Raw genomic sequence first — 144,179 nt, 5'->3', positions numbered from 1 at the left:
TCCACTCTTTCAACCACTGCTAGATGCATGGGAAAGGTAAACAATAACTTCACCTCATAAAGGAGTAGATAAAAGTACTTGAAACTGATACTTTATTCTTTTATAGGAGTATACCTATTTTTTTGTGTGCTTTAAGTGAACGTTTACAAATCAAGTCCTTCTCTCATACAAAAATTTGTATGCACCTTGCTATGTACTCCTAGTTGTTCTAATAGGACAGCACACTCCTTCTCTCCACCTTCTATTCCCCTTGCCCGTTCAGCCAGCTTCTGTCCCCGTATGCCTTCTCATCTACCCTCCAGACAGGAGCTGCCCACATAGTCTCATGTGTCTACTTGAGCCAAGAAGCTCACTCCTTACCAGTAGAGACTGGTATTTTTATTAGGAACTCTGATGGTGTAGTGGTTAAGAGTTCGGCTGCTAACCAAAAGGTCGGCAGTTCAAATCCACCAGGTGCTCTTTGGAAACTCTATGGGACAGTTCTACCCTGTCCTGTAGGATCGCTATGAGTTGGAATTGACTCGACAGCAGTGTTTTGTTGTTTTTTTTTTTTAATAGGGTTGCTATGAGTCAGAATCAACTTGACAGCAGTGAGTTTTTTTGGTTTTATTTATTTTTACTGTGCTTTAGGTGGAAGTTTACAGCTCAAGTTAATTTCTCATTCACAAATTTATACACATATTGTTTTGTGGCATTAGTTGCAATCTAAGTAAAGTAAATTTTTTTTTTCAAGGTTGACTTTTTTTTTTAATGATAATTACAGTGAAACCTGTGAGAGCCAGAGCTCGACAGGACTGCCTTGTTTTTTCCAGGCCTCACAAGTTTTCTGCCTTTGACAGGGTGCAGTCTTGTTTTAGTGGAAAGTATTTGAGTTTTCTTTCTCTGACAGGCTTCTGCCTTTTACAGGTTCTTGCTTTCGCAGGGTTTACTGTACTTCATTATTACTTTCATACTGATAAAAATACTGCAAAAGAAGTATTCTTTCCATTTTACAGATTAATTAACTGAGGCTTAGGGGAATTAAGTTACTTGTCTAAGAACACATACTTATTAAGTGGTGTATCAGTACTTGATATACTAGGCACCTCTGACAAGAAAACACATGTTTTTTTTTTTTAATTATATCCTGATACTGCCCATCAGTTATCTACATTGATGCCACATCCATGTTTTATAGTGTTAAGTGTTCTAGAGATACAAAGGAAATGAGCTTGTCTCTCTAACCTCTGTGGACCTCATCTTCCCATCTGTAAAGTGGCTTCAGTAGATTGGTGGTTTTAAAATGTCTCTGTAGAGCCTTTAAGCTCCAAGGAACTTCTTAGGCATCACAAAGGGTGAGAATTGGGGGGATGGGGGCGGTTTGTCAGAGGACCTAATCAGGTAGGACTCCAGGTCTTTGACCTCCACTTCAACCAAAGTTGTTTTCTTTTTTCCTGTTTTATTCATTGGGATTCCAAGTAAGATTTTTTAATTAAAAAATATGTATGGATAGATAAAATACATATAATGAAAAGATTGCATTTTAACTATTTTTAAGTATATAATTCAGTAGCATTAAATATATTCGGTGTTGTACAACCATTGCCACTATTTATTTCCAAAACATTATCATAACCCCAAAGGCTGCACCTCTCACTCTAGTTCCTGTTAACCACTAATCTTTCTGTCCCTGTACATTTGCCTATTCTAGATACTTGGTATAAATAGAATCAACAATATTTGTCCTTTTGTGTCTGACTTATTTCACTTAGTATAATGTTTTCAAGATTCATCCATGTCATAGCATGTATCAGAACTTTATTTCTCTTTTTTTGCTGAATAATATTCCATATATATACATACATATGCTGCATTTTATTTATCTATTTGTCTCCTCATGTACACTTGGGTTGTTTCTATCTTTTGGCTATTATGCATAATGTTGCAACAAACATTGACGTACAAGTATCTGTTTGAATCCTTGGTTTCAAGTCTTTCAAATATATACTTAGGAGTGGAATTACTGGGACATATGGTCAAAGTTGACTTTTCACACTTTCACTTTTGAAAGATTATCGTCAACGTTTAAACCCCTCATCTGTTATTTTCAGATAGATAAGAAAGCCATGTACAAAGCTGGAATGGTACAGAGAGTCCAGAGTGAGGTGAAAATACATTGCCAATTGAAACATCCTTCTGTCTTGGAGGTAAGATACACATTTTATAGCAGCTGCCAGGGAGACTGAATTTTTGTCTAATTTATTATACACTTTTACATTTCAGCTTTATAACTATTTTGAAGATAGCAATTATGTGTACCTGGTATTAGAAATGTGCCATAATGGAGAAATGAACAGGTATTTAAAGAACAGAATGAAGCCCTTCTCAGAAAATGAAGGTAAGCTTCTTTTTATTTTTTGGTAGTTATAAATTTTGTCCTTTAAATTGTAGTTTTGAAGAACGTGCTACTGTGTAATCTTTAGTAAAACTGTTTCAGTTACTACTTCCTGCTAGAAAAGGAGATTTTTTTCCCCCCAAAATTATAAAAGTAGTTAATTCTTAGATACAATTCAGACAGTACAGAGTAAAGTAAGAGGAGAAATTTGTTAGCCTTCTCTTATTCTTTTTTATTTTTAAAAAAATTTTTATTGTGCTTTAAGTGCAAGTTCATAGATCAAGTCAGTCTCATCGTACAAAAATTTATATACACCTTGCTATATATTCCTAGTTGCTCTCCCTCTAATGAGACAGCACACTCCTTCTCTCCACTCTCTGTATTCATGTCCGTTCAGCCAGCTTCTGACCCCCTCTGCCTTCTCATCTCCCCTCCAGACAGGAGCTGCCCACGTAGTATCGTGTGTCTACTTACACCAAGAAGCTCACTCCTCACCATTATCATTTTCTATCCTATAGTCTAGTTCAATCCCTGTCTGAAGAGTTGGCTTTGGGAATGGCTCCTGTCTTGGGCTAACAGAAGGTCTGGGGACCATGACCTACGGGGTCCTTCTAGTCTCAGTCAGACCATTAAGTCACATCTTTTTGTAAGAATTTGAGGTCTGCATCCCGCTGCTCTCCTGCTCCCTCGGGTTCTCTCTTGCATTCCCTATCAGGGCTCTCATCGGTTGTAGCTGGGCACCATCTAGTTTTTCTGGTCTCAGGCTGATGTAGTCTATGGTTTATGTGTCCTTCTCTTATTCTTAAAACCACATGTTAAATTTAAATTTTTGGTAGCAATTTAGTGTGCATCCTTTCACATGTAGAAAGAAGCTTTATAGAATGCTCTTGATGGCTTAAAGTTTCTAAATAAAGTACAGATAGCAAAACCATTTATTATAGAAAATACGAAACATATAAATAGTGAAAGTGGTATAACGAGCCCCCATGAACCCGTCAACCAGCTTTCAAAATTATTGACTCATGGTCAAATTATTTCATCTATACCCATCTTGGAGCCCTGGTGGCACAGTGGTTAAGAGATCAGCTGCTAACCAAAAGGTCAGCAGTTTGAATCCACTAGGTGCTCCTTGGAAACCTTGTGGGGCAGTTCTGCTTTTTCCTGTAGGATTGCCAGGAGTTAGAATCAACTTGAGAGCAATGAGTTTGGTTTTGTTTTTTAATACCCTTCTTATTCCCAGAGATTCCACAGAGTATTTTGAAGCAAACCGTATAAATATTACTATGTATCTTGAAAAGAAAAAGACTTAAAAAAAAAATCCAAAAATTCATTATTATATCTAATAATTCTTTAATATCAAATATATAGTTTCAAGATCCCCCAGTTTCTCATAAATAATTTTTTACAGTTTGTTCAAATCAAGATCAAACAGTGTCCATGCACTGTCACACAAACTGTTGTTGTCTTGCCCTGCTAAGTGGGCTTGCAGGTAGGCTAAGAAAGGTGGTTGCTAATGAGGCTTTATGTGCATTTTAAATCTATGTAACTCATTTGGAAAACAGTTTAGTCATGTATATTAAGAGTTATGGAAATGTTCATAGCCTTTGACTCAAAAATTCCTTTGTTGGAAATTTACTGTAAAGAAATAATACAAATTGAGGTGGGGAAAAAAAGCCAGGGTCATGACTGATGATGATTATTGCACTTTTCATAATTCTTTATAATCCAAAAAAATTAGAAACAATTTAAATACCTAAGAATAGAAGAATTAGCAAATTAGGTCATATCCTCTTGATGCAGCCATTATTACTATGGTGATAAACGTGATGAAACAACATGGAAAATCCTTATGGTAAGTGGAAAAAAAATTAGAAAACAAAATTGCATGTAGATCATGAATTGGAAAAAAAAAAAAAACGCTGTTGCTGTCTAGTCGACCCTATAGGACAGAGTTGAACTGCCCCATAGGGTTTCTGTGGCTCTAATCTTTATGGAAGCAGATTGCTACATTTTTCTCATGTGGAGCAGCTGGTGGCTTTGAACCAGTAGACTTTCAGTTAACAGTCAAGCACTTAACCACCACACCACCAGGGCTCCAGGTTATAAAAACAGTATGTAAAATAAAAAGTATGGAAAGAGAAAAGAAGAGGAACTACCTATTGCTGTCAAGTCAATTCCAACTCATGATGACCATATAGGATAGAGTGGAACTGCCGCATAGGGTTTCCAAGGCTGTAATCTTTACTGGTGTCTCAGTGGTTAAGAAATCAGCTGCTAACCCAAAGGTCAGCAGTTTGAATCCACCAGCTGCTCCTTGGAAACCCTATGGAGCAGTTCTGCTCTGTTTGATAGGGTCGCTATGAGTTGAAATCGAGTTGATAGTTTTTGGTTTTTATAGTTTTTATGGAAGCAACTGTTGTGTCTTTCTCCTGAGGAGTAGCTTGTTGGTTCAAACTGCCGACCTTTAGGTTAGCGAACAGGTGCTTAACCACGGCTCCACCAGGGCTCCTACTAATTATCAGCAGATTTTTAAAGCTATAATAATTAAAATGGGTATAAGTAAATAGAATGATGGAACAGAATAGAGGCCAGAAATTGATCTATGTAGAAATTGAAATTTTGTATTTGATAGATAGTATTTCAAGTCCAAGGGTGGAACTATTGAATGCTTGGCAAATTGGCGTTATTTGGCAAAACATAAAACTAAGTGTTGTTTCATACAAAAGTATATCTACTTACTTATCAGATGGTGGTGCAGCGGTTAAGGTCGCTAAGAGTTGGAATTGACTTCTCAGCAACAGGTTTGGTTTTGGTTTTAGGTGTCAGCTGAAGGAGCTCTGGTGGCTCTGTGGTTAAGCACTTGGCTGCTAACTAAAAGGTCAGTGGTTTGAACCCACCAGCTGTTCATGGGAGAAAGATGTGGCAGTCTGCTTTCTGTAAGGATTACAGCCTTGGAAACTCTGTGGAGCAAATCTACTCTGTCCTATAGGGTTGCTATGAGTCAGAATCAACTCAAGGGCAATGGGTTTGGTTTTTTGGTTTAGGCACCAGTTGGAATCTCTGGGTGGCACCAATACTTAAGCACACCTCTACTGGTGGAGGTACAAACCCACCCAGAGGCTCATCAGAGGACAGGCTTAACAATCTGCTTTCAAAAGTTCACAGCCTTTAGATAGTAGACACTTGTTAGTTTTGGTTGACGGGTAAGGCAGTACTGAATAAGGGCAGAGTCAGAACAACTTGACCTAGGTAAAAGATGACACTAAGAAGCACACAGGAATAAAGGCTGATTTTGGTAAAAGCCACAACATGTACAATTTTGCAACAGTAATAACCAAAAATGTGTGTGGTTACATAGGTAGATATGTAAGTATATACTTATAGGTAAGCACCTATGAATATATGGGTGCGCATGTACAGGTGTTTCTGTGGGCAAATGTATATACACGTTTGTGTGTGCTGCATGTATACCAAAAAACCGTTGCCGTTGAGTTACCAATTCTGACTCAGAGACCCTATAGGACAGAGTAGAACTAACTGCCCGGTAGGGTTTCCAAGAAATGGCCAGTGGATTTGAAACTGCTGATCTTTTGGTTAGTAACTATGCTCTTAACCACAGAACTACCAAGGCTCCATTGCATATATAGATACATAAAATAAAGCACATGGGGGCACAGTTATGAATACGTCCTAGACACAAACAACTCGTGGGATTGAATTAGTGTGTTTGCGAGCTTAGGACCATAGTCTCAGGGGGCAACTTGGTCAATTGGCATAACATAGCTTATAAAAGTAATGGTTATACATCCTAGTTTGGGGAGTAGCCTCTGGGGTCTTAAGCTTTTGCGAGCTGCCATCTAAGATACAACTACTGGTCTTTCTGCATCTGGAGCAAAAGAGAAATAAGGAAACCAAAGACTCAAAGAAAATAGTAATCTACAGGACTAACAGTCTACATGAACTATGGCCTTACATACCTTGAGACTAAAAGAACTAGATAGTGCTTGGCTACCACTACTGACTGTTTCAACCAGGGACACAATAGATGGGTCCCGGCTAAAATGTGAAAAAAATGTAGAACAAAATTCTGAAAAAAGGCGAGACTTACTAGACCGGTAGAGGCTAGAGGAACCCCTGAGAGTATCAACCTGGAGTACCCTTTAAACTTGGAATTCAAACCACTCCCAGAGGTCACCTATCAGTGAAAAGACAGAGTGGCTCATAAAATAAATAATGTCTCCTGTGAGTACTGTGCTTCTCTAAAGAATCATCTAAATGAGACCTAAAAGTTAACATTTACGCTAGACCAATGATGAGAAGGTAAGGGGGACAAGGAAGCTAAATGAACAGAAACAGAACAACCAGAATGGAAATAATGAGAATACTGACACATCGTGAAAAGTGTAACTGATGTCACTGAATAATATGTATAGAAATTGTTAAATGAGAACCTAATTTGCTATGTAAATTTTTTCTAAAATCACAATAAAATATTTTTTAAAAAGTCACAGCCTTGAAAACCCTGTGGATCACAGTTATGCTCTGACACACATGGGGTCAGCATAAGTCAGAATTGGCTCTTGGCATCTAATAACAGGTGCTGGTCACCGTACCAGATGCTAGGAATAAGGTCTTATCCACAAAGGTATCTCACTCTGTACCCTCCTAAAATTTCTGTTAGTGGGAGAGATTCCCAGAAAATAAGTAAGTAGACAAGTGACATAATTGCAGATTCTATTAAGAGCTAAAAAATAAATGAAAAAGAGTGAGACATTTGAGAAAAATCTAAGATAGTGTGAACAGGTAAAGCTTCTGAGGAGGTGACATGTAAACAGAGCTAAAGGGGAGAAAGAACCAGTCCTAGGCATGTGCAGAAGCCCTGAGGCACAAAAAGTGTTTGGCATACTCAGAACTAAAGGAAGACCAGAGTGGCTGGAGCTTAGTGAGCGAGGGAAAGTACTACAGAATTAGATTAGAGACATAAGTAGGCATTAGGGTAGATCATGGTAAGGAGTTTTTCCTCCGTATACTTTTTACCTTTTTTTTTGTGGTGAAGTATAACATACATAAACAAAATATACAGGTTAATAAGTTGTTTTAAAGGGAATATACATAAAAATACCATTGAGTTAAAACAATAGAGCACTGCAGTGCCCCAGTAGCCCTCCATTTTAAAAATTTCGATTTTAAAAGTGCCTTGGGAAACTTTTGTAATGGTGTAATTTATGTTTATGAGGACCATTTTTGCTGTATGTGCAAATAAGAGGAGGAGCAATGAAAACAGGAGGACTTGTTAGGATCACTCAGAAATGATGGGAGCTCGCACCAGGGTGGTGGCAGGACAAACAGAAGGTAGCAGATTCAATATTTATCTTGAACGTAAAATTGACTTGCTGAAGAAATAGATGTGATGGCTATGGCAAAGGAGGAATCAAGTATATGACCTAGGTTTCTAGATTGAGTAACTGAGTGATGGTCGCGCTGCCACTGAATGAACTGGGGAGGTTTGGGGTAGCAGGTATGGTGGAGTTAAAAATTAAGAGTCCGTTTTAAGTCAAGTTAAATTTGAGCTGTCTGAGACAGCTAAATGGAGATGTCAAGTAGGTAGTTACATTTCACAGTATGAAGTTCAGAAGAGAGATGTAGACTTACAGATTTAATTTAGGAATCGTAAGCATAAACAGTATTTAAATTTATATAACAAGCGTTAGAAGAAAACATAAAAGATAATGTCTATAAGTTGTGGTAGAAAGGCTACCTTAGATAAAACTTACAAAAGCTACAAGGGAAAAGAATTATTTTTACTTAATTAAAATTAAAAAATTGCGCATGAGAAAAGACATGGTCACCAAAATTAAAAGACACAAAATGGGAAGAAAAAATGGCAAAATATGTAATTGGCAGAGTATTGTTAACACAACATAATGTGTACATAACAAGAAAAAGATAATCAGATAGAAAAATGAACAGGGCATATGAGGAGACTGTTTATAGAAAATAAAAATAAACTTGAAAAAATGCTCAAAATTAGTAGTAGTTGTGGAATACCAAGTAAAATAATGAGATAACATTTCTTTACTCATTGGATTGAGATTACCTAATGTTAATAAGGGTGTACGTGAAAAATACAGCCTTTTAGAGGGCAGTTGGCAAGGTATGAAAATACTAATTATATCCTTCAACCCAGTGGTTCTGTTTCTGGAATATACCCTAAGGTAACATCTGATGCATATATACAAGAAAAACAAACAAATACAAGGATGTTTATAGCAATAAAAGATTACATTTTGTAATCTTAAAATGTAAAGAATCGTCCAAATGTTCAGCAATTAAATAAATTGATCTGTGTATACTGACACAGCTCCAAGAAGTATTGTGAAGTAAGAAAAAGTAATGAAACCACATATTTTTGATACTAGTTTTAGATTTAAAAGTCACTTACTGCAGTGTATTTCTGTAGATTAAAACGTGTGTAAGCACATGGAAGAAAAGAATACATAACACTGGTAACAGTGATTACTTTTTTGGAGGATTGGGAGTCATCAAACATCATCTTAATTGCAGTGGATTTCTGGTTACCGTAATTACCGTAGCCACTCCCCATTGCTAATAAAATTAAGCTTCCCCTGACTGTATATTGAAAATTTATCTTATATTGAAAGCAAAAGATTAAAACGAGTACCTAGTTGTATTAAAGGGAATCAGAGAAAATTATGAAGTTATCAGTAGTATTTTAGTTGATAACACTATGCCGGAAGCCAGTGTTCAAATATAATACTCTGGCTTGTGTACTGTGGGTTTTGTGATGTATTCTGAGTACTGAATCTCCCAGATTTTTTAAATTGTAAGTTTTATTTGTTATATTCCGACAGCCCGACACTTCATGCACCAGATCATCACAGGAATGTTGTATCTTCATTCTCATGGCATATTACATCGAGACCTCACACTCTCTAACCTCTTACTTACCCGTAACATGAACATCAAGATCGCTGATTTTGGTCTGGCAACTCAGTTGAAAATGCCACATGAGAAGCATTATACGTTATGTGGAACTCCTAATTACATTTCACCAGAAATTGCAACTCGAAGTGCACATGGACTTGAATCTGATGTTTGGTCCTTGGGCTGTATGTTTTATACATTACTTATTGGGAGACCACCTTTTGACACTGATACAGTCAAGAACACATTAAATAAAGTAGTATTGGCAGATTATGAAATGCCAGCTTTTTTGTCAAGAGAGGCCAAGGACCTTATTCATCAGTTACTTCGAAGAAATCCAGCAGATCGGTTAAGTCTGTCTTCAGTATTAGACCATCCTTTTATGTCCCGAAATTCTTCAACAAAAAGTAAAGATTTGGGAACTGTAGAAGACTCAATTGATAGTGGACATGCCACAATTTCTACTGCAATTACAGCTTCTTCCAGTACCAGTATAAGTGGTAGTTTATTTGATAGAAGAAGACTTTTGATTGGTCAGCCACTCCCAAATAAAATGACTGTATTTCCAAAGAACAAAAATTCAAGTGATTTTTCTTCTTTAGGAGATGGAAGTAGTTTTTATACTCAGTGGGGAAATCAAGAACAAGAAACTGCTAACAGTGGCAGGGGAAGAATAATCCAGGATGCAGAGGAAAGGCCACATTCTCGATACCTCCGCAGAGCCCACTCCTCCGATAGATCTGGTACTTCTCATAGTCAGTCTCGAGCAAAGACATACACGATGGAACGATGTCACTCTGCAGAAATGCTTCCAAAGCCTACAAGATCAGGAGTAGATGAACATGAAGAGAGAAACTCACCTACAAACAGCCATGACCATATTTTTCATTTTAAAGAAAAGACATCCAATAGCTCTGCATCTTTTGAAAGACCTGACAACGATCAAGCACTGTAAGAATAATTCTATCAAAAGTGTTTTAATTTTTGGCAAACATTCCGTTAGCACAAATATAAAGCTTTAACTAAGGGGGGCTACCAGGGCAATGAATGCCCTTTTTCTGACACACTCAGATGCTCCTGAGGTAATTCTCAACTATGATTCACATTTTTTTGTGAGAATCAAAATGATGATTTTCAATTGTGGTTGAAAATCTCTTTTTAAAAAATAAGTGTATGTGTTCATGAATGTGTTTATAGCCTTGAGAATTTTAAGTTTCCTTGCCTACACGTAAAGAGAGAAAGAAAAGCTGAGCCTATTAATCGTACAAGTATTCTAGAATTTTCAGCTGTTTAAATCAGAAGAAAGAAATCTCCCATTTCTAATATTTTTATTTTTAAAAGTTACCTGATAATTTTCCATAAATTTATGGGGATTTTATTTTTTTGCATGTTTAGCTCCGATCATCTTTGTCCGAGAAAAGCTCATTTTCCATTTTCAGACCAGACTTCTCAGACTGAAATGGTACAGCAGTGGTTCGGAAATATGCAACTAAATGGTGAGTTTTTGGGGGGTTTTTTTAGAAATAATTTATTTTTTCAAAATTTACAAAGGAGAATAAAAACTAAGTGTTGATGAGTCTACCTTATTAACTCAGTATTAGAAATGAAAACAAAATCGTGATTATTTCTCTTTCTCTTACAGTATTCTAAAAAAATTTTTTTTAATTTTTATTGTGCTTTAAGTGAAAGTTTACAAATCAAGTCGGACTCTTGTATAAAAATTTATAAATACCTTGCTATATACTCCTAATTGCTCCCTCCCTAATGAGACAGCACACTCCTTCCCTCCTCTATTTCTTTTCAAGTCCGTTTGGCCAGCTTCTGACCCTCTCTATAAATGGTGAGTTTTTAATGGAATATTTTAGTAAAAAAATTAGTGATTTGTACAGTTAACCAACCATTGCAGTGTTCTAAATAATGCATTTTCAATAAAAATATAATAGTAATTATTAACGTATTTTGAGTATTTACTGTAAGTCAGCCACTGTTCTTAATGCTTAAATATATTATTAACTTACTAAATTCTCACAGAAAACATGTGGACGATACTATCATTATCCCACTTTTCACGGATGAGGAAATATTGGTATACAGAGCTTAATTTGCCCAAGCTACACAGCCGTTAGGTAGATAAGCCAGGATTCCAACCCAAGCAATCTGAATTCAGGCTTTATTCTTAAACCCTGTTCTTGTATCCTCTCTCTAATAAACACCTGTTAACAGTTCCTGTAAAACAACTGAGCGATGCTTGTAGAAACTGCTGTGAACATCATGGTTTATTAATGGGACCTCACATATGCTAAATTATATGGCTAGTGAAAGAGCCGTCACCTAAGTCATTTTATTTATGGATTAGAGTTTGAAGGTTAAACATTTCTCATTAATGAGCATGCAGATTCACAGAAGGTGAGCTGAAAAATAATGAAGGAAAAAAGGAGAGAAAATAAAGAAGCATATGGAGAGGAGGAGATCATTTTTTACTAAGTATTGTGTTACCTCATTGACAATGACTATATAATGTGACTGTAATTTAAGCAGAGAGTTATGTCATCTCAAGAGTCTGTTCTTGTTTTTCTTTTTAATATGTATTATTTTCAGGAGCCCAGAAGGGAATTAATCTTCCGTATGTAGTTGTTGGGGTTGATAATTTAAGTTTGTTTTTTTTTTTAGATTATAAAACTGCCGTGGAATTAACCTTGCATTTAACCTTCTGTTAGGTTTACAGATACTCTTATATGGTAACATGGAGGAGTCTAGGATGGAAAGATAACTTTGTTTATAATAATCTGGTAGTGCTGCTACAACTTGAAAGTATACTATTTGATATAAAGTATTTTTAGTCATAATGGGAGTAAAAACACTAAAAAGTTATTTAAGGAAAAAAATCATGAAACAAATTTTTAGAGTTTATCATTTGAAAAATTGCTGTTAGATTACATAATCTAACCATTTAAGAGCTTTAAAAAAGATGTTCCCATGTGAACTTTAAACCATATAAATCGGTTTAAACTGGTAAAATTCAATTGGTTAAATATTAGTAAGAAGAATTTGTTTAAAATGTGGGTGCAATTACATTTGTAATGTTAAGTATTAATACTAATATTAAAGATATTTCATAGGTTAGTCTTTTGCTTTTATGTGCATATTTGCTAAGTAAAGGTGGGGGATAGATAGTCCTTACTGTAAAGATAGTAAACTTACATGTTTTTCATACGTAGAACGATTACTTGGGAATTCCTCTCAAATCTGTTTTTGTTGGACCTTTGGTAGTTGCTTGTTATAGAATTAGTAGGTAATCCTAGGGTTATTAGTTTTTGCCTTAATTGAAAAAATAATTTTATATTTATGTCTTTCTTAGTCTTAAGGAATATTAAAGGCATTCCTTCTAGATATGAGTTAAAAATGGCACTACTGAAGTCCCTTTTGTTATATCTCAGACTGCTTATCTTTTAGAAAAACTGTGAGCTGTAATTTTTTTTAAACTAGATTTGTTCCTTAAAAAATTTTTTTTCTCATACCAGCATGTCATTGTTTTGTGTAGACCTGGATCTTTACTTACTAAATTGCTTTATTGTATGTATATTACAGCTCACTTAAGAGACCCTGCTGAACATCATGGCATTAGTCCAAGCAGAGATTTCCAGGGCCATCCAGATTTGCAGAAGGACACGTCAAGAAATGCCTGGACTGAAAAAAGAACCAGAAAGAACCCTGATCCTTCTGATAACGCACATTCTGTAAAACAGCAGAATCCCATGAAATATGTGCCTGCACTTCACAGTAAACCTGAGATAATTCAACAAGAATCTGTTTTTGGCTATGACCCTCTTTCTGAACAAACCAAGACTAGGAGTATGGAGCCACCATCAGGTTATCAGAAACATACATTACGAAGCATTACATCTCCTTTGACTGCTCACAGGTTAAAACCAATCAGACAGAAAACCAAAAAGGCTGTGGTATGTCTGTTATTTTTTTTTAATTGCTATCTGACTCGAAGGCACTGGGTGTATGTGGCATTTATCTTTAGAATATGGTTTTTATTATCAAACATGGTGTTTTTATTTCCTATAATGTCCCTGTACTATGGGGTGTATACATGATCAACTCACTGAAAGAGAAAAGCAACTGGGTGAATATGGGAAAATAACTCTTGTTTCTCTCTGACTACTTTAAGAATGGTGAACTGATACTGTTTTGAATTTTAAATTATTGATGATAGCGAAAACGAAACCCTGGTGGCATAGTGGTTAAGAGCTACGGCTGCTAACCAAAAGACTGGCAGTTTAAATCTACCAGGTGCTCCTTGGAAACACTGTGGAGCAGTTCTACTCTGTTTTATACGGTTGCTATCAATCAAAATCAGCTTGATGGCAATGGGTTGTTTTTTTTTTTTTTTTTGGTTTTCGATAGTGAAAAACATATTCAAATATTATTAGCCGTGTATTGTGCTAAATATTATTTTAGTCATAATTCCAATCACCAAATTAATATCTAATATTATACCTTCGCTTTTGTTTTTGTTGACTGAATCTAATCTCAAGTCAAATATGTAAACTAAAGAACATATTACAATTTTTTATTTTTTTAATCTGAAAATTAAATTTAAAGAAAAGGATTATGCATAAAATTAAGTTTAGAGTTTTAAAAAAAAGTCATGTATGAATTGGAAATGGTGTTTGTTGTTTTTTAAATTTTCTCTCCTCATCCTGTTTGCCTTTTGTTCCCCGTTTCACTAGCCTTGCCTTGTTTAGCTTGCTATTGTCTTTTCAGAGTCCTTATTCTCCACCCTGCCTTCTGCTTTCATTCTGCTCATTGGTTATCATTTCACGTGTCATTATACATTCTTACCTTTGCTCCTTATGGTTCACACCTGTGCTCAGATACACCTGTGGTCCAGGCTCTCATAACTGGTGAAGCAGCTCTTTGATTTCTGCCTTTAATTTTTGTTCCTGCCATGGTTAAGTACTTTTTTCTTAAGTATGCCAGGGCTGTTCTGTAAATAAGAGAATTGTTATTGATGGTAGTTTTGTTTTTTAGGTGAGCATACTTGATTCAGAGGAGGTGTGTGTGGAGCTTCTAAAGGAATATACATCTCAAGAATATGTGAAAGAAGTTCTTCAAATATCTAGTGATGGAAATACGGTAATGTGGATTTACTTTATTATCTTCCAACTTCAGTCATTACCTAAGTATTAGCATTCCAATTCGTTCTACAATGATACTCTTAAAGTTTTTTGAGTCAGTTCTCCTGAGATGATATTGTCTCTGAAATTAAAACTTAAATAACATTAAATGTATTTAAATTAGTGCAATTTTAAAAATAATAACTAGTTAACAATCTAGACTTTTGACTTATGTTTAAAGTGACTAAAAAAAATTACTTTTCCGAATATGCAATTTTTTAAAATAAAATAATGTTCAATATTACACTTAAACGTCATAATTTTTAATAATGAAATACAGTATTCTAACTTAACGGTGTATAATTAGGGTTCTTAAATTTTTTGGGGCAGATCACTGTTTATTATCCACATGATGGAAGAGGTTTTCCTCTTGCTGATAGACCGCCCTCACCTACTGACAACATCAGTAGGTACAGCTTTGACAATTTGCCAGGTATGTAAGTTTGCCAGGGAATAAATTTAGATAATGGATTTTTATATACATAAGTTATATATACATGAATATGATAGGTTGTAAATATCTTGGCTTTGTTCAAGATGTAGGTCATATTCAGGTACTTTATGTCTGGTGAGATGTGGTATACTTTATTAATCCAGTGTTTATCACTCATATTTTGTGTTATAATAATATGTCCACTAATTAAAGTAAAAACTATAAAATATCAATCATATCACAATAATATTTGTGTACTTGTGTAATTACTAATTTTAACCATGGTAAAAAATTTAATATGAAGTATCTAGTTTTTGACTTTTGCAATCATTGCTGTGCTGCCTAAATGATTATTTATAATGTGTTTAACCAGATTTGACTCCTAACTCAGTTTTATGGATTGAGGAAATAAGTACTGAATAATAAGACTTCACTGAGGTAAATTATAGAAATAAAAAAGTATCTGATCTAACCCTATTAGAAATCAAATCCGTTGGATAAGAATATTAAATACTATAAATGGTCATGGTTACAGGGAACTGCAAAATTTATTTTTGTGTATTAGGACTATAAAAGTCTATGCTTTACCAACTTAAAAAGAGTTGCTTTTCATTTCCTGAAAGTCATTTGGTTCTGAAAAAGTAGAAATCTTTTCAGTAAAGATCTATTAAAACTTTCCTGGAATCATTACCTTACTTATAAATGTGGAGGCAGTGATTCAGAGAAGGAGATTTTAAAAATAATCATGATACTCGTCACTGGGTGTTTTTAATAATGTATTTCTTGGGAATTTTATTATGCTGCCTTTAGTTTTCATTGAAATGAATAGGCATGTCTCTAAAATATTTTTATTTTGATAATGGGATTACAAACCTATCCATTTGAATGAGGACAAGTAGAAATAATTATTAAACTTTTATGGAAGGTATATGTTAAGTCAACAATTTCTTCTCTATACTAGGTTTTATATATATGTGTGTGTGTGTGTGTATATATACATTTTTTTTCTTTTGTATCCCTCTAGAAAAATACTGGAAAAAATATCAGTATGCTTCCAGATTTGTACAGCTTGTAAGATCTAAATCTCCAAAAATCACTTATTTTACAAAATATGCTAAATGTATTTTAATGGAGAATTCCCCTGGTGCTGATTTTGAGGTTTGGTTTTATGATGGTAAGTACCATCTAAGAATGGTAATTTTTTTTCCCCTTTTGTTTGTAATTTAGTAGTTGTATTTTATTTTTTTAATTTAACACAGCAAGTTTGTAATATATATAACTTTACATATTAATTATATAGTATAGTATACTATTTATCACAGATGGCTCAGGACCGGGCAGTGTTTCGTTCTGTTGCGCGTAGGGTCGCTATGAGTCGGAACCGACTTGACAGCACCTAACAACAACAACACTATTTATCAAATCATATTAACTAAAATGTGGTAATTATATATATACCTTCCTGAAAACAGTTTATCCTGTACTACTTGACAGCCCTGGGTTTATGTATATTTAAGCCCTCTTTCCCAATTTGGTGCCAGTTTAATAGCATCCAGATGGATAGTATAAAAATCACAGGAAATAAATAATATCCTACTTCTTATTTGAAACTCAGGTGGACATAGGCCAAACTATGGGAATTATAAATGTGACAAAAAAATAAGGTTAACCTTATTTTCTATTCTATAAAAATGATTAACTTTTTAATCTGTAAAGCTTCCTGCTTTAAGGAACATAGCACACACAGTGCACATATCATTTATAACTGTCCTTTAATTGTTATTTTTATGAGAGGAGTGATTTTTCTTTAATGTCATAAAGTGTCAGACTAATGCCAGGTATGTAGGAGAAAAGAAAAATGGATGGCTGTCATGGATTGAATTGTACCCGCCCAAAATATCTGTCAACTTGTCTCGGTCATGATTCCCAGTATTATAGATTGTCTACCATTTTGTCATCTGATATGATTTCACTATGTGCTGTAACTCCTATCGCTATGATGTAATGAGATGGATTAGTGGCAGTTACATTGATGAGATCTACAAGATCAGACAGTGTCTTAAGCCAGTCTCTTCTGAGATTTAAAAGAGAGGAGTGAGCAGAGAGACACGGGGACCTCCTACCACCAAGCAAGCAGTGCTGGGAGCAGAGCGTGTCCTTTGGACCTGAGGTTCTTGCGAGGAGAAGCTCTTAGGCCAGGGGAAGATTGATAACAGGAACCTTCCTACGGAGCTGAGCTGACAGAGAAAGCCTTCAACCTATAACTGACACCCTGAATTTGGACTTGTAGCCTACTAGACTATGAGAGAATAAATTTCTCTTTGTTAAAGCCATCCACTTGTGGTATTTCTGTTATAGCAGCACTAGATAACTAAGACGATGGCCTGTATCTTTTGAATACTTTATCTCATTTTATTATTAGTCAATAAATGAATATAGATAGTACCTTCATCTAGGAGCCATAATGTAATGGTATAATAATTAATATAAATACAGGAATATTTAAAGAAATGATAAAAGGACAGTTTCCTGCTTATGTTTTAGGAGCAAAAATACACAAAACAGAAGATTTAATTCAGGTGATTGAAAAGACTGGGAAATCTTACACCTTGAAAGGTGAAAGTGAAGTTAATAGCCTGAAAGAGAAAATGAAAGTGTATATGGACCATGCTAATGAGGTATGTATCTACATGTAGTATATTTTTCATACAAATTAATAGTGATCTTAAATGACACAGGTGAAATATTGATGGAAAGCACTCTTCTTTTGAAATAGGGGCATCGTATTTGTTTAGCACTGGAATCTGTCATTTCAGAAGAGGAAAAGAAAAGTGGAAGTGCTCCTTTTTTCCCAATAATTATAGGAAGGTATGTTTGAAAATTTTAAAAATATGGCTAAGTTTTATAAAAAAAAAAAATTTTTTTTTTTTTTTTAAGTTTTATAGGATATGTTAAAAAAAAAATAGTTTGCTATTTTGATTGCAAACATTTTTTAGGTTTTCTGTGAACCAAAAACTTTAAGCAACATATTTGAACATTTTGTTCTCCTTCAGAAAACCTGGCAGTACTAGTTCACCTAAGCCCTTATCACCTCCTCCTGTGGATCCAGATTATCCCATCAGAGATACACCATCGCTGAATACAGTGATCAGGAATAGTGCTGCTTCTCTAAAACAGGCACCAATACTTACTCCTTCTGTAAGTAAATATATGAAACTTTTGTGCTTTAAACTTTCAGCGATTGCCTGATGCCCTTGATGTGAAATTAAAACTCTGGCCTTACTGTCACCTACCTAGTTTTCCACCTTTATCCTAAGGCAGTTTACCCCACACTTTCTGTGCTTGCATGTCAAAGGCCTTTTAATTCTTTGAACCAGGGCTTTGAACAGGTTCTGCCCAGTTCAGTCATGGCTGAGGAAGTGTTGCTGGAACAGGTGTGAATTTTTAACGTTACGGTGAACTAGGAAGATAGCCAGAACAGCAAAAATTACAGCTTGAAACCGTGCTAGAAACTTAATATCCCTCTTAGAGAACAAGGGGAGTCCTGGTGGTGTAGCGGTTAAGAGTTTGGCTGCTAACCAAAAGGTCAGCAGTTCAGATCCACCAGCTGCTCCTTGGGAACCCTATGGGGTGGTTCCACTCTGTCCTATGGGGTCGCTATGAGTCAGAATCAACTTGACAGCAACGGGTTTGTTTTTGGTTTTTTAAAGAATAAGGGCAGCGTATGCATTGAATAGCAATCAGATCTCTTCCCTGTGAATTCTGAGCACAGTCCAAGCCCTGCTCAAAGATGGCAGCATCGCACTCAAAGATGGTGGCCGACTGGGCCACTATGAATGTGTGTCACTCTCCTATAGTCCTGCTAATAATCTATTCCCATGGGTCAGGCTCTTGAAAGGGCTCATTATGCCTCTTCTAAGTCTCCCATTCCAGGGCTTCAACTTGTAATTTTTTCTGTTCTGGGTACCATGTTGAATCTGCCAAATTGTAAAACTTCCAGCCTGTTCCTGTTTTGCTTTATGGGCCGTGACTGAACCAGCTCGAAGCCCTGCTTTGAACACGCCAGACTCTGCCTTTTTGCATGCTTTGCCCTTGTCCTGGAGTTCTTTTACCCAGCTCCTTAACTTCATATGGCTAATTCTTTCTCATTCTTCAGGTCTCTGGTTGTGTTTGTTTATTTATTTAACAATGTTTTATTATGTTTTTGATGAAAATCTACACAGGAAACTAGGTTCCCAATTGACAATTTCTTTACAAATTATTCAGTGCTATTTGTTATATTTTTCACAGTATGTCAACATTCTCTTTAATTGTGTTCTGGTTGTTCCATTTCCAATGCTCTGTAGTTTCTCTGCCCCCTTAGCTTCTCATCTTTGCTTTAGAGTAATTGTTGACCTTTGATCTTCATATAGATGGTTGTTTAATGAAGCACCATACTCATAGGTAATATCCTTTATTTTGTGTGCCAGTCTGTTATTTTGCTAAAAGATGACCTCGGGATAGTTTTGGTTCAAGGTTTAAAGAATATCTCTGGGCAGTAGTCTCAAGGAGTTCTCTAGTCTCAACTGGTCCAGTAAATCTGGACTTTTTAAGAATTTGAGTTATGTTTCATGTTTTTCTGCTGTTCTGTCAGGGTCCATCTATTGTTGCCCTGATTAGAATGGTCGGTAGTGGTAGCCAGGCACCATCTAGTTCTTCTTGTCTTCTTGTCTCAGGGTAGATGTTCAGGTCTCAGTTATTTCTTTGAGACCTAACCCTTTGGGTTAGGTTCATTACAGATACATGGTTAAATAAACTTACTGTATTTTAACTCAATGAACTCATGATAGTGATGGTAAATGCAGACTATTTAGCAATACAGAAAAATGTAACTTTAAAGAAACAGGTGTGTGTGTGTGTATTCACACACATAAGTACTATGATTACAGCTATAAAAATATTACGCCTTGGGGAAAGAGATGAAAGAAAATCAAAACTGATGGTGTGATTCTGTTTTTCTTTTCTATATTTTTCTAGTTTTCAATAATGTGGTTATACTTTACATTTAAAATTTTTGTTTTAAAAAAATACTCTAAGCTAATGAAAATTGTTTTCTACTTTTGCTGAAGTTAGTGTACAAAAATGCTGAGGAGTCATGTCTTCCTGTCCTTTGCTATTTGTAGATGGTTACAAATGAAGAACTTGGTCTTACAGCTACAGCTTCTAGAACAAACATCTCCTCTAGTAGCTTAAAAGATTGTCTTCCTAAATCAGCACAGCTTTTGAAATCTGTTTTTGTGAAAGATGTTGGCTGGGCCACACAGGTGAGAAGTTTCTAGGAAAGTGAATTTTCTCATTGTGAATTTCTTTTGTCTTCTACAGTAGTTAGACAATTATCAAAAAATAGAAATTATTTTCAAGATTTCCTTTACAAGAAAATGTTTACACCATTGTTTATATTGGTTATATCCTTAAACATTTTAATGTATTTTTTTTACACACTTGGAAAATTCTAGATATTGGTGATAACAGATTGCTTGATAGGGCCTAAACCAAAACCAGTCCCATTGCCTTCAGATCCGTTCTGACTCATAGCAACCCTGTAGGACAGAGTAGAACTGTCCCATAGGGTTTCCAAGGCTATAATCTTTATGGAAGCAGACTGCCACATCTTTCTCTCAGGGAACAGCTGGTGGGTTCGAGCTGCCCACCTTTAGGTTAGCAGCCGAACACTTTACCACTGCGCCACCAGGTCTCCTTTGATAGGGCCTGGATGTCCTCATTTTGCCATTTTTGTTTCAAAGTCCAGGTCCTAATAATGGCTAATTGTGAGCAATGGAAAACAGTGTCAGGGACATTTTTAAGTTTAAAAAACTACTTTTAATACATATTACTAACTTTTTTTGATAGGAAAGGATTTGTATATTTACAAGTTAAGGCCACCTAAAGTTTGAAACTTACAGAATTTTATATATAAAAAAAAATATACCATGTTTTGCCCGTACAGTGTCTCATTTATTCCCCAGAATAACAGTAAAGTTGATGGTGTTTTCTTTAATACGGCTCATACTGGTTGACTGACTTGCACAATCCTACACTCTTACAAATTGGCAGAGTCTGAATATAAATCCTGGTCTGTCGATTCCAGTGTCCATGTCTTTTTCACAGTACTATGTATGTGCCTCCTTGTTTGGAATGACACATTCTAAACATCATTGTTAAGGGAACCAGTTTCAAAGGCTAAGATGTTAAGTTCTCAGGCATGGGAGAACTTCCGTAGTCTAAGGACAGAGAACAGAGTGAAATCCTGTTTGAAAAAAGTGTTGCTGTAATTTCCTAACTCTCTTCTTGGTGAGAAATAGTATGTGAAAAAACTAAAAGATGACTCAGATATCCTGGTGGAAATTAATGGGAAACAGTATTCACTTAGAAGATTTTTAATATTACAGTGCCCTAGCTGTTAAATGAATAATTGGAAAAACAATATGAATATTCTCAATGCTACTAACCATCATAGCCCCAAATTTGTAGTCACCTAAGAGGGTTTTTTTTTTTTTATATAACTATGTTAAACAAAAGTACCTTTTAAGAACTTTAAATCCTCTACTGCAATTTTGCATGCTTATTATGTGGAAACCCTGGTGGCATAGTGGTTCAGTGCTACGGCTGCTAACCAAAAGGTTGGCAGTTCAAATCCACCAGACGTTCCTTGGAAACTGTACAGGGCAGTTCTACCGGGTCCTTTAGAGTCTCTGTGAGTCGAAATCGACTTGATGGCAACCGGTTTATTATTATATAGCAGTTTTACATACTTCTGTAGTAATTTTGCAATCTTATTCTTTCTCTAAGTTAACTAGTGGAGCTGTGTGGGTTCAGTTTAATGATGGATCCCAGTTGGTTGTGCAGGCAGGAGTGTCTTCTATCAGTTATACATCACCAAATGGTCAAACAACTAGGTAAGTTCTTAAAATGTTGGTGAGATTCAGTCCTTTGCTGTAATTTTGTTTTCTCTATATGTTGAAATAAATGATTTAATAAAGTTACTGTTTTTGGTTTGACAATGTTCACGTTATTTGTTAAACAGTTCTTTTTATCGGTTTATGTAGTCTTTTTTAATGTATATTTGAATTACCTCCCTACATTCATGCAGGGTAAGTGGTACGGCTCATCCACCTCAAGTGGCTAGGCTCCGTGTAGCCTTATTACTCTGTAGCCTAACGGGATTGGGGGATTTGACCCCTTTACAGAGGTCATGGACTTGTAGGTTCAAAGTAATACGCCTAAAAGGTGTACTTAAAAGAACTTAATCTTTGTTTTCAGAGGTAACCTGATTATTTTCCCAAATAAAAGACTATATCCCTTAATATAATATAAAGTGATTAATGTTTGAAAGACTTTTTCGAAGGTACATATTCTATATGAAAATGTGTGCCAGGCACCATGCTAAAATTGAGAAATTTGGCAATAGGAATAAGCAGTAGTTTAGCTTCCAAATTTCAGTCCATAACTTTGTAAGAGAAGTAGAATGCTGGTGATACCGATACAGACATGCTACTTGGTGAGAAGTGCTTACTGTAGAGGAAATACTTGGCAGATATAATTTGTGGATAGCTAGAAATTGCTTTTTTGGTTAAATATGTATATATGCAGTGCCACTACTTAAAGAACTGTTCTTCTAGTGAGAAGCTTTGCTAAAAGCTCCTTTAAATGCTCCACAAAATGGAAGGATGCAAGTGTAACTGAGTGGAGCGTGTGTTCTGAGGCTAAATGTTCAAATTTTATTTGCCATGGTCATTTGAAAATTGTTAATATTTTAATAAAAATGTAACCACAGTATGTTTAGCTTATATATTTTCTTTAGAATTAGGGCCTTTGATTTAATGAAGAATCTAGATTTTTAGCTTTTTTTAGAAATTGTAAAGCCAGTTCAAGTTTACAGATATAATTTTCTTTTTATTATTTAAATGCATTTAGAAATTTGTCTATTTTAACAGGAAACAAGTTGGGTATGCTTAATTTGATTTAGATACCTATTCTAGGAACTTTGTATAATTTTTCTGAAGTATCTCTTGTCATTGAAGAATTACTGAAAAGTAAGATGTACGTACCTCTTGGTACTTGCAAGAACCAAGTGATTAAGTTGTTCATGGTATTTTTTCTTTTGCTTCACTTAGGTATGGAGAAAATGAAAAATTACCAGAATACATCAAACAGAAATTACAATGTCTATCTTCCATTCTTTTGATGTTTTCTAATCCAACTCCTAGTTTTCATTGATTAAAACTTCTTTTAGATATATAAGTTTAATAAATAACTTTGTTGGCTTTCAAGTAAAGTGACTTTTTATTTAATAACTTCTTCAGAAAGCCTTTCTACTAAAGAGAATTTTAATCTGTACCATAGCATGTATTTGAACCAGAGAACAAAACAGAATGAAGCCTGAGTCACTTATAAAATGTAGTGTTCACAGAGTAAAATAGATTGGAAACCTAACTTGCTCTTAGAACATGCCCCTGAACTTACGTTCATATATTTGTATTGAGCGATCTTTTAAATGCGAAAACATAAATGATGTGTGGTGTAGATGTGGTTTTATGATTTTCCCTACTTTTCAGACATGTTGAGAATCATGGACAAAACATGGAGTTTTTGAATTTTTGAACATGTAAATATGTATTTATGTTACAATTAACATATGTAAAAATGTATATTTGTTTTATATTTATTTTTGTAGCACCAGTCTCATGAAATATTTCTGCAAATGCATTTTATAAAAAAATAAATAAATACAGCGATTAGTTACTTTATCTTTTGATTTATTTAAGTCCTTTTTAAAGTAAGTCCCTAATAAACTCATTTTTATATTTTGTTGCCTGTGTGTATAGGAGGAGCAATTAAATTTTAAAATTTAATTTTGCAAATGGTAAATACATTGTTTTTCTACCCTTATCTGAAAATATCTATATATTTAATTACAGTTATACATTTTAACAGTGAAGAACTTAATAATGCAGTTAATTAACACAAAGAAAAAGGAATATTTGATAGTAGGGCAACCATTCCTAATAAAAGACTCTAAGTAAAATAGGAATAGAATGAAATTACTTACATATGTTAAAGACTGTTTTATATTTCCTACTGATTTTTTATAATCAGGAATATTGAAGCTGTTTCCATTAAGTAGATAGGAATATTTAATGTCACAATTATTCAACGTTGTTTTGGAGGTTTTTGCCTAAGGCAGATATTATTTTTATAGTATTTGCAACATAAATTGGAGAATTAATATTAATTTAAAAAGGACAAACAACCCAGTAGAAAAATGGACAAAAGATATGAACAAGTAATTCACAAAGGAGGAAATCCATGTGGTCAATAAAAAGGAAATATGCTGTACCTCATTACTAGTTGGGGAAATGCAAAATTAAAACAAGAGAATAATTTCCTTTTATTAAGAAACTGATAATAAAATAATAGTGCCCACAAAGATGCAGAACACTGTCCAGTACTGTTGAGTAGAATGTAAATGATAACTGTGAAAGTAATTTGACAGTATCTATTTGAATAACACATTTTAACACATCAGTGATCCAACGTTGGTGTTCCTGGGTAGTATAAACAGTTAACACACTCAACTGCTAACATACCTGAAAGATTGGAGGTTCAAGTCCACCCTCAGGCACCTGGGAAGAAAGGCCTGGTGGCACAGTACTTAAAGAACTTCACAGCTAACCAAGAGGTCAGCAGTTCGAATCCACCAGTCGCTTCTTGGAAACCCTGTGGGGCAATTCTGTTCTGTGGGGTTGCTATGAATCAGAATTGACTGGATGGCAACAGGTTTGTTTTATATATGTGTTATATATATATATATATATATATAAAACAGGTAGACAGACAGAAATCCATATGGAATTTACTGACTGGGAGATAACCACACAGTTGAGGATGTGGGTAGCATTCTGAAAACAGGGATTACATGACTGTATACACTAATGCTGAATACAGAGACCTCCAATCTGTTCCCCAGCCTCCTCCTACATAGCTCCCAGACTCAGGCAGCCACACTTTGCCCTTCCAGATAGGAGGTTGGAGACTCTTACCAGAAGAATCTGCCCAGCCCCGTAGGAAAGACCTAAAGTTACTGATGGGGTGTTTCCCAACAAATGGCCTACCCAGATCATACTAGGAGGATATTTAAAGTGAGCCAGCCCTACTCAATTAGCTTTTTAGTCCCTTATTTATAAAAACTTTATATTATGGAAAGTTTCATACAAATGCAAATAGATTAGTATAATAAGCCCCTGTGTACCCATCATCTAGCTTCAACTATTAGCAGCATGTGGCAAATCCTGTGTCACTATACTGCTTTTTATTCTCTTCCAGTTAGATTATTTTAACACAAATCCCAGGCATCATATCACTGAGTCTGTAAATACCATCAATAAACATAATGGTAAATATAATTATTGTACCAAGAGGAAAGTTTTCATAACATCAAATATAAAATATTCACTTTCCTTCTGTAGTCTTACTGGAAAAAAAAAAAAAAGTTTATTTGAATCAGGTTCCAAACTAGGACCACATATTCCATTTGGTTGATGTAGTATTTCTCAATCTTTTCATCACAGCCAATAAACAAGAGGCCGAGGTGGGAGATCAGAAAGGCAGCTTTGTTTCATTGTGCAAGGAAAGAAACAGTCGGGGCTGGTGCCTCCAAGGCTGTTCAAAGATAGGGTTTTGGGAGGTCGTTTTTATAGGGCTTACAAGCAAGGAAATCATGTAAATTACATCGACATTCTTAATCATGCTACACAGGTACAGTAAGGGTAACCTTTAACTTCATACATTGTTTAAAAATGGCAGCCCATCTCCACCCAAAAGGCTGGGAAGTTACTATGCATGAAGCACGTAATAAACTAAAAGGTCAGTGTGGCACCTAAACCAGTTTCAGCTGGTTTCATCTAGTTCTGGGCAGCAGTTAAAGGAAGGGGGAACCAGGATGTTAATGTAAAGCAACGGGGCATGTCAAGCAAGCTGTTTGAGGCAGTGGAATTTTCCATAGCCTGGGGACCTCTGCCTTACTCCCTCCCTTTCTTTAGAAATTGGTCACCCATGGCCAGCGTTGGCCCTAAACCACTGTGCTGTGGAAAATCGGGTTTGGTGTGTCCTGTAAGGATACTTTTCTTGGGTGGCCAGCTGTTCTTAAGGCTTAGCAGGCACTGGGGTTTCTCCTTTTTCGCCAGAACTCACTGGTACCATCAGCATATTTATAGCCATGCAGGAGGATGCCTGGAAAACAGGTACTTAAGGTCCTTGACAGGTTCACAGGTCCAGTATTCACAGTTCTGGTGGGTTTGTCCCTCGATGTCTGGTGGGACTGTCCTCTTTATTTGGGTGTGGTGGATCCAAGCCTTGAGACCAATGAATTTCACCATGGGTTTGGCAGGCAGCACTTCAAAAGGTCCAGTCCTCTTTTCCTGGAGGGGTTCAGCTTTCCAGGCCTTTAGAGCTCAGTCACCGGGCTGGGAAGGGTGAACAGTACCTCTGGCTCAGGTGGTTGTTGGCTGAGATTATACCTGTGGAGAGAAGACAGAGTCGCCAGGAGAGACCACAAATACTTTATGATTTGTAAATTCCCAGTCACACAGCTGAGTTAACACTTAATTCCATGTCAGGGTTAATCAGGAGGGGGCAGCTCAAAGGGGCTGATTTTTAGCTCTAGCTCTCAAGAGGGCCACGGGTAGTACTTTAGTCCAAGCTAGCTTTGTTTCTTGACAGAGCTTAGCTATATGTCTCTTCAGAGTTTGATTACCTCTTTCTACCTTTCCACTGGACTGTGGTGCCAATGGAAACCCTGGTGGTATAGTGGTTAAGTGCTACGGCTGCTAACCAAGAGGTCAGCAGCTCGAATCTGCCTAGGCGCTCCTTGGAAACTCTATGGGGCAGCTCTACTCTGTTCTGTAGGGTATGACTGTGAGTCGGAATCGACTCGACTGCAGTGGGTTTGGTTTTTGGTGGGTGGTGCCCATGCTGAATGTAGATTCCAATTAAAACCTAACGATCTCGCCAATGCCTGAACTATTGGAGCAATAAAGTGAGGTCCATTGTTATTCCCAATGGAAGAATGAAGCCCAAACCTAAGAATTATGTCATCTAGGAGATGTTTGACTACTTCTGTGGCCCTTTCTGATTGGCAAGGAAAGGCTTTTATCCAATTGGTAGAAGTGTCTATACGTACTAGCAAATATCTACAGTTCCTGGGGGCTTTTGGCATTTCAGCAAAATCAATTTGCCAGCCTTCTCTGGGCATGGCCCATTGTCTTTTATGCCTTGGAGGTGCATTGATGGTATTTTTTGTATTCTTTTTGGCACAGGTGGTGCAGGCCCTTATAATGGATTCAATGGTGGACAGAAGCTTTGGGCCCACCAGGTATCTTTTTACCTAATCATAAAGCCCATCTCTACCATAACGAGTTGACTGATGAGCTTTTCAGGAGAATAAGATGCATTAGTTTTGATGGGATGAAGATCCTTCCATGTTCAGTGTAGAGCCATCCATTCTTTTTCTTTGTGGCTCACCAGTTTTGAGCTAAAGCCTTATCTTGTGGGGGAGTAGCAGGGTTTTAAGTCAGTAGGGGCAGCTGTAGCCAGAATACTAATGTAGCCGGGCAGCTTCCTTGGCTGCGGCATCTGCCTTTCGATTGCCTTTTGCTGCAGTGTTATCTCCTTTTTGGTGCTCTTGCCAGTGCACTATGGCAACTTGCGCTGAGAGGATGGCTCAAAGGAATTAAAAGATTTTCTGTGAATGCTTAATGTCTTTTCTGTTGGCAGTGAGGAGCCCCCTTTCTTTCCAGACGGCTCTGTGGGCATGAAGTACCCCCAAAATGTACTTACAGTCCATGTAAATTGTGACCATGCTTGGAGCATGGCGATGAGGTCAGCCTTCTGCCCTGAGGTTCCGGGATGGAGCGACCCTGACTCCAATGTCTCATCCGGCGTTAGAACTGCATAACCAGATTTTCTTTATTCTCAACAAAGCTGCTTCCATCGGTGTACAATTCCAAGTCAGGGTCCTCCAGAGGCCTGTCAGTCAGGTCTAGTCTGCTGGCATAGGCTAGGTCTGTGGTCATTAAACACTTGTAGGACTTCTCCCATTGGGGAAGGGAAGGCAGGAGAGTGGCAGGGTTGAGGCAGGCTTTCTTGGAGCAAAACAGATGGGTTAACCAGGAGCACTGCCTAGCATTTGGCCATTTATCCTTGGGAAATCCATTGTGACCTGCGATGTTCCAAGATGGTGATAACAGAGTGATGTGTTGTGACCATTAGGGGCTGCCCAAGAGTCAGCTTCTCAGCTTTCTTGGTTTCTAACACAGAGGGTGCTACTGCCTGTAGACAGGCAGGCCAGCCTTCCGTCACCGTGTCCAGCTTCTTTGAAAAGTATGCCACGGGTTGCTTCTAGTTTCACAGGGTCTGGGTGAGGATCCCTGTTGCAATCCCCACCGATTCATGAATGAAGAGTTCAAAACAGTGACTCAGGTCTGGCAGCCCAAGTGCGAGAGCTTCCATTAATTTTACTTTTAAGGTTTTGAAGGCTTGATCCTCTTTAGCAGTCCAGTTCAGAGTCTCTGTTTCTTTCACTTCTAAACCCTGGTAAAGAGATTTTGCAATGAGCCCAAAGTTTGTGATCCAAATGTGGCAAAATTCTGGCATTCCAAGAAGCCTCTTAGCTGCTTTCTGGTGGGGGGGGCAGCCAGTTGGTAGATGGCATCCTTTATCACTGGTAGCAATTCGTGTTCACCAGCCCTAATTTTAAACCCCGAGTACATTAGTTCTAGCTGAGTGATCTGGGACTTTTCTTTCTGTACCCTGTACTGAGTTGCCCAGGAAGTTAAGAACCTCAGGGGTATTCTGAAGTGAATGGAGCTCATCTTTGCTGCATTGAGATCAGCCACAAACTTCGACGAGATGCTGTTGGTGAGGATCGGCTGGTGTAAGTCTTGTGCCAGCACTGGCCCAAGCAGGGTTGGGCTGTTTTTGAACTTTTGGGGTAAAACTGTCCATCAATGTTGCTGTTTGAGTCCTGAGAGCGGGTCCTCCCACTCAAAAGCAAAGATCACTTGGGTTTTCTCTTTAACTGGAATTCAAAAAAAAAAAAAAAAAAAAACCCACATCTTTCAAGTCCAACACAGTATAACAAGTGAAGGCAGGGGAGAGTGTGCAGAGCAGTACGTAGGCATTTGGGACCACTGGTGAACTGTCACTGTTACTTGATTCACTGCCCTCATCCTGCACCAAGCAGTATTCCCCAGTCTTTTTCGTCACTGGAAGAATAAAAAAAAATTGTTAAACTGTGACTGGAAGTGTCGAATCAGTCCATGTTCTATGTACCTGTTGATGGTGTATGCAAGAGCTTAGCAGGCCTCAATTCTAATAGGATATTGCTTTAGGCTAGGTGGGGTAGTATCAGGCAAGAGGTTAGTGACAACGGTGGCAAGTTTTTGGCCCTTCCAGGGGTTTTGTCTGCCCAAACCCAAGGCAGCACTGCTTCCATGACTTTAGAGTCTACCAGTCCTTGGTGGAGGACCCCCTTTGAGTAGTTGGTTGGTGAACTTGTTTGTATTTGATTTAAAAGAGCTATTTGCAGCTTCCAACCTGAGCCAGGTGGCACTTGCATATGCAGTTGCCTGTTTTCAAGGGTTATCTGTGGCTGCAACTTGCAAAGCAGGCCTTGGCCCAGCAAAAGGACTGGGCAGTACGGCATGCATAGGAAGGAATGAGTCAGACACCTCTCCTGCACTCTAGAGCAGATTAAAGGCTACAAGAAGGTGGGGGCAGCGGGGGGGAGTACTTCTTTTCCTGACACACCAACTACTGGAATGGTCCTTCCTGTTATTGGGGCTGCCTTTTTTATCATCACAGAGTGAGTTGCCCCCATGTCTACCAGGAACTTTATGGGCTTTCCTTTTACCTTCATTATAACTAGGCGCTCCGGCAGAGGGCTAGCCTCTGGTCCCCCTCAGTCCGACTCAACTTCTGGTGCCATGGCCAGGCACTGGGTTGCCTCTCTCCATTTTTGTTCCTTTGTTTGGTATTTTGGAGACTCTCGTTTCCAGTGTCCCTTCTTTTTACACCGGGTGCACTGGGTCTCTTTCTAAGGGGACATGGGGCCTTCCCAGCTCCTGCAGCCTTGGCTTCCCCCTTTTCTTTGTTCTTTGGGGGTCTGGCCTCCGTCCTGCAAGGTGGCCACAAGGAAGGCTGTCTGGCACTTTGGGTCTGCAACTTTCTTCCTTTCTTGCTCTTTATCTTGGTTAGAGAAACTTGGTAGGCTAGTTCCACTAGCTGAAACATTCCCAATCCCATACCTCCTACTTTTTGAACATTTCTTCCAACATGGGGAGCACTTTGCCCTATAAAGATCATATTAACCATTTGGGTATTTTCAAGACTCTCAGGTTCTACATACAGTGAACTACCTGAAAGCAGCATAAATTCTTTCCCAAAACCAGGAGGGGTCCTCGTTAGACTCCTGTTTAACTTCATGCACTTTGCTTGAATTCTTTTGTTTGGGTACCCCTTTCTTTAAACTCTTGAAGACACTTCTTCTGAAAAGTAAGGTGCATCTGCCCTGCTGCAGTGTTGGGGTCCCAGCCAGGATCAGCAGCAGGGAAAGCATCAGCGCTGTTTCAATTTACAGCCTGTAACTCATGCCTTAGCACAAGCCTTCTCAAACATCATGCGGCACTTTTCTAGGGTGAGAAGCATGTCACACAGGGCCTGGCAATACGCCCAAGTGGGGTTGTGAGTGTGGGAAATGGAGGCAAAAAGACTTTGCGTCTGCTTGGGGTCCTTTCTATACCTGAGGCTGTTGTTCTTCCAGTTACAAAGACCACTTGTGAAGGGCTGAGTAACCCGGACCATTCTGGCATCTCAGGCTGGGACCTGATGTAAAGGGTGTATGCCATCGGGCTTCCTTTCGGGCCTGGTATCGCAGCCCTCAAAACCATGGCCTCCCTGAGAACCCCGCCCCCCTCTTTCAGAGCCTTCCCCATCGGCCAAATTGGGACACCACAAAGGCCATTCCACTCCGCATATGGGGTGGCGATCCCACTGGCTGTGCGGAAGGGCTAGGCAGCTCAGGGCATAAGGCGGGCAGAAGCAGGGGGTTGCAGCGCCAGTAGCTGCAGAGGGGCCAAAACCAGAGGAGGAGATGGAGGGTGTAGGGTCAGAATCAGGAAATCATCCTCTGGATCTGGGGCTAAGACTGGTGGTTTCCCTTTGTCGTTGTCTGTCTGAGCTAAAATTTTACATTGTTTCCGTAGATTTTCATCCTGGTTGTTGTTGTTGTTAGCTGCCATTGAGTCAGTTCCAACTCATAGCGACCCTATGCACGACAGAACGAAACACTGCCCGGTCCTGAGCCATCCTTACAATCGTTGCTATGCTTGAGCTCATTGTAGCAGCCACTGTGTCAGTCCACCTCGTTGAGGGTCTTCCTCTTTTCCACTGACCCTGTACTCTGCCAAGCTTGAATGATGTCCTTCTCCAGGGACTGATCCCTCCTGACAACATGTCCAAACTATGTAAGATGCAGTCTCACCATTCTTGCTTCTGAGGAGCATTCTCTGGTTGTACTTCTTCTAAGACAGAATTGTTCCTTCTTTGGCAGTCCATGGTATATTCAATATTCTTTGCCAACACCACAATTCAAAGGCGTCAACTCTTCTTCAGTCTTCCTTATTCATTGTCCAGCTTTCACATGCATATGATGTGATTGAAAATACCATAGCTTGGGTGAGGTGCACCTTAGTCTTCAAGGTGACATCTTTGCTCTTCAACATTTTAAGTAGGTCCTTTACAGCAGATTTACCCAATGCAATGCATCTTTTGATTTCTTGTCTGCTGCTTCCATGGGTGTTGATTGTGGATCCAAGTAAAATGAAATCCTTGACAACTTCAGTCTTTTCTCCGTTTATCATGATGTTGCTCACTGGTCCAGTTGTGAGGATTTTTATTTCCTTTATGTTGAGGCGCAATCCACACTGAAGGATGTGGTCTTTGATCTTCATTAGTAAGTGCTTCAAGCCCTCTTCGCTTTCAGCAAGCAAGGTTGTGTCATCTGCATAATGCAGGTTAATTAATCTTCCTCCAATCCTGATACCCCGTTCTTCTTCATATAGTCCAGCTTCTCAGATTATTCACTCAGCGTACAGAGTGAATAGGTATGGTGAAAGAATACAACCCTGACGCACGCCTTTCCTGACTTTAAACTGATCAGTATCCCCTTGTTCTGTCTGAACAACTGCCTCTTCATTTATGTAAAGGTTCCTCATGAGCACAATTAAGTGTTCTAGAATTCCCATTCTTCACAATGTTATCCATAATTTGTTATGATCCACAGAGTTGAATGCCTTTGCGTAGTCAATAAAACACAGGTAAACATCCTTCTGGTATTCTCTGCTTTCAGCCAGGATCCATCTGACATCAGTAATGATATCCCTGGTTCCATGTCCTCTTCTGAAACCAGCCTGAATTTCTGGCAGTTCCCTGTTGATACAGTGCTGCAGCCACTTTTGAATGATCTTCAGCAAAATTTTGCTTGTGTGTGACATTAATGATATTGTTCTATAATTTCCACATTTGGTTGGATCACCTTTCTTGGGAATAGGCATAAATATGTATCTCTTCCAGTCAGTTGGCCAGGAGGCTGTCTTTCATATTTCTTGGCATGGATGAGTGAGCACCTCCAGCGCTGCGTCTGTTTGTTGAAACATCTCAATTGATATTCCAGCAGTTCCTGGAGCCTTGTTTTTCACCAATGCCTTCAGAGCAGCTTGGACTTCTTCCTTCAGTACCATCGGTTCCTGATCATACGCTACCTCTTGAAACGGTTGAACATCAACTAATTCTTTTTGGTACAATGACTCTCTGTATTCCTTCCTGCAGTAGTGGTTAAGTGCTACCACTGCTAACCAAAAGGTCGGCAGTTCGAATCCGCCAGGCGCTTCTTGGAAACTCTATGGGGCAGTTCTACTCTGTCCTGTAGGGTCACTATGAGTCGGAATCGACTCGATGGCAGTGGGTGGGTTTGATATTCCTTCCATCATCTTTTGATGCTTTCTGGGTCGTTCAATATTTTCCCCATAGAATCCTTCACTATTGCAACTCGAGGCTTGAATTTTTTCTTCAATTCTTTCAGCTTGAGGAACACCGAGCGTGTTCTTCCCTTTTGGTTTTCCATCTCCAGCTCTTTCCAAATGTCATTATAATACTTTACTTTGTCCTCTTGATCCACCCTTTGAAATCTTCTGTTCAGATCTTTTACTTCATCAATTCTTCCTTTTGCTTTAGCTGCTTGACCTTCGAGAGCAAGTTTCAGGGTCTCCTCTGACATCCATCTTGGTCTTTTCTTTCTTGTCTTTTCAATGACCTCTTGCTTTCTTCATGTCTTTGATGTCATTCCACAACTTGTCTGCTCTTCATTCACTAGTGTTTAATGAGTCAAATCTATTCTTCAGATGGTCTCTAAATTCAGGTGGGATATACTCAAGGTCATATTTTGGCTCTCGTGGACTTGTTCTGATTTTCTTCAGTTTCAGCTTGAGCTTGCATATGAGCAATTGATGGTCTGTTCCACAGTCGGCCCCTGGCCTTGTTCTGACTGATGATATTGAGCTTTTCCACCGTCTCTTTCCACAGATGTAGTCAATTTGATTTCTGTGTATTCCATCTGGTGAGGTCCATGTGTATAGTCTCCATTTATGTTGGTGAAAAAGGTATTTGTAGTGAAGAAGTCGTCAGTCTTGCCAAATTCTATCATTCGATCTCTGGCATTGTTTCTATCACCATGGCCATGTTTTCCAATTACTGATCCTTCTTTGTGTCCAACTCTCGCATTCCAATCACCAGTAATTATCAATGCATCCTGATTGCATGTTTGATCAATTTCAGACTGCAGCAGCTGATAAAAATCTTCTATTTCTTCATCTTTGGCCCTAGTGGTTGGTGCGTGAATTTGAGTAACAGTCGTATTAACCGGTCTTCCTTGTAGGTGTATGGAAATTATCCTATCACTGATAGCGTTGTACTTCAGGATAGATCTTGAAATGTTTTTTTTTTTTTTTTTTTTTTGACGAACGCAACACCATTCCTGTTCAGGTTGTCATGCCCAGCATAGTAGACTATATGATTGTCCGATTCAAAATGGCCAATACCAGTCCATTTCAGCTCACTAATGCCTAGCATATCAACGTTTATGCATTCCATTTCATTTTTGACTATTTCCAAATTTCCCTAGATTCATACTTTGTACATTCCAGGTTCTGATTATTAATGGATGTTTGCAGCTGTTTCTTCTCATTGCGAGTCATGCCTCATCAGCAAATGAAGGTCCCGAAAGCTCTACTCCATCCATGTCATTAAGGTCAACTCTGCTTTTTTCTGGTGTAAAACCATGAAGTCTTCAACATACATCTTCTCATCCCATTTCCCTTTACACATACAAAAAAGGTCAAGTTGGAAGATAGTGTTATAGTGCAAAGACCTGTTCGGGGGCCATTTCTCACCATCCCCTAGTTGGTACTGGGGCCAAGCAATATTACAAACGAAAATCATTTTCTTCGTTTTCATAGGTCTGACCCAAAGTAAGACCAATTCTTTAGAATGCACCCTGACAGACTACATTCAGGGATCCTTTGTGTGTTATCCATACCTCTCATTGCTGATGACCACACAAAAAAGTAACAAACACCTAAGACCTTTTATGTCCTCAGTGGCCAATTCCTTCCACTTCTTGGGTCTCTTCTAAGGCTTTACATTGGATTTAGATTGTTACTGAGGATGTATGATCCCCCTTTCTGGGGAACACCTCAAGTGATTTCACATCTCCCACTGAGTCAGTGTTGAGTCAGAGGTGGGTCAGCCTCTGGAACTGCCTGGAGGTCTCTGGGAGAAATCTGATCGCGCCAGATGTCAGGGCTGGTGTGTTGTTCGATCTGCCTTCAGAACTGAGCAGGTGACCCCTGGCTGGCTTGCAGAATTTGTTACTGGGTACCACAGGTCCTGCTCAGCAAGACTCGTCACAGCCAATAAACAAGAGGCTGAGGTGAGAGATCAGAATGGCAGCTTTGTTTCATTGCACAAGGAATGAAACAGTTGGGGCTGGTGCCTCCAAGATTGCTCAGGGATATGATTTAGGGAGGTTAATTTTATAGGGCTTACGAGCAAGGAGATCATGCAAATTACATCAGCAACGTTCTTAATCATGTAATGTAGGCACAGTAAGGGTAAGATAGCTTCATACATCACATGCTTAAAAATGGCAGCCTGTCTCTGCCCAAAAGGCTGGGAAGTTACTATACATGAGGCACTTAATGAGCTAAAAGTTTACCCAGGATGTCAATATGGAGCCTAAACCAGTTTCAGCCAGTTTCATCTAGTTCTGGGCAGCAGTTAAGGGGAACCAGGGTGTTAATGTAAAGCTATGGGGCTTGTCAAGCAAGCTGTTTGAGGCTGTGGAATTTTCTGCAGCTTGGGGACCACCGTTTTATAACTCTTTATATTATGTTGTCACCCTATTTCCATAGTTCCTTACTTCCATAGGTGGTTAAGTGTTTACTATAAGTCCTCATGCTGAAGCTTCTCTTATCATCTTGGTTGTTCCAAACTTGTTCACTAGTGGATTCCTAGTCAGGGCTCAAGGAAACAATATTCCTTATTTCATTTTAACAGTTTGTCTTTGGACTTTATACTTGAAGGTCAGCTTGGCTGGATATAAAAAAACTTTGCTCACATTACCTTTCTTTGAATATCTTAAATATGTTATTATAGTGACTTCTGTCATGAAGTCATTAAGAAGTCTGATTGTAATCTGATTTTTTTCTTTATGAGTTAGTCATTTTGCCTAGATATCCAAAGTTATATTTTAATCTAGTATTTTTACTTGAATATGTGTCAGTGTAGACCATTCTGAGTCAGTTTCCGCTAGTATATGGAGTGCCTGTTCCATATGTAGCCTCAAGCCTTCCTTTATTTTAGTGAACTTTTCTTGTTTCATAGGTTTTAGAATTGGTTCTGTTTCCATTGTTTTGATGTTGTTCTTCATGGACTCCTATTATATGTATGTTCGATCATCTTTGCCTAGTTCCTGTATCTTATCACTTTTTCCAGAATCATTTTTATGTCTTCATTTTTGTTTATTTTAATTTTCCTACATTATTTCCATTGTCTTGCTTATTCTTGTGTTACTTCTAATTTGGTCTTCACTCTGAAATCATTTTTAAAATTTCTTATTTCCTGAGCTTTGACAGCAATATTTTTATTTTTGTGCATTGCTCTATCCCCCCAAATTACATAGTGATTGGCACATAGTGGGTGCCCCTTAAATATGTGTTGAAAGTACGAATAAAGTTTTAAGGCTTAAGATACATTTGCATAATAATCTTATTTATTATTAAATGTACATTTACAATATAAAATAGACATTAAGTTACAAATAAGTCTACATTAAAAATGGTACCCAAAATTTCTTCTCAAAATAAATCAATCTATTCTTGAACAGATGCAGATAAGTAGTCTTTTTCCTTTTAAAACATAAAGTTACATAAAGATTTATTTCACTTAGGAGAAAATTTTTACATGAGCTGGAGGAGTTTATTTTAAATGTAGTCAAGATTTGCAGGGAAGCATAGAGATGATTTTGTGAAGTTATAAAATCCCTTCAAAGCATGAAAATCACCCTTATCAAGTTTAAGTTCAATTTTTAAAAACATATCTTTTCTTAAAGACACACTTTTTTTTTTAATCAGCTTTTCCTATCTTTAAGGTCTCCTATCATCTTTTCTGATTTGTATTCAACCTGTCCCACTGAAGCCCTCAACTGGGAAATTTTTTTCTCCAACTTTACTTCCTTGTCCTCTCCCCAAACCCAGGTCACTTCCTATTTGTCTTCTCTTGTGCCAAGATGTTCACTGGTATAATCTCTGTGTTCTTTTCCAAGAAAGTGCTCTCAATAAAAAGGAAGGTGGCAGTCATTTTGGCAAGGTTATAGTTTATCTGAATTTTCTTCAATATTATAAATCTTAAGTTGAGAAACTTCTCTACGTTATATTTTTGCCTGGAAACAGGCGAAATATCATGCTAACATAAAAGCCCCATTTAGTTGGCTTGAAATTATGTTTCTCAAATATTTCTGCTAGTAGAAGTCACTGATACAGGTAACATAAGTTTGCATTTACCTAACTGCTACAACAACTTTCTGGGCTATTTTCCCCACTATGAAAAATATAGTGGTTAAGAGTGTAGACTCTTAAGGTAAACTGTTACCTAGACAAGTTCCTTAACTTCTTTGTGCCTCCATTTCTTCATGTGTAAAACGGGAATGATAATAACTTTGCCCTGTAAGGTTGCTATGAGAATTAACTATACATTAAATATGCTCTGGAATATAGAAAGAACTCTGTAGATACTTGCTATTATCATTTTCATCATTACCATTATTGTTATTACTGTCATATACACTATACCACCCAAGGGTTTACTTTTTAGGGTTAGCAGTACTAAAGAATACAATAGAGGAAGGAGCTGGAAAACATCAGGTAAGAGGGATCTCAGGATTTGATCAAACTGGTAGAAACCTGGCTATGGTTCTGATAAACCTAACTGAAGTAGAATTTTGCTATGAGAGGTAAAGAAGAGTGAAAAAAGAAAAAAAAAAAAAAACTCTAACAATTATAGGATGATTTCTGTCAGATTAAACTTTCTATTAGAGCTGAAGAAAGTGGGTTTAAGAGCACAGCAAACTAAATATAAAGTACAGATGAAAGTATTTACTCTAAGATTTGAAAATATTTGTAATAAAGTAGGAAACATTGGGAAAAGTATTTATAAGTGTTTTTGTATTTTTTGATAATATTGATTACCAGTATACACAGTTTCATACCAGTTTATGTCATCAGCATTCAACTTACGTAGAGGTAGAAATGTATACATAGTGTGATTTAGCCAACTTCAGGTAAACTCAGTAAACTGTTAAAGCCTTTTTGCCTCAAATAGTTATTAGCCTAGCTGGATTGTGGAGGTCATGTCTCATCCAAATTTAATATCTAGCTAAAATTCACAGCTTTTAATAGCTATACAGATAGACTGAAAAGTATGTCTTTCTCCCTGCCACTACTGATGGATGGGAAATGTATTTAATTATAGTATCTCTCCAGAATTTAATGGCATCAAAAAATTCCAATAATTTTGATAAATCATTTGCTATTCATTATACACATACGATAACACCTATCTGGCCTATGTTCCTGAAGTGAACTCTTTGTTAGTACTTGAAACAAAAAAGTAGTTAGCCCTACTAAAGGCACTGAAATCCATCTTGATTTGTTTTTCCTCTTACATTGCTCAATATTAGCATTATTCTTACCCTTACTGTCTTAGTGGTTACTTAGTAAGATCCTGAACTAAAATAAGGTGGACATTACGGTATTAGAATAGGAACTTAAAGAAGAAGATGGTAGGATGGCAGGCATGGTAAATTGAAAATTTAACAGTCATGATTTTTATAAGGAAACCTGATAATAATCGAAAAATGCATATTTCATAAATAATAAGTAGATATCCTGGAATAAAAATACTTTTATTTTGGTAAAAATTTCTGTACATGTGTTCTGTCATCGCTAACTCACACAGAACTCTCCTGTGGTCTCACTGCATCAACAGTCTCCAGCTACCTTAAGAGCCTCTCTGTAGTGTATATGAAGAGTTAAAAAAAAAAAATGCCTTCGAGTTGATTTGGACTCATAGCGACCTTACAGAACTGGGTTAAACTGCCCCAGAGGGTTTCCAAGCTGTAATCTTTACGGAAACAGACTGCCACATCTTTCTCCTGCAGGGTGGCTGGTGGGTTCGAATCACCAACTTTTCGATTAGCAGTTGAGTGCTTAACCAACTGCACCACCAAACTCCTTATACTAAGAGTACAACTTTACATTTATAGGCAATTTTCCATTCACTCATTAGTTCATGTAACCCCAAAAAAGTGTTATAAGAGGAATATTTTATTTTTCGGATAAGGAAATTAGGATATGGAATGTTTTCATATTATCTTACTATTCATAATTACTCACAGAATCGTGGAATTCCCTGTTATTCAATATATGTACTTGTTATTCAAAATATTCAATACCCACAATCTGGCTTTTGGAGACTGGCTCATAGAAATTTTCTAGGAGAGTCTTAGACTAGGAAGTTCCAAGCAGCAAGTACTTTCCATTGCAGTCTCAGCTAGTTGATTCTTGAATCCTCCCATGTCTTAGAGAAAAAGCAACAAGTCTTTTGTAAACCACTCCCAGGAGAGTGATGGTGAGTACCAGTATTCCACCCACAAGGCTGAATGCCCATCGTGGTCCCCAGTAAGTGTACACTTGGCTGATGAACACGGGTCCAAGAATCCGAGCTCCACTTCCAGAAGCTGTTAACCAGCCCATGTACACACCCTGTAGGGGGGAGAGTGGAAGATAAGCAGATTGATATTCAGGGTTATTTGCTAAAAAAAAATGATGCTGCTATTACCAAACTATGGCAGATTCACAAGAATCACTTTCTCCATATTATACTCAGCCAAAGCTCCTTACTTAAAAGCTATTTTAAAGTGAATGAGTATCTCTTTGAATAGGCATGGAAAAATGTCTTGAAGGGTACAAATGAAGTTAACAGTGGTTGACTTTGGTGTGGTGGGGCTTAGAAGAGCCTTCATTTTGTGCTACAAATGTTTCTAAATTATTTAAATTTTATTACAACCATCAAGTACTGCTTTTGTAATTAATTTGCTTTTATTCTTATTTTGGAATAACTGAAAATACAATCTTTTAGATTAAAAAACAAACTCAAAATAATTACCAAAATGTTTTACCTATTATTTATAGTTTTTGGTTCAAAACATAAGGATTAAAAAAAAAATTGTTTCTTTGCCTTATTTTAATAGAGAAACACTAATTCCTGCCCAAAAAAGTAAGTTTAATTGTTTTACTTTATTGTGCTTTAGGTGAAAGTTTACAGCACAAATTAGTTTCTCATTCAAATATTTATACACAAATTGTTTTGTGACATTAGTTGCAATCTCTGCAATATGTCAGCATTCTCCCCGTTTCCCTTTATACCCAGGTTCCCCATAACCATTCATGAAGTTTTCCTGTCCCTTCCTGCAGCATTCTCATCTTTGCTTTTGGGCAAGTGTTGTCCGTTTGATCTCCTATACTTGATTGAACTAAGAAGCACGTTACTCAAGTACGTTATTGTTTGTTTTATAGGCCTGTGTTTTAGTCATCTAGTGCTGTCATAACAGAAATACCACAAGTGGATGGCTTTAACAAAGAGAAATTTATTTCCTCACTGTAAAGTAGGCTAGAAGTCCAAATTCAAGGCGTCAACTCCAAGGGAAGGGTTTCTCTCTCTGTCCGCTCTGGAAGGAGGTCCTTGTCCTCAATCTTCCCCGGTTGAGGAGCTTCTCAGGCACAGGGACCCCACGTCCAAAAGACGTGCTCTGCTCCTGGTGCTGCTTTCTTGGTGGTATGAGGTCCCCTATCTCTCTGCTTGCTTCTATCTTTTATATCTAAAGAGACTTCCTCAAGACACAATCGAATCCTGTAGGTTGAGTCCTGCCTCACTAACACATCTGCCACCCATCCTCCCTCATTAATATCATAGAGGCAGGATTTACAACATATAGGAAAATAACTCAATGCTGAGACTTATGGCCCAGCCCAACTGATACACACATTTTTGGGAGGACAAAATTCAATCCATGACATTCCACCTTTGGCCCCTTTTATATCTAAAGAGACTTCCTCAAGACACAATCGAATCCTGTAGGTTGAGTCCTGCCTCACTAACACATCTGCCACCCATCCTCCCTCATTAATATCATAGAGGCAGGATTTACAACATATAGGAAAATAACTCAATGCTGAGACTTATGGCCCAGCCCAACTGATACACACATTTTTGGGAGGACAAAATTCAATCCATGACATTCCACCTTTGGCCCCCCCAAAATCACATCCTTGTAACATGCAAAACATATTCACCCCATCATATCATAGCAAAAGTCTTAACTCCAAGTCCAAAGTCCAAAAATTCCTCTTCATCTGTGAAATCTAGAATACAAGTTATCTACTTCCAAAGGTACAATGGCAAAACAGGCACAAGCTAGACATTTCCGTTACAAACGGAAGGAACTGGAGGACAAGAAGGGAGAACAGGCACCAAGCAAGTCAGCAGAACACACTACATAAGCCCTCAAGGCTTTGAAAATAATCCTCTGTTCTCTGAGACGATTTACACAATAACCCTGCCCTCCAGGCTCTAGGTATTGACCACACTCTCCAGATTTTGAGTGGAGGCCCCTCGGCCCTGGGCTTCGGCTCTGCCTTCCAGGCCCACTGGGACAGCAATTCTGCTCCCTCGGCTTTAGGTGCATAATTCTCCTAGTCCATCTAAGTGGCAGCTCCACCCTTAGAAACATCAGAGGCCATGGCTCCACCCTTTGAAAGCCCTGAGGTCACTGGACTTACCTTTTGAAACTGAGGCAGCTCAGCTTCTTGTGTTCTTGTCTTTTCAGCTTCTGTTTCCTGGTTTCTTGGCCTCTCAGCTTCTTGGGCCTCACGCCCAGCCTGCATCTGCCCTGCTGAGGCAAGTGTTCGAAGCTCTGTAGCTCCACCAATAAGTGCCTGAAGGCACCCCACTTTACCAGGAAGCCTCCTGCGCACAGGCTCTCAGCTCTCTTGCTCCGGTTGGCTCTCCTGGTTCTGTTGCTGCTGCTTCTCTGTCGCTGCCACTTCTCTGCTGCTGCAGATTCTCTGCTGCGCTGGTCCCCTGCCGCTGTCGCAATTCTATCCGGTCACAGTTTCAAAACCACTTCCACATTTTCGGTATCTGTTAGAGCAGCATCCCACTCTCTCGGTACTAAATTCTGTTTTAGTCATCTAATGCTGCTATTACAGAAATACTCACATGTGGATGGCTTTAACAAAGAGAAATTTATTTCCTCACAGTAGAGTAGGCTGAAAGTCCAAATTCAAGGTGTCGGCTCCAGGGGAAGCTCTGGAAGAAAGTCCTTGTCCTCAATCTTCCCATGCTTGAGGAGCTTCTCAGGCGCAGGGACCCCAGATCCAAAGGACGTGCTCTGCTCCTGGTGCTGCTTTCCTGGTGGTATGAGGTCCCCCATCTCTCTGCTTGCTTCTATCTTTTATATCTCGAGAGACTTCCTCAAGACACAATCCAATCCTGTAGGTTGAGTCCTGCCTCACTAACACAACTGCCACCCATCTTCCCTCATTAACATCACAGAGGCAGGATTTGCAACACATAGGAAAATCACTTAATATGGAAATCATGGCCCAGCACAATTGATACACACATTTTTGGGTGGACATAATTCAATCCATGACAGCCTGTCTAATCTTTGGCTGAAAGGTAGACTTTGGGAGTGGTGTTAGTTCTGAGTTAGTAGGGTGTCCAGGGGCCATATCCTTGGGGGTTCATCCATTCTCTGTCAGACCAGTAAATCTGATCTTTTTTGTGAATTTGAACTTTGTTCTACGTTTTTCTCTTGCTCTGTCCTGGGCCCTCTATTGTGATCCCTGTCAGGGCAGTTGTTGGTGGTAGCTGGATACCATCTAATTCTTCTGGATTCAGGCAGGTGGAGGCTGCGGTTCATGTAGTCCATTAGTCCTCTGGACTAATATTTTCCTTATGTCTTTGGATTTCTTCATTGTTTGCTCTGGACAGGATGGGACCAATAAACATATCTTGGATGTCTGCTTGCAAGCTTTTAAGACCCTAGATGCTACTGACCAAAGTAGAATGTAGAACATTCTCTTTATAAACTGTTATACCAATTGACCTAAATGTCCCTCAAGACCATGGTCCCCAGCCCTCAGCCCCAGTAACTCGGTCCCTCAAGGTGTTTGGATGTATCTAGGAAACTTCTATGGCTTTACCTTGGTCAAGTTGTACAGCTTACCCTATATTGTATGTTGTCTTTCCCTTCCACCAAAGTTAACACTTGTCTACTATCTAGTTGGAAACCCTGGTGGTATAGTGGTTAAGAGCTACGGCAGCTATAGGAAAAAGATGGGAACAACCTAGGTGCCCATCAATGGAAGAATGGATGAACAAATTATGGTATATTCACACAGTGGAATAGTATGCAATGATAAAGAACAATGATGAATCTGCAAAACATCTCATAACATGGATGAATCTGGAAGGCATTATGCTGAGTTGAAATCAGTCACAAAAGGACAAATATTGTATGAGACCACTATTATAAGAACTCAAGAAAAGGTTTAAACACAGGACAAAACATTCTTTGATGGTTATGAGAGTGCGGAGAGAAGGAGAGGCGTAAGAATTATCTTAGGTGAAGGAAGGACAACACGCAATACAAGGAAAGTCACCACAACTGGACTAAACCAAAAGCTAAGAAATTTCCTGAATAAAACCAAACACTTCAAGGGACAGAGTAGCAGGGGTAGAGGTCTGAGGACCATGGTTTCAGGGGACATCTAGGGCAATAGGCATAACAAATTTTATTAAGAAAATGTTCTGCATCCCACTTTGGTGACTGGTATCTGGGGTCTTAAAAGCTAGAAAGTGGCCATCTAAGATGCATCAATTGGTCCCAACCCACCTGGAGCAAAGGAGAATGAAGAACACCAATGACACAAGGAACATATTAGCCGAGGAGACAAAAAGGGCCACATAAACCAGAGACTCTATCAGCCTGAGACCAGAAAAACGAGATGGTACCCGGCTACCACCAATGACTGTCCTGACAGGGAACACAACAGAGAGTCCCTGATGGAGCAGGAGAAAAGTGAGATGCAGAACTCAAATCCTAGTAAAAAGACTAGACTTAACGGTCTTACTGAGATTGGAGGAACCCTGTAAGACATGGTCCCCGGACTCTCTGTTAACCCAGAGCTAAAACTATTCCTGAAGCCAACTCTTCAGACAAAGATTAGACTGGACTATAAGACATAAAATAATACTTGTGAAGAGTGCACTTCTTAGTTCAAGTAGATACTTGAGACTAAATGGGCAGAGGCGAGATGGGAAGCAGAAAGGGACAGGAGCTGGTTGAATGGACACAGGAAATCCAGGGTGGAAAGGAGGAGTGTGCTGTCACATTACAGAGAAAGCAACTAGGGTCACGTAACAATCTGTGTATAAATTTTTGTATCAGAAACTAACTTGAGCTATAAACTTTCACGTAAAGCACTATACATACATACATATATATATTATATATATTTATTTACTTGTTTAAAAAAAAAAGAGCTACGGCCGCTAACCAAAATGTTGGCAGTTTGAATCCACCAGGCACTCCTTGGAAACCCTGTTGGGCAGTTCTACCGTCCGATAGGGTCACTGTGAGTTGAAATTGTCTCTATGGCAATGGGTTTTTGTACTATCTAGTGTGTGATTTCCCCTTCCTACCATTCCCCTCCCTTGTAACCATCGAAGATTGTTTTTTCTGTGTGTCAATCTTTTCTTGGGTTTTTATAATAGTCATCTCCTAACAGTATTTGCCCTTTTGTGATTAACTTATTTCACTCAGCATAATGCCCTCCAGATATATCCATGTTGTGAGATATTTTGCAGAATTCTTCATTGTTCTTTATCATTGCATAGTATTTCATTGTGTGTATGTACCATAGTTTCTTTAATCATTCATCTGTTGTTGGGCACTTAGGCTGTTTCCATTTTTTTGCTATTGTGAATAATGCTGCAGTGAACATGGGTGTGCATATGTCTATTCATGTGATGGCTCTTATTTCTCTAGGATATATTCTGAGGTATCAATTTAATTTTTAAAGAGGAAGGTAACATTTTTATTTTGTGGACATTTAAATAACTGCTACTAAAAAAAGAGAAGCAAAATCTGGAAATAACCTAAATGTGCATTAAGTTGGAGAATGACTGAATAAATGATGGTACATATATAAAATGAAATACAATGTCTCCATTAAAAAAAATTCTCTAAAAGAAAGTTAAATGTCATGGGAAAATATTCACAACATATATATATATATATATATATATATATTTTTTTTTTTTAATTAGATTACAAAATAGTATACATGATGTAATCCTATTTTCGTGTTAAAAACACACACATTCAGACAGGCATACATAAAACTGGAATTGGAAGAATAATGTTAGTAGTAGTCATCTGTGTGATATTTTTCTTCATTTTGCTTCTATATTTTTTCTAATTTTTATATAATGTAGAATTTTTTTTTTTATAATAAACGTTATTTTAAAATACACATAGCTGCTATAAACTTTTAAGACTGTTGAGTTTTCCTCTCTTAGTAATTTTCTCTGGGGCTAGATGAAATTGTTGTTAGGTGCCTTCGAGCGGGTTCCGACTCATAGCAACCCTACGCACGACAGAATGAAACGCTGCCCCATCCTGCGCCATCCTCACAATTGTTGCTCTGCTTGAGTCCATTGTTGCAGCCACTGTGTCAATCCATCTCATTGAGGGCCTTCCTCTTTTTCACTGAATCTCCACTTTACCAATAGGATGTCCTTCTCCAAGGACTGGTCCCTCCTGATAACATGTCCTAAATACGTGAGACAAAGTCTCACTATCTTCACTTCTGTGGATACTTGTTTGTTCTTTTGGCAGTCCATGGTATATTCAATATTCTCCGCCAACACCACAACTCAAAGACGTCAATTCTTCTTTGGTCTTCCTTATTCATTATCCAGCTTTCGCATGCATATGAGGCAACTGAAAATACCATGGCTTGGGTTAGGCCACCTTTGCTTTTTAACACTTAAAAGAGGTCTTTTACAGATTTTACAGCAGATGAAAGTAAACCAGGTGAAATGGAAATCTGGCTATTGATTTTGGTTCCCTAAAGAGTGAGTTTCAGAAATTTATGTTTCAGATATTTTTTCCTGTGAAAATTATTTTGAGCTGATAATCTGAGTTCAAGTCATCTTTGAGCTCTAACTACAGTACTGTTCATTAAATTTCAGCATGTAAATTCTACAAATGCTTTATAAAAGTTGTAGACTTTTAAAAATTAAAACACTAAATATAATAAAAATGCCTATGTTACCTGTTTAAAAATACAAAATGGTAGCAAAACATGTGAATGCTTACAAACATACTTCACAGAATTGCAATGTCAGGGTAACTGGCTCACCTGTGGTTTTGGTCCTAGAATTTTTGAATATAATGTATAGGACATAACGTTGCAGGCTGGATAACCCATTCCAATTAGCATGGCTGATGTGAGGAACTGGGCCAGATGGATCACAGGGGTGTAAAGGCACCAGGCTTGTTCAATTGGGCAGCCAGTTGGTTCTTCACAGTGATCTTCTCTTGAAGACGTCCAGAAATTAATAATAATTTCCCCAAACGTGACAATAGGGATTGAATTATTATGTAAACCTGTAAAAACAAAATTGGTACAGCATATTACTTATTAATTTTAGATGGATAACAGGAGCTAACATTATAGAATTATGTATGGCTATACCTTCCCACTGTATTTTGGGAAGCTGATTTCCCCAGGGCAACAAGATAAAGAATCCAACCCATACAACGGTGAGTCCTCCCAGTAGAATAGCACGCTCGCCAATCCTGTTAAAGAACAGAAACTGTAATTTAAAATGAAATATTATAGTATAGTCTATAATTATATTTTATAATTAAAAAACTATAAATAAGATCTTGATACTTTTGGTAACATGTCAATTAATATAAATGCTAAATATAATTTCCCACTAAAAAGAACTAGAAATCCTCTGAAAAATGGCTAATTTTCAGGTCTGGGACAGAATACGTATAAGATGAACCTGAACATCTTGTCATATCAGAGACCAAAGAAGCTATCCGTGATTACCAGGCCATGACAAAAGGACTCAGAAGCCAATTTGAAAGGACTGGCCAAAAAAATGCAACAGTGTGACACCAAAAAACAATAATAACTACAATAGATTGAAACACATAAAAATATAACCTATGAATTCACACTATAGCAAAATAAAATGCTCACTGGTCACTTTCAGAAGATGAGGGAACCTACTTTTGATTTTAAAAACCAGTTAGGAAAAGGAAGTAATCAAGCATTTATTCTGCTTTTCCTATGCAAACAGGATAACTAAATACTTGGTGAGGCGAAGGTTTTCTTTATAGAAAGTAGTCCAGCAGATAAAGAAATGATAGACCACTAGCATTCTGTACTCTGTAGTGAATTAATGTTTCTAGGGAATGATCAATAGCCCCTTACATCATAAAAAGAGATAAGCAAAACATATTTCTCCTATGTAAGCATATAGCACCACCTATAAAGTATTCTTGCCAAAAAAAAAAAAACAAACCCAAATCTCATCAAGCTGTTAGATCTAAGTACCAATTTTCAAGAAATATAGTGAGCAGAGGAAAATGTTTTCTAAAACACCACAGGGATACAACCAGCAAGATTCAAAATGTGAGAAACTTGGTAAATGTACAATGACAAACATTCCATCTTAGTTTCTTCAATTTGTAAGGAGAAAGAGGAGAGAAAGCTATAGATTAAAAGTGTCTTAAGAAACTTAAGATCATGAGTCAAGCAAGCAAACTGTGAAACAATATAAAACAAACAAAAAAACTGAGAGAGGTGAAAATGTGAACACTATTAGGATATTTGATGATATTAAGAAATCACTGTTAAATTTTTTAGGTGTGATAATGTCATCATTAACTTGAAGGGACACAAACTGAAATATTTATGGAAGACATGAAATGATATCTGGAATTGGCTTCAAAATAATCCAGGTGCCAGGGAAAGAGAGCACGGAGTAGACGGAGGTGTAGATGAAACAATATTTTGTAAGGGTTTATAATTGTTGAAGCTGGGTAATGGATATCAGAGGCTCAGTACATGGTGCTCTCTGCACCTTTGCATATGTTGGAAATATTCCTTAATAAAAAGTAAAACAAAACCAAAGACGTTTCATCACCATCAGAATACTTGCAAGGCTCTACATTTCTCTAGCCTGATTTCTACCATTCCCCATTTCTCATTTCACTCCAGCCAAAAGGGCCTTCCTGCTTCTTCCTTAAATACAAAAGCTCAGTACCAAAGACCTCTGCAATACCCTCCCTCAGGGGAGAGGGGAGAGTTCCAGGCCACTGCCTGGCTGTTTTCTAACTTCATGGAATTCGAGTTCTCTGCTTGAATGTAACTTCCTCAGATGTTCTTTCCTTGACCGGTCTATCGAATATAACACTTCCCCACCCCACCTACCCAAAGCTTGTCACTCTTTAGTCTCTTCCTCTGCTCTATCCTTCACAGCACATCACATTTGTTTTTGTTTTTTTTTTATTGGCTTCCCCCTGCCTCCCACTAGAATATAATCTCTTTGAAGGTAAGGAATTAGACATTCTATGAGAATGTGTATCAGCAGGTATCTGAAAATCACTTATGTAGCAAGATGTAATGTATTTACTATTATTTAACTTTGAATATTTATATCTATATCAGCCCTTCTACTTGGCCTCATAAGAGCAGGTATCTTTGTAGTATCCCCTATAGCACTTAACCATATACATTAACTCAACATTTGTTGATTGATTTACAGAAATTTATTAAAATATATTAACAATAATTAAATCTTAGAAGGACTGTCAAAATTTATCAGCTAATGTCCCAAACTATATGATGGGTGGACCCCAAACTATATGATTGAACCTCTTTATACAAGCATTTCCCCCAAAGTGTGTGCCTTATACAGTCGAGCTTTTATAAAATGTTTCTTTAAAAAGTGTTCTTGTAGTCAAGTATCTATGAGAAATGCTACGCACTACATTTGCCATGATGGTGACACAGTATGTATACTGAAGACTTCAGAGTTCTAGAGCAATGAGTTGAGTCCTTTTAACAAGAATTTCCAAACTGAATTAACCACTGAAACTTTTTATCGCTTAACATCTATTACCATACAGCAGAAAAATGTTTTGTGACGTACATTTTTAGAAATACATTCAGAAAAGCATAATATATAAAAGATACATTACCAAAAAACCAAACAAAATCCATTGCCATCGAAGCAATTCTGACTCATGGTGACCCTATAGGACAGAGCAGAACTGCCTCATAGGGTTTCCAAGGAGTGAGTGGTGATTCCAACTGCTGACCTTTTGGTTAGCAACCTGAGCTCTTAACCACTGTGCTACCAGGGCTCCAAAAGATACATTAAACAAAAAAAATTAGGAGACAATTATTTTGTTTGTAAGATACTTCTGTTTTACCAAAGAATACACAGTAGAATACCTTGCTCCCTTAATACACTGCAAATCTATTTGCAAACTTTCAAGGACTACAACTAATATATAATGAGAAAAAAATTCTAAATTATTTTATTAGCATTCTTATTTACATTGTTAACTCTGTTTTATATTTCACTTAAAAAAAAAAAAAAAACAGACTTGAAAGAAAACCAAAAATATATGACTTACTTTTTGGAAAGTAATTTAACCCCCATGAAAATAAGAACTGCCTCAATTCCAAGGGCTGCAAGTATTATTCCACCATATAAAACAGCTTGTTCTCTAGTCCAGGCATACATATCCATTGTTAATGGAGTAACGATGCTAAGGAAAACAAAAAAAGGAACAATGCTATTCTTATTTTTATTTAGATCATAGTCATTGTTGCTTAAAGTTGAAATATAAGCTTTAATTATGATACCTACACATTCAAGAATTTGCATCCCTTTTAACAATGACACCAGACCTATATAAAAAAAAAAAATCTAAGCACATTTTGTTGTTACAGATACCCGCTGCCGTCGAGTCTATCCCAACTCATACTGACCCCACAGGACAGAGCAGATCTGCCCCACAGGTTTTCCAAGGCTATAATCTTTACAGAAGCAGACTGCCACCTTTCTTGTGCTGAGTGGTGGGTAGGTTCAAACCTCTGACCTTTCAGACCTATCACTTTAACCACTGCCACGGGGCTCCTTGTCGTTACATATCCATTGCCAGCAAGTCGATTCTGACTCACAGTGACCCTAAAGGACAGAGTAGAACTGCCCCATAGAGTTTCCAAGGAGCGCCTGGTGGATTTGATCTGCTGACTGTTTGGTTAGCAGCCCTAGCACTTAACCACTACGCCATCAGGGTTTCCTTGTTACATATAAAAGCTACTAAATTTGCCTATTTGTGTCTCTATTTTTCATATTTATTTTAATTATATAGTCACATTGCAGAAACTTTGAAAAAGAGAAAAAGAAAACAAATCAATCATAACTCCTACCATTCTAACATTACTAACTATGGTTATATTGGTCTCTTTTCAATGAAATGTTACTATAGTTAGATTATTAGAACCTGCTATTTTTTTCTCTTCTTCAGTCTCTTCCATCCCTACTTTGAATGTGTATATTGTCCTCCACACCTTTGAATGTCTCTCTTCCTTTACGTGGCTTTCTCCTTCCTTGTCCAACCCTCTTTTTCTACTTTCTGTCTCATTCTATTAAGTAGTTACATAACAGAATTGAAATATATTTAAAATATTTATTTCTCTAAAAAAAATCATTGCCATTTTAAAATTTAAAATCAGACCTGCTGAAGTGTTCCTGTATTTCTATAATTTTAAAAATAAAGACACAAATATACATGCACTGACATAAAAATGTCACAATGTATTGATAAGTGAATAAACCAACTTGTCAAATGATAATATCACATCTTTTATGTTGGTTTAATAGACATATACACACACATATGCCCAAACAGTTGCATAGAAAAAATGTCAAAAAAATACACACAGAAGTATTAGAAATGGTTACTTCTAAGGAAAGGAGTAGATGTGGAAATAAAGTTGTATTGCTTGGAATTTTTATAACAAGAATGCACTATTTTTATAATTTAATGGGAAGGTATTTAAAAAACATGCGTCATGATAAAGGTCAACAAGGCAGAGTAATATATTTTGTAATATATTTCACTACTATTTTTTCAGGATCAGGACTTAAATAGAGGTAAAATGGCTAGGCTGAACACTGTGTGTATGTATATATATATATAAATATATATATGCATGCAGGGAGTTATATAGCTTATAGTTAAATTATGGCATTAAAGTTTAAAACCGTATTTATCATAAAACTCAAATAAAAGGGGAAAAGACTAGTGTAACAGATTCCTTTATGAGGAAGATAAGATAGTAAGATTATGTCTACAGAATTAACTACATTCAACTTAAAAATCACAAAATTTATATATGCTTTTTACATGATGACCAGAAAAAATATGTCTTGCATAAAGATTTTCAATAACATCTACATACCTGAATAATACTGCATTAATAAAGGTTAATACATAATCTGATTTAGATGAAGACAGAGTAAAACTTACGTTTCAAAAAGGGCAAAGATAAATAGAACCACAAAAAATAGAATATTGGTGGCTACAACAGCAACTTGGTCAATATTTCCTCGGGGAATTTGAACTTCATCCGTACTTGCTATAAGTAAATAGAAGAAAAATCAAATTACCCACATATCTAATTTGTCTTATGACATTATAATAATATAGAAATTATATTTAGCAAATTCTGTGAATAAAAATTTCAAACAGTTTTTAGGCTTCAAAGCAGTTTAAAAGTAACAAAAAATTTATATGACAAAAGTAATTTTTAAATGGCATTAAAAAGTAAACTGAATTTTCTTCCCAGAAGATACACTTCAATTCTGTTAACTACAGGATATACTCTGATTTTTCCCCCTTTCTATTTGGTGTCTCTCAATCCAAAATAAGAATGTATTTTATAGAAGTACTACAGCCTCTACCAGACTGAGTCCAGCACAACTAGATGGTGCCTGGCTACCACCACTGACTGCTCTGACAGGGATCATAATAGAAGCTCCCTAACCGGGTTGGAGAAAAATGTAGAACAAAATTCTAACTTGTACAAAACAGAACAAAAAAAACAGGCTTAGTGGTCTGACAGAAACTGGAGAAACCCTGAGAGTAAGGCCACCAGACACCCTGTCGGCTCGGTAATGAAGTCACTCCTGAGGTTCACCCTTCAGCCAAAGATTAGTTTCTGCCCTTAAAACAAAATGAGACTGAATATGTACATCAGCCCAGGGTTAAGGATGAAAAGGTGGTGGTGGTGGCAGTGGGGGGGCGGGGGGCGGGGTGGACAGGAAAGCTGGTAATGGGGAAACCCAAGGTCGAGAAGGGAAGAGCGTTGGCAGGTCGTGGGGTTGTCACAAAACTTTATATGTATATGTACTAATTGTTTTATGAGAAGCTGGTTTGTTCTGTAAACTTTCATCTAAAGTACAAAAAAAAAAAAATGGATTTTATAGAATTCTATAATAAAGTGACCTCAAACTAAACCCATTTGCTTAAAATTTCAGTTGCAGATTTTTTCTACCTTACCTAAATCTTAAATTTACAAGGACTGCATGAAGACCTCAACTAGTTTATTAATAGGTTCTCAGTTCTATATTCATTTCAATTGATATTTTGAATTTCAATTTGATATTTTGAATTTCATTGCTATATAAAATTAGTATTAGTAAAAATCATTATGTTATCATTTATACTTTTACAAAGAAATAGCCAGGATTTGATGGTGGTTTTATATAAAGTGTATTGACTTGTCATCTTAAACTACATAGTTAAGCTACACACTCAATATAAGCTATTGTTGATATAATTGAGAAGAGTGTGAGGCCATATACATACATCCACTCATATACATTCATCATGCTATTTTGTAATTTATCCACGTTTTCAGAGTAAACCAGGTAATAATATAAGATTGTGTTCATTTATACTATTTTTAAGTGTGTGTGTGTGTGTATGTTGGGATGGGGGGTATGTTGAGAATACTGGAGGACCAGATACAAATTTAAATATTTATGGACTACTGTACTTTTTAAAGAAATTGTGGTAAAATATATATAACATAAAATTTGTCATTTTAACCATTTTAAGTGTACAATTCAGTGGCATTAATTACATTCACAATGTTGTATAGCCATCACCACTATCTACTTCCAAAACCCTTTCATCACTCCAAACAGAAACCTTATAACCATTAACCAATAACTCCCCACTCCCCACCCATAACCTCTAACCTACATTCTCCCTCTATGAATTTGCCTATTCTAGGTAACTCATATAAGTGGATCATGTAATACTTGTCCCTTTTTGTCTACCATCCTTCACTCAAAGTAATGTTTTCAAGATTCATCCCTGCTGTATGTATCAGAATTTCATTCCTTTTTAGGGCTGAATAACATCCCATTATATGCACTTACTGCATTTTGTCTATCCGTTCATCTGTCGATGGACACTGGAGTTGTTTCTCCCTGTTGGCTATTGTGACCGATGCTGCTACAGACATTGGTGCTCAAGTATCTGTTTCAGTCCCTGCTTTCAAGTCTTTTGGGTGTATAGGTGGGAGTGGAATTTCTGGATCATATGATAATTCTATGTTTAACTTTTTAAGGAACCGCCAAACTAGTGTATTTTTAAAACTGCAATCAACAAATTCTTATTTAAGCACACATAACATTACAGCCTGTGCCACTGGCAAAAACATAAAAAATAAAAACCATTGTCATTGTCTGCAAGGAGTATACTGTAATTGCACTTAGGCTGCCCTTCTGTGATTTCATCTGTCTTCTGTAATTTTGGGGGAATTTTACTATTTAGTTGCTTAATTTTCAATATATAATAACTCTATTATTATGAATCAATGCTCCATCATCCAGACTGCTCTTATGTATATCAATACTTACAAACATGTAGAGGAAAGAAAAACAAGAGAAAAAAATGGTAAAAAGGTACATTTGCATTATTTGATAGAACTCAATATATAGTCTTCACAATACTGATATTTATTTTTAGAAGAATTTTAAAATTAAAATTTCTACTTATGTTAAACCATCAAAGGATAACCTGATTATATGAATTAATCAGTTTAAGTAGGCACTTCATTGGAGGTGAAAGAGTTATAGTTAAACAAGTTGGGAGATATTTTTTCAATTATTTTACAGGATAGTTATTAGCACTTACAGGACATTCAAAGGCAAGGTTGTGTATTCCTAGTATTAGACTGCTCATAGCTAGAAGAACTTCATTGAAAAAGCTTTTGTTACTATGACATTAATTCCTTACTCTGAAACTGGTAACAAGGGGAGACATTTAAGTATTTACCCTGCCTTTCTGTAGTTCATCTCCAGGTGCTGAGGGACAGCTCTTCTTTACAGAAGAACACCAGCTAACAAATGTGGAAGAACTGACAGAATTAGAAAAATCACAATTTGCAATCCTAATGAAATAGCTCATTCAGAAAGTCACCAGTTGATATTACAACCATAAGGTGAAAGTCTGCTATTTGCATGATGCTGAAGCATCACCCCACAGCTTTACATGCTATTACAATGCAGAAAGCAAAGTGTTACAGTGGAGAGATGTGGCTGTCACTGATCCAAGTGATCTAAGTTGCCATCAGTAATAATGGTGTCAACCTGACATCATATGCCTCGATATAATACAAAATTATATACACAGCATAACCTAAAAAGTAGTCTTGCCAAAAATGTTTAACCTGACTCAGATCATGAATAGAGATCTAATTTCCAAGTTAAGGGATAGGGAATAGAGGGACAAGTTAAACAACACTATGAGGCAACAACCAGAGAAATATAAAATGTGGGATATCCTATAAGGCAACTGGCCTATTCTCTTAAAAAAGTAAATGTCCCTTAATACCCTTTTAGCTCAGTAATGAAGTCACTCCCGAAGTTCATCCTTCAGCCAAAGATTGGAGAGTTCCATAAAACAAAACGAGACTAAAGGGGTACAACAGCCCAGGGGCAAGGACAAGAAGGCAGGAGGGGACAGGACAGCTGGTAATAGGAAACCCAAAGTCGAGAGAGTACTGACATGTCGTGGGATTGTTAACCACTGTCATAAATCAATATGTGTACTCTTTAATGAGCAACTAGTTTTGTTCTGTAAACCTTTCATCTAAAGTACAATGAAAAAAAAGTTAATGTCATGGTAAAACTGTTTTAGGTTAAAAGAAACTAACGAGATAAAACCAACCAAATGCAATGCATAGTCTGATAGGATCAGAGTTAATAGGAAAAAAAAAAAAAACTCGCTATAAAAGACATTTTTAAGAAACACTTAGGGAAATTTGAGTACGATCTGTATATTACATGTTTTTAAAGAATTATTGTTTATTTTAGGAGGGTTCAGGAGATGTGTCCTTATTGTTAGGCAATGCATACTGTTGCTTAGGGCTGAAGTTTGACGCCTGCAATTTACTTTCAAAAAGTTTAACAAAAAAATAGATAGGCTACAGACAAACAGACAAATACAAAGACAGTTCAATAACAGATGGATTACTAAATGTTAGCAATTACTGAATCTAAGTGGAAGGTATAGGGATTTCCCTTATATAGTTCATTCAAATTTTCTCTATGTTCAAGTTTTCGTAAGTTGGAGAGGCAGTTTTTTAAATTCTTTGTGTTTACTGACCATTCCTCTTTGTTCCTATCCTCACATAGCTTCTTACCCCAGTAATTTACTTTTTCCAAATTTTGCACTTTTGGGGCAGTAAGGTCCCGGCCCTGTATATAAATACGCAGAAACAAAAACCTGTTCTCTCTCACCTTTATATATAGCCATTATCAAGCTTGTTATCACTAGAGACTCAAACATACAAATCTAGTTTAAAAACAGATTCGTCAATGCATAAAGGGAATATGGAACTGGGTAAGAAATTACTTTCCTAAACCAAATTGTTTCTATAATTTTTTTTTTTATAATAGTGCCTGTTTTTCTATCTCAGGACTCCTAAGAGAGAGTTCCTTCTCTAATAATAAGTGGGATTTCAAAATAGTCTGCTATACTTGGAGGAATTAAACACCTTGAACACTCAGCATAGCGTTGTGACCCCCCTTCTAAAGGAATCTAAAGGGATTTAGTGACATTTGTCCAGCCTCTTCCCTGGGGCTAGATCCTGGTCCTGTGGGCCTTGTATTGGTTGTTGTTATTTTAAGTATTTTATTGTGCTTTTTTTTAGGTGAAGGTTTACAGAGCAAAATTGTTTCCCATTCAACAATTTGTACACAGAGTGTTCTAAGACATTGGTCACAGTCTGCTGAACATGTCAGCACCCTCCCCATTTCCACCCTGGGTATACCGTTACCTTTCATCTGGTTTTCCTACCCCTTTCTGACTTCTCATCTTTGCTTTTAGACAGATTTTGCCCTTTTGGTCTCATACAGTTGTCCTGTAGAACGAGCCTTTGCTCTTCATGGTGCTATTTAACTTCTTCCTCTATACGGTTGTTATGAGTTGGAATCAACGGCAATGAGTTTGGTTTCATTTTTGGTCTATTCCCTGTATTTGCTGAAAGCTGGAAATTAGATAATTAGATCTAAAGGTTTGAATAAACTTAGGTTCAGTGTTTTTAGTATGAATATTTCCTATATAGTGATGTATACTTCGTATCGCATCACATCAAGGAGGCACATAATGTCTGGCTGCCTACTTTTAGTGATATTAAGATTGAAGAATCCTGATCAAAAGGAGGGCAATGCAGAACAGAATTTAAAATTATAATGGACTCCAGACTTCCTGGAGCTATGTAGGTTTAATGAACCCCTGGAACTATTGCCCTGAGATAATCTCTAAACCTTAAACCAAAAACATCCCCTGAAGTCTTCTTAAAACCAAATAATAGTTTAGATTAACTAGTAAAAAATGTCTGCCTTGAGCATTATGCTCTTTTAAGAACTATCTATACGGGATCAAAGTGACAACAGCAACTGGAAAGATTAGACAGGAAACTTAGGGGGCAATGAGGTTATGTTAATGAGGGAGGGGCAACTCAGAAAAGGAGGGTGAGCACGGTTGCACAACTGGAAGAATGTAATCAATGTCACTGCGTTGTATGTGTAGAAACAATGGAATTCGTGTATGTTGTGCTGTGTATATTCTCAAAAAAAAAATTGATCAATGAATTCAGGCATTTATTATCAGAATGATTCTCCATTATACAATTTCCTGTTAACCTTCATGAAATAATTTTGCTGCCTAGATCCATTATCTCATTAGAAATTGTAAAATGATTTTCTAGTTCTAAGATATCTTTTGCATTTCTTGGCTGGAGTTCTATAAAAAAGAACTTTCCCTCATCAACTATTTGGTTATCCTGAAATATAATTCATATAGGAAAGACAGAAGAAATGCTTGATACTTCCTCTTTATTTAAATTGACTTTCAGCATAACGTATGCCCTAGCAACCACCATGGGTGACCATTAAGGTTTTTTGTTTGCTCTCTTTTTAGGAGTATTCAAAAAGTTCCCATCAGTTGCAGTCATTCGATACTCAAATTGTCCCATCTTTAGCCAGTGGAAACCCTTTCAACCTGGCTTGTGTCCTTTTGACACAACTCGTTTTTCCCTTAATATCTCTTTTGCCTTCCTGCACAAGACACACCAGGCTCATCTTAGTATATTTACTGCCTCAGACATGAAATAAGCCATTTCTCCATGATGCTATGGTTTCCTTTACAAGGAAATAGTATTCTGTGGCTACAATCTGGGTATTAGTGGTAGTCTTTATTACTAGTTTTCAGTGCTTTAAAACTTTTCACTGGTTGGTGCTAGAAAATACATATTTTTCAAAAGAAAAAAATCAAATTTATAATATTTTCATTTCAAACTTTATATTACAGAGTTTAAATTTAACTTTTCATTTTGTATTTGATTTTCTTTTCTGTTACACTGAAAATCTTGGTTGCTAATGTTAACAGTAGTTACTTCTTTCTTTTACCCTGTAGTATACATTAAAATTTTTCAAAATAACAATATTACCACTAAAAATAAGATTACTAAGTTTTAAATTCCTTTGGCACTCTTTTTGTCTTTAGAATATATCCCACTAAGAATGTATAGCCCAAATAACTGCCATTTGAAATAGTCCTTGTCTCTGGGAGGATTGTTGTCAACACTCCTTACCTATGCAAGTATCATCCAGCCAGCACTATTCAGCTGAAATTACTATCCTGGAGGTCACTGATGGCCTTTTCACCAAAGTCCTCAAATCTGTCAGCCATTTAACATCTTCATTTCCTTGGACCTGTATGTATCATCTAACCTGCCAATGTATTCATTCCTTGCTGGCTTGGACAATACTGCATTATTCTGGTTTACCTGTCTCCTGACAACACTCTAGACTCGAAACTTGGTACTCATTTTCAACAACTCCCTGTAATCCTTAATATTCTCTATCTAATCTGTTAAGAATCTTGATTTTTCCTTCAAAAAGTCATACTTATCCCTTCTCCATTCTCAGTTGCCACCCTAGTTCAGGCCTTCACACATATAGATTAGCCTCCTACTGAATTTCACCATTGTCATGACTCTCCTCTGTTCAAAAAGTTACTATAGCTCCTCCCTACTTTGTCCTCTACCCCACTACATTTAAATTTCCTTCTACTATTTTTGTTGTGAGAATTAAGTATCTATGGAAGTAGTTGGTAAAATAACACTGTATCTTTTCTATAACTTTATGAACTCCATGAGGGTTAGGACTGAGTTGCAGTCTCTTGTATAGGAAGATGCTCCCTAAGAGGGACATAATTAGTACTTAAATAGTGGCTTATTTGGTAAAAAATTTCTATTTCCCAAATTGAGTATCTATTTATGAGTCAAAGAAAAAATCTAGAGCATAAAAATGTACATCTGCAGTGTATCAAAAGAATAAAAATACAAGAGAGAAACCATGCCTTTTTCCACAATTAAGGGATCAGAGGACTGCTTGAAAGATACATTTGGTTGCAAAGTTACTGAAATCATTCCAAAGATCTTAAGGGGTTTAAAATATTGGCTCTTTGAAACAGGACAAGATGATTGTTAACAGTGTTTTAGCCTTGCCAGTTGTGAACACCAAATAACTGATATGGGTGTGCCTTAAATTTTCTTTTTAAATCAATTTAGGCAGCTTTCAACTTTGAAGATCTTTCCCATTTACCCACTGTATTTTCTGCAGAAGCAAAATCCAAGTCAATGCTACATAGAATCATTAGAAATATTTTGATAATGTTATAATAATCTAGTCAAACAGGTTAATAGTACCTTCTCCAAAATTAATACTTTTATACAGTCGTCCTGAGTCATCCACACGATGTTCTCTTAAAAAGAAAAACATGAAACATTTAACTGTATTTCAATTAACATTACTGCTTTATTCTTCCTTATTATTTTCCATGTTATAGTGTGTCTACATTATAGATCATGTAGATTAACATAAGTTACTCTATAAATCCATTTGTTTATAAACATTATACCTATGAAAGGCTTAGTATAATAAAGAAATGGTTTAAATTTATTACTAGCATTCTATTTTTTGATATTCTGATATAATTTATTTTACTAGCTTCTGAGTAATAAAATTACTAATCAATGAAATATAATTAATAAAATAAAAGACAGAAGTTATAATTCTTATCATATTATCATATAAAGTTTTTAAAATATTCACCTAAAAGCGTACATGATCTAACTTAGTAAGGTGATTTCCAGTCATTTCAAACATCAGTTATAAACGTTTTTGGACTCTTGGGTAAAGTACTCTAAAGAAATATAAGGTAGTACTCGCTTCGGTAGCACGTATACTAAAATTGGAACAATATAGAGAAGGTTAGCATAGCCCCTGTGCAAGGATGACATGCAAATTCGTGAAGTATTCCATATTTTTTTAATTTGATTTGTAAACTTTCACTTAAGCACAATAAAAATTAAAAAAAGAAATATAAGGTAACAAAACTTTGGTAGTTTTAGAAAATTCTACTGTATAAAAGATATGTACAAGTAACTTTTTTATTTAAGGCTGGTACTAATCCATTCATCTACTTAAAATGCTGCTTCCATGCCACTGCCTTACTTAGAAACCTACAGTTAGTAAATCAAGTCTAAACCTCAAATCTTCAAAGACCTTCATAATATGTTCTCATTCATCAGATTGTCTATAATTTTAATTCTACGTACTACATGCATTATATGATAAAAAATACGAGCACAACCATAGATATCAAAAACCAAGTAAACACTTCCTAGGTATAATTATCATTCAACAATGATAATGCTCACTTAACTTCATAATTTACATAAGCAGTTTTATTGTTTCTGTCTAATTACCTTAAAATAGTAAGTATCAGAATAATATTTAAAACTCCCAGGAAGGCGCCAAGTAAAACAGGTGCTGTGTACATGTTTATACGCAGTTCAATGGCATCCCACGTCACGCCCTTTTCACCGATGAGTGCAAAACAAGTCTGAAAGACTTATTAAAATGAATTACATATAGATGAATTATTATACATGAGGCAGGCTAGAAAAAATGTGCAAGAAGTTTACCACAAAATCAGAAGTAACATTATGGAAACACCCACCTACACCATGCATTCTCAACAGGGGCAGTATAACCCTAAAGGGGAGTTAGCTGGTTCTTGGTGGGTGAGCGGGTAGAACAAAAAACGATTACTCTTTTTACAAAGCACAGATAGATACACATAGTACATAGAACATTTATGGTAGTAAAATTTCATGGTGTGATAATTAGGAAATAAATGTCTACAAAGCCACCCGAGCAGAACAGTGATGAAAGAAAGGTTGAGAAATACGGATCTACATGCATGCACAAAGATTAACACCTTAAATAACTTGTCAACATCTCCTTTTTTTAAAAAATACCTCTGAAAGAAATTTAAATTATAAAATTTCTTCCATAAATCAATTAGGAAAAATTAATCAATTTCATTATATGAAAGTATGTTATGTATATGTCACCTAAATTACACGTATTTAATACCATTTTTAAATTAGAATCTGTGGTAAAACTTGGACTAGAAGAGTACTGGTTTGCTGTCCTGTCTTGAATTCCGTATCTCACTCTGCCAATAACTTGTATATAACTTCAGAGTCGAGATTAAGTCAGAGACAGTACCTAAGGCATTCAAAACAGTGCCTAGTGCATGGTAAGCACTCAATAAATGTCAGCGCTTGTTGACATAGTTATTTTCATTGGAAAAGCCATATAATCTCTTCAGGCTTACTTCTACTCAAATATAACGCAAAATGTTTAAACGAGATCACCTTTTAATGCTTTTCGGGTGGTTAAAATATTTACTCTCCCACATGTCTGTCAGTTTGTCTTACTGGGGCAGGGGGGGGCTTGTGTGTTGCCGTGATGCTGGAAGCTATGCCACCGGTATTCAGATACCAGCAGGGTCACCCATGGAGGACAGGTTTCAGCTGAGCTTCCAGACTAAGACTGACTAGGAAGAAGGACCCAGCAGTCTACTTCTGAAAAGCATTAGCCAGTGAAAACCTTATGAATAAAAAAATAGCAGCGAAAAATTGTCTGATATAGTGCTGGAAGAAGATGAAGAAATAGAAGATTTTTATCAGCTGCTGCAGTCTGAAAATTGATCGAACACGCAATCGAGACGCATTGATAATTATTGGCGATTGGAACACGAAAGTTGGAAACAAAGAAGAAGGATCAGTCGTTGGACAATATGGCCTTGGTGAGAGAAACAACGCCGGAGATCGAATGATAGAATTTTGCAAGACCAACGACTTCTTCATTGCAAATATCTTCTTTCACCAACATAAACGGCGACTACCTCGCCAGATGGAACACACAGAAATCAAATTGACTACATCTGTGGAAAGAGACGATGGAAAAGCTCGATATCATCAGTCAGAACAAGGCCAGGGGCTGACTATGGAACAGACCATCAATTGTTCATATGCAAGTTCAAGCTGCAACTGAAGAAAATCAGAGCAAGTCCACGAGAGCCAAAATACGACCTTGAGTATATCCTAACTGAATTTAGAGACCATCTGAAGAACAGATCTGACGTATTGAACACTAGTGACCACAGACCAGATGAGTTCTGGAATGACATCAAGGACATCATCCATGAAGAAAGCAAGAGGTCACTGAAAAGACAGGAAAAAAAGAAAAGACCAAGATGGATGTCAGAAGGGACTCTGAAACTTGATCTTGAGCATCGAGCAGCTAAAGCAAAAGGGAGAATTGATGAAGTAAAACAGCTGAACAGAAGATTTCAAAGGGCCTCTCGAAAAGACAAAATAAACTATTACAATGATATGTGCAAAGAGCTGGAGATGGAAAACCAAAAGAGAAGAACACGCTCTGCATTTCTCAAGCTGAAAGAACTGAAGAAAAAATTCAAGCCTCAAGTTGCAATAGTGAAGGATTCCATGGGGAAAATATTAAACGACGCAGGAAGTATCAAAAGAAGATGGAAGGAATACACAGAGTCATTATACCAAAAAGAATTAGTCGATATTCAACCATTTCAAGAGGTGGCATATGATCAGGAACCGATGGTACTGAAGGAAGAAGTCCAAGCTGCTCTGAAGGCATTGGTGAAAAAAAAGGCTCCAGGAATTGATGGAATATCAATTGAGATGTTTCAACAAATAGATGCAGCACTGGAGGTGCTCACTCATCTATGCCAAGAAATATGGAAGAGAGCTTCCTGGACACCTCATTGGAAGAGATTCATATTTATGCGTATTCCTAAGAAAGGTGATCCAACTGAATGTGGAAATTATAGAACAATATCACTAATATCACACGCAAGCAAAATTCTGCTGAAGATCATTCAAAAATGGCTGCAGCAGCGTATCGACAGGGAACTGCCAGAAATTCAGGCCAGTTTCAGAAGAGGACATGGAACCAGGGATATCATTACTGATGTCAGATGGATCCTGGCTGAAAGCAGAGAATACCAAAAGGATGTTTACCCATGTTTTATTGATTATGCAAAGGCATTCGACTGTGTGGATCATAACAAACTATGGATAACACTGCGAAGAATGGGAATTCCAGAACACTTAATTGTGCTCATGAGGAACCTTTACATAGATCAAGAGACAGTTGTTCGGACAGAACAAGGAGATACTGATTGGTATAAAGTCAGGAAAGCTGTGTGTCAGGGTTGTATTCTTTCACCATACCTATTTAATCTGTATGCTGAACAAATAATACGAGAAGCTGGACTATATAAAGAAGACCAGGGCATCAAGATTGGAGGAAGACTCATTAACAACCTGCGTTATGCAGATGACACAACCTTGCTTGCTGAAAGGGAAGAGGACTTGAAGCACTTACTAATGAAGATCAAAGACCACAGCCTTCAGTATGAATTACGCCTCAACATAAAGAAAACAAAAATCCTCACAACTGGACCAATGAGCAACATCATGATAAATGGAGAAAAGACTGAAGTTGTCAAGGATTTCATTTTACTTGGATCCACAATCAACAGCCACGGAAGCAGCAGTCAAGAAATCAAAAGAAGCATTGCATTGGGCAAATCTGCTGCAAAGGACCTCTTCAAAGTGTTGAAGAGCAAAGATGTCACCCTGAAGACTAAGGTACGCCTGACCCAAGCCATGGTATTTTCAATCGCATCATATGCATGTGAAAGCTGGACAATGAACAAGGAAGACCGAAGAAGAGTTGACGCCTCTGAATTGTGGTGTTGGCGAAGAATATTGAATATACCATGGACTGCCAAAACAATGAACAAATCTGTCTTAGAAGAAGTACAACCAGAATGCTCCTTAGAAATAAGGATGGCGAGACTGTGTCTTATATACTTTGGACATGTTGTCAGGAGGGATCAGTTCCTGGAGAAGGACATCATGCTTGGCAGAGTACAGGGTCAGTGGAAAAGAGGAACACCCTCAACGAGGTGGATTGACACAGTGGTTGCAACAGTGAGTTCAAGCATAACAACGATTGTAAGGATGGCACAGGGCCAGGCAGTGCTTCGTCCTGCTCTGCATAGAGTCGCTATGAGTCAGAACTGACTCAACGGCACATAACAATAACAACAACAAAATACTTACTGAGAATCTAAGTCTATGCCAAGTACTGTTACTATGTAGTGGGGGTAGAGTAGTAAATAAAATAAACTTATATCATATTCTCATGTATTTTACAATATGGTGGTAAGAGTCAATTATTCTGCATTTGTGTTTATATTTATTCCAGATTACTAAACTGAAATATGAGATTTTGGTGAATAACAAACTAGGTTCCCTTCTATTGAAGTCTTTTATTGGCTGAATAGAAAGAAGTAATGGAAACTGGCAGGGGATGTGGGAGGTAGGGTTGATGAAATTAACTGAGTTAGATTCATACTGATGATATTCATAACTACAATATCTGAGACATGGACCAACTGTAATAATTATGTCTAGTTTTTAAAGTTATTCCAGACATAGAAAGATTATTAATTTCCCTACCCATTTAGCAGAAAATAAATTAGCCTTTAAAAGTATTAAATCTTATTAACATCTTTTTTATACAGAAAAAATAGAAGCATTAAAAGAAGACCACAGAGAAGTCTTAAAGGTATGGATAAAGGGCAAAAAGATAACCTTCTATAACACTCCTTCAACTCTTCTTATTATTTCTAACAAACATGGCAAAAGAAAGTAAACTCTTGCACAGTGGCAAGCTAAATGACTGTTCGATAGAACATGCACTCTGGAGTCAGACAAGACAGGTCTGGACTATCTTAGACAATTTACGTAAGTTCTCTATGCCTTGGTATCCTCATTTGTAAAATGTGACTAGTAGCACTTAATTTAGAGGACTGTTGGCAAACTTAAAAGAGTTAAGACATACAAAGAGTCAGAGCTCGACGCTAGATCCAAAAATATTAGTTTCCCTCACTTTTCCTTTACCAATAGATGTTATAATTAGATTTCATTTAATATTTGAATCCCAAAAGTTTCCCTAGTTCGAATTCAAGTAATAACAGGTGAACACCTACCTGGACCAAGAATAAAACCTAATGCTTGACATGCACTTGTGTTGGCCATGGCACTTGTTCTTTCCTGAAGGGAAGTAGCACCAGCAATATATGACCTGACAACTGCCACATTTCCTAAGAAAAGACACAACAATGCAAAGGAAAAGGAAATGACCTTTGGTTTATAAAAATCAATTTAACTTGACTTTATATGAAAGAATAAATATTGGTTGATGATATTATATTAATTATATTATATTAATTTTATCATATTAATTATATCATATTACATCATATCATATCATATTATATTCTTTCTGAACATAAAAAGCATTTAAGATAATTTTAATGAGCAAATGCATCAATTAATGGAAAATATTACTTTTAGTAATATGAAAACACAGTTCAAGATGTAGATGAATGAAGACATGGCATTATAGGAATGTCAAACTATTTTTGATCGTGAAACACTGAGAAAGCACTGAATGAATTCTGACTGCTTCAACCGTTTTTAAATGAAAGCTGTCACAAAGTCTGTATGCATAGAACTGTAATATAAGAAATAGGAAAAAAAAAAAAAACCCACTACCAATTTAATGGAAAAAAATTTATTGAGCAGCTATTATGTTCAAGAAACTACCAGGGGCCATAGGCTATTAAAAAGTATCCTAAATTGTCTCTTATTGCAAAAAGTTTACCATCTAGGTAGTGAGAATGGATGAAAACTGTGTAGGACAGTACAAAAGCAAGTGTCAGAAACATGCCAGAGAAATGCAAGATCCATGAGAGGTGGGGTAACCTGAGAAAGCTTCATAGAAGAGGTGGAACTTGAACTGAACCTTGAAGGATGAACAATGACGGGAATGGAAGAGAGACATTCTAGGTTATAGGAATATGAACAAAGGCAAAATAATAGGAAAGATACTTGTCTGATTTCAATGAGAGATCTGTAGGATATTAGGTTAAAGGGGAGGGGTGAGGTCAGATGATAGAGTGCTTAAATGTCAGGATGAATGTGAAGTTAACACAATCAAACGTATACATACATACATATTACCTGCTCCAAATCCCACCAGTCCACGAGCAGCCAGCATGTAGTATTTATTATGAGAAGGTGGGATGTGGACATATGCATAGAGGCAGTTGGCTGCCACCGAAATGAAGATGGAGACAATAAGAGGTTCTTTTCTTGGTCTATAATTAGACCATAAACCAAACATAGGTGAAGCTACCATTTGGCCAATACTAAACGAAGCAATAACCCAGCCCAAAAAACTTGCATCGGCTGTCTGATCAATCTGCAGAAAAAAAGTATAATGCTTTAAGAATTGTTATTCAAGAAAAGCAAAATTTAAAACATAAATACAATTGTCTGATCACGTAACATTTCCTATTAAAAAAAGAACAACAAGTCTAACACATAGGTTTTATAGCACTATTACTCACAGTAAGAGAGTCAAACTTCTGGCATTATAATTACTGTGCTAACAACTCATTGTACTCAAGGAAAAAATGCTTAGGAAGCCTCATCTTTTAGAAAGATTATGGAAATTCAGGGTTCATAAAAATTTTGTTGAATATATAATCATACTACATACAGCAATGATACCATAAACAAGTAATGAGGCATGATTTAATTTTTTTAAATAATTTTTATTGTGCTTTAAGTGAAAGTTTACAAATCAAGTCAGTCCATCACATGTAAGCTTATATACACCTTACTACATACTCCCATTTACTCTCCCCCTGAGTCAGCCCGCTCCCTCCTTCCAGTCTTCCTTTCATGACCCTTTTGCCAGTTTCTAACCCTCTCTACCCTCCCATCTCCCCCCCAGACAGGAGATGCCAATACAGTCTCAAGTGTCCACCTGATACAAGTAGCTCACTCTCCATCAGCATCTCTCTCCTGATTTAATTCTTATAAAATAAATATAATACATTAAACTTAAATGCTCTCCCGTAAGCTAAACAGCCACTAACACTGTAAATCTATTTTTTTAAGCGGGCACAAGAGTCATATGCTTAAAAACGATAATAAAAACATGGAAACCTAAAGACAATTCTTTCATTACACTGATTATTTTTCCTTCTTACATAGATATTTCAAGATTCTACTACTAGAGACTACGATGATGGCTGAGGGGCAAGCCAAATGATGATTAAAATTCAGGAAATAAAATATTTTTCACAAAAGTACAAACATTTAGTCTAGAAAAGGGACTGTGGAGTAAATAACAGATTTTTTTTTTTTTTTTTTAATATGGTAGGCTATAAAATGGTTTGGAAAAATGAGAACCATTAAATTTTAGAAAATAAGCTTAGGCAAATACAGGTAGGTAGTAGAACAACTTAATAAGGCAAAGCATGGCCTTTTCTTTCCTGAAGTTACATTAAAATACCTTAAAATGGAAATATTTAGGTAGCTTTTTGTTTATGGTAGATGAGAAATAAGAACAAATAAATTAAATGATGTTATCATATGTTCTAGTCTTAAAAATCTCTCTCACTGTACACAGACATTCTGGTTTTCATTTTCTACCCCTAAGTATTATTTTTACTTCCTTTAGTCTTCTTGTTAGCATACAAAATAATAATGTCATGTCATAGAAATTTTAAAATCTTCAAATTAGCAGTGAAAGCCCAATTTTAATGTTAAATATACAGTCGTTTGAAAGTAAAAGGATAAAAGTGTCTTCTCAGGACATCAGTTGATCATAGTGAAGTATCAGTTTCATGGACAAAAGTGAGCTGACTCTTCACAATTTGTTAGAGACCCCTGGAAAGTTTTATTTTCATTAGATACTATACAGTGACTGGAAAGCTGGGATTTTAACAGTAAAGTAAAATGGTTTGGGACGTATGGGTGTCTACAACAGAAACTGTCACTCCAAGAACTGAACCATCTGTGCTCTGTGTGTCGCTCTCCTTCTGACAGCGATGAGAGCATCTCATTTCTGGCCTTCTGGCTACCTTTGATTATCTCTCTGTGTATATATATTACCAGATAAATCTAAACTCCTTATTATGAAAAATTAGCTCAAAAGCTGGTCACTGTGAGCTCTCTACCCTCATCTCTCTGCATGCTTTCCCCAGTTGTAAGTTCCAGACATCTAGAACAGGTTGACGCTTCCAAAATGAGCCAAGTTCTTCCTTCCCTCCTGGCATTTGCACAGGTTCCCCTATTGCCTCTTCCACCAAGAATGCCTTCCCAACTTTCTACTCTCTGGCCTTTTCTTCAGGTGGCTACTCTCTAAAGGCCTTGAAAACTTAGCCAGTTGTTACTGATTCTGGAAAGTCTTCCAGGATCTCTTTATTCTGAATTAGCAGTACTTCCCTAACCCTGTTGAGTGTCTGCCTCTTCTCTCTCACACACACACCCCATACATGAATGCAAATACACAAACGTACATACAAACCATACTTTTAGACTTTTACCCAGGCACAGTACTAAACGTTTCACATATATCATTTTTTGATCTTCCTAACAACCCTGTGAGATGGTTAATGTCACTCCTTTTTGACAGAAAAAGAAAATTAGGTTCAGAGATGTTAGGTAGCTTGCCCAAGGTCACACAGCTAGAAAATGGTGACGCCAAGTCTGTCTGAAATAAAAATATGACTCTTAATTACAATGCTATGTTACCTACTACCATAAAATTTTTAATTCTTAATTTAAGGCTACTGCTCCTTTTACAAGAAGCCCTGGTGCGCAACGGTTAAGAGCTCAGGCTACTAACCAAAACATTGATAGTTCGAATCCACCAGGTGCTTCTTGGAAACCCTATGGAGCAGTTCTACACGGTTCTTAGGGTTGCTATAAGAATCAACTCGACAGCAACGATTTTTTTTTTTAAACAGCAATGAGAATATGGCACTAAGTTAGTAAAAAGTAAAATTTATATTTTTTATTCTTATATTCCTTTTTAAATATCTTTCAGGAGTAAAGAATCACATTTTTGAAAAGTAAAAAACTGGGGACAAGAGCTAAAAAATCTAAAATGAAAAATGTCAAAAGCTTCTTAGAGCATAGTCATTATTTTTATTTTCTAAGTATTCATAGCCTATGTCTAGTATTTTTGTTGAAACCATCTGACCATCCTAACAACCTAGTGTGGGAGTTCAGTACACTCTCTGTAAACATATTGTTACAACACTCCTTGATAAATGCTAATGATAAAGGGATATGGAAACACACAGGAGGACCTTTTAACCCAAACTGGAGTGACGGACAGTCTGGAGTGACGGACAGTCAGAGAAGGCTTTCTGAGGTGACACCGGAGCTAAGCCTTGAAGGATGAATAAAAGATAGTGGGCAAGAAGACAGAAAGGGAAGAAGGAAGGAAAAGAGCAATGGAAGGAGGGAAAGCATTCCAAAAAACAAAGAAGAATGTGTGAAGACCTGAGGAGCTTGGGTACATCCAAGTGGAGACATCTAATAAATTGTTGACTATATATCTAGTATGGATCAAGGCTCAGGATCTAGGCTAAAATATAGATACACACAGAGACACATCAAACTCTGGAAAGGCCAACAGTTAAGAAGGAACTTGAGAAAGAATACACAAGAAGTTTTGAGAAAAAGTAACAAAAATTGAGAGGAAGGCCAGGGTAGAGAACTTTCACAGAAGCTAAGGGGTTTCATTCAAGAAGTAGAGAGAAGGCAACAATGTCAAATGCTCCGCAAAATGTCACCTAAGCAAGGGCTGTAAGTATATATCCAGTCAGCAACTGAGTCATTGGAGACCTTAACAAGAGCAATTTCAGAGTAGGTTTAATCAGACTGTAGCAGTTTAGGGAGTGAACGGGGGGGTTAGGAAGTACAAAGGGACTCTTTTAAGAACCTGTGGTTTAAATGAACAAGTCTCCAACTTACATACGGCTTTTTATTAAGTTCATTCCCCATATTTAAGATAAAATTGGCAGGACTTGATCAATCGATGTCAAGGTACCCACTAAACTTGCAACTTGTTGTCATTCCCTCCTTTGCACCCAATTATCACAGCATCAAAACATATGTATTATCTATTCTTTTTACAATATTACTGGGTGCCCCAAATTAATTTTATGGGAAAAATGTGAGATTATTCCACAGAAATAGCATTTGTACTTTTGGGGAATTCAGATTATGTTAGTTTACTTTTTTTAGGGAGGAAGTAGTAATGGGATGCAAAACTGGCTTATAATTAGGTGACCATACATCTGACTGTCCTGGTATAACCCTATTTTCCTGGTCTAGCAGACCTTCCACTTCAAAAGTGCTCTGGTTTGCACAATAAATCATATGACCATCTTACTTAAAAGCCTCTTTCAAGGAACTATTATCTCAAGTTATTCTAGTAAAGAGTACAGAATAAAATACCAAAGAGACTCTCTAGAAAACTCTCACTACAGCTACTTAAGAGAAAAGTAGAAATGTACAAACCTTTTGGAGATATGGCCATATTGACATTACCACAATAGAAAACCCTGTGAAGAGGCAAAATTTGTTATTTATGTTATAATAATTTTTCACTATTACACACATACAATTTTTAACTATAGCATGGATTTTATCATTTTAAACTGAAAAATTTATGTACTTAAATGCTTAATTTATCAAGCAATGGGATTTTATTTAACAGAAGGAAAGTAAATACTAAAAGCTTGAAAATAGTATATAATTACAGTCCATGACCATGATCAATACAAAAAAAAAAAAAAAAACCAGAAGACCTTTCTCCTTACTGACATACCTCTGTGATAAATGAAAACTACTGAAAGTTCAGTTTTTTTTTTAAATAATTTTTATTGTGCTTTAAGTGAAAGTTTACAAATCAAGTCAGTCTCTCACACAAAAACCCATATACACCTTGCTGCACACTCCCAATTACTCTCCCCCTAAAAAACTTTTTTTAATGAGACAGCCTGCTCTCTCCCTCCACTCTCTCTTTTCGTGTCCATTTCGCCAGCTTCTAACCCCCTCCATCCCCTCATCTCCCCTCCAGGCAGGAGACGTCAACACAGTCTCAAGTGTCGACCTGATCCAAGAAGCTCACTCCTTACCAGCATCCCTCTCCAACCCATTGTCCAGTCCACTCCATGTCTGAAGAGTTGGCTTCGGGTATGGTTCCTGTCCTGGGCCAACAGAAGGTCTGGGGGCCATGACCACTGAGGTCCTTCTAGTCTCAATCAGACCATTAAGTCTGGTCTTTTTATGAGAATTTGGGGTCTGCATTCCACTGCTCTCCTGCTCCCTCAGGGGTTCTCTGTTGTGTTCCCTGTCAAGGCAGTCATCAGTTGTAGCCGGGCACCATTTAGTTCTCCTGGTCTCAGGATGATGTAGTCGCTGGTTCATGTGGCCCTTTCTGTCTCTTGGGCTCATAATCGCCTTGTGTCCTTGGTGTTCTTCATTCTCCTTTGATCCAGGTGGGTTGAGGCCAATTGATGCATCTTAGATGGCTGCTTGCTAGCGTTTAAGACCCCAGATGCTACTCTTCAAAGTGGGATGCAGAACGTTGAAAGTTTAGTTTTTTATAGCAGAAATTAATAGAGGAAGGGCCATTTTGTTATAGAGGCAGTGCTAGGCCTCAAGTCTGTGTTGTTTGGGGGTGACAACTGACTACAGGAAAGACAAGGAAGAAGGACAATGATCATTTAGAGGAAGCAATGGCTATACAAAACAGAACCAGGATATTCCAAGGTGGTCCTACCTTAAAAGAAAATTCATTATCTTTGTTAGCCTTTATTGCTGAGAACTGTAATAACAAATTCCTATGTTACTTGCCAATTTTAAATGTTAGGTGCAACCATCAGAAAGTCTATAAAGCCTATTATTTTTAAACAGTTTTATTAAGATATAATCCACATACCATACAATGCACTCATTTAAAGTATACAATTCAATGCTTTTTAATATATTCACAGATAAGTACAACCATCACCATGGTCAACCTTAAAACATTTCCATTCCTTCAAAAAGATACCCTGTAACCCGCTGTTGTCCAGTCAACTCTAACTCCCAGCGGCCCCATAGGACGGACTAGAACTGCCCATAGGGTTTCCAAGGAACAGCTGGCAAATTCGAACTGCTGACCTCTTGGTTACCAGCCGAGCTCTTAACAGCTGTGCCACCAGGATGCCACCCTTTAGCTATCACTCCCTGTCTCCTATGTCCACCCAATACCCCCAACTACTAATCTACTTTGTTTCTCTAGATTTCCCTATTCTGAGCTTTCGTATGAATGCAATTGTATAATACATGGTTTTTTTGTGTTTGGCTTCTTTCACATAGCATAATGTTCCCAAGGTTTATCCGTGTTGTAGCATGTATCAGTAACTCATTCTTTTTATAAAGTTTATTTTAAAAATGATTTAATCATTATTTTCATTTTGGCATATTTTTACTTGCTCGTTCGTGGTAAAAACATACACACTGAAACATTTGCCAGTACAACTTCCTCATTTACGATTCAACGTCATTGATTACATTTTTCATGTTGTAACATTATTCTTGCTATCCTTTTCCAAAATATTCCACAACCAGCAACATAATCATTTTAATATATTTTTAATTGGCACATTGATGAAAAGAGGACTGAAAAGGCCAACTAATATTTGAAATCAAGGCTACAATTTTGCAATCAAGAAACTTGAAAAACAAATAAGATGTTTAATATGCCAATTAAAATCTAAACTAAAAATAATTTTTTGCTGTTAAATTTATTTGAAGTCGTTTCTTATAAACTTTATATAATACTAAAATTTAGAAATATTTTAAAGAAAAAAAAAAATCCAATCTACTGCAGACATTGTTACCTAATAGAATCCATTTACCTCCTTTTATCCTCCTAAGGGAATTCCAATTTTATTCAGGTGCCCATCCTTCCTCCATAAAGCCACAGGCTTTAGGGGAAATTGTCCCACTCCCAACTCCAGAGGGTAGATCCTGATTAGACTGAAAAATTCAGTTGGGGTAACCTCAATATCCTAGTTGATAATAGGTTTAGAACTTGACAGGTTGCCCAGTTCTGACCAATAAGAAGTGAGGGCACATCTACTTGGGGACCTCTGGGAAAGGACTCGTCACCCCTGAAAAAGTCCCTTTTGGTCAATGGAAGTTACTGTGAATAGATGTGATACCTGGAAGCACTGTAGCTATCATGCTATAGCCTAAGGACAAAGCTAATGTGCAGAAGGGGCAACATCATAGAAGTTATTGAGAAGAAATATAAGAAACAATAATAAGAAATAATAAATTGTATTACTCCTTAAGCCAATTTCGATCAACTTCTTTTTCTGATATTTGCAGAATGCATCCTAATCGATACACAACGGAAAATGAAATTATATTACAGAGGATTGTTGAAAATATCCTTCATCTTGTACTTTAGTTTTACCTTTATTTAAAATGTGTTTTACCCAGTGTTATATTATGCACAAGGTTGCCAAGTAAGAGAAAATAGGAGAGTGACTAGGCTAAATGGAAAGTAAATAAGAAACAGTTTAGAAAATGACCTTCACTAGTTTCAGGGAAAGAAACGACTTAGAAAATCAGCACCCATACAACAATTCGTCTCTATGCGCCTGGAGCAACAGAGGAAGGAGAGTCAGAAACAGGAGAAGGAAATGGAATGAGTGGTTAATTGCCTCCATGAACAACTACCTCCTTTGCCAAGAGACGAGAAGAACTGATAGTGCCGAGCTGCCGTTACTGAAAAAATTTGACCAAAGATTCTATAGCAGAATTCTGATCAAAAGGGAAAAAATGCAGAACAGAATTTCCAATTATCATGGACTCTAGGCTTTCTAGAGTCATAGAGGCTGGGTGAACCCCTGAAGCTATTGCCTTGGCATAATCTTTAAACCTTAAACCAAAAATATCCCCTGAAATCTTCTCAAAACCAAACAATAATTTAGCTTAACTAGTAAGAAATGTCTGCCTTGAGCATTATGCTCTTTTAGGAACGATATGTATAGGATCGAAATGACAACAGCAACTGAAAAGATTAAACAATAACTTTAGGGGGCAGCAAGTTTATATTAACGGGGGAAGAGCAACTCAGAAAAGGAGGGTTAGAATGCTTGTAGAACTAAAGGAATGTAATCAGTGTCACTGAAGTATACATGTAGAAACTGTCGAATTGGTATATATTTTGCTGTGTACTTTCTCAACAACAACAAAATAAATAAAATTAAAAAAATTTAGGGCCTATAGACTGAGAGGGCCAAAACATAGAAAAAAAAAATTAATCACCTCAAACATTCCTTTAAAAATTATCACTGTTTTAATAATCATTATTTATTTTCATTCCTTATCCTTTTTAACATGCTAATGACATATAGATATTAATATTTTTAAACATTTTTCTCATAAAATTTTACTTTTTAGTGACTACATATTCAAAAATATTAGTTATTTAAAATATATCAAGATATACAAACTAAGACTCATGCATTTTACTGTTTGCATGTTATATGCCAATAAAAAATGAGGTTAAACATATAACACTTTATATAAAATTTTAAAATTATGTATAATTTCTAATACTTACCTACACTGCTGAGAAACATAGTAAGATACAGAACCCTTATAGACCTCCATCGGCTCTTATAGTGCTCTTCCGTTTCTATAACATCCCATTCTCTAGATGTAAAGATAAAAAAAGTAGTATAATTTTATTTTATTACGTATGGATTGTTAAATGGCACAATCTTATCTTTCTCTCTCCTAAAATCATAAGACGATATGATCCACCCACTGCCTCTGAGTCAATTCCAACTCATAGTGACCCTATAGGACAGAACAGAACTTCCCCATAGGGTTTCCAAGGTTGTAATCTTTTTGGAAGAAGACTGCTACATATTTCTCCCACAAAGCAGCTGGTGGGTTCTAACCGCCACCAACCTTTAGGTTAGCAATGGAGCGCATTAACCACGACACAACCAGGGCTTCTTCATATGATAGTGAGATTACTAATTTGGGATTTTTACTGCAATAATTCATCTATGAATAAGCCTTATTCTTTAAAAGTGTTTCCATGTACTGTATTTATGCATCATTTTACATAGAAACTTGGTAGAAAGAAGAAAAATGTTGCCAAAATAGATTTATTAATCAAGAGTGTTGAAATCTGTTAAACTGACAATCAAAATGAATAAAGTATATCATCATAAATCAAGTAAACTAGCTACAATAACTAGATCACTGCCATGTGGGATATACAGCTGTTGTTGCTGTTAGGTGCCATTGTGTCAGTTCTACTTTATAGTGACCCTACGGACAATAGAATCAAACACCGTCTGGTCCTGCACCATCCTCACGATCATTGCTATGTTTGAGCCCACTGTTGCAGCCACTGTATCAATTCATCTCTTTCAGGGTCTCCCTCCTTTTTGACCCTCTACTTTACCAAGCATGCTGTCCTTCTCCAGGGACTGGTCCCTCCTGATAACATGTCCAAAATACATGAGACGAAGTCTCACCATCCTCGCTTCTAAGGAGCATTCTGGCTGTACTTCTTCCAAGACCGATTTGTTCATTTGTTTGTCCTTCTGGCAATCCATGGCATAGTCAGTATTCTTCACCAGCACCATAATTCGAAGGTGTCAATTCTTCTTCAGTCTTCTTCATTCATTTCGCATACATATGAGGCAACTGAAAATACCATGGCTTTGGTCAGGCCCACCTTAGTCCTCAAAGTGACATTCTTGTGGGCTTTTAACGCAGATTTGCCCAGCACAATACATCGTCTGATTTACTGACTGCCGCTTCCATAGATGTTGATTGTGGATCCAAGCAAAATGAAATCCATGACAACTTCAATATTTTCTCCGTTTAAAATGATGTTGTTTATTGGTCCAGTTCTAAGCATTTCTGTTCTCTTCATGTTGAGGTACAATCCACACTGAAGGCTGTAAAAAAACCTTAATCTTCATTAGTAAGTGCTTCAAGTCCTCTTTACTTTCAGCAAGCAAGGTTGTGTCTTTTACATAACGCAGGTTGCTTATGAGTCTTCCTCCAATGCTAATGCCCCACTCTTCTTCATACAGTCCAGCTTCTTGGATTATCTGCTCAGGATACAGATGAATAAGTATACCGGTATTCTTTCTCTCTTCATTCGATGCTTCCTGTGTCATTCAGTATTTTGCCCATAGAATCCTGAATATTGTAACTTGTGGCTTTAATTTTTTCTTCAGTTCTTTCAGCTTAAGAAATGCCAAGCATGTTCTTCCCTTTTGGTTTTCCATCTCCAGGTTTTTCCACATTTCATTATAATACTTTGTCTTCTCGAGCTGCCTTTTGAAATCTTCTGTTCAGCTCTTTTACTTCATCATTTCTACTATTCACTTTAGCTACTCTAATTTCAAGGGCAAATTTCAGAGTCTCTTCTGACATCTGTTGCTCAGTATACAGATGAATAAGTATGGTGAAAGGACACAACCCTGACTCACACCTTTCCCGACTTTAAACCACACAGTATCCCCTTGTCCTGTTTGAACAACTGCCTCTTGGTCTATGTACAGGTTTCTCATAAGCACAATTAAGTGTCCTGGAATTTCCACTCTTTGCAATGTTACCCATAATTTGTTATGATCCACACAGTTGAATGCCTTTGCCAGTCAATAAAACACAGGTAAACATCTTTCTGGTATTCTCTGCTTTCAGCCGAGATCCATCTGACATCAGCAATGATATCCTTTGTTCCACATCCTCTTCGAATCTGGCTTGAACTTCTGGCAGTTCCCTGTCAATTTTGGTACAGTGACTCTGCTTCTTCCATCTTCTTTGGATGCTTCCTGTGTCATTCAATATTTGCCTGTTAAAACAAAAACAAAAACAAAACAAACAAAAAACCAAACCTGTTGCTGTCGTGTCAATTCTGACTCACAGTGACCCTCTAATTCTTCAATATTACAACTTGAGGCTTGAAATTTTTCTTCAGTCCTTTCAGTTTGAGAACTGCCAGCATGTTCTTCCCTTTTGGTTTTCTAACTCCAGGTCTTTGCACACTTCATTATAATACTTTGTCTTCTCGAGCTGCTCTTTGAAATCCTCGTTCAGCTCTTTTACTTCATCAGTTCTTCCATTCGCTTTAGCTACTCTATGTTCAAAAGCAAGTTTCAGAATCTTTCTGACATCATTTCAGTCTTTTTCTTTCCTGTCTTTTTAATGATCTTTTGCTTTTTTCACGTGTGACGTCCTTGATGTCATCCCACAACTCATCTGGTCTTCAGTCATTAGAGTCCAATGCATCAAATATATTCTTGAGATGGCTTCTAAATTCAGGTGGGGTATACTCAAGATTGTACTTTGGCTCTCATGGACTTGTTTTCATTTTCTTCAGCTTCAACTTGAATGTGCAGATGAGCAATTGGTGTTTTGTTCTGCAGTTGGCCCCTGGCCTTGTTCTGACTGATGATATTGAGCTTCTCCATTGTCTCTCTCCACAGATATAGTCGATGTTATTCTTGTGTATTCCATCTGGTAAGGTCCATGCGTATTGTTGTTGATGTTGTAGGTGCCGTCAAGTTGGTTCTATCAATGCATCCTCATAGTGACCTTATGTACAACAGAACAAAACACTCCCTGGTCCTGTGCCATCCTCATAATCATTGCCATGTTTGAGCCCATTGTTGCAGCCATATTTATAGTGATCATTCAGGTTGTTGAAAAAAGGTATTTATGATGAATAAGTCCTTGCTCTTGTAAAATTCTATCAATAATCTCTGGCATTGTTTCAACTACCAAGGCCATATTTTCCAACTACCAATGCTTCTTCGTTTCCAACTTTTGCATTCCAACCACTAGTAATTATCAATGCATCCTGATTGCATGTTTAATTTCAGACTACAGAAGTTGGTAAGAAACTTGAATTTTTTTCACCTTTGGCATTAGTGGTTGGTGTGTAAATTTAAATAAAAGTTGTATTCATTGGTCTTCCTTGTAGGCATGTGGAAATTATCCTATCACTGACAACACTGTACTTCAGGATAGATCTTGAAATGTTCTTTTTGACAATGAATGTAACGCTATTCCTCTTCAGTTTGTCATTCCCAGCATAGCAGACCATATGATTGTCTGATTCATAATGGCTAACACCAGTCGGCTGCAGCTCTCTAATGCTAGGATATCAAACTTTATGCATTTTATTTCATGGAATGAGTGGTGGGGGATATACAGTTATTACGTATTAAAAGGTAATCATTATTATTAAAAGGTAATCATTCATTATTACGAACATGCTCCATTTGAGGACAACAAATGAACTTTACCTCAGTTAATGTAGAAGTGACATTAGGAAGGCTTAATGTGACCTAAGACATTTCTAGCCCTGGGACCTACTGTAACACTTGCCTTTGCTCCAAAGTGTGTTACCAGTTCTACTAGCCAACCAAAGAGGAACCAAAGCCACTCCAGACTGGGCTGACCTAGACCAAGATCAGGTATGCTCTTGTTGTTGTTGTTAGGTGACATCAAGTCAGTTCTGACTCATAATGGCCCTATGTACAACAGAACGAAACATTGCCCCGGCCTGTGCCCTCCTCACAATCATTGCTATGTTTGAGCCCATTGTTGTAGCCACCGTGTCAATAGAGCCATTGTTTCAAGAACAAGTATATTAACTAGAAGTCCTGCCTCTTTCAGGTGATACATGAGTGCATGTACTCATTACATTTTCACATGTGTACAGAGAGTTAACAAATTTACCTCAATTTGAGCATTGTGTCTTCAAATAATTAAGACAAGCACAACAGGTTAAATGCCTTATGTTTCAAGTTTATTTTCTAAAATAGACCTTGTTGTTGTTGCAGTTGTTCGTTGCTATACAGTCTGCTCTGACTCTTGGAGACCCCATGTACAACAGAATGAAACATTGCTCGGTCCTGTGACATCTTCATAATCATCGGTATGCTTAAGTCGATTGTTGCAGCCACTGTGTCTTTTCAGTGCTTTCCAGCCTGGGTGGCTCATCTTCCAGCACTATACTGGACAATGTTCTGTTATGTTCCATAGCGTTTTCATTGGTTAATTTCTGAAAATACATCACCAGGCCTTTTTTCATAGTCTGTCCTAGATTGAAAGCTCTGCTGAGACTTGTCCATCGTGGGTGACCCTGCTGGTATTCAAAATACTGGTGGCATCGTTACCAAGGTCACAGTAATATGCAAGCCACCACAGCACAACTGACAGACAAGTGGTAGAAAAATAAACCTCAGAGCTGTGATATTAGTCTTCACAAAAGAAACCTATATTTCAAAGATGATGCAGTTGAGAGTGGTAGAAAAGGAAGAAGGGAAACCACATTTTTTTAGATCTACTATGTGTAAGGTATGGTATATACGATAGTTCCTGGTCTAATGTACAGAGAGTGCTTAATACTGTGTATGCCATTCCATAAAAACAAACCTTTAACTGTAGTGTTGTGAGCTGCTGTCAAGTCAGCCCTTGATTTATAACAACCCCATGACTACAGGACACAGCCTTTTTGATCCACAGAGCTTTAACTGCCTGATTTTTTGGATGCATATTGCCAGGCCTTTCTTCCTAGTCTGTAAGGTAGTATGCCTGAAGATACCTCAACACAGATGCCTATATTTTGAATTCAATATGCTGGAATCTAGAATACATAATGCAGATAATTAGATACCATAGTACTATTCAATCCCACAGTGCTGCATTCACATACAACTTTAAGGCACTAGGTTAGTATTATATTTTTAAAGAACTCTATTGGTCATCTACTGGTGCTGTAACAGAAATACCACAGGTGGATGGCTTTAACAAAGGGAAATTTATTTCCTCACAGTAAAGTACACTAAAAGTCCAAATTCAGGGTGTCAGCTCCAGGGGACATCTTTCTCTCTCTGTTGGCTCTGGAGGAAGATTCCTTGTCCTCAAACTTCCCCTGGTTGAGCAGCTTCTCATGTGCAGGGACCCTGGGTCCAAGGGACGTGTTCTGCTCCACGTGCTTTTTTCTTGGTGGTATGAGGTCCCCTACTCTCTACTTGCTTCCCTTTCCTTTAATCTCTTGAGAGATAAAAGATGGTGAGGGCCACACCCCAGGGAAACTCCCTCTACCTTGGATCAGGGAGGTGACCTGAGTAAGGGTGGTGTTACAATCCCACCCTAATCCTCTCAACATAAAATTACAATCATGAAATGGAGGACAACCACACAATACTGGGAATCAAGGCCTAATCAAGTTGATACACACACTTTTTAGCGGACATAATTCAATCCATGACAAGAACCCATTGTTATTTTCTGATGATCAGAAATTAAACTTACAATCGCTCACTAAGAACTATCATTAAAATCATCCTGAATAATTTCAAATAATTATTTTTGCTCATATCATATATAAGTTGGAAACCCTGGTAGTGTAGTGGTTAAGTGCTACGACTGGAAAAATCTGAGTATAGACCACGTGCTGCATAATATTCTTAAGTTAGTATTACGTTTCTAGGTGTGGTAACAGTGATGTGGTTGTGCAGAAGAATGTTTTTGTTTTCAGAAGACACAGGCTAAAGTACTTGGGATGAAGTGTCACAATGTCCACAAATTACTTTTGGATAGTTTGGCCAAAAAAAGGTAGGTGTAGATGCGTGTGTATGTGTGCGTGTCTGCGTATGATGAAACGGAGATTTAAGCAGTGTGGAAAGGGCTAACAACAGTTAATCACAAGGGCATACAGGTGTTCACTATACTGTTCTTTCGGCTTTTCCGTGGGCTTGAAATTTTTCAAAATAAAAAAATAAAATTTTAATTCTTCCTTATTTTTAATTAAAAAAGTAAAACTTTAGTGAAGAAATTTATTTTTCTACCATGCTAAATACAGTTGGAACAAAATATGTACTTATCCTTCAATCAAGTCACCGTTTTTATTAATTGTCTTAAGTTTGATGATTCAAAAGCAGTGTCACGTGGGTGAGGCTCCTTCCTTCTATCACCAGGGCAAGGAAGGAATTCTGCACTTCCAAGGTGATTCACTTAGTACTATTGATTATTTTGTATTACCACTACTGTATTCTGGCATTAGTTCTCCATTTGAGATTCTCCAAGTAAAATTGTAATGCTAGAGGGTTTTGTTCTGTTTAACATTTTCATTACAAATTACTATAACCCAAATGATGGCATACTTATCAAAATTTTAAGTAACTTAAAAACGAGGAGGGATACACAGTATACTGGAGTGAATTGATCACCAAAATAAATTGGATAAAATTTAATAAGATCAAATAAAAAATGCTGCATTTGGGTTCAGTAGTTCTAGTAGAAGATAAGATCTACTACAACAGATCTAATACAATGAAACTTGGACAAGCAGCAGTTGATTATTTGCAAAAAAGAAAAAAAACACTCTAGATTTCCCGAAGGACAATAAAATGACACTTTTACCAGAGAGAGCTTCAGTGGACTGCTGAAGAACAAAAAGAGCCCATATTCAAGGTGGATAACAACAGCATAATGGTGTAACAGTCATAGAAGAAACAAGAAGACAGAAATAAACCAAGAATATTCTGTAAAGACATGCTTTATAATTACAGAAACCCTACTATTATTTTTACACAGACTAGGCTAAAATTGAAGCACCCTGCTGATACAACAGTTAAGTTCTTGGCTGCTAACTGAAAGGTTGACAGTTTGAACCCATTTGGCAGTTCCTCAGGAGAAAGACCTGGCAATCTGCTTTTGCAAAGATTACAGCCAAAAAAACCATACGGGGCCGTTCTACTCTGTCACATGGGGTCGCTATAGTCAGAACTGACTGGATGGCACGCAACAACAACAGGCTAGAATTGCAAAGAAAATTTGCAAGCACCTGTACCACCAAACATTTTAGGATATTCAGAGGCAAAAAAGGTCAGCAAACTACAGCCTAGAGGTCAAGTCTGATCCACCGTTTCTGTATGGTACTTGAGCTAAGAATGTTTTTTTTATAGATCAATATTTGCAATCAATTTAATGATAGGAAACACTAATTTTGAATTCCAATTAAGTAAAATGTTACCCCCCGCAATTCTATTCTTCTCATTAATAGACCTGTATTAATGGTCTATTAATTAGCCTTGGTGGTGCAGTGGTTAAGAGCCACAGTTGCTAACCAGAAGGTCGGCACTTCAAATCCACCAGCCACTCCTTGGAAACCATATGTGGGCAGTTCTACTCTGTCTTACAGGGTCACTATGAGTCCGAATCGACTTGATGGCACAGAACAACAATCTCTCTGGAAAACAGTCAAGAGCCAGGAAGAAGTCTTCTGAGAAATCCAAATATCACAAAGTCCATATGCGCAAGCTCAGGCACTTCATTCACAAGGGAGATTAGCCCTCAGTCAGAGTCTCACATTGTAACTACACACAATTCTGTTAAGCATATACACACGGTTTTCAAGTGTACAGTAGACTAGAAGCCCCAAAATGAAATTAGAAGAGGGATTGCTGACAACTATAACAATAACAAAATATGAAAGTCAGAAACAGAATAGGCACAAAAAACTAAAAAACAGACATAAAACATGAAAAGTATAGCAGTGTAGAATCAATTATTATAAAAGCAAATAGTCTCAAGTTCCTCAATAAGCCCTGAAGACATCAATCTACATACTACAACATTTTTCAGTACTGATATTCATTTTAATGATCTTGAGTAATCACGTAAAGATTGCATTCTGTATATTCTGTTTAGTAAATCAGGGACCAGAGAAATACATTATCCAAAGGGTTTCAAATAAAATTGTGAAAATAAAGATTTGTAGCTTAAGGGAAACAAATGTGAAAAAACTAGCATTGTCCCAGACAGCGGTAGTATAACTATGTATTTATTATTTACTTGATATAATTATTGTATGTCTCAAATAAAATGACGCTGAAATCCATTTTCCTAAAAGGTAAAACTACATATCTAATTGTGTGGTAAAAGACAGACTGTAACAATTCTAGACCATTGCCCATAAATAAATTAGCATCAAAATAAACAGAATTACAAGGGTCAAAATCTGGCATGTTTGATCTTCACATGCAGAAAAATCAAACAGGATCCATGCCTCACACCATATACAAAAACAAATTAAAAATGGATTAAGGACCTAAATGTGCAAACTAAAACTATAAAATTCTTAGATGAAAAAGCAACAGCAATGCTCTCAGGCCTAGTTTTTTAACAATGAATTATCTAATACGATAAAAGCATAAACAGCAAAATACAAAATAAATAAATGAGACTTCATAAAAATTAAAACTTCTCTTCATCAAAAGACTTAGTCAAAAAAGTAAAAAGACAAGCTACCAACTGGGAGAATATCTTCAGAAACCATATATCTGACAAGAACCTAATAATCAAAACATATGTAAAACTTCAGCAACTTAACAAAAATACAAATAAACTAACCATAAAGTGGGCAAAGGACTTGAATAGACATTTCACTGAAGAAGATATTCAAATGGCCACCAATCACATGAAAAGATGCTCAGCCATCAGAGAGATGCAAATCAAAACCACAATGAGATGGCTTTGGAAACCCTGGTAACATAGTGGTTAAGAGCTACGGCTGCTAACCAAATGTTCGGCAGTTCAAATCTACCAGGAGCTCCTTGGAAACTGTATGGGGCAGTTCTACTCTGTCTTACAGGGTCGCTACGAGCCGGAATTGACTCGACGGCAATGGGTTAAGATGGCTTATACAAAAATAGAAAACAACAAATATTGGGGAGGATGTGGGGAAATTGGAACTCTTACCCATTGCCGGTGGGAATTCAAAATAGTACAGCCAATGTGGAAAACAGTGTGGTGGTTCCTCAAAAACTAAAAATAGAACTACCAAATGACTGAGCAATTCTACTCCAAGGTATATACACGAAAGGCTTGAAAACAGAGACTCAGAGACTTGTATACCAATGTTCATTGCAGAACTATTCACAATAGCCAAAAGATAGATACAACCTAAATGTCCACCAACAGAGTGGATAAACCAAATGTGGTACATACATACAATAGAATACTACTCATCCAGTAGGAGAAATGAAGTCTTGATACATGCTACAATATGGCTGGAACTGGAAGACATTATGCTGAGTGAAATAAGCCAATCACAAAAGCACAAATATTGTAGGACCTCAATTATATAAAAAGACAAATGTACAGAGAACAAAGTTTATTAGTGGTTACCAGGAGTGGGAGGGAGGGGGAAAGGGTGGGTTAACTGTGATGGAAATATTGCATTAATCAAGCGTACGGTTGTGCAGCCAATTTTTGTAATGGCTGTCAATAAATTGCACACCTGTGAAAAGCTGTGTGATAGATATATTTACAACAATGACAAAAATAAAAAAAAAAAAAAAGAAAGAGTAGGTGCTGAGTCTGATTACATGCAACCAAAAACCTCATGGGATGTGGTTTTTTGGTTTGGAGGTTTAGAGTCATGGTTTCATGGGACATCCCACTTAGTTGGCCTAATAACATGTTTAGTGCCTATGTTCTACCTCCTACTCCTTCCTGGGGTCTTAAAAGCTTGCAAGTGGCCATCTAAGGAACAACAATTGGTGTCTATTTGTCTGGGCCAGAGGAAGGAGCAGAGTCAGGAACAGGAAGAGGAAATAGAATGTGTGGCTCTATTTGCCTCCATGAACCAGTTTTACCTCCTTTGTCATGAGACCAGAACTGGATGGCACCCAGCTACCATTACTGAACATTTTGATCAAAGAGTCTACAGAGAAATCCTGATGAAAAGGGGGGAAAATGCGGAATAGCATTTCAAATGCTGACAGACTCCAGACTTCCTAGAGCAATGAAGGTTGGATGAACCCCTGAAACTACTGCCCTGAGAAAATATTTAAACTGGAAACCAAAAATATTCCCTGAAGTCTTCTTAAAACCAAACAATAGTTTAGCTTAACTAGTTTAAAAAAAAAAAAAAGTCTGCCTTGAGCATCAAGCTCTTTTAAGAACTATAAATATGGGATCAAATTAAAATAGACGGGAAACTTAGTGAGCAGTGAATTTGCACTAATGGGGAAGGAACAACTCAGAAAAAGATAGTGAGAATGGTTACACTAACTCAGAGAATGTAATCGATGCCACTAAATGGTACATGTACCAACTGTTGTGTATATTCTCAACAACAAAATAAAATTATATTAAAAAAATCTGGCACGTCATCCCTTAAATGCTTAAAAATTAGTTTTTATTTATACATTTGGCATAGGACAAAGGTGAACCCACTTTAAACAGGTTTACTTGATAACAAAGTATCTAGAAGTCAGCAAGCAATTGGGTAGGTCAGTACTATAGATTAAAACCATTATTTTGGAACCTTAGTGAAATGTGGACAGTAAGTGGCCAGCTGTAAAAGGCCAATTACAAAAAGCAGTGGCTTGGGTGCCGCAACAATGTCAAAGTACGTGTCAAACAGGCGGCTAAACAAACAAACCCAAACCCGTTGCTGTCGAGTCGATTCCGACTCAGAAGCGGCTACGGCTTCTCCAACATCTGCACAAGAGCGGGTGGGCTCGCAGCGCAGCGCCGCGCCGCGCCGCACGCCGTCCGACGCCCTCTCCAGCACTGGGAGCGCACTTTCCGGGCTTGCACGACCCACCTCCCGCTCGCAATACCCCGGCACCACACGGGCAGTGAGAGTTTGATCCGGTGAGCTGACGCCCGGAAAAGGGCCAATCTCAACAGCGTGGGGAGAGTGAGGGACCTTCCATCAACATCCGCTCACCTGCTTCCGGGTGTGCGGTCGCCTAAGAGCGGCTCCTCTTCAGCCTCAGTCTCCAGGCTCGCCATAGTTACAATCCCCACGGGGTGGCGCGCGCCCAACTCTCGCGACACCTCCTTCTACACTAGGCAGCTTGAAGCTGTCAGACAAACCTGGAAGTGCGCGTGCGCGCCCGGTTCCCAAAAGTGAGCGGGGCGCCCCGAGGTCAGAGGCGGAGTTACGCGGAGGCCAAGCGGTGTGCGGCGGGGAGGGGCCGGGGGCGGGGCCGCCGCTGCGGACCGGGGCCTGTTCTAGTCCCTGTGTTCCTCCTTTGGTTTCATCTCCCCGCCGTCCTTCGCTCGAGGGAGAGCGGTGGCGGGCCCGGGGCGTGTTCAAGCGGTCGCCCCGCCCCCTCGGGGTCGTCCGCGTGTCTCGGCTTCGCTTCTCCTGCCACTCACGTCCGTTGCTGGAGAGGCTGCGGCGGCAGCGAGTGGGGCGCGGAGGGAACACAAGTCCCGAGAGCCCTGGGAGCGGCGGCGCTCGGAGGCTAGGCCGACTCCGCAGCAGGCGCCCACCGGGCGGACAGTGAGTAAGTTGCCGGCCTAGGCCCGGCTTCCCGCTCTTCTTCGCTCGGGGAGGAAGGGACTGGGGAGCGGGACGAGGCCGGGGACGCGGCGGTCCCGGAGCGCAGGGCGAGGCTGGAGGTGTGAGGCGAAGTCCGGGCTGCGTTCCCGCGGGTTGAGGTGAGGTGGGCGTGCGGACGGTCGCTTCCCGCTGTGGAAGGCGGCGGCGATCGCGCGTCCTCGCCCTCTTGCTCGGCTGACTGCAGAGGCACCTAACCGTGGCGCTTTCTCAGCGCCAGGGCTGAAGGTGGGCTTCGGCCTCTCTAACCTGCTGGACCCACGTTCTGCACTCGGCTGCGCCGGCTGCGGTCTCAGCCTTGGAAGATGCTTCTCAGCGGAGCCTGAGGCAGAAAACCTGGAGTAGAAAAGGCACAGCACCTGCAATGACCAGCTGCTTTCATTAGGGAAGATGACATTTTTAGAAAATATGAGCGTTTTTTTTTTTTCCCATATCTCGATGCTGTTCCTTTCCTGATGCTTCATTATTAACTTCTTACCTCTACAACAAGTAGGCTTTAGCTGTTAGTGGCAGTACTCATCGTGTCGCGTAGTTACTGTTTTATTAGTGCTAGATACGTTCTGATGTGATTTCATTCGATCACAACTGTCCTATGAGGTAGGTAAAGCAGACACATTTCTATTTTACAGAGAACTAAGGTCCTGAGAAGTTAATAATTTACCCACAGTCACTCGGTGTGGAAGTGACAGAGTTGGGATTCAAACTCAGTTCTCAGTGAATATTTTTCAGCACTTACTCTATGCCAGGTCCTGTAGTAGGTATATATTGTGTGTGGCATAGTATGCCATCACCTCTGATCTTTGTTTCCTTTGTGATCTTGTGTGTATCAGGCACGTTTCACTGGTGAACAGCTAAACTTGAAATCTGTTTTCTATTAGCTGAGAATCATCTTCTGATACAGATCTGACATTTTGTACTTGGATTGAGTCTTGCAAATTCATCTGTAACAACTCAAAAAAACACATCAGATTTCCTGTGATTGATTCCAAGGAGGTACATGGGTAGAAAACAGTATTTTCTTGCCATAGCTTTGCACAAAGCTTTACTATGTCTTGGCTGTCTTCTCTTTTAATCCTTGGAGTCTAGCACAGCATATGGCACATAATGGGCAAAAGGACATTTAACCACTATAGCATCCACAGAGTGGTTGCTAGATAAATATATGTTGAATGTATGCTTATTGAATTACCTCTTTTCATCCTTATAGCAATCCTGTGAGGTGGGGATTGTCTCAAGTTCACAAGTAAATTGAAGTGCAGGGAGCTTAAATAACCTGCCTAGGGTTACCCAACTAACAAGAAACAGAGCTAAAATCCAAGAAACACAGGTCTCCTGACTTTACCACCAGGCTTCTTGTGAAAAGAATGACAAGAAGAATCTTTCCCCATATATCTTAAAAAAAAATCAAAACAGGTATTTCAATTTTTATGTAAATGAAGTAATTTGCTGTTATGTATTAGAGCAGATATTATTTCCCTTTTAGGTTAAGGCTTACTCAAGGTCACAGAGCTAGTGGAGGAATCCAGGTCTTCTAACACTGTTATTTTCCATTGCTGCTTCCAAGTGATGATTTCAGATCACAAATAAGCTCTGTGTATTATAATAGAAAAAAAATTTTTTTCCTGAGGAACACGCACAGATAGGATTCAAACAAAATCAACATTAAAAAATTAATAATATTTTTTTAAGCCCATGGAAAAGAGGAGCTAAGTTTGAAAAGAGAGTCTTTGCTGAATATTTCACACAAGGATATGAGACAGCCCACCTGTTGGATTTCCTTAGATGACTGCTCAGAATAGATATCCACCCCACAAATGAACAAATAGGTATTTTCTCCAATATAAGGTAAAAGGAATTAAATCTGTTGAGCTGGGGTAGTAGATTTTAACAGTAGATATCTAAACTCTTTCTCAGCTACTTAAACTTGTATTGAAAAGAAGCGATTTAAAAGTGGTTATAAAATAAAAAAAGGTCTGCTTTTTTGTAGGGTGAAGTTGTTGTACATGGTGGGGTTTTTTTTTTTTTCTTTATGCCTTTGAGATAGATACCAGCTATATGAGGAGTCCCTGGGTGGTGCAAATGGTTAAGTACTCCATTACTAACTGAAAGGTGGGCAGTTCATATCCATTCAGACACCTTGGAAGAAAGGCCTGGTAATCTGCTTCCCAGAGATCATAGCCATTGAGAGCCCTGTTGGGCATAGTTCTACTCTGAAACACATGGGGGTTGCCGTAAGTTGGAATTGATGTGGCAACTGCTTTTTTTTTTTTTAATTAATTTTTATTAAGCTTCAAGTGAACATTTACCATTCCAATCAGTCTGTGACATGTAGGTTTACATACATCATACTCCCTTCTCCCACTTCCTCTCCCCCTATTGAGTCAGCCCTTTCAGTCTCTCATTTCGTGCCAATTTTGCCATCTTCCCTCTCTCTCTATCTTCCCATCCCCCCTCCAGTCAAGAGTTGCCAACACAGTCTCCAGTGTCCACCTAATTTAATTGGCTCACTCTTCATCAGCATCTCTCTCCCCACCGCTGACCAGTCCTTTTCATGCCTGATGAGTTGTCTTCAGGGATGGTTCCTGTACTGTGCCATCAGAAGTTCTGGGGAACATTGTCTCTGGGATTCCTCTAGTCGCATTCATATCATTAGGTATGGTCTTTTTATGAGAATTTGGGGTCTGTATCCCATTGGCCTCCTGCTCCCTCAGGAGTTAATCTGTTGTGCTCCCTAGCAGGGCAGACATCGATTGTGGCCCGGCACCAACTAGTTCTTCTGGTCTCAGGATAAGGTAGGTCTCTGGTTCATGTGGCCCTTTCTGTCTCTTGGGTTCTTAGTTGTCGTGTGGCCTTGGTGTTCTTCCTTTGCCTTTGCTCCAGGTGGGTTGAGACCAATTGATGTATCTTAGATGGCCGCTTGTTGGCATTTAGGACCCCAGGCGGGTGGCAACTGCTTTTGTTTTTAGTATGAGGATACAGGTGCAGAAAAAAATTTAGGGTTGAATTGTTTAAATTCTGGGTACCAGAGTGATAGGAAATAAAAGTACTAGGTGGTATAATGGATACTGAGCACCACTTTAGCGATAGAGCTCATTTCTAGGAATGACTTGGCACCTTCTATTTTTATTTCACGTTGTTTTTCCCTTTCACATAGGTTACAGTCCTGTCAGTTTGGCTTCATCCATACTTCAAAAATGGGTCCTATTTCTGCAGAAACTCATCGGTGTCAGTCCAGACTGATGTGGGGGCTTTAAGTATCTGGCATGTTGGGGGAAACTTGAGTTGTTTCTGACAACTTTGTCTTTGCTCTTGGCTTGGATTATTTTCTGTCTTTGGTGGCACTGGATACCCTGAACCCAGCTAGTCCTGCCTAGAAGGAGCTATGTGTTAGAAGGTCCCAAAACACCTGGTCTTTCATATTGTTCTTGGGCTGAAATGGGATTTAAGAAGGACTATAGTGTCTTAACAGCAATGGGATGTAACCCCACCCTGCAGAGTTCACTGGAACCAGTTTTATAGTGAGCTGTCTGTGTTTTTGATTTGCCTTCTGTTCCTCATTGGTCAGGTTTACTGGCAGGGAAATACGGCAAGGAGTATGCTGGCTCTAGATTTGTAGAACCGACATTTCTGGCCCATAATATATGGAATTCAAGTTATTTGGGAAGCTTTTCCAGTGTAGAGTTTAAAATTAGGAATCACTAAGAAGTTTAGGTGCATGATACATATAATGTAGCGCTTTACAGAATATTTGAAAAATTCATTGTTTTCAGATCCTTTCTGCTTCCATTGCAACTTTCTACTTCTGTATGTTTTGTCTTCCTTTATTTTTATCTACTACTGACCTGGAAGAATATTACAGTTTAGGAAAATGGAATGTCTCATGAACAGGTTAGTACTTTTCTTCTTACAGTAAAATATGAGTGTTTGAATTTTTTTTTAAAAAACTAACGTGGAATCTGCCTATTGCTGTTGATGCCATGGATATTAAAGTGCCTTGGTCCTTTTTCTGTCATTGTTTAATAAATATACATCAAAAAATGTATCAATTGCATATATCTTCACAATCCCAGGGGGATTTACAAAACAAAGTAATTCTTTACTCAGAACTCTCTACTTATGCTATAGAATCCCCCAGAAGGGCTTGCATATCTAAATACATCCAAAGAGTTGGCTTCATATTTGGAATACGTAACAGTATTTTAGAATTTCGACAATTAGGTAAGGGATAAACTGACGTTTACCCTTTAAGAAAATGCTAGTCAGGACACTTTAACATATGTACATACTTTGTGCCTGGCTCCTTGAATGTACTACATATACTTGATTTTAATAATTGAACTAATGTAGATAAGTATAAGTAGCCCTGGTGGCACAGTGGTTAAGTGCTCGGCTGCTAATTGAAAGGCTGGTGGTTCGAACCCACCAGCCTCTCTGCAGGAGAAAGATGTGGCAATCTGCTTCTGTAAATATTACGGCTTTGTAATCTCTGTCCTATAGGGTGGCTGAGTCAGAATCCTAGTGGCAACTGCTAGATAATGTGTATAATGAAGACAGCATTTCAGAAGCCAATTTGCCGTTCACTATTTGTTCAGTGATTAAAGAACAAAATACTAAGAGGCATGAGTTTTAAGTGAGTGGAAGTATATAAACCTCATTTAGACAAACTTGTAAGAACTCATTTGCATATAAACAAATGTTTATTCAGGTCTAAGAAAAGACTGCCAACATCTTTCTCCCATGGAGAGGCTGGTGGGTTTGAACTGCTGGCCTTTCAGTTAGCAGCTGAACTCTGTGCCACCAGGGCTCCTCATTTGCTTATAAACAAACGTTTATTCAGGTCTAAGTCCTAAGGACCCCCCACCCCCACCCCACCCCATTGTGGAGGGAGAAAGGTTAAGAAGGTAATTGCTACCTGGTATTGAAAATTCTGAGGGTGTCAGCCCAGACATTCTGCTCGAAGAATATGAAGCACAATTGATTTCTCCCAGTATGTTGAACAGTCTTTAAAGTGGCGCCCATAATCCCTGTCTTGTTCACACTTTTCCGTAATCCTCTCGAGTGTGAGCAGACCCATGACTTGTTTCCTAATAGAATATGGTTGTCACTCCCATGGTTATATTAAATTATATAAGATTTCTTCGTGCTAGCACACTCACTCTTGTTTTCCTGCTGGCCTTCAAGAAGTAAGCTGTAAACTGCCTATGAAGAGAGCCAAGTGGCACGGAACTGTGGGCAGCCTTGAGGAGCTGAGGCTGGCCTCTAGCTGACAGACAACAATGAAATGAATCCTCCAATAACCTGAGTGAGTTTGGAAGTGGTTTCTTCTCCATTTAAGCCCCCAGGTGAGAGTGAAGTCCAGGTGACCCCATGATTGTAGCCAGGTGAGACCCTGGAGTAGAAAACTCAGCTAGCACAGACTCCTGACCTACAGAAATTGTGAGATAATAAATGTGTGTTGTTTTAAGCCACAAAGTTTCTGGTAATTTGTTACATGGCAGTTGTCATGAATTGAATTATGTCCCCCCCAAAATGTGTGTATCAATTTGGCTGGGCCATGATTTCCAGTATTGTATGGTTGCCCTCCATTTTGTGATTGTAATTTTATGTTAAAGAGTGACTAGGGTCGGATTATAACACCCTTACTAAGGTCACTCCCTAATTCAATGTATGTAAAGGGAGTTTCCCTGGGGTGTGGCCTGCACCACTGTTTATATCACAAGAGACAAAAGGAAAGGGAAGCAAGCAGAGAGTTGAGGGACCTCATACCACCAAGAAAGCAGCACCGGGAGCAGAGTGCATCCTTTGGATCTGGGGTCCCTGCACCTGAGAAGCTCCTCCACCAGGGGAAGATTGATAACAGAGAATCTTCCTCCAGAGAGAAAGCTGTCCCCTGGAGCTGACACCCTGAATTTAGACTTCAAACCTACTAGACTGTGAGAGAATACATTTCTCTTTGTTAAATCCATCCACTTGTGGTATTTCTGTTATAGCAGCACTAGAAGACTAAGACAGCAACAGATAACTAATATACCCAGCTTCTACTGTTCTTCTTCAGGGATTCTTGGAAAACTATTCTTAATGTTAAGAAAAAGGGAGGTGGGATGGAGAAAAACGAACTAGATTCAAGAGATTTGTTCTTCAAAGTCTTAAAGGCTTTAGCGAACCCTTTAAATATTTAAGTTATGCAGTGGCCTCTTTTGAGGAGAATAATACTAGCTTTCAGTTTTGCTCTAAGGTCAATAGAATAATGAACAACAGGTAGTCCCCAGATTATGATGTATTTGAATTTTGATGAAGACACACTTAAGACCGTCTTTTTTTTCCCATGATTTGTGTATTTTTTTTTTTAATGTATGTATTAAAAATTTTTTTGTTAAAATAGGGCCCTGGTGGTGCAGTGGTTAAGCGCTTGGCTGTTAACCACAAGGTTGGTGGTTCACACCGACCTGCTGCTCCACAGGAGAAACATGTGATAGTCTGTTCTGAAAAAATTTACAGCCTTGGAAACCCTACGAGGTAGTTCTTCTCTGTCTTGTAGGGTCACTATGAGTTGGAATAGACTTGACGGCAACGGATTTGGTTTTTGGTTTTATGTGTTAAAATATAAGTTTATATGTAACGTTTCTAGCCCCCAAAGACAAAGATTGGATTTATAAAGATAGTGATAATAAAAGGCAATAATAATGAAAATTAAAAAAAAAAAAATTGAGCTTATTTCAGACTGACTGATGACAGAGCCATCCGGATGGAACCCCACCATAAGTCATCCCATCATAAATTGGGGACTACCTGCACTTCTGCTTACCAAGAATGTTGTCAAGAGAAAAAGAAAGCATCAGTTTTTTTTTTTTTTCTCTAAAAATTTTATAAGGACTATCAAATAAACCCTAAATTCTAAATTTTAAGAAGGCAAACAAAAGCATGGCTAGTTAAATAACTAGTGTTTATTTTAGATAGAATACTAGTTTTAAATCTCTCCGGTGTCATATTGAAGTCCCTTAAAGTCAATATCCACGTTATATTTATACCCATTTTGTAGGATTTGGGAGCCTTGGTGGTGCAATGGTTAAGCGCTCGGCTGCTAACCGAAAGGTCGGTGGTTTGAATCCACCAGCCACTCCATGGGAGAAAGATGTGGCAGTCTGCTTCCATAAAGATTACAGCCTTAGAAACCCTATGGTCCAGTTCTACCCTGTTCTATAGGGTCGCTGTAAGTCAGAACCGACTCGACGGCAAAGGTTGTTTTGTTTTTGTGCCTGTAGGATTTGGATAACTTATAATGTTAATAAGTATAGTGTTTTACAGTAGTATGTTTGCATGTGTGACATACCTGTGATTTATTTGATTTTCTAGTTCAGTGGTTGGTAAACTGTGGCCATGGACCAAACTGCTTGTTTTTGTATGGCCTGTGAGCTAAGAATAGTTTTTCATTTGTACTTTATTTGATGATAGGGGACAATAACTTTTAACCCCAATTAAGCAAAATGTTATTCAAGAAAAAGAATTCCATTCTTCTCATTAATAGATCTGTATTACCAAAAAATTATACTGAATTATTATATTTTGAATTTTCTCCATAAAATTTTTCTAGAAATAAGCTTTCTCTCTTGTTACCTAAGTACCTATATAATATCCTCTATTTTGCCTCCTTGCCCTTAAAGCCTATAATATTTACTATCTGATCCTATATAGAAAAAATTTACAGGATTTCTCCGCTAGTCTATCTATAACATTGTTCTTTTGAGACACTGGAAACATTACAACAGAAACTAAAATTTTATGCTGATATCATCTGCCTAATATTTTTCCATGAGGCAGTTCTACTAGGTATTATTTGTGTAGTTCCTGCCAGTAATTAGATAATGTTTGGTACAAATTGTTAAAAAAAAAAAAAAAATTTTTTTCGTTTTCAGGGTAATAATCTTTCCCAACTAGGATGTCTTCATAAAACATTATTCAAATATAACCAGAAATCTGTCTTAAAGGAAGAATTATGAAAATGTTTATGGTAGTATGGATTGAGAAGCCTAATCTTGTAAGGGTGGTAATGTCTGAAATTTTTCACTTAATGACTTGCGATCTTAGCTTGGAAGAAATCCGGGGAGCAGCGTGGCATGGTGGAGAGGTTTATATTTCACCACAGAGGCTTAAGTCTCCTGAATATTTCATACATTCATTCCTGGAAAGTAATCCTAATACAAAAGTTGTAGGATATAAGAAAAATCTCGATTAAATTGCTATTATATGTATTAGTAATAACCATCTAAAGAGAAAATATAAAGAAAAGAAGGAATTCTGTTCATAGGTAGCACAAATACTTGAGAATTTATTGTAGCATAACGTGTAATAAATATACTGAAAGAATAGAATAAAACATTAATGGAGAAAATAAAGAACACCTTCAGTAAATGAATAAATAGGTGTATCCTATTGATGAGAAGAATACAAAAATATAATAATAATCACAGTGCTACCCAAGTGAATTCATGGGTCTAACATACTATCAGTTAAATTGCAAATGGAATGTTTTATAAGCCATGATAAACATAAATGGAATGTATATGAAAAATTCATCACCAAAAAAATTGTATCAGAAAGGAATTGACCTTATTAGACTTTTAAACACTAAAGCAACAGTTGGAAGAGCTCTTTGAAATGGGATTTAAAAATGGCATTTAGGCTTTAGAACTAGATCTAAATTTATAAAATATTTTTAGATTTAAAAAAATAGAAATTAGGAAATAGTGGAAAGCAAATAATGATAGTAAAGATAAGAAAATATTGTATTTCATAGTGACCACCAAGGAGAAATTTAACATTAAAACAAAAAAAAACAACGAATTGTACACTTACTGCGGTGTGTTGGGGAGTTCTATTGTAAGTAATAAGGTAGATTGGTTTGGTTGCATAAACAGAAGAAAACATGTAGAATACACCTGAAACTAATACAAAATTAATGTAATGGTAAAAGATTTTCGCTGTAAATCTAATGGCTTAAAATTCTAAGTTTATGAAGAATTGCTATGAATCTATAAAGTCAGTAACCAGTCTCCACTGCATAAATGTTGATAGTTTCCCCTGTACATGCTTTCAGAATTTTCATATCTCCCTTCTTTGTGTTCATGTTATCTTCTATTTGCCTGATTAATCTCTATTCTTCCTTGAAGACTCAGTTTAAACTTCGATTTTAAGGCCTTTCTTGCTCTTTCCTTGCACCTTTAACTGTAACTATCACGTTGTCTAAAAGGCTGTGGTTCACTCTGTGAATATTTATCATGTTATACACTTAGGATTTGTACACTGTTGAGGCATAGTTCAATTTTTAAAAAAATAAACAGCAGCAGCCAACAACAGCAATAACAAGGCTGTGGGGAACTCCTAAACCTTGGGAATTTTTCCAAGCCTCACCTTCCTACAGTTTTCTTTAAGCCTCTCCAAATGTTCAGCTGATGTAGCTGTTTAAAATCCTGGCTCTTTGCTGGCTGTTCAGATCTGGATGTTCACACCTCGTGGGGTAATACTGTGGTACTCACACTTCAACGCCACGAGGCAACAGCTGAAGATTGTTAAGCAAATAGTGTGGTAATACGTTAGAATATCACATAGTTGTAAAATATGTGAACATGTGTAATAGAAGAAAACTTGTAAATAGTATATAATTTCATGACAAATCCGTAAAAGTTGTTCAGTGGGAGAGAGTCATGTAAGAGGTTAATGTATTAAGGTGAAAGTTTTCTTAGTTTTTGTTTTTGTTTTCCCCCCCATAAGATTAAATTAAAAAAAAGAGTTGCTAGGTTTAAGTAGTAACTTATAAACACTTCCACTGCTGCCACAAAAAATCAAGAACAGGGCTTCCCCTCTATGATTAGGAATGTAAATCAACTGAGTAGAAAAATCATAGAAATTTTTAAAGATTATTTACATTTCTTCTTTACTAATATTAAATTTTGACTATGCTTATAATTAAAAATTGCCTATACTTTTGCAAGGTGGTTAAAATGAGCCACAAAATTTTTACCATCATTTGTAAATACAAGATACTTGGGAACTTTTTCATTCTAATTTCTGGATTAACTTTGAAAGTACCTTGGGTTTTGAAACCTACTGAAATTGCTAGAGTGTCTTAGGAGAATTTTCTAATTTTTTTTTAGAGTAGGTGGCAGAAAAATAAGTACAGATTTTTCAGATTGTTTTTTTCTTATGCCTTCTTAATGGCATTGATTTTCCTCCTATAAACTATAACACAGACATAAAGTCTGCAGAATTCATTGTGTATGATTGAAATTTGATAGATTGGTTCATACATTCAACAATATTGGAATATTAATATTGCTACAAGGAGTCCTGGTGGTGCATTGGTCGGCGATTTGAACCCACCAGTAGCTCTGTGGGAGAAGACCTGGTGGTGATCTGCTCTCATAAAAGATTACAGCCTAGGAAACCCTATGGGGCAGCTCTGCTCTGCCATGTAGGGTTGCTACGAGACAGAATGAACTGAATGGCACACAACAACAACAACAATATTTCTACAGACCCCTTTCCATTGAATTGATTCCAACTCATAGCAACCCTATAGGACAGAGTAGAACTGCCCTATAGGGTTTCCAAGGAGTGGCTAGTGGATTTGAACTGCCAACCTTTTGTTTAGCAGCCAAGTTCTTAACCACTGCACCACCAGGGCTCCAGTATCACTACCAAACCAAAACCAAACCCACTGCCATCGAGTCGATTCTGACTCATAGCGACCCTGTAGGACAGAATAGAACTGCCCGATAGAGTTTCCAAGGATCACCTGGCAGATTTGAACTGCCGGCCTCTTGGTTAGCAGCTGTAGCACTTAACCACTATGCCACCAGGGTTTCCGGTATTGCTACAGTACTATGCTAATAATATCTTGATACAGTAATGATGACAGAGCTGTGTGTGGAGTTGTTATGTAATTTGTTCACATTTAAAGATATTTTAAAACTAGTCTTAAAATCTGTAAGGGAAATCCTTTGGGGGCTTGGTTTTTTTTTTTTAATTAATAGACTTTTTTTTTTTTTTTTTTTTGTAGAGCAGTTTTGGTTTACAGAAAACGTGAGCAGCTAATACAGAGTTCCCATATGTCCCCTCTCGCCCATGCACAGCTTCCCTTTTATTAACATTTTGTATTAGTGTGCTATATGTTACAAGTTGATGGATCAATGTTGATACATTATTATTAAATAAAGCCCATAGTTTACCTTAGGACTGACTCTTTTTGTTGTACAATACTGAGGATTTTGACAAATGTATAATGTCACATATCCACCATTACAGCATTCTAGAGAAATGGTTTCACTGCCCGAAAGTCCCTGTTCTTTGCCCATTTATCCGTCTCCCCTTCCTCCAAGCCCCTGGCAACCACTGATGTTTTTATTGTCTCTGTATTTCTGCCTTTTCCAGATGTCATATAGTTGGAATTATGCAGTATATAGCCTTTTCAGACTAGCATCTTTCACTTTGTAATTTGTATTTAGTGTTCTTTTCATGTCTTAATAGTGCATTTCTCTTTATCACTGAATAATGTGTGATAAAAATAATATATGATAAAAACAATATTACTACCCAACCCAGTGCCATCAAGTGTGATATGATAATAATATCTTCATACAAGAATTGTACTATTGTATGGCTTTACCACAGTTTATCTATTCACCTATTGAAAGAGTATCTTGATTGCTTCCAGTTTGGGGCAATTATGAATAGAGCTGCTATAAACATTTGTGTGCAGGTTTTTCTGTGGACATCAGGTTTCAACTCATTTGGGTAAAAAACTAGGAGCGTGATTACTGAATCTTATAATTAAGACTGTTTAGCTTGGTAAAAAACTGTCAAACTGTCTTCCAAAGTGGCTGTACCATTTTGCATTCCCACCAGCCATGAATGAGAGTTTCCGTCGCTCTGCATCCTCGCCAGCATTGGGCGTTGTCAGTTTTTTTTTTAATTTTAGCCAGTCTCATAGATGTGTAGTGGTATCTCATTGTTGTTTTCGTTTGCAATTCCCTAATGACATATGAGAGAGTCCCTGGGTGACACAAACGATTAATTGCTCTGTTGCTAACCAAAAGGTTGTCAGTTTGAGTTTACCCAGAGGCATCTCAGAAGGAACGTCAGGTGACAGGCTGGAAATTGCTGCAGGCTTATGTCCTAAAATCCGTACCTTTAGGTGATGGGAAGAGTAAAGACTGAGGAAGTTCTAGCAAAATGTCTACAGTCTAGAGGCAGACCATACCCTAGAGAAATGCCCTTTTTGCTCTTAAGGCCAAAACAAGACCAGATTGATTGGTGAAGGCCCACCCGCATCATGAAAGGTAATCTGCTTTCCTTAAAGCCACTGATTTAGTCACATGTAACTACTTCATGGAAACCCTGGTGGCATAGCAATTAAGACCTGTGGTTGCTAACCAAAAGGCTGGCAGTTCGAGTCCACCAGGTGCACCTGGGAAACTCTCTGGGGCAGTTCTGCTCTGTCCTATAGAGTCACTATGAGTCAAAATCAACTAGATTGCAACAGGTTTGGTTTTTTGGTTTAACTGTTTCCTAACAGAGTATTGACTAGTGTTTGACCAAATTACTGGGCACCATATCCTAGCCAAGTTGACACACAAATTTAACCATCACAAGTAGAGTTCAGGAGGCATCTAATATTGAGGAGATTTTAAAGACTTGGCTGCTCCTCCTTGTTAAGTAGGTCTTGGCTTAAATGTTACCTCTCTGGTAAACGAAGCGTTCTTTGACAACCAAAGGAACCCTCTAGTCATCATCACATTGTCTCCTTATACTTTCATCATCAAAACAAAAAATTTCATCATAGTGCTTGTCATTATCTACTCCTGCTTATTTTGTTTGTTTGTTTTTAATAATTTCTTTTGCTCTGCTAAAATATATGATCCATGAGACCAAGAATGTGCCTTGATCATTTTTGTAGCTCAGGGCCTAAAATAATGCTTGGCATGTGGTTGTCGTTGCTGTGTGCTGTCGAGTTGATTTTGACTCATAGGGAACCTATAGGACGGAGTAGGACTGCTCCATAGAGTTTCCTAGGTTGAAATCTTTACAGGAGCAGGTTGTCAGATCTTTTCTCCTGTGGAGCCACTGATGGGTTCAAACCATCAACCTTTTGGTTAGCTGCCAAGTGCTTAACCATTTAAAAAAAAAAAAAAAAACCATTAAGCACTCAATAAATATTGGTTGAATGAATGAATAAAATAATGCACATTCTTAAATGTTCAGAAACTTGACTTTTATTAGGCCATCTAGAGATGGTTGAGCTATGATGAACTGATTGATGATAATTCATAGGTTTCTAGTAATTAGCATATGAGTACAGGTAGTGTTAGAGGTGAATAGTATAATAAACAAAGTTGGATATGCAATACAATTTTTTCTAGCATTCTTATGCCAAAACCAAAATTATATCGAGAGTAATTGAATTACCTCACACCATATACAAAATTGGAAACTCTAGGGGCATAGTGGTTAGGAGCTGCGGCTGCTAACCAAAATGTCGGCAGTTCAAAGCCACCAGGCACTCCTTGGAAACCCTATGAGGCAGTTCTGCTCTGTCCTATAGGGTCGCTGTGAGTCAGAATTGACTCAGTGACAATGGGTTTGGTTTTTTTGTTTTATATACAAAATGAACTCAAAATGATTAACAACCAAAATGTGAGAACTAAAACCATAAATTTCTTAGAACAAAACATAGAGGTAATGCTCTGGGACCTAGTTTCCAGCAATGGATTTATAGATATGACACCAAAAGCATGAGAAACAAAAGAGAAAATGTATATATTTTACTTTTTCAAAATAAAAAACTTTTGTGCATCAAGGGACTTTATCAACAAAATAAAGAGACAACCTATAGAAGGGGAGAAGATATGTGGAAACCATGTATCTAATAAGAGTTTACTACATACCTTGGATATATTGCTGGTTGCATTCCAGACCACCACAATAAAGCAAATATTGCGATAAGGGAGTCACATGAATTTTTTTGTTTCCCAATGTATATGAAATTTATGTTTACACTATACTGTAGTCTATTAAGAGTGCAATAGCATTAAGTCTAAAAAACAATGTATATACCTTAATTAAAAAATACTTTATTGCTAAAAAATGCTAACCATCATCTGAGCCTTCTGTGAGTCATTATCTTTTTTGCTGGTAGAGGGTCTTGCTTCGATGTTAATGGCTGTTGACTGATCAGGGTGGTGGTTGCTGAAGGTTAGTGTGAGGTGAGTGTGGCAATTTCTTAAAATAAGACAAGAATGAAGTTTGTCACATCGATTGACAGAAGATTTCTCTGTAGCATGTGATATTATTTGATAATATTTTCCCCATAGCAGAACTTCTTTCAAAATCGGAGTCAGTCCTCTGAGACCCTGCCACTGCTTTATCAACTAAGCTTATGTAATATTCTAAATTCTTTGTTGTCATTTCAACAATATTCACAGCATCTTCACCAGCAGTAGATTCCACCTCAAGAAATGACTTTCTTGGATCATCCATAAGAAGCAACTCCTCATCTGTTGAAATTTTATCCTGAGATTGCAGCACTTCAGTCACATCTTCAGGCTCAACTTCTAATCCTAGTTCTCGGGCTTTTTCCACCACATCTGCAGTTACTTCCTCCACTGAAGTCGTGAACCCCTCAAAGTCATCCATGAGGATTGGAATCAACTTCTTCCAACTCCTGTAAGTGTTGATATTTTGACCTCCCATGAATCACGAATGTTATTAATGGCATCCAGAATGGTGAATCCCTTCCAGGTTTTCAATTTACTTTGCCCAGATCCATCAGAGGAATCATTTATCTATGGCAGCTATAACTGTACAAAATGTATTTCTTACATAAGAAGTCTTGAAAGTTGAAATTACTCCCTGATCCAAGGACTGCAGAATGGATGTTGTGTTAGCAGGTATGAAAAAAACATTAATCTCCTTGTACATCTCCATCAGAGCTCCTGGGTGACCAGGTGCATTGTCAATGAATAATAATATTTTCCTGCATGTGCTGTCAGTTTGTCATACTGTGGGGGCTTGCGTGTTGCTGTGATGCTGGAAGCTATACTACCGGTATTCAAATACCAGCAGGGTCACCCATGGTGAACAGGTTTTAGCTGAGCTTTCAGACTAAGATAGACTAGGAAGAAGGACCTGGTGGGCTACTTGTAAAAAAAAATCAGCCAGTGAAAACCTTATGAATAGCAGCAAAACATTGTCTGATATAGTGCTGGAAGATGAGCCCCTCAGGTAGGATGCCATGAGAAAGATGACTAGGGAAGAGCTGCCTCCTCAAAATCGACTTGACCTTAATGACATGGATGGAGTCAAGCTTTTAGGACCTTCATTTGTTGATGTGGCACAACTCAAAATGAAAAGAAACAGCTGCAAACATCCAATAATAATAGGAATGTGGAAATGTAAGAAATACGAATCTAGGAAAATTGGAAGTCATCAAAAGTGAAATGGAATGCATAAACATCAATATCTGAGGCATAAGTGAGCTGAAATGGACTGGTATTGGCCATTTTGAATTGGACAATCATATGATCTACTATGCTGGGAATAACAAATCGAAGAGGAAGTGGCATTGCATTCATTGTCAAAAAGAACATTTCAAGATCTATACTAAATACAACACTGTCAGTGTGGGATAATATTCATATGCTTATAAGGAAGGCCACTTAATGTGATTGTTATTCAAATTTATGCACCAACCGCTAAGGCCAAAGATGAAGAAATGGAAGACTTTTTACCAACTACTACAATCTGAAATTGATCGAACATGTAATCAGGATGCGTTGATAATTACTGGTGATTGGAATGCAAAAGTTGGAAACAAAGAGGAAGGATCGGTAGTTGGAAAATATGACCTTGTTGATGCCGGAAATCACACGATAGAATTTTGCAAGACCAATGACTTCATTGCAAGTACCTTTATTCACCAACATAAATGGCAACTATACACGTGGACCTCACCACATGGAATACACAAGAATCAAATTGACTACATCTGTGGAAAAAGACAACGGAAAAGCTCAATATCAGTCAGAACAAGGTCAGGGGCCAAGTGCGGAACAGAGCATTAATTGCTCATATGCAAGTTCAGCTTTCGCTGGAGAGAATTAGAACAAGTCCATGAGAGCCAAAGTATATATCCCACCTGAATTTAGAGACCATCTCAAGAATAGATTTGATGCGTTGAACACTAATGACCAAAGATCAGACTAGTTGTGGAATGACATCAAAGACATCATACATGAAGAAAGCAAGAGATCATTAAAAAGACAGAGAAGAAAAAAAGTCTAAAACGGATGTCAGAAGAGACTCCGAAAGTTGCTCTTGAAAGTAGAGTACCTAAAGCAAATGGAAGAAATGATAAAGGCAAAGAGCTGAACAGAAGATTTCAAAGGACGGCTCTACGAGACAGTATTAGAATGACATGTGCGAAGACCTGGGGTTAGAAAACCAAAAAGATCACACTTGGCATTTCTCAAGCTGAAAGAACTGAAGAAAAAATTCAAGCCTTGAGTTGAATATTGAAGGATTCTACGGGCAAAATACTGAATGACACAGGAAGCATCCAAAGAAAAAAAAAAACCCATTAAGGAATACACAGAGCCACTGTACCAAAAAGAATTGGTCGATGTTCAGTCAATTCGTAAGGTAGCATATGATCAAGAACAGTTGGTACTGAAGGAAGAAGTCCAAGCTATGCTGAAAACATTGGTAAAAAACAAGGCTCCAGGAATTGACGGAATACCAATTGAGATGTTTCAGCAAATAGATGTAGTAAATAGTGCTGGAAGTGCTTACTTGTCTATGCTGGGAAATTTGGAAGACAACTACCTGGCCAACCGATTGGGGGGAAAAAAAAAACCAAACCCGTTGTTGTCGAGTTGATGCCTTTTGGTTAGCAGCCAAGCTCTTAATCACTGTGTCACAAAGCCTTCAAAAAGATCCATATTTATGCCCATTCCAAAGAAAGATGATAAAATGGAACGGGGAAATTATTGAACAATACCATTAATATCACACGCAGGTAAACTTTTGCTGAAGATCACTCAAAAGCAATTGCAGCAGTACATTGACAGGGAACTGGTAGAAATTCAAGCCAGATTCAGAAGAGGAGGTAGAACGAGGAATGATGTCAGATGGATCCTGGCTGAACGCAGAGAATACCAGGAAAATGTTTACCTGTGTCTTATTGACTGTGTAAAGGCATTTAACTGTGTGGATCATAACAAATTATGGATAACATTGTGAAGAACGAGAATTCCAGAACACTTAATTGTGCTCAGGAGGAACCTGTACAAGACAAAGAAGAAGTCTTTCGAACAGAACAAGAGGATACTGCGTGGTTTAAAGTCGGAAAGGAATGCATCAGGGTTGTATCCTTTCAAGTGTATTTTGAGCAAATAATCCGAGAAGAATGGGGCATCAGGATTGAAGGAGGACTCGTGAACTGTCTACGTTATGCAGATGATACAGCCTTGCTTGCTGAAAGTGAAGAGGACTTCAAGCACTTACTGAAGAAGACCAAGACTACAGCCTCCAGTATGGATTATACCTCAACATTAAGAAAAAAAAATCCTTACAACTGGAGCAATAAGCAACATCATGAAAAACAGAGGAAAGATTGAAATTGTCAAGGATTTCATTTTACTTGGGTTCACAATCAAAACCCATGGAAGCGGCAGTCAAGAAATCAAAAGACTCATTGCATTGGGCAAATTTGCTGCAAAAGACCTCTTTATAAAGTGTTAAAAGCAAAGATGTTAATTTGAGTACTCAGGTGTGCTTGACCCAAGCCATGGTATTTTCAGTCGCCTCATATGCATGTGAAAGCTGGACAGTGAATAAGGAAGACTGAAGAAGAATTGATACCTTTGAGTTGTGATGTTGCTGAAGAATATTGAATATACCATGGACTGCCAAAAGAACAAACAAATCTGTCTTGGAAGAAGTACAGTGAGAATGCTCCTTAGAAGCAAGGATGACAAGGCTTCATCTCGCATACTTTGGACATGTTATCAGGAAGGACCAGTCCCTGGAGAAGGATATCTTGCTTGGTAAAGTAGACGGTCATCAAAAAAGAGGAAGACCCTCCACAAGGTGGATTGACACTGTGGCTACAACAGTGGGTTCAAGCATGACAGTGATTATGAGGATGGTGCAGGTTTTAGCAGGGTTTCATGCTAACTCTACACGTGGTACATAGAGTCGCCATTAATCAGAACAGACTTGATAACACCTGTCAACAACAACAGTAATATTTTGAAAGAAATCTTTTTTTTTGAGCAGTAGGTCTCAACAATGAGCTTAAAATATTCTGTAAACCGTGTTGTAAAGAGATGTGCTGTCATCCAGGCTTTGTTGTTCCATTTATAGAGCACAAGCAGAGTAGATGTAGCGTAATTGTTAAGGGTCCTAGGATTTTCAAAATGGTGACTGAGTACTGGCGTCAACTTAAAGCCACTAGTTGCATTAGCCCCCAACCAGAGAGTCAGCCTGTCCTTTGAAGCCTTGAAGCCGAACGTTGACTTCTCCTCTGTAGCTATGAAAGTCCTAGATGGCATCTTCTTCTAACATAAGGCTGCTTTATCTGCATTGAAAATCTGTTGTTTAGTATTGCCACCATTATCATAGCTAGATCTTCTGAATAACTTGCTGAAGCTTCTGTATCAGCACTTGCAGCTTCACCTTGCACTTTTATGTTATAGAGATGGCTTCTTTCCTTAAACCTGATGAACCAACCTTTGCTAGCTTCAACTTTTCTGCAGCTTTCTCACCTCTCTCAGCCTTCATAGAATTGAAGATAGCTAGGGCCTTACTCTGCATTAGGCTTTAACTTAAACAAATGTTGTAGCTGGTTTGATCTATCCAGACCACTAAAACTTTCCCCATATCATTAATAAGGCTGTTTCGCTTTCTTATCATTCGTATGTTCACTGGAGTAACACTTTTAATTTCCTTCAAAAACTTTTCCTTTGCTTTCACAACTTGGCTGTTTGCTCAAGAGACCTAACTTTTGGCCTGCCTTGGCTTTCAACGTGCCTTCCTCACTAAGCTTAATCATTTCTAACATTTGATTTAAAGTGAGAGACGTGTGATTCTTCCTTTCATTTGAACACTTAGAGGCCATTGTAGGGTTATTAATTGGCCTAATTTCAGTATTGTTGTGTCTCAGGGAATAGGGAGGCCTGACAAGAGGGAGAGAGACAGGGAAGAGCCAGTTGGTGGGGCAGTCAGAACACACACATTTATCTGTTACGTTCGCCATCTTAGATGGGTGCGGTTTGTGGTGCCCCAAAACAATTACAGTAGTAACATCAAAGATGACTGATCTCAGATCACCATAACAGATATAATACTGAAAAATTTGAAATATTGTGAGAATTACCAAAATGCGACACAGAGACATGAAGTGAGCATATGCTGTTGGAAAAATGGCACCGACAGACTTGCTTGATGCACGGTTGCCACAAACCTTCAATTTGTAAAAAAAAAAAAAAATGTAGTATCTGTGAAGCACAATAAAGCAAAGTGCGATAAAACAAGGTATGCCTGTATCCAGAATATATAAAGAACTACAACTCAACAAAAAAAAGATGAACACCCAATCAAATAATGGCCAAAGGACTTGAAGAGACATTTCACCAAAGAAAACATACACATGGCCAATAAGCACATGAAAAGATGCTCAGTGTCATTAGTCATTAAGTAAATGTAAATGAAAACCACAATGAGATACCACTTCAACCCTACTAGGATAGCTATTACAAGAAAAGTGGAAAACTGCAAGTGTTCGTGAGGATATAGAGAGACTGGAACTCTTATCCATTGCTGGTATGATTGTAAAATGGTACAGCTGCTGTGCATAACCGTTTGGCAATTCCTCAAAAAGTTAAACACAGATTACCATATGACCCAGTGATTCCACTCCTAGGTATACTGAAAAGACTTGAAAGCAGGGACTCAAACAGGTACTTGCACACCCATGTTCTTTGCAGCATTAATCACAGTAGCAAAAAGGCAGACATAACCCAATTATCCACAAGCAGATGAATGGATACATAAAATGTTGTATATACGTATGTTATGGATTGAATTGTGTCCGTCAAAAACTTAGAGTGAAGTCCTAAGCCCTGAACCTGTAAATCTGACCCTGAAATAAGGGTTTCATTTATAAGTTAATGGGACTATAACCTCATTTGATGAGTCGGAATTGACTCGACGGCACCGGGTTTTGGAACCTCGTTTGAGAAACGGGGGCCCTAAACCTAGTCCCTTCTGAGTGGTATCCTATAAAAAGGGAAAACAAACACGAAAAGAGACATACATACAGGGTGAGGGGACCATGTGAGGAACTGTCTACGAGTTAAGGAATGTCAAGGAACGCCTGGGGCCACCATCCTCAGGCCTCCCTATAACTGATGCCCTGGTTTGGATTTCTAGCCTCCAGAACTGTGAGATGATAAATTTCTGCTCTCCAAAGATACCCACTTGTATTTTTTGTTACGGCAGCACTAGGAAACTAAGAAAACATACAACGGAATACTACTCAGATGTAAAGAGGAGAATGAAGTTCTGGCACATGCCATGACATTGATGAACCTTCAAAACATTGTGCCGAGTGAAATAAGTTAGACACAAAAGGACAAATATTGTATGAGCCCACTTACAGAATAGGCATAAGCCCAGAGATCAAAGTTTACTAGTTGTTATCAGGGATGGTGGGAGTGGGAGGTAGTTATTGCTTAACAGGGTGCTGAGTTTCTGTTAAGAGTGATGAAAAAATTTGGAAAAGTGATGATGCTTGCATTACGTAGTGGATGTAATTAATGTCACTGAATTGTACCTAAAAAATGGTTGTTATCAGCCTGAGACCAGAAGAACTAGATGGTGCCCGGCTATAACCAGTGACTGCCCTGACAAGGAACACAACAGAGAACCCCTGAGGGAGCAGAAGAGCAGTGGGATGCAGACCCCAAATTCTTGTAATAAGACCAGACTTAATGGTCTGACTGAGACTATCAGGACCCCGGTGGTCATGGTCCCCAGACCTTCTGTTAGCCCAAGACAGGAACCATTCCCAAAGCCGACTGTTCAGACAGGGATCAGACTGGACTATGGGATAGAAAATGATACTGGTGAAGAGTGAGTTCCTTGGATCAAGTAGACATATGAGACTTATGTGGGCAACTCCTGTCTGGAGAAGAGATGAGAGGGCAGAGGGGGGCAGAAGCTGGCTGAATGGACACAAAAATAAGAGAGTGGAGGGAAGGAGTGTGCTGTCTCATTAGAGAGAGAGCAACTAGGAGTATATAGCAGGGTGTATGTAAGTTTTTGTATGAGAGGCTGACTTGGTTTGCAAACTTTCACTTAAAGCACAATAAAATTTTTTTTTAAAGAATGGTTGAAATTGCAAATGTTTTATCATATATGTTTTATGAAATAAAAATTTTAAAAAGAAAACAAAAAAAGTAATTGAATAAAACATGGAAATTGGGGGTAAAGTGGTATTAGAAAATGATACTGTACTCTGACTATATTACCTCACAAGTATATGATCAAGTAAATACTTATTCTTAGTCCTAATAATTGTGACAGGCAGTATGATTGACTTGGTTTTCCTGACCCAGGCATAAAAACAAATTAAAAGTGCGAGCGCAGTTGTTGGTGGGTTAGATTGTACACCTATGCAAACAAAAAATAGCATTAAGTTAGACTTGTGATTTAAGAGCAAAAATATAATACATAAGTTGAGGTTACGAAAAAAAAAAATTGATGCAGTGGATAAGTACCTATTAAAGCTTAATGATGGAAATACAAATTTCCAATTTCTGTTATGTAAGTAAAATGACCCGAATCAAATTTTATGCCCATATCAAAACAATAGGGAATCTGTGGAAAAGATAAGTGGTATACAAGTGGTAGCACTGGTTAACTACTACTTTTCATTCACTGTAGTGTAATGTAAAAAGACAGTTGCCTTTGAGTCATTTCCAACTCATGGCGACCCCACGTGTGTCAGAATAGATCCGTGCTCCATAGAGTTTTCAGTGGTCGTTTTCTTTGGAAGCAGATCACCAGACCTTTCCGTGGCACCTCTAGATGGGCTCGAACCTCCAGCCTTTTGGTTAGCAGGCAAGTATTAACTGTTTGTGCCACTAACTAGAGTACCAGTGTTTGTGCCACCCAGGGACTTCTATACTGTAGTAGATAGGAAGTATCATATAGTAGCCAAGAGTCCTTGAGCCCTGTGCCTAGGATTAAATCTTAGCTCTGCCCCCACTGGCTTTGTGGCCTTGGGTAAATAAATCACCTATCCCGTGCCTCAGTTTCTGCACTGGTAAAATTGGAATAATAGATCTTGCTTCATAAAGTTGTTAGAAGACTTAAACGAGAACGTGTGTGTGTGTATTTAAAAAAAAATAGTGCCTGTGCTGGCATAACTGGATATCCATTTGCAAAAAAATGAAACAGGACCCATACCTCACACCATGCACAAAAACTAACTCCAAGTGGATCAAAGACCTAAACATAAAGACTAAAACGATAAAGATCATGGAAGAAAAAATAGGGACAACCCTAGGAGCCCTAATACAAGGCATAAACAGAATACAAAACATTACCAAAAATGACGAAGAGAAACCCGATAACTGGGAGCTCCTAAAAATCAAACACCTATGCTCATCTAAAGACTTCACCAAAAGAGTAAAAAGACCACCTACAGACTGGGAAAGAATTTTCAGCTATGACATCTCCGACCAGCGCCTGATCTCTAAAATCTATATGATTCTGTCAAAACTCAACCACAAAAAGACAAACAACCCAATCAAGAAGTGGGCAAAGAATATGAACACACACTTCACTAAAGAAGATATTCAGGCAGCTAACAGATACATGAGAAAATGCTCCCGATCATTAGCCATTAGAGAAATGCAGATTAAAACTACGATGAGATTCCATCTCACTCCACCAAGGCTGGCATTAATCCAAAAAACACAAAATAATAAATGTTGGAGAGGCTGTGGAGAGATTGGAACTCTTATACACTGCTGGTGGGAATGTAAAATGGTACAACCACTTTGGAAATCTATCTGGCGATATCTTAAACAGTTAGAAATAGAACTACCATACAACCCAGAAATCCCACTCCTCGGAATATACCCTAGAGAAACAAGAGCCTTCACACAAACTGATATATGCACACCCATGTTTATTGCAGCTCTGTTTACAATAGCAAAAAGCTGGAAGCAACCAAGGTGTCCATCAGCGGATGAATGGGTAAATAAATTGTGGTATATTCACACAATGGAATACTACGCATCGATAAAGAACAGTGACGAATCTGTGAAACATTTCATAACATGGAGGAACCTGGAAGGCATTATGCTGAGCGAAATGAGTCAGAGGCAAAAGGACAAATATTGTATAAGACCACTATTATAAGATCTTGAGAAATAGTATAAACTGAGAAGAACACAGACTTTTGTGGTTACGAGGGGGGAGGGAGGGAGGGAGAGGGTTTTTTACTGATTAATTAGCTGATAAGAACTGCTTTAGGTGAAGGGAAGGACAACACTCAATACATGGAAGGTCAGCTCAACTGGACGGGACTGGACTGGACCAAAAGCAAAGAAGTTCCCGGGATAAACGGAATACTTCTAAAGGTCAGCGGAGCAAGGGCGGGGGTTTGGGAACCATGGTTTAAGGGGACTTCTAAGTCAATTGGCAAAATAATTCTATTATGAAAACATTCTGCATCCCACTTTGAAATGTGGCGTCTGGGGTCTTAAAAGCTAACAAGCGGCCATCTAAGATGCATCAACTGGTCTCAACCCACCTGGAGCAAAGGAGAATGAAGAACACCAAGGTCACACGACAACTAAGAGCCCAAGAGACAGAGAGGGCCACATGAACCAGAGACCTACATTATCCTGAGACCAGAAGAACTAGTTGGTGCCCGGCCACAATCGATGACTGCCCTGACAGGGAGCACAATAGAGAACCCCTGAGGGAGCAGGAGATCAGTGGGATGCAGACCCCAAATTCTCATAAAAAGACCATACTTAATGGTCTGGATGTGACGAGAGGAATCCCGGCGGTCATGGTCCCCAGACCTTCTGTTGGCACAGGACAGGAACCATCCCTGAAGACAACTCATCAGACATGAAAGGGACTGGACAGTGGGTGGGAGAGAGATGCTGATGAAGAGTGAGCTAATTATATCAGGTGGACACTTGAGACTGTGTTGGCATCTCCTGTCTGGAGGGGGGATGGGAGGATAGAGAGAGTTGGAGGCTGCCAAAGTTTTCACGAAAGGGGAGACTGGAAGGGCTGACTCATTAGGGGGAGAGCAAGTGGGAGTAAGAAGTAAGATGTATATTAACTTATATGTGACAGACTGACTTGATTTGTAAACGTTCACTTGAAGCTCAATAAAAGTTAATAAAAAAAAAAAATAATGCCTGGTGCCTGGCAGATAACATAGTACTGTACATTGAAACCTCTTTTTCCAGGTCTCGCAAGTTTTCCACCTTTGACAGAGTATAGTCTACCACTTCCCTGTCCCTCGTTTTAGTGGAAAATACTTGAGTCTTCCTTCTCAGACAGGTTTCCGCCTTAGGCAGATTCCAGCTTTCGCAGGTTTTATCGCATTACTGCCTCCATCAGACTAAGTCCAGCACAACTAAATGGTGCCTGGCTACCACCACGTACTCCTGTGACAGGGATCACAATAAAGGGTCCCAGACAGGGCTGGAGAAAAATTCTAACTCACAAAAAGAAAAAAAGACCAAGCTTACTGGTCTGACAGAGACTGGAGAAACCCCAAGAATATGGCCTCTGGACACCCTTTTAACTCACTAACAAAGTTACTTGTGAGGTTCACCCTTCAGCCAAAGATTAGAAAGGCCCATAAAACAAAACGAGACTAGGTGGGCACACCAGCCCAGGGGCAAGGATGAGAGGCAGGAGGTGACAGGAAAGCTGGTAATGGGGAACCCAAGGTCGAGAAGTGGGAGTATTAACATGTGGTGGGGCTGGCAACCAATGCCACAAAACAATGTGTATTAATTTTTTAATGAGAACCTAGTTTGCTCTGTAAACCTTCAAGTAAAGTACAATAATAATAATAAGTATTAGCCACTACTATTGTTAACCAGCAAATAATTGGGTACGTACTGTCAGTCAGTGTGCTGAGGATAAGATGTTGCCCTAAAGACATTTAGTGAAACTCAGGGTTCTACTTCTCTACTTAGATCTTGGTTCTTTTTTTCCGCATCTCTTATTTCTAAGGGAATAAATTCAAAGTTTATAGTTTATTCTCAATCTTTAAATGGATCTGATATTTAAAGAATTGGTTGGAAAGTTGACTTGCAGCATTGATAAAAATAAAATATTTTAAAACCATTTAAAATTTTGTTTCATAGATGTTTGATTACTACTGATGGGTGTGAGCAAGTTAGATGTTCTATACCGGAGACTTCTCCTCACAAAACTTTTTATCAGAGGATGGGGAAGGCCAGAGGACCTCAAAAGGTACGCTTTTTTTTTTTGTTGTTGTTCCTGAGTACTTGTCCTGATTTTGTTGTGTTAGTAAATATTTAAAATTTTATTTTAGTTATAAAGTCCTTCATTCTGAAATAGAGAGATTATTCTGCAGGTAAAGCATTAAACTATATAAAAAGAAATTATTTCCTTTTCTCTTTTTAATTATTTCTCTTAAGTTTTAGCACATATAATCATAAGTTGGACTGTTTTTAAATAATTCAGATTTTAAAGCAAAAAGCTCTCAGAAATGTCAACTAGATTTTTAACTTCAAAAATTAAGCTGATTTGAGTTGCATGTAATTTCCAGAGACTGAGTTATCTGTAGTAACCTGAATTTGTAAATGGCTATAAAACTGGGACACACTGCAGTCAGTATTCATGGGAAAATCTAGATCTAAGAAGATGAATTTTCAGGATTGGTTCCTTTAATTTTGAGTATTTTATGTGTTAATTACTTCCTGAACAATGTTACTTCCCACAATTTTCTGAGGCAGACTGTCCAGTTTGGGGGGAAAAAAAACCTAATCTTTTTTATTAGTGATTAAAATTAAATTTGAACATGATTTATAAACTGTATTTGCTAATGTTTATCGTTTTTCATCAGTCTTAACGTAATGGGTATAAAAGGCGAATTTTTTTCCTTTTTTCCTCCTTTCCCACAATAGACTATTTGAATTCAGAAAGTTGATTGGAAATCGAGAAAGATGCCAGCATCTGGTTTCAAGTGATTATCCAGTATACATTGATAAGGTATTCAAAAGAAAGAAATGCAGTTACGGAAATTCTGGCTAAACATAAATATATGGCAAAAATAGATTGAATGTTGGAGTAAAACAGCAATAAATATTAAAACGTGTGTTCATCAGAAAGATGCAAATCAAAACCACGAGATACCACTTCAGTCCCACTAGATGGCTAAGATTAAAAAAAAAAAAAAAGGAAAGTAACAAATGTTAGTGAGGATGTGAGGAGGTTGGAACCCTTACCCATTGCTGGTGGGAATGCCAAATGGTACAGCCGTCATAGAAAATAGTGTGGCAGTTCCTCAAAAAACTAAAAATAGAACTACCATATGACCCAGCAATTTAACTCCTAGGTATATACAAGAAAGTGTTTAGAGCTGGGTATTTCTGAACATCATTTTGTATCTTTAAGCTTGAAACCCAAAATACCCAAGCAATTGCCGTAGAACTGCCCCATAGGGTTTTTAAGGCTGTAAATCTTTATGGAAGCAGACTGCCACATATTTCTCCTGCAGTGCAGCCGGTGTGTTTGAATGGCTGACCTTTTGGTTAGCAGCTGAGCCTTGAGGGTTAATCACCATGCCACCAGGGTTCCTCTCTCTTTAGGCCCAAAATCAAACCCGTTGCCGTCAAGTGGATTCCGACTCATAGCGACCCTATAGGACAGAGTAGAACTGCCCCATAGGGTTTCCAAGGAGCACCTGGTGGACTTGAACTGTCAACCTTTTGGTTAGCAACTGTAGCACCTAACCACTATACCACCAGGGTTTCCTCTTTAGGCTCAGGAGAGTTAAATTATTCAGCATTACAGAAGATTTGTTAATATTAAAGGAGAATAATCAAGTTAGTGGTGCAAGTGGGTAAGTGCTTGGCTAACCAAAGATTGGTGGTTTGAGTTCACCTATAGGCACCTCAGAAGAAAGGCCTGGCAATCTGTTTCCAAAAAAAAAATCAGCTGTTGAAAACCCTATGGTTAAAAAAAAAAAAAACCCTATGGCACACAGATCTGTTCTGACACACATGGGGTCATCGTGAATCAGAATATACTCCACAACAACTATTTTTTTTTTTTTAATCTAGTTGGAAAGTCACCACATGAGGAGTTACTTGCAAAACAATATATAAATTTTAAAAGTATTTTAAGAGCCATAAGCCAAAAAAACCCAAACCTGCTGCCATCAAGTTAATTCCGACTCAAAGCAATCCTATAGGACAGAGTAGCACTGCCCCATAGTGTTGCCGAGGAGCGGCTGGTGAAATCAGACTGCCCCCCTTTGGTAGCCCTTAACCACGGTGCCACTGGGTCTCCTTAAGAGGCATGAAGTGGCTAAAATGGAAAGACTTCTTAGATTAAAAATTTAGTATCATATAGATGTTAAGACTTCTTGAGCATTTTTAAAAATACAGCACAGTCCCAATCAGAAGATTCAATTTTGAATTTCCTAAAAGGATCTTAAGTTATTTTGGAAAAATATATGAAAGTATAATCAGATCAGGAATACTCTGAAAAAGAAAGTAATAAGGAAAGATTAGTTCAGTCATATATCAATGGATATTATAAAACTGCAGTTATGAACAGAAATAAAAGATAAGCTAATAAAACCAAATATGGAAATTTGGTACATGATAAAGGCAACCTTTAAGTCAGTTGGAAAATATGGATTATCCAATAAATGGTGTTGGCACAACTATCTAGCAATTTGGGTTAAAAAAAAAGATCTAGATGTTTAATGTTTTGTTTTTTTTTTTGTAATTTGTTTCTGATTTTGATAAATATGTCTGGTGTTTTATTGCCAATTTAATTTTGACTATTGGCCCGAAATATACTTTATTTTAAAGAATAACTATTTGAGAGGAAGTAAGTTTAGGTATTGAATGTTAGTAAATGCCTTTTCTATATTATGTAAATGTTTCATTTTTCTTTATTTAATCTGTTAACATGATTATTATATCAATTGATTGCCTGATATTGAACCATTTTAAATATTAATGTCAACTCTTACTTGATTGTGGTAAATTATTCTTATAATTTGTTTATAAATTGTTCTTATTATTTTTTTATATTGCACATTGTTGAATTCTTCTAACTAGTATTTCATTTTTTGTTATTGGACCTCAATGTATAAATGAAATTCATTTGTAGTTTATTTTCCCAGCTAGACTGTAGTAAAGAATGTAGAAGGAAGAGAATGTGTATGGGGAGAAGCCAGGTAAACATCTATAATAGACCAATCCATATGTCTTGATTTTGCTTTTCTTTTAGATTGAGGAACAGTCAGACTGTAAGATCCTAGACGGACACTTTGTTTCTCCCATGGCCCATTATGTGCCTGATATCATGCCAGTTGAATCTGTTACTGCAAGGTAAGAATTTTTGTTCAGAAAGGTAACGTAGTAAGTTATTTGTGTTCTTTTAAAAATATAATAGCAGTTCCATGTTATTTCAAATTACCTAAAAAATAAATAAATAAAACATTGCTGTCAAGTCGATTCTGACTCATAGGAATCCCATAGGACAGAGTAGAGCTACCCCATAGGGTTTCCAAGGCTGTATCTTTACGGAAATAGACTGCCACATCTTCCATAGAGTGGCTGGTGGGTTCAAACCGCCAACCTTCGGTTGGTAGCTGAGCGCTTAACCACTGTGCCACCAAGGCTCTTTTCCAAATTAGCAGGCCTAAACTATTGAAAAGGCAGAATTACAAGATATTTCTTCTGAGAACATATAGTAGTGTCTGTACAAGGATGTTCACTGAAGTATTGTTTATAATTGCACCAATAAGGGAGAGGTTACTTGTCCATACCATGGATACTGTTACTCACATGGAAATGTGGTCACAATATATGAAAGTTTAAGAAGATATTACAAAAGATTGTTTAGTTCTATTTTTGTCAGACACAGCATATACTCACAAACACAGAAAAGTTTCCAAAAGATATTTATGAATGTGCTAATCCTGATTATCTCTGAGTGGAGGGATTATGACTCTTATATTTTCAGTTTTAAATTTTTCTACAATGAGAATGTGTTGCTTTTATAGTGGGAAAAAAAGCTGTTTTTAATTGAAGAAACTAAAGAACATGTAACTTACACTAAACAGACTACATAGTTTTACTAAGTAGAGCTTCTCAGAATGATTTCTAATCAGCACATGAGTTTGTGAATATAAGTGGATATACTAAAATATCTGAGTTTCTTAAGTAGTTAATTATATGGTGGTTGAAACTTGGGGTTTTGGGTACTTTTGTTGAAACATTCATCACAAATAGTACAGAGGTCAGTTTTAGCCCCATCTTGTTGTTAGTAGGGCTTTTTAACTCTTTTTAGTTCTAAATCAGTGTTAGGTCTTTCTGTGGTTTTCTATTTTATGCTTTTTTCTAATTCTGTTTATTTAAAAGGAACAAGATACTTTTTTCTCTGCATTGTTGATAATAAGCCATTTGCTGCTTCTCGTAAGCAAGTGGTTTCTCTTTTTAAGACTTTTGTTTGAAAAAGCAATGATAAAATAATGATACATATATGTGCATGTGAAAAATCCTTTAGTCAAGAAGAGATTATTTTGTAGTGGGAACATACCTAAACTTTTATATGAGTGCTTTGGAATTCTGAATTATTCAGCCTATTAAGTGTGAAATAACAGAATAGCAATTTGATAGACCTGATTTTCAGCTATGGTAGTCAGCTGCCTATTATTTTGTTATCTCTAAGGTATTATTTTAAATTTGTACTTCTTTCTATTAATGAATTCAGAATGAAAGGTCAGCAAGCAGTATCGTGTACTGGAAAGAACTAGAACTTTGGAATTAAACAGAACTGGGACTGAACCTTGAATCCACTACTTATATGCCTAATGACTTTTGGTCAGTTACATAATCTCTGAACCAGGCTTTATAAAGTAGAAATAAAAACACTTGTATGGTTGTTGAAATGAATAAAGGAGATAAGGAATGAAAATAGTGTGCGGGCAATCTAAAAAGCGGTAAATAAATGGTAGCTCTTCTCTTAGATGTAGCCTAAAGCTACAGGATGTAGAAGGAAAAGAAATTTTAGATTTCTAGATGTCATCACTTAAATCCCATTCTTATGGATTCTCCTCCACCTTATATGGAAAGCCAAACATGTTACTAGCATAAAGAAAGGAGGAAAATTGTGTTCTTTAACCAGACTATTAAATAATCTTGAACATCTACTGGGCATTAAGGAAGGGTTCTTTTTAGCCGGTGACAAGAATGGGAAAACATGTGACTTCCTGTCTCTGCAGTGGCATATTTTTACAGCATAGCTTATTTTGTTGAAATTCTGTAAATTCCCAAATCATGCAGATGGCAACTATTTTTTCCCTTATCATTTTTGGGTATTACTATTATTTTTTTCATTGCATTAAAAAATTAGAAAATAGAAAAGGAATAAAATTATTTGGTATTTCTAACAAGAAGGGATAACTCCCACTTCATGTATTGCCTTCTAGTCTTTTTCTTATGTATTCACATACAAATTTGTTTGTTTTCTCTTTCTTTTTGACCTAATAATTAATCAGTGACTGTGTAGTCTATCACCATGCCAATGGCTAGTTGGTATTCCATGCTGTGGCTACTATAATTTACTAATTCTTTATAGTGGACATTTAAAGTGCATTATTTTTCATTATTATAAACAGTATCACACTGAACATCTTTATATACACCTCTTCATCTACTATCTGATTATTTTCTTGCCATAAATTTCTGGAAGTAGTGTTTCTGGGTTTATAAGATTTCCACAGATTTTAAGACTTGTGAAATGACAGATGTGTTTAATTTACGTACAGCAGAGGTTCAGAGAGCGCCCAGTTCCTTCACCGACACTGAGTATTGGCGTCTTTTAAATCTTTGCCAGTAGAACAGGCATTTTTAAGTATAAGCAGGAAAAGTGTTAGTAAAGGCAGAAATGCTAAAGCTTGGATTAATCCACAGGGAGAAGCCTGTTTGTCCTTTTGTCGTTTGTCTTTTACCCATAACCCTGTCTCTGCTTCTGGTAGAGTTTCTGCTTTTATTGTCGTTAAGTGCCAAGGAGTCGAGACTCAGATAGTGACCCTCCGTGACAAGGTAGAACTGCTCCGTGGAGTTTTCTTGGCTGTAATCTTTATGGGAGCAGATTACCAGGTCTTCCTCCTGCGGAGCCTTTCAGTTAGCGTCTGAGTGCTTAAGCATTGTGCCACCAAGCAAACAAAACAAGCGTATTCAAGCATTCTTTTTCCTTACTTAAAAAAAAAGAAAAACCATTGCTGTTGAATCAGTTCCTACTCAAAGCTAGCCTGTAGAACAGAGTAGAACTGCCCCATCTGGTTTCCAAGGCTGTAAATCTGTGGAGGCAGACTGCCACGTCTTTCTCCTGTGGAGCAGCAGGTGGGTTTGAACTGCTGACCTTCTGTTTAGCAGCCAAATGTTTTAACCACTGTGCCACCAGGGCTCCTTTTTTCCTTACTTGGTGGTTTAATTCTGTTGAAAATCCACAAGTAGTGATACAGGGCATATAGACCAAGGTACATGAATTTCCCTGTGTATTTTTTAAAATTTTTTTATTGTGAAATACCTGATTAGCTATCGTGTGTTTGTAGATACTCCATTTTGGAAATATACTTAAGCCAAAATTTTAAATTATGATATTTTTAAGCATAACACTAATTTGTAAATTATTTAATAATTTTAAATAAATTTATACTAACATGATATAGTTTAATGCTCAAATTTAAAGCAAATTTAATGTTTGTCTTCTGGTGAAATATTAATATTTCTGTAGGGAACATATCTTCTATGAGAATTTTAATTTTTCCAATGTTATAGGTCAAAAGTAATTTTTAAATAATTGGATTTAGATTTGTGAAAATTTTATTAATGACTAGGGATAAGTCACTCATTTTAAATTATGCATATTTTCAAATAAAATGCTTCTGGCATTAATGAAATTTTACTCCATTTATAGAAATATGTGTATGCATGTGTATGTATGTGTGTGTATAACAAAACCAGCTTTCCTTGTTTTCAGCATTAAGGTGCTATCAGTGTCATTTTTATTTGACATTCCAAATTGTACCAAAGGAGAGTAAATTATTACTTTACTAACAAAATGCATAGAATTCATATTATGATTTCATGCTTAATATAACAAAGCTTGACAAAGTGTTACCAGAAATAGACATTTCATTATGATAAAAAGGTCAATTCATCAAGAATATATGACAGTCCTAAATGTAATACATCAAAAATCAGAGCTTTAAATACTTCCCTGGAGGTAACCACTTATAACTAATAACTTATAGTTCTTTTGGTATTCAACTCATAACTCTAGAAATATACAGGACTTCTTTCTTCTAGTTCTCATTTTACCAGTGTTACACAGTATCAGTTGATTTCTGCTTTGATAAGGAATTTAGCCCACTCACTTCTCAGATCCTGCCAGTCAGATTTTTTAATTATTTCTTTTATTGGTTATCTTTATGACTATCAGTAATATACTTTATTTCCCGATCCTTTAGTTTTTGGACAGGCTCTTTTGTTTCTCATGTTTAGAATGAGAAAATTAGTGCTCCTACATCTTCCTCTGCCCTTCTTCCACCTAACTCACTTCTCATCCTTTTTCTAAATTACCTTTACATTGTTGATGTTTGTAGTGTTTACGTTCTACTCTGTAATTACAAGAGACTATATCTAGATAGATAGATAGATATCATGGTGTTTAAGAGCTATGCTTTGGAACCAGACTGCCAAGGTTTGAATTCTGGCTCCACTATTTCTAGCTAAGACCTTGGCCAACTTACTTAACCTTCTGTATTTCAGTTTCATCATCTGTAAACTGGTAATAATAACAGTACCTCCCTCATGGGATGGTTGTGAGAATTAAATAAGTCAGTATACCCAAAGCACATAAAACAGTATTTGGCTCATAATAAATACTATGTAAATAGTATTTATTGTGGTTTTTATTTTATGATAGTTTTTACATGCTTTGTATTTTGAATCTAAGTGTTGAAAATCAATCAAATTTAGAATATTATGAAGTTTAAGAAATATGCCCTTGGCAAAATGCATTCATAGGGGGTTATAATTCTTTGTCACTAAACCAGAAGTACTGAAGGATAATAAAAATAACAAAAAATGGGACGGCGCAGAAACAGATAAAAGGGTAACATCTTATAATTTTTTAAATGACTATTATATGTCTTCAAAGGAGCCATGGTGGCGCAGTGGTTAAAAGCACTTGGCTGCTAACCAAAAAGTCGGTGGTTCGAACCCACCAGCCTCTCCTTGGGAGAAGGATGTGGTAGTCTGCTTCTATAAGATTACAGCCTTGGAAACCCTGTGGGGTAGTCCACTCTACCCTTTAGGGTCACTATGAGAGAGAATCGAGTTGATGGCAGTGGAAGTGGTATTATATGTCTTCACATTAACATTTATATAATCTAGTTTCTTAATCAGCAAATGTACAATATCTTTGAAGCCTCTAGTCAAACATTAGTTTAATTAGTCAGTTGTAATTTGAATGTTCAAATTCTGAATAATCTTTTCTCTCAAATAATTTCATTATAAAACATTTCAAACATTGTGTTGAAAGCCTTAATAAAGATAATCTCACTGTTTTTTTTTTTTTAAATAGGTTCCAATTTATTGTGCCTAAAGAATGGAATAGCAAATACAGACCTGTATGTATTCATCTTGCTGGAACAGGAGATCATGTAAGACTTCATTATAACACCGTAATTCCCAAATAATTTGTTAACATACCCTCTTTATCAGATGTGGTTATTATATTCTTTACTTATGTCATCTTTTCTTTCCTTAGCATTATTGGAGGCGAAGAACACTAATGGCTCGTCCTATGATTAAAGAAGCCCGGATGGCTTCTTTGTTATTAGAAAACCCTTATTATATCCTTTTGTGATAACTAAGAAATGTTTTCTCTTGTTTATTTATTTACTTAATCATCAAAAGATAGGATACATAGTAAACAACATTTCTAAACCAGTTAAATTTAGTGGTTGGTTCGGAAAATACTTAAGAGTGAAAAAATGTTTCATGACTTTTATAAATGAACAAAGATTATAAAAAAATAAATTGTACTTGTTTCCACTAAGAGTTATGCTAGATTTTAATATCAATAAGTCAAATGTTTATTATTTAAGGAAACCCTTATGTCTTAAATGCATTTACAGTATCAGTAAGGTTTAGAACAGTTCTTAACTTAATTTTCAAGATGACGTCAGACTTTTCACAGACGAAGAAACGAAACTGATGCACAGATATAAAGAAAAGTTCAACAATGATGGTAATAAAAAATGTAAAATTAAAGCAACAATTAGCAAAAAGTTTTAAAAATAAAACAGAGTACTCGTGAGGCTGTTGTGAAATGGATACTCTTATTACTGTTGACTGAAAATCCTTTGGGAAAGCATTTTTACCATAGGTATCCGGAGCCTTAAAAAATCTCATATCCCTTCACAGAGTAATTTTGATTCTGGGATATTTATTCTAAGGATAAGATACTGAGAAAAGAGAAAACTTAAAGATATTTATATCGCTTTACTTAAAATACTTAAACTCTAGAAATAGCTTAGAAATAGCTAAATGTTTAACAATGCTACGTTTATTGGCCTGTCACTTACTACCCATATGACCTTGGACTTGTTATTTAACCTTTTAGTACCTCAGTTTTCTCGTTGGTAAATGGAAATAAACTCTTAAATTATTCAGAGGATTAAATGGTTAATACTGCCTAGAACAGTGTCTGGTAAATAGTAAGCATTCAGTAAGATTTAATTGTTAGTTATTATTTAAAAGTTTATAATAATGTACAAAAAGTAATTATGATGCAAAAAATGGGGTATGAAACTATGACATGACACAGTTATGCATAAAAATCTATAAACAGAAAATCCAAAACAAAATGTATACATCAAAATGATTGTATAGTCTTTATTCAATCTACCTTTCTGTATTTTCATATTTTTTATAATAAACATGACTGTATAAAATGAAAGAAACCAAACCAATAAACATTTTAAAATTGGGTTGAAGGTTGCACAATCCTGTGAGTATACTAAAAAAATTGAATTGCATACTTTAAATGGGTGAAGTGTATGGTAGGTACTAGTATCTCACTAAAGCATTTAGGAAAAGAAAAATAAGTTGAATGACTTAAAACCTTCTAAACAGTCTACTTGAAATAACTAGAAAGGTTATTTTTGTATTTAAATTATATTTAGTATTAAAGTCTTTCCATTTAATTACTTTGATTAATATGTTTTGAGATATAGAGTATATTTAATTATTTTAAAACTTTCTCTTTGACACACATTCTTAAATGGCTGCAGGAAACCCAAAGACCAAGTGTAAGTATAGTATCACCTTCATTTTCCTAGTCATTTTCCCAAATTTCCAGCAATAGTAAAATTTTGGTAGCCTTTCAGTTAACCGTTTCTAAGTTTAATATCCTAGAGTTGTTGAGGGATAAATCTATTATAAAACTGTAGTAGAAATTACTTAAATTTTCAGTTTAAGATCTTTGTATTTTAATGTCTGACAAGTAGATAGAGTAACAAATGTTAGTAGACTAATTTACAATATACTTCATTTGTAAGACTAACTGAAGAAATGATAAAACTTTCCTTTGTAAAGTACATTTTACTTGCTTTATGAAGTTAAACACTCTACTCTTTCTCTTGTAATGCATAGTATAGAAAATCTGAGGATAAACTTTCCCTTTCTGGTCTTTTATAATGAACTTTGAAGGCTTTTTTTTTTTTGCATTTCCACAATCTATATTGTGTTTGGTTTTGGTTCATTCAATAAATATTTGAGCCTGGACACTGGGAGTATAGCAACAATAAGACATGGTCCTTAACCTCACAGAGCTTATTTTCTAGTATGGGAGATAGATAAAACCGTAAGATAATTTCAGATATTTTTCAATGATGTGAAGAAAATAAAGCCAGGCAATGGCTTAGGGAATAATGAGGGTATGGGGCAGGAGCAATATTAGATAAGAGGATGTGACAGGTAAGGTGAAGACCTGGAGGAAGGTCAGCGGAAGAGAAGGAACAGCAAGTGAAAAGTAAGCATGAGGTGGGAGAGTAGTACAGGTAAGGTCAGAGAGGTAAATAAGGGCCAGATTATGAAGGGCCACCATGGATTGGATTTTACTGTAAATGTAGAGGAGTGGTCTGGTTTATGTTTTTAAAAGGTTATTTTGGCTTAGGGGCACAAGAATAGCAGCAGAGAAACCAGGTAGGAAGCTACTGCAGTAATGCAGGAAAGAGATAATGAAGACTCTAGGTTGGTAACAGTGGAAATGGAGACAATTTTTAAGGGATTTGGGATATAATTTGGAAGTTGAAAGGACAAGACTTGTTGATGAATTAGATATTGTGGGTGGGAAATCAAAAGTTCTGATTTGGATATATTAAAGTTGTGATGTCTGTTAGACCTTCAAGTGGAGAAGTCAGGTAGGGAGTTTGAAAGTGCTTTAGACATGGATTTGGAATTCACATGTTCTATGTGGTAATGACATGGAAGAGGTATAGATTTGAAGTGGATGGGAGGCACACCTATGTGGTGTAGAGGATAGTTTAGAATGAACTTTGTGAAACCTTGTGAAAAATTAAAGTTCAGCTAAATAGTTCAAGAATTCTCACTCTGGAACCAAGTCCTGAATTCAGAATTAGGTTTGTTGATATTTACCCTATCCATCGACTCGATGGCACTGGGTTTTTTGGGTTATAGGTGGCTAAAACGCAAAAAGAATTTGTTAAGTTGTGAGAGGCTTCAGGGGTTTAATAGAAAGATTCTAACTTTGGACTCATACAGACGTAGGTTGGAATTGTAACTTGCCATTTACTGGCTGTGTGACCTTGGCCTCTGATTATCAGTTACCTCATTTATAGAATGTGAATTTTATATAATTTTTTAAAACTAATTCATCATAAGAAGCAGCTTGCAATTTAAACCGTAAGCAGTTACTTTTCTCTTAAAAAAAAAATGTCTATTTTCATCAAAAGTGGAGACTGGATCCATCATCATAAATAACCACGGTTCAGAGTCTCATATCAGTAACTTCTGTATAAAAGAGCAAACTGGAATGAACCTGAGAGTTCAAGACTTCCATACCAAGCTAAAATAGTCAGGGGAATATGCAATCACAAATAGAAAAATAGCTTGAGGATAGAAAACAGAGATAAGGATAAATGGGCTCTTTTCTGATGAAACATGAGTATGTCTGATTTTACAAAGGATAACAACAGTAAAGAAAAAGATAACATAGTTTTCATAAAGAAAAGCAATGTTCCTGGGACTTGGAACTCTGAGAGGGACTTTGTAGGACAATGGACACAAGCTCCTTCAGGGCTGGGATTCTGTTTTTCACAACTTGGTGTTCTTTATGGCACATGGTTCTTTGCACATAATAATAATTATAAGTTTTTATCACTATATGAGGATGATTCTGGGATCTAAAAAGATGTATTTAGTACTCCTTACAAGGAAATTATTTCTGTGTAAAATAAATCATTTTCTAAAACAGAAAATACCAGTTGAATTGGCCTTTATTTAAATTTATTGAAAGGATACGTCTTTAAAATTTTACTTTTCCAGTATTATATTCATAAATTGTTTATTTTATGAAAATAACTTGTTTAAGATTTTAGTAGTGTGTCAGCCCAGTATTCCATTAAGTAAATTCCTTTACATTGCATTTTTTCTTTAAATTTTATGGTGTAAGTTTTATTGTAATGATTTCTAAGGGGAAAATCTGTAAATTTGTTTTTCCTTTTATTGACTGATAATTTCACTAAAAAAAATTAGCAATAAAGAAATATTATTTTCTCATAACTATTTTAACAGTTTTTAAATGGTATCATAAATATTTTTTTTCTGGACTTTAAAATAGTTATTTAAATAGGTGAAATTCAATTAAGCTATTATTGTTATAGAGATTCAATAAAGATTATATGCTATAGAGCAGATACACATTTATTTAAAACATTTTAAGTGGTTAACATGTAGTACAATGTTAGCAGCACTCTGATTTCATCAATTTTTTCTATTGTTTTACTTTAGTTGTCTGGCCCTTTAAAAGAAAAGCATGAAGTCTGGCTGCCTGTTGTAAATTTGCATATATTGAAATGTAAATGCACAAAATAAATCATTTTCTATTTTGTTTTGTGAGCTAGAAGATCCAGCTTAAAAAACGTGTCTGACCTTTTTGTGATGGGAGGAGCTCTTGTTTTAGAATCTGCAGCTCTCCTGCACTGGCTGGAGAGGGAGGGTTATGGACCTCTGGGAATGACCGGAATATCCATGGGAGGACATGTAAGCCTTTTATTTCAATTTATATTATGTTTATAATAGCTCGGGAATCTGTTATTTTAAAGATTTGCTTTAAGTATAGAACTATTGTTAGTTTTGGTGAAAGTGGGAAGCAGAAACAAACTCTAAACTTTCATTCCAACTATGAAGCAATGATTTATGTATAAATTGATGGTACTACTCCATAGTTAAACCTTAGATATTGCATTTAATATTTTATTAAAAACTTATTATAAGATTTAAATTTTCAAATCTCAAGTGTAAATGCCTTATTTTACTGTTAAATTGGTCAAGATAGCTAATTTGGAAAATACTGTTCATTTATCTCTTAGCCCCACCCCTAGTGCCACCAACCTGTTTCACCCTCATCTGTCTTCTAGAGTATACTGAAACTATGTCCTGATTTGTTTCTCTGCCTCTAGTCTTTTCTCTCGTTAATCTTTTTCTCAACAATTTTTTCTCCACCCCATAGCTAAAAAAAGCTAGAGTGATCTAAATCTGGTCTCTGCTCTCACTTGTTTAAAACCCACCAAAGATTTGCTGTTACATTGGGCTCTCCCTTTGCCATGTGCTAGCATCCCTCTAGTACCCCCCTCATCCCTTTTTCACCTAACCGGAAAACAGCCTGCCCTTCAAGTCACAGTTTACAGCCTCCTTCCTATGGGCTCTTCCTAACTGCCATCCTTTCCCCAGACTACACTTCATCTCTCATTAGTGCTTATTTCATTGTACTGTAATTACTTGTTTAGCAGTCTGTTTTCTCCGTGAAGCCATAGGTTTTATGAGGGCCAGGCATATGCCCATATGCTTCATTACCTGGCACATATTAGTCACAGAGTACTTTTTTAAAAATAAGTATATGAAGTCTCTGTAAATCATTTGAATTTTAAAATTAAGTCTAAAATTTTATTCAAATTCAAAAGAACTACCAGATAGTGAAATGAAGGATGGAAAAGGATTTATTTTACTACCTAATAATGTTTCCATGGGAAACCTGGTGGCGTAGTGGTTAAGAGTTCAGCTGTTAACCAAAAGGTCAGCAGTTCGAATCCACCAGGCACTCCTTGGAAACCCTATGGAACATTTCTACTCTGTTCTGTAGGGTCGCTATGAGTTAGAATCCACTCGATGGCAAGGGGTATGAGTAGCATTTCCATAAGGAGCTCTGGTGGTGCAGTGGTTAAAGTATTTGCCTGCTAACCTAAAGGTCAGCGATTGGAACCCACTCACCACACAGCAGCTCTACAGGAAAAAGATGTGGCAGTCCACTTCTGTACAGACTACAGCCTTGAAAATCCTATGGGGCAGTTCTGCTCTGTCCTGTAGGGTCACTGTGGGTCGGAATCAACCCTACAGTGACGTGTTTGGTTTGGGTTTAGTGTTTCCATTGTTAGGACCTGTGTCAAGTTCTTCTACTTTCACCTGGACTACTGCCTATTAACTGGTCTCAAAATCTCACCCTCTGTAACCACTCCTGTAAATTACTATCATTTTAGCTTCCTTAAATAACTTGATTGATCATGCCATTCCATTACTCAGACCTCTTTATTACTTCCTCATTAACTTCAAAACAAAGGGACCTCTAATCTGATCCTGATAAGTCTTTCCAGCATTACCTATCCCCTATTCCCTTAGCCACATGTGCCTTATTGACTAGCCAAACTGAAGTATATTGGCTGTTCCCCTACCATACCCTATACTTTCTCACCATCTCTCCTTTGATCATACTTTATATGGAAGACAAAGCCCCTATCTTTCATTCTCCCTGAAAGACTCAGCCATTTTATGAAGCCTTCTCTGACTCCTCCAGTCAAAAGTAACCCTCCTTCCTTAAACCAGGGCTTTGACCCAGTTTGAATTGGTTCAGTCATGGCTGTTGAAGAGAAACCAGAACAGACCCGAATTTTTACAATTTGGGTGAACCAGAGTAGTAACCAAAACAGGAAAAATTATGGGTCAAATCTCTGGAATGGGAGACCTCAAAAAGGTGTAGTAAGCCCTTTTAGGAGCCTGATGTGTGAAATTGGATTATTGGCAGGACTGCAGAGAGCGACATTCAAAATGGTGGTCAGGTGCCATCTTTGAGTGGGGCACTGCTGTTTCCAACTCTGTTCAAAATGTGACTCTGATCAAAATCCAACGGGCAAGGGATTTGGTTGCTGTGCAACACATACATTGCCCTTGTTTTCTAAGAGGGAGATTAGGTTTCTAGCAGTGCTTTGACTCGTAATTTTTCCCGTTCCAGTTATTGTTCTGGTACACCCAAATTTTAAAAATTCAGGTCTGTTCTGGTTTCGCTTCCTTGGGCCATGACTGGACCGGTAAGAACCAGTTCAAAGCCTTGTTCTGAACACACACATTACATTATTTTATGCCAGTTATAAAGTCTTTCTGGAATTCACCAAATTTTTGGCATACTCCAGTCAACCTCAGAGGTCTGAGGTTTTATAGTTGTAGTTTTGTTGAACATGAGCAAGTCATTTAGGTAACGAGTGCTAATTCTACAGCCTAGCATCTGCATCTCAGCTCATTTGCTCTATACTTACCCAGTAGAAAGTTGCTCTCAGTGAAGGGTCTTAAGGGGGTCACATAAATTTTCTATTATACTTTATTACTTTTTAAGGGGGAGATTATATGTTATCATCGAATTTATGATTTTGGCAGTTTGAAGAGGTTGCTAGACATTCTCACAAGTGTTCAGCAACTGTGTTCATGTTTTATATCACCAACTACTGCACAAAGTATTTTGTAATATTACATTTTTTTTTCTGTTTTAATGAATGGAAACTTTAAACAGAAACTCTCTAAACTATTATTGTATTACAGATGGCTTCCTTAGCAGTATCCAACTGGCCTAAGCCCATGCCATTGATTCCTTGTCTGTCTTGGTCCACAGCATCTGGGGTCTTCACTACGGTAATTTAATTGCAGCTAATATTTAGGTAGCTATATATAATTTAAGATTATGTTTCAGGGTCCCTATAGCCACCCTCAGATTTGGGGATTGTTGGAAGGATCATAGGACTCAGCATATATTCATACTCACGGCTAAGATTTATTACAGAAAACTGATACAAAGCAAACTCAGCAAAGGGAAAGGCACAAGGTGTGAAGTCCAGAGGAAACCAGACACAAGCTTCCAAGAGTCCTCTCCCAGTGGAATCTAACACCACACATTTAATTCCTCCAGCAATGAGTTGTGACAACATTTACAGAAGTTGCCTACTAAGGAAGCTCTCCTAAGGCTGGAAGTCCAGGGTTTTTATCAGAGGTTAGTTACTTAGGCACTCTTGGCCTAGCATATTCCAAAATCCAGAAGGAAAGAAAGCAAATATTCAGCAGGAACTACATTGTTTTTACAAAGAGTTTAGGCATAGTGACCTACTCTTACTAGGGAACGTTTTATATCAATGTAAGGGAACTGTTTACCAATCAAGTTTCCGCACGTAGCCAAGGGCCAACCTTTTAAGCAGTCCCTTCTAAGGATAGGTAATGTCAGGCCTGCTATGATAACTCTTTTCTGCAGAGTAATAGTAATAAAAATATTAGACAAATACTTTATGATGTGATTTGATCTTAATTTGGCTTATTATTTCAGGGTGTACTGAGTAAATCAGTTAATTGGAGGGAGCTGGAAAAGCAATATTATACACAAACAGTTTATGAAGAAGAAATTATTCACATGCTTGAATATTGTGGAGTAAGTATTTTTAATTTCTGCACTATATTAGGGAAAAAATTTGATTGTGTGAAAGATTTAAGCTTTTAACTAGAAATAGAACTACCATACGATCCAGCAGCCCCACTCCTTGGAATATATCCTAGAGAAATAAGAGCCTTTACACGAACAGATATATGCACACCCATGTTCATTGCAACACTGTTTACATTAGCAAAAAGTTGAAAGCAACCAAGGTGCCCATCAACAGATGAATGGATAAATAAATTATGGTATATTCACACAATGGAATTCCATGCATCGATAAATAACAATGATGAATCCATGAAACATTTCATAACATGGAGAAATCTGGAAGACATTATGCTGAGTGAAATTATTTGCAAAAGGACAAATATTGTATAAGATCACTATTACAAGAACTGGAGAAATAGTTTAAACAGAGAAGAAAATATTCTTTGATGGTTATGAGAGGGGGGAGGGAGGGAGGGAAGGAGAGAGAGATTCTCTAATTAGATAGTAGATAAGTTTTATTTTAGGTGAAGGGAAAGATAATACACAATACGGGAGAGGTCAACACAAGTGAACTAAACCAAAAACAAAGAAGTTTCCTGAATAAACTGAGCTCTTCAAAGGCCAACGTAACAGGGCAACGTAACAGGGGCAGGGTTTGAGGACCGTGGTTTCAGGGGACATCTAAGTCAATTGGCATAATAAAATCTATTAAAACATTCTGCATCCCACTTTGGAGAGTGGCATCTGGGGTCTTAAATGCTAGCAAGCGGCCATCTAAGATGCATCAATTGGTCTCAGCCCAACTGGAGCAAGGAAGAATGAAGAACACCAAAAACACAGGTAATTACGAGCCTGAGAGACAGAAAGGGCCACATAAACCAGAGACTACATCAGCCTGAGACCAGAAGAACTAGATGGTGCCTGGCCACAACTGATGACTGCCCTGACAGGGAACCTAACAGAGAACCCCTGAGGGAACAGGAGATGTAGACCCCAAATTCTTGTAAAAAGACCAGACTTAATGGTGAAACTGGGACTAGAAGGACTCCGGAGGCCATTGTCCCCAGACCTTCTGTTAGCCCAAGACAGGAACCATTCCCAAAACCAACTCTTGACTGGAATATGGGATGGAAAATGTTAGTGGTGAAGAACGAGCTTCTTGGATCAAGTAGACACATGAGACTATGTTGGCATCTCCTGTCTGGAGGGAACATGAGAGGGCAGAGCGGGCCAAAAGCTACCCAAATGGACACGAGGAGAGAGAGTGGAGGGAAGAACTGTGCTATCTCATTAGAGGGAAAGCAATTAGGAGTGTATAGCAAGGTGTATGTAAATTTTTGTATGAGAGACTGACATGATTTGTAAACTTTGACTTAAAGCACAATAAAAATTAATTAAAAAAAAAAGATTTAAGCTTTTAAAGAAAATAGTAAAAAATTTTTAAATCAGTTGTCTAAACTTTTTTCATTTTTAAAAGCATTTTAAATAAAACAGATACAGAGAGTAATACAAACCAGATGCATGCCTTAGTCAATTTATTAAAAGGTAAGCATACTTATAACTACATCTAGGTCAAGACATAGAACTTGGCCACTTACCCCATAATTCCTTTCCATGTTTCTTATTTGCAAGTCCCTTCCACCAATTAGTAATCATTATCTTGATATTTATAATTATTTCCTATGTCTTTTAAAATAATTTTATTATCCAAATATGTATCCCTAAACACTGTTGTTGTTGTTGTTAGGTTCTGTTGAGTAGGTTCCGACTTCATAGCAACCTTGTATACAACAGAATGAAACACTGCCCAGCCCTGCGCCATCTTCACAATCATTGCTGTTTTACCCCATCATTGTAGCCACTGTGTCAATCTGTCTCTTTGAGGGTCTCCTTCTTTTTAACTGAACCTCTACCAAGCATGATGTCCTTCTCCAGGGACTGGTCTCTCCTGATAACATGTCCAAAGTACGTGAGATGAAGACTTGCCATCTTTGCTTCTGAGGAGCTTTCTGGTTGTACTTCTTCCAAGACAGATTTGTTTGTTCTTCTGGCAGTCCAGGGTATATTCAGCGTTCTTCACCATCACCATACTTCAAAGACATCAGTTATTCTTCGGTCTTCCTTAATCATTGTCCAGCTTTCCCATGCATATGAAAAAAACTCAGATATGAGGCGACTGAAAATATTGTGAGTCGGATCGATGTACCTTAGTCCTCAAAGTGAAATCTTTGCTTTTTAACACTTGAAAGAGAGAGGCCTTTTGCAGCAGATTTGCCCAGTGTACTATGTTGTTTGTTTTCTTACTGCTGCTTCCGTGGGCATTGATTGTGGATCCAAGTAAAATGAAATCCTTGACATCTTCAACCTTTTCTTCATTTATCATGATGTTATTTATTGGTCCAGTTGTGAGGATTTTTGTTTTCCCCAATTTTTTTTTTTTTTTTATATGTTGAGGTTTAATCCATACTGAAGGCTGTAGTCTTTGATTTTTGTCAGTAAGTCTTCAAGTCTTCACTTTCAGCAAGCAAGGTTGTGTCATCTGCATATGGCAGGTTGTTAATGAGCCTTCCTCCAATCCTGATGCTGCAGTGGCAGTCTGCTTCCTTAAAGATTACAGCTTTGGAAATCCTACTGGGCATTTCTGCTCTGTCCCATAGGGTTACTGTGAGTTGGAATCAACTTGACAGCAGCAAGTTTGGTTTTGGGTTTGGTGTCAGTATGAAAATGAAATATTTTCTGTTGTGCATGAATTTACGTTCTAAGGCTAAGGCAGAACATAGATTTCAAAACGGCAATAAAAACATGATACAGACTAAATGATACCCTTTAGTAGGAAACATTTAGCAATAAAATATGTCATTTATTGTAGTCCTTAACAAAGTTGTTAAATAAAATCCTATTTTATATTAAATGATTTTTTTGTTTTGTTTTTCATATATTCAGACGGATTCTTTCAAAATGGGACAAGAGTTTGTGAAACGTTTTCCTAGCAGTGAAGACAAGCTAACTAACCTTAATCCGGTTTCTAGAACTTTAAAGTTAGATTTGACAGACCAAGTTGTGTTCCGGAAATCTGCTGAGTGCCATGGTTCTAATAAAACATCTCTCAGTGCCCCATCGGAAGGACTTTTGTTGCAAGATACCTCTAAGATGGAGTGCTTCAATCAGCCACTTCCAACCAGCAAAAGTAGTTACAGGGGTTCCAGTAGTCAGTCATACGATCTACTCGGTAAAGAACAAAGAAGAAATAATCTCCAGAAAGAATCTTTGAAATTTATGAAAGGAGTCATGGATGAATGTACTCATGTAGCAAATTTCTCAGGTACTAATTTTATATGAAATTGAGAATATTTGCTGATAATGTAAATATTTGTGAAATATTTTTAAGGATGTTTCATATTTTTTTTTTTATATGATAGACTCCAGAATGTGTTCTCCAATTTGGTTACTTAACTGTATCATATTTTATCTGTGAAAATCTAAGATTATTGATTAGTTTATTAAAAAGCACATTGAAAAAAACACACATTGGATTTTGTATCTTCTTTAGAATATTCATCTCATTTTATTAGAGATGAACATTATGATATATTACAGTTGATTTTTTAATGTAATAATCAAAATTTTAGGTTAAAATGTTTCACTACACTGTATAATGTGTTTTATTTTCTCATATAATAATAGTATTTGTATAAAAATCTTAGAAGTTTTAAAAGTATGTGTGTTGCCTTTTTTTTAAATCCTATACCTAGTTCCAGTGGACCCAAGCCTAATTATAGTGGTTCAAGCCAAAGAAGATGCCTATATTCCACGAACGGGAGTTCGAAGTCTGCAAGAAATTTGGCCTGGTTGTGAAGTCCGATATCTGGAAGGGGGTCATATTAGTGCTTATCTTTTTAAACAAGGACTCTTTAGGTAAGACGATTGGTCTAAATAGGTGTTTAGTTGTTTGGTTAGTTTTTTGGATTTTTTTTATGTTTCTTGCCTCAAATATAAAAGATCAGGTATTTTTATTTTATGTTTTAGTCCTCTTATTTCCCCCCTGCCTCCCTCAAATCTCATCGTACTTTTTCTCTTTTCTGTGTCATCCTATCTTTTTTTCTTCAAGAGAACTGAGGAAATAGCATATCATAGTCATACTTTATTGTATGCTTTTACCCACTTCATACATTAATGGCCAGGTGTGAGGAAGGACATTACAGTTTGTAAAACTTGCTTTGCATCAAGAGTTTTTCACTCCACTCTGGTGTTCTTCTCTCAAAATGGCCTGAGCATCTGTGGAATAATCTAGTAGTGTTTCTCAGTTAGCTAGAGAATATTGACCCTTAAATCAGAAGTGAAATATTGGTTTTAATATAAACAATTTTATATGACCTCAGTATTTTAGTTAGAACTTACAATAACTTTTATGCTGTATCTTCAGTTTTCTGATATCCTGCATTATTTCTACTTCTAGCCAGATCTTACTAGCATATATTTATCATTATCATGTTTATTATCGTGTTGTTAGGTGCCATTGAGTCGATTCTGACTCATAGCGATCCTGTATGTACAACAGAACGAAACACTGCCTGGTCCTGCACCATCTTCACAATTGTTATGTTTGAGCTCATTGTTGCAGCCACTGTGTCAGTCCATCTCATTGAAGGTCTTCCTCTTTTTCACTGACATTCTGCTTTACCAAGCGTGATGTTCTTCTCCAGGGACTGGTCCTTCCTGATAACATGTCCAAAGTATGTAAGACGCAGTCTCGCCATCCTTGCTTCTAAGGAACATTCTGGCTGCACTTCTTCTAAGACAGATTTGTTTGTTCTTCTGGCAGTCCATGGTGTATTCAGTATTTTTCACAAACACCATAATTCAAAGGCATCAATTCTTTGGCCTTCCTTATTCATTGTCCAGCTTTCGCATGACTGTGAGGAGATTGACGTGGCTCGGGTCAGGCGCACCTTAGTCCTTAAAGTGACATCTTTGCTTTTTAACACTTTAAAGAGGTCTTTTGTAGCAGATTTGCACAATGCAATATGTCATTTGATTTCTTGACTGCTGCTTCCTTGGGTATTGATTGTGGATCCAAGTAAAATGAAATTGTTAACAACTTCAATATTTTCTCCATTTATCACCAGATCAAGTGCCCAGAGGAAAAATTGTCCAATAGGTAAACATCTCAGGCCCTCTCTCCTTCTCACCTGCATTCAAATATTGAGGGCTTACACCTGCCCTCAAAAGAGAATCTCTTTATGTGTTTAGACCAGTTTGTTTCCCATCTCACAGTTTATTGCATTTTAATGGGGCAAATTCGTGAGCCAAAGAAATGCATGCATGACAGAAGGCAATATTTTCCCAACATACTGGAAATCATAGTCTGTTGGCAGGCCGTCAGTCTTAAGGATCATCTTAAAATTGTTTTAAGGATGTGGAGAAATGCTTAGTCAAACAAGTAGTATTCAAAAGTAATATTATCTCTTGGTTATTATTTAAACAGAGTGAAGATACAGACATATGCATTTAAAAAAAAAAAAAGCCTGGGAGGAAGTCTATGAAAAGATTAACAGTGGATGCTTTAGGGCAATAGGATTATGACTTTTTCCATTCTATTTTTTTTCTTTCTAAATATTCTACAATGAAACATCGTACAATAGAAAAATCAAAATGAGCTTTAAAAAAAATTCTTTTGGACCTGTGCCAGATCAGTTTGTCTAATTCTTTTTTAATTGAAATGTTAAAATACCTGGTGAAGTTAATGTAGGAAGCTAAGGCTTTTGATCTTAAATTCAACTGCTTAGAACATGTTTTTAATAAACTAACAGCATCTATATCATAAGGTGTGAAACAGATTGAATACCACATTCTGAAGTTACATAGTCATTTAGTTTTTAGCAAAGGGATAAAATAATGACAGTAAAAGAAGCAGTTCCATTCATTTATCATTATATATATCAAATGTGTGTGTATAGATACAGGCGTCCCCCGCTATCCAAAAGTAGAGCGTTCCTGTGAAACCTTTCGTAAGCCAAAATAGCATAAAGCAAAGAAGCAAGTGCCATTAATTTATATGGGAAAAATTTTTTGAGCATTCACAGACCCAAAAGGTGATCTACCAAATCACACCAAATCACACACACAACCTAAAGTAACACTAACATAGCAAAAGGTATGGCGGCTTGATGCTGAGACGCTGAGTGTTGTTCCAGAGGAAGAAGCTTGGCAAGGACACTCCTCGCTGCCCAGGATGCGTGCTGCCTTTTTAATGGCTAGCTGCAGAGCAAACACTGAATGCGTTTCCACTATTCGTCTTTTTTCGTAAAAGCTGAAATCCTCCTCGGATTTCTTACAGTTAGCAAAAACAGGTACTAATGTAGGTCTTTTGTAAAAGCATAGTGGCAAAGCGAATTTTCAAAAGGCAGGGGGATAGCTGTGTGTGGGTGTGTGTGTGTGTGTGTGTGTGTACACATACCTATGTGCTCAGCTACTAACTGAAAGGTCAGTGGTTCAAACCCACCAACCACTCTGGGAGAAAAGATCTGATGATCTGCTCATGTCTCCTGTAGAGATGAGAGCTTAGGAAACCCTATGAGGCAGCTCTGCTCTCTCCCAAAGGGCTGCCGTGAGGTAGAATCAACTGCATGGTGCACAGCAACACGTATATATAGTCCCTGGGTGGTACAAATGGGTAATGTGCTCCGCTGCTAACCAAAAGTTTGGCAGTTCAGGTTTACCCAGAAGTGCCTTGGAAGAAAGTCCTGGCAATTAACTTCTCAAAGATAAGCCACTGATAAGTCCACACAAATAGAAAGTAGGTTAGTGGTTGCCCGTGGACGGAGGTAGGGAAAACTGCTGATGGATCCGAGGGTGATGAAGATGTTCTGGAATTAGATAGTGGTGATGGCTGCACAACTCTGAATATTCTAAAAATCATTTAATTGTATAATTCAAAGGGGTAAATTTCATGGTATGGGAGTTATATCTCAATAAAGCTGTTATTAAAAAAACAAGCCATTGAAAACCATACGGAACACAGTTCTACTCTGACACACATGCAGTCTCCATGCGTTGAAATCGACATCCATCCCTGGGCTGTGCAGGTTGTTTACGCTTGACTACTAACCTAAAAGTTGGCAGCTCAGATCCACCTAGCAGTGCCATGGAAGAAAGGCCTGGCAACCTGCTTCCATAAAGATTACAGCCAAGAAAACCCTCTGGGGCAGCTCTGTTCTGTAGTGGGGTTGCCGTGAGTCAAAATCAACTTGACAGCAACGGGTTTGGTTTCTTATATCTATTTTATATATAAGCATATAAATTTCTAAGGCACAAAAAAGTGCTTCACCAGCTGGAAATAATTTGAGGTTTTCCAGTAGTGGTAGTGAAGTTGCATGGATCCGAACACCCACCCTCAGGTAACTGCCCTTTTGATAACTAAAAGGAGGTCAGAGAACAAGCTATAGGGAATTTGGAAATCGTAGTAAAAGCACTGTCCCTTTTTTTTTTTGCTAATTACTTACAGTTTTTCTTTCATATTTAATTTTTAGACAAGCCATCTATGATGCATTTGAACGCTTTCTCCATAAATATGCTCACTAATTGGATCACTGTATGTTACCAGCGTGGCAATCATGTGTCTCACAGAAAAGAGTTTTCATCCTCTGATGTGAAGAACAAGACAGCACCATACATCTGATTGTTATCAATATAATCTGGAATTCAGTGTTACAGATCAGTTAGCTATAAATGTTAAATATAACTGAATCATTTTAAACCAATATTTGGATTGGATAATGTTGAAGTACTTTGCTTTTGTTTGTGGGATCTCATATACCCAGTATCTAGCCTATTGTTACTATTTATGAAACCTTTAAATTTTTAATTATGAATAATTTATTAGTTTTAAATAGATTTGCTCAGAAACCCTGCCTTTTTTCTTTTTTAAATAATACTGTGATTTGGGAGCCCTGGTGGCACGGTGGTTAAGAGCTTGACTGTTAACCAAAAAGTTGGCAGTTCAAATCCACCAGCTGCTCCTTGGAAACCCTATGGGAACAGCACTACTCTGTCCTATAGGGTCGCTATGAGTCAAATCGACTCGATGGCAATGGGTTTGGTTTTGGTTTATTGTGTTTTAGATGAAAATTTACATAGCAAATTAGGTTCCCCGTTAGCAATTTTATATATATATTGTTCCATGCCATTGGTTACAGTTTTTACCATTTTCATTATTTCCATTCTCTTTGTTCTATTTCCGTTGATTTCCTACAGGTTTTAATAAACTGCTAAATTAAACAGAGTTTGTAACACTTCAGCCTGAATTGTATACTCTGTAAGAAATTTCTGTTACTGACTTGATTTGAGAAAGATGTTTGTTTCTTTTTTGGATTCATGGTAAAATTATAATGTTGTTTTCAACATTGGTTAATATTCTGCTATGAAAATACTTGTGATGTGTAAAATCAGTGTTAACTTTGAATTCTAAAAAGTCCTGATTGTAAGTGCTTTTAATAGAGTGCTGAAGTGCAGAGAAAATACGTAAGACTTGACCAGAGTTTAAAACTTTGCCAAATATTAGCTTAAAACAAAATGCCAAACGTATTTCCCCTACTTGAAAAGTTTCAATTCAGGCAAAATAGAAATAATAGGAAACCTACTGCATAATGGATGGATACTGTGTCTAATATTTTCTTGCGTACTTACTCTGGGTGTGTTAAACATCTAACTTTAGGCCAGGTACTTAACAACTTTGGCTTTTTAGTTTCAGAATATAATAGCCACATATAAAGTTGGTTTGTCCCATATTAACTTTATTTTACAGAAAAGGCAAAGTTTTATGTAATAACTACTAGCTTTTTAAAATGAGAGAGCATACAGCTGTATTTGGTGCTTTCTTTTTATGTTTAACTTCTCAACCAGCAAGTTAAAATGTTTTTAAAAAAAAAAAGTAGAAAATATTTTTTGGTATCTTGTGAAGACTTGGAGTGAATGTATTTGAGTTTCATTTTTTGAAATCTGTTTTGTCTATAAATTATTTTTAAATATGTATCCTCATTCTAGTAAGGATATTTGAATAATAATATTCCTTTGCAGCCTTTTTGAAGGAAATTTTATCACTCTAATGCCTCTATCATCTAACTTTCTTTTGAAACGATTAAGAATTATTAATGTGAAGCCCTTGGTGGCAAAGTATAGTACCTTCTTTAAAACTGCGTTGGCATAAACACACCAACACAGTACAGCCATTTGAACTACTCTGCAAATATATCTGTTGCCTAGAACCTTTAGTTTTAACTGAAAGTACAAAATCTGCTAAAGTTTTTCCACAAAATACTTTTGAAAGATAATGTAAAATTTATTGTCAAATGGTTGACAAGTATTTTCCTATATTATGTATTTACTGAGGTGATATGATTGAATACTTTGCCTAAATCAATGGCTTTAGTAATGCCAGTACTATTTTTCACATAAACATTTCTTACTAAGCAATAACATACCAAGGTGTGTGCGTTTCTAATATTAAAAGAATAAAATTTCATTTAGTTGTAATTAACGCTTAGGCATAATTAATTTTTCACAAATAAGTGTGAAAGATCTTGTTAAAATAAAAATTTCGTCTCCTAACCAGATGCTTTAAAAATATATCCACACGACTGCCTAAAATTCAAAGTGCAAAATACCTTAATTTTTTTTTTTAATTAACCCCTCCCAAAACAGTGGCTTAAGCTTTAAGATATATATATGTCAAATAAGTGATGATTCGTCTGCCATTTTGAGAATTAGGTACGTAACCTGCTAGAAATTCATTTAGACCAGAGTTGCAAAGTGGCAGTCCATGTAAGTAGTTTGGCCCACAGTCAGTTGTGTTTTATTTGGTGAGTGTAAGGTTACCAAAAATTTCGATTTTGAAAAGGCTTTCGATTGGGCATGCATTCCCCAGTTTGCCCTCCACAGTCTCCTAGACTTCCTCTTATCTCGGACTACTTTATGACTTTGTATTTCCTACCCAGCCCCTGAAGATACCTGAGTTTGAGATCCCTGATTTATATCTGTAGTTAGAAAAATTTTCTGAATTTCATGATTTGCTGATGCCATAATCACTACTAAATCATTTCAACATATGCATTTTAGGTTTTTTTTTTATGAATGTAATTTTCTTAATGTGGTGCTTTCTCAAAGAGTATTGAATTCTTAACAGTGTGACTGAAATTTTAAAAATCATTTCCAAATATTTTATACTTCACAATAAAAGTCTGTTTAAAGAGTTATTTGGTTTTTCAAGATGTATTATTCTAAGTACAGAAAACATGTCACATTTGATTAATGTACCCAAACTTGAGTGTATGCCCCAAACAAGGCCGAAGATAAGCAAGGTAGGCTTTAGGAGAACAGTATCAGTATCTATAACAAGAACCCAGGTTTCCCCAAATATGTGTGATCTAAAGGAAAACAAGCATTCTGACAGATCGTGTTGTTGTTAGGTGCCGTCGAGTCGGTTCCGACCCATAGCGACCCTATGCATAACAGAACAAAACACTGCCTAGTCCTGCGCCACCCTCGCAATCATAGTTATGCTTGAGCCCATTGTTGCAGCCAGTGTGTCAATCCACCTCGTCGAGGGTCTTCCTCTTTTCCTCTGACCCTGTGCTCTGCCAAGCATGATGTCCTTCTCCAGGGACTGATCTCTCCTGACAACATGTCCAAAGTATGTAAGACGCAGTCTCGCCATCCTTGCCTCTAAGGAGCATTCTGGCTGCACTTATTCCAAGACAGATTTGTTTGTTCTTTTCGCAGTCCATGGTATATTCAATATTCTGACAGACCATAATTATCTGAAATTTGTATAACTCAACATTGGATATGATTATATCTATACTAATGCACTGTGACAATTAAAGTCTAGAGATGTGAACTTAACCGTAGGATGCGGTAGACCTGCAGATGGGGTGGGAGGCTGGGTGGAGGTTGCAGTAGAAACTAGGTTTGAAAATATATGGAAAGATGGCAGATAACACAAAGGGGGAAAAAAGGATACTTTGGGCATCTTACAGGAGTCGGGTAACCTAATTCTAGGAATATTCACACAGGCAGAATCCTAGGACACCTGTAATTATTTGAAGGACTTTGAAAACAGTTTTCACTAGAAAATACTAGACCAAAAACTCAAAAAAGATTTTCCTCAGGACCAAGAGACCAAGATTGTGTCAATCAGGAGAAGAAATTGTAAATAACTGTAAAAGCCTAATCTGCGTATAAACCTGTGACCCAACTGAGGTAAAATAGTTTTTCTATGTACAGTACCTGAATAATTTCACCAAGAAATAAAGAAGTTTATTGCAGCACCTTACTACTCAAAGTGTGGTCAGTGAATTGGCAGCATCCTCTGGGAGCTTGTTAGAAATGCAGAATCTCAGGTCCCATCCCAAACTTACTGAGTGAATCCACACTTGAACAAATCTCCAGATGATTCAAATATTAAATTTCGAAAATGACTCCTCTAGAGTCAGTGCTTCTCAAACTGTATCAGAATCACCTGAAGTCCCGTTAAAACAGATCTGGACACCATGCCCCAGAGTTTCTGATTCAATAAGTCTGGGGGTAGGGCCAGGGAATTTGCATTTCTAACAAGTTTCCTATGTATCCATGGGTCACCCACACTTTGAGACCCACTTCACTGCTCTGGTTGGATCTCAAGCCCAGCAGAACAATAAAATCACCTGGGGAGTTTTTTTTTTTTTTTTTTTTAAGAGAAGCTTAGTCCTCAGCGATTCAGATTCAATTGGCTGAGGTTTTTTTTTTTTTTTTTTTTAAAGCTCTCTAGGTGTTTCTTAAATAAATTCTGTAGCTACAACTTTTAGAACAGAGATGTATCTTCTCAGCTTTGCTGACTTTGACGAGTAACTTAATTCAATGGCTGCTAAATTCAATTTTGTTGTTGTTGTTAGGTGCTGTCAAGTCAGTTCCGACCCATAGTGACCCTGTTGTGCACAACAGAACGAAACACTGCCCAGTCCCGTGCCATCCTTACAATAGTTGTTATCCTTGAGCTCATTGTTGCAGCCACTGTCAGTCCACCTCGTTGAGGGTCTTCCTCTTTTCCACTGACCCCTGTACTCTGCCAAGCATGATGTCCTTCTTCAGGGACTCATCCCTCCTGACAACATGTCCAAAGTATGTAAGACGCAGTCTCGCCATACTTGCTTCTAAGGAGCATTCTTGTACTTCTTCCAAGAAAGATTTGTTCATTCTTTTGGCAGTCCATGGCATATTCAATATTCTTCACCAACACCACAATTCAAAGGCATCAATTCTTCTTCACTCTTCCTTGTTCATTGTCCAGCTTTCACATGCATATGATGCGATTGAAAATACCATGGCTTGGGTCAGGCGCATCTTAGTCTTCAGGGTGACACCTTTGCTCTTCAGTAGTTTGAAGAGGTCCTTTGCAGCAAATTTGCCCAATGCAATGTGTCTTTTGATTTCTTGACTGCTGCTTCCATGGCTATTGATTGTGGATCCAAGTAAAATGAAATCCTTGACAACTTCAGTCTTTTCTCCGTTTATCATGATGTTGCTCATTGGTCCGGTTGTGAGGATTTTTGTTTTCTTTATGTTGAGGTGTAATCCATACTGAAGGCTGTGGTCTTTGATCTTCATTAGTAAGTGCTTCAAGTCCTCTTCCCTTTCAGCAAGCAAGGTTGTGTCATCTGCATAACGCAGGTTGTTAATGAGTCTTCCTCCAATCCTGATGCCCCGGTCTTCTTTATATAGTCCAGCTTCTCGTATTATTTGTTCAGCATACAGATTAAATAGGTATGGTGAAAGAATACAACCCTGACGCACAGCTTTCCTGACTTTATACCAATCAGTATCTCCTTGTTTTGTCCGAACAACTGCCTCTTGATCTATGTAAAGGTTCCTCATGAGCACAATTAAGTGTTCTGGAATTCCCAATCTTTGTAATGTTATCCATACTTTGTTATGATCCACGCAGTGGAATGCCTTTCCATAGTCCATAAAACACCGGTAAACACCCTTCTGGTATTCTCTGCCTTCAGCCAGGATCCATCTGACATCAGTAATGATATCCCTGGTTCCATGTCCTCTTCTGAAACTGGCCTGAACTTCTGGCAGTTCCCTGTCGATATACTGCTGCAGCCGGTTTTGAATGATCTTCAGCAAAATTTTGATATCGTTATATAATGTCCATATTTGGTTAGATCACCTTTCTTGGGAATAGGCATAAATATGGATCTCTTCCAGTCAGTTGGCCAGGAAGCTGTCTTCCATATTTCTTGGCATAGATGAGTGAGCACCTCCAGCACTGCATCTGTTTGTTGAAACATCTCAATTGATATTCCATCAATTCCTGGAGCCTTGTTTTTCACCAATGCCTTCAGAGCAGCTTGGACTTCTTCCTTCAGTACCATCGGTTCCTGATCATATGCCACCTCTTGAAATGGCTGGATATCTTTTTGGTATAATGACTCTGTGTATTACTTCCATCTTCTGTTGATGCTTTCTGCGTCGTTTAATATTTTCCCCATGGAATCCTTCACTATTGCAACTTGAGGCTTGAATTTTTTCTTCAGTTCTTTCAGCTTGAGAAATGCCAAGTGTGTTCTTCCCTTTTGGTTTTCCATCTCCAGCTCTTTGCACATATCATTGTAATACTTTACTTTGTCTTCTCGAGAGGCCCTTTGAAATCTTCAGTTCTTTTACTTCATCAATTCTTCCTTTTGCTTTAGCTGCTTAATGCTCAAGAGCAAGTTTCAGAGTCTCCTCTGACATCCATCTTGGCCTTTTCTTTTTTTCCTGTCTTTTCAGTGACCTCTTGCTTTCTTCATGGATGATTTCCTTGATGTCATTCCACAACTCATCTGGTCTTCGGTCTCTAGTGTTCAATGCGTCAAATCTATTCTTGAGATGGTCTCTAAATTCAGTTGGGATATACTCAAGGTCATATTTTGGCTCTCGTGGACTTGCTCTGATTTTCTTCAGTTTCAGCTTGAACTTGCATATGAGCAATTGATGGTCTGTTCCACAGTCAGCCCCCCTGGCCTTGTTCAATTTAGGAGTATCTAAAAACTCAAAATTATGAAATCAAAGTATTTCTACCATCCAGAATTTACCCAGCTTCTCCCAATCTGTTCTTTATTCATTTTACTTTTTTTTTTTAATTGTGGTATGATATACACAACACAAAATTTGCTATTTTGACCATTTTCAGGTGTACAATCCAGTGGCATTAATCACACAATGTTGTACAATGGTCACCGCTATTAGCTTACAAAACTTTTCCGTTACCCCAAATAGGAACTTTGTACCCATTAACCAATAACTTGTGTCCCCCTCTTCTTAACCCATGGAAAAAAAAAAAAACCCATGGTAACCACTAATAAACTTTGGTCTCTATGCATTTTTCTATTCTAGATATTTCATATAAATAGGATCATACACTATTTGTCCTGTGTACCTGGCTTATTTCACTTAATATAATGTTAGCAAGGTTCATCCATGCCATAGTATGTACTAGAACTTCATTCCTTTCTATGGCTAGATAATATTCTATTGTATGTATATACCACATTTTGTTTACCCATGGATTGAATTATGTCTCCCCAAAAGTGTATCAGTTTGGCTGGGCCATGATTCCCGGTATTGTGTGGTTTTCCTATATGTTGTAAATCCTGCCTCTATGTTGTAAAATGAGGGAGAATGGGTGGCAGTTCTGTTAGTGAGGCAGGACTCAATCTACAAGATTGGATTGTGTCTTGACGCAATCTCCTGAGACAGAAAAGAAAGAAGCGAGCAGAGAGGCAGGGAGACCTCATACCACGAAGAAAGCAGTGCTGGGAGCAGAGCGGGTCCTTTGGACCTGGAGTCCCTGTGTGGAGAAGCTCCTAGTGCAGGGGAAGATTGATAAGAAGGCCAAGAAGGCAGACAGAGAAAGAATGCCTTCCCCTGGAGCTGAAGCCCTGAATTTGGACTTTTGGCCTACTTTGCTGTGAAGAAGTAAATTTCTCTTTGTTAAAGCCATCCACTTGTGGTATTTCTGTTATAGCAGCACTAGAGGAAAAAGGCACCCATTCATGTGATGATGGACACTTTGGTTGTTTCTACCTTTTTGAGATTGTGAATAATGCTGCAATGAACATTGGTATACAAGTATCTGAGTTCTTGCTTTCAAGTCTTTCTGGAATACACCTAGGAACAGAAGTGTTGGGTCATATCGTAATACTGTTTAACTTTTTGAGGAACCACCAAACTGTTTTCCACAGCAGCTGCACCATTTTACAATTCCACCAGCAATGGATAAGTGTTCCAATTTTTCCACATTCTCACCAACACTTGTTGTTTTCCATTTTTCTAATCATAGCCATACTAATGTATTTGGCAGTGGATTCTTAGATATGACACCAAAAGCGGGAGCAACGGAAGAAAAAGCAAAGTGAACTTTATTAAAATAAGAAACTTTGTGCATTAAAGAACATTACTGTGTACCTCATTGTGGTTTTCATTTGCATTTCCCAATGACTAATGATGTTGAGCATGTGCTTATCTGCCATTTGTGTATCTTCTTTGATGAAATGTCTCTTCAAGTTCTTTGCCCATTTTTGATTGCATTGTTTTTTTGTTCTTGAGTTGTAGGAGTTATTAATATGTTCTGTGTGTTAAGTTCTTATCA

The 144,179-nt window shown here is 37.3% G+C and overlaps 3 protein-coding genes and 1 non-coding gene across 19 annotated transcripts in view; 3 read left to right on the top strand and 1 right to left on the bottom strand.

Annotated features, from left to right (window-relative positions):
* The window catches only part of PLK4 (polo like kinase 4), a 25,607-nt gene extending 1,902 nt beyond the window's left edge, over positions 1-23,705 (top strand). For 2 of the 3 annotated variants that reach the window (XM_049885360.1, XM_049885359.1), the window contains 14 exons: positions 2,091-2,186; positions 2,263-2,377; positions 9,247-10,270; positions 10,715-10,815; positions 12,908-13,278; positions 14,360-14,464; positions 14,836-14,938; positions 15,963-16,112; positions 17,483-17,616; positions 17,715-17,806; positions 17,992-18,136; positions 20,101-20,241; positions 21,767-21,873; positions 23,092-23,705. In XM_049885360.1, coding sequence (XP_049741317.1) covers positions 2,091-2,186; positions 2,263-2,377; positions 9,247-10,270; positions 10,715-10,815; positions 12,908-13,278; positions 14,360-14,464; positions 14,836-14,938; positions 15,963-16,112; positions 17,483-17,616; positions 17,715-17,806; positions 17,992-18,136; positions 20,101-20,241; positions 21,767-21,873; positions 23,092-23,194 — 2,787 coding nt within the window. In that variant the 3' untranslated portion in view covers positions 23,195-23,705. The remainder of the gene's footprint in view (positions 1-2,090; positions 2,187-2,262; positions 2,378-9,246; positions 10,271-10,714; positions 10,816-12,907; positions 13,279-14,359; positions 14,465-14,835; positions 14,939-15,962; positions 16,113-17,482; positions 17,617-17,714; positions 17,807-17,991; positions 18,137-20,100; positions 20,242-21,766; positions 21,874-23,091) is intronic. The other variant, XM_049885361.1, reaches the window with a different exon arrangement.
* Positions 23,706-36,423: 12,718 nt separating this feature from the next.
* On the bottom strand, positions 36,424-85,691 carry MFSD8 (major facilitator superfamily domain containing 8). Of its 2 annotated transcripts, XM_049885358.1 has the most exons (12): positions 85,532-85,691; positions 74,363-74,454; positions 70,255-70,298; positions 65,890-66,130; positions 64,854-64,967; positions 60,169-60,313; positions 59,107-59,162; positions 51,345-51,453; positions 49,440-49,574; positions 46,474-46,577; positions 46,138-46,385; positions 36,424-39,408 (listed from the first exon to the last, which is right to left on the bottom strand). In XM_049885358.1, the coding sequence occupies exons 1-12, from the start codon at positions 85,594-85,596 to the stop codon at positions 39,193-39,195; spliced, it is 1,569 nt and encodes a 522-aa protein (XP_049741315.1). In that variant the 5' UTR covers positions 85,597-85,691; the 3' UTR covers positions 36,424-39,192. The 2 variants fall into 2 exon arrangements, with proteins under 2 accessions (XP_049741315.1, XP_049741314.1); XM_049885357.1 differs by lacking the exons at positions 74,363-74,454; positions 85,532-85,691 and adding an exon at positions 70,875-71,607.
* On the top strand, positions 59,622-59,728 carry LOC126077600 (U6 spliceosomal RNA). Its single transcript, XR_007517776.1, has one exon. It is a non-coding gene; the product is annotated as a U6 spliceosomal RNA (small nuclear RNA).
* Positions 85,692-85,814: 123 nt separating the features above from the next.
* Positions 85,815-138,760, top strand: ABHD18 (abhydrolase domain containing 18). 13 transcript variants are annotated; one of them, XM_049885347.1, is made up of 15 exons: positions 85,815-86,096; positions 91,331-91,451; positions 100,627-100,867; positions 111,616-111,724; positions 112,402-112,486; positions 114,743-114,843; positions 120,113-120,191; positions 120,299-120,385; positions 121,819-121,844; positions 124,680-124,818; positions 127,642-127,731; positions 128,414-128,515; positions 131,453-131,831; positions 132,262-132,424; positions 136,039-138,759. In XM_049885347.1, the coding sequence occupies exons 4-15, from the start codon at positions 111,633-111,635 to the stop codon at positions 136,088-136,090; spliced, it is 1,395 nt and encodes a 464-aa protein (XP_049741304.1). In that variant the 5' UTR covers positions 85,815-86,096; positions 91,331-91,451; positions 100,627-100,867; positions 111,616-111,632; the 3' UTR covers positions 136,091-138,759. The 13 variants fall into 13 exon arrangements, with proteins under 13 accessions (XP_049741304.1, XP_049741302.1, XP_049741305.1 ...); XM_049885345.1 differs by lacking the exon at positions 91,331-91,451 and adding an exon at positions 88,888-88,941 and having other exon boundaries at positions 85,815-88,802; XM_049885344.1 differs by lacking the exon at positions 85,815-86,096 and adding an exon at positions 90,015-90,037.
* The last annotated feature ends 5,419 nt before the right edge of the window (positions 138,761-144,179 follow it).

Source organism: Elephas maximus, chromosome 5 (genome assembly GCF_024166365.1).
Source record: "Elephas maximus indicus isolate mEleMax1 chromosome 5, mEleMax1 primary haplotype, whole genome shotgun sequence".
Taxonomy (NCBI): domain Eukaryota; kingdom Metazoa; phylum Chordata; class Mammalia; order Proboscidea; family Elephantidae; genus Elephas; species Elephas maximus.
Note: the sequence above shows the minus strand (reverse complement) of the source record. Positions and strands in the feature narration are given on the sequence as shown.

What these genes read in the sequence shown, in the direction of transcription:
- ABHD18 (XM_049885353.1), top strand. Translation starts at nt 111,633, where the DNA reads ATGGGTGTGAGCAAGTTAGATGTTCTATACCGGAGACTTCTCCTCACA. An exon ending in TATTAGAAAACCCTTATTAT is followed by an intron (nt 120,386 to 121,818) that starts ATCCTTTTGTGA and finishes ACATTCTTAAAT; the next exon opens with GGCTGCAGGAAACCCAAAGA. An exon ending in TCATGTAGCAAATTTCTCAG is followed by an intron (nt 131,832 to 132,261) that starts GTACTAATTTTA and finishes TCCTATACCTAG; the next exon opens with TTCCAGTGGACCCAAGCCTA.
- MFSD8 (XM_049885357.1), bottom strand. Translation starts at nt 71,193, where the DNA reads ATGAGCCCAAGAGACAGAAAGGGCCACATGAACCAGCGACTACATCAT. An exon ending in TGGGTTGGAGAGGGATGCTG is followed by an intron (nt 70,299 to 70,874) that starts GTAAGGAGTGAG and finishes GCCTCTTCACAG; the next exon opens with GGTTTTCTATTGTGGTAATG. An exon ending in ATCTTTGCCCTTTTTGAAAC is followed by an intron (nt 49,575 to 51,344) that starts GTAAGTTTTACT and finishes TGTTTTCCTTAG; the next exon opens with CATCGTTACTCCATTAACAA.